Raw genomic sequence first — 144,179 nt, forward strand, 5'->3', positions numbered from 1 at the left:
TTGCCGTATTAATAATATCGATAATCAGTAACGTAAGACTCAACTTAAATGGATGAGCCAACCAATAACCTTTTCTATCGATTACTCACTCCATGAAGACTTAAATTCATGGATATATTTTTTTAGTTTTCGTCACATTCCTAACTAACCTAAGCCAATAATTTGATGACCAGCAGTGGTTCCCTATGGAGACACAAAGAGCCTACTTTGTTCCCTATGGAGACACAAAGAGTCTCCTCAAATTATTGGCTTAGGAATGCGATGAAAACAAAAAAAAAATCCATGAATTCAAGTCTCCATGGGTCGAGTAATCGATAGGAATAAAAGGTCATTTGGGGGGTGAACTATCCCTTTAATGACTTCATTCATCAGAGTACAGAACCTCCATGATTCATTCATGTCTATGTACTGAAATCAAGACCTCTGAAACGGCACAGGTCAAAGGCTAATCGACAGACGGACAGAGAGATGAGGTTTTGGTCAATATTGTCCTCTATATTTTCTCTAACCTTAAATTAATAACTTGATGTCGACATGTGTCCACATAATTCATCAGATTACAACGATACAATATCACACATAAAATAGCATTTAATAGATTTGATACCTAGAGATGCACCGATAAAAATAAAAATAAACTTTCCTGATACCGATTCAGATACCCATAACTTGCGTATCGGTTCGTTACAGAGTACCGATCCGATAATGGTGTGTAATTTAATACAAATCCAGGACAGTGGTTCTATAAGTGTGGTCCGGGGACCCTCAGGGTTCCTTGAGGAGGGGGTTCCAAATGGACCCTTACAGGTCTGTAACTCTGAGGGCGGCTTGCACCAACACGGTTTAAGCCTTAAACTTGTTTAAATCAAGGTTTATCTTTTAATCACCTTGCACCAAACCTTAAACCTAGTTTTCATTAATCAGTTTTAGTTTTAAACCATCCTTTTAATCTTCGTTTGAATCTTCACTGCAAACCTGGATTACTGTTAATCCTGTTGCACCACTACTTTAAACTTTGATTTAAACATCAGTAAGGGATTAATTTTAAACCTGCTGTAGAGGTGTTTTAAATGCAAACATGCCATTGACATGAATGGGGGTCCCCCTCCTGTGAGGGAAACCTCACAGCAAGCCTGCAAGCTTGAAACTGTAAGCTGTGGACAGCATTTCACAGCTGAAAACAAACATCTCATCAATCATATTGTTTTCTTCACTACATCCTTGTAGTACTGTACATCGGCTATTTTGAATTAGCGAACAATTAGCGGGACATAATACAGACATTTCCCACTTCCCAAGCAACATGGAGACGTTTTAATTTTCGAAATCGCTTCATAATTGACTCAAATGTGAATATGATCAAAACTGTGGTCTTTTCTTGCTTCCTAGATAGCCGCGCATCGCATCGCATCGCCGCACCGCACCGGAGTGTTATTATTTATTTATTTTTGGTTTTGGCTGCAGGCGCTCTTCTTAACATAGGCCTGCCCACATTCTCCTAAAAGTGAATAAAAGAGTAACGCTAATGATATTAGGCTCAAGAGAATAGCATATTTCAGTTTGTTTACATGAAATCCAAGATGGAGGACATTTAATTCATGAATTAATCACAGTTTATGGTTTTAATCACAGGTTAAGGGTTTAATCACAATTTTGTTAAGCAATGCTTAAATTTAAGTGGTGCAACGCACCTCGATTTAAATTAAAACCTAGATCAACAAACCCTTGATTAACCCTAAACTAAGATTTATTTAATCCCTCTTGGTGCAAGCCGCCCTGAGAGTGTACACATACTGTATGTACACTCTCAGAGTTATGGAATTTGAAATGAAAAGGTTTGAGAACCACTGTAGTTGTGCAACATCAACTGAAGAATTCAAAGTACAAAATAATTGATTACTGTAAATCATCATGTGATAAGTTACGGGAATTGCATACTCACCAATACCAGCATTTTAGGCAGCTTTTCCGATATCAGGGTTCCCACAGTCATGACATTCCTGGAAATATTTGCATGTTTTCCAGGCCTTGGAAAGGTTTGGAATTAATCAAGTGTTTTGGAAGCATCAGCATTGTGTGAACTCCATGTGGCCTAATGTACATCATGTGACAAAAACAATAGATCTACAACATACATCTGTATGTTGCATGCACAGTGATATGTTGCTGTTCGCTTGTAGATCTGTTCTTTTTGTCACCTGACACCTTCACTCGAGTCTGTCTCAGTGCATTGATAAGGACACCGGAGTAAGAGTCTCATCATTGCACCGTATGATTATATAGACCTGTAAATGGGGTGAAATACTTTGGAAAAGTTATGGACAAGTTTTGAAAATTCATCTGTATACTGGTATAGGCATCAGAGCAACTATATTGATGTGGTGCATTTATATATCGCCTTTATCCAAGGCGCTTTACATAGATTGTGCATTACATTCACCCGTTCACACACACATATGCGGTCATAGCTGAGTGGTTAGACAGCCTGCTATGCCAGCTATGTGTCGATGTGTCCCTGAGCAAGACTCTTAACCCCTAATTGCTCCCTGTGCGCAACATATGGCTGCTCACTGCTCCTAGTTGTTATAGGATGGGTAAACATCAGGGTCTTGGTCAAAGACACTTTCGACACCAACTCTGGGGTTTGCCCGGGATCAAACTGGGAACCCTCAGTGTTATAAGACCGTGGTTCTCAACGTTTTCAGGCCGCGACCCCCAAAATAATCATATTTTAACTGGGGACCCCCCCACCCTGACGAGCACTAAGAGTTGAAGCAATACATTTTGTATAACACGGTTCTATCGTGGAAATAGCCGATCTACATGCTCACAATGCGAGGCGTTGTGAGCATGTAGATCGGCTATTTTCACAATTTCTGCCTCTTAATATTTGACAATTTGGCCAATGTTTAATTTGTCATTTTAGAGGTATTAAAAAGTCCTTATATTTTCACTTTAGAAATGTGCAGATACCCTCTATACACTTAAACTTTATGTTGGTTTGTTTACTGTCGAGTGAGGAAAACAATGTTGCACATTAAGTTAATTATCTGGGGACCCCACAAAATATTTTGGGGACCCCCCTGTGGGTCCAGACCTCCAGGTTGAGAACCACTGTTCTAAGACAGCAACTCTACCCCTGAGCCACCGCCGCCCCAGTACACTCCCGGTGTAAAACTGTGCATGTAGTTTGGAGTTAAAGGCCTAGAAGACCTAGTCTGTCTTGTGATGTTTGCTGTGCGGTGATTCCATTAGGCTGTGTGTCATGAAGAGTCTGGCTCTCATCATCATCCTGTCTGTGAACAAACGACACGCTTGCATATACAGCAACAACAATAGGGCTGCTACGACCAACCATAATCAATTCAATATATGACTATTGTTTCTCAATTATTCAATTAAGATACATCATTCATTTGGAACCCAAATCGACATTTTTAAAATGTGCTTTACCCGACGTCCAAGAACATCAGCTTCTCATTTCATCACATGGATGGAATCATTTCACATTCTCAGGGGTAAAATTGGCACATGTTAATGATCAATTATCTATTGTTTTTGATCAACATGCTCCATCCATATCCATTTCAATATATCCACAACTTTCCAACATCCCATCGTGCATTGCGCAGAATGTGCCAGGCAGCTTCCGGCACCGCAGCCGAGAGTGATCTACAAGCTCACAACGGTTGCACCTGCGATGAGACGTGAGCTTGTATGTCTGCTGTTAACCGGAAGTGTCCCGCAGATAATGCTACAGTAGATTCTCGTGGAAACAGGTGGATAGACTAGTCCTGTGCCCGGGGGTGTGCGATGAGGGATTGAATGTTGGAGTTACAGAAGCAATGATGGAGAACAGAATAGTCACCATCGATGTCTTTTATGCCCATATATGGTGTTCCGTGTCCAGGCCAGTCTGTGATGTCATCTCCAAATTTGGGCATTGCACTGATGTTAGTCAGTGATGTCAGTTGGGCATTGTTACCATGGTGGCAACATTCTTTAGTATCAGTGATGTAAGCATGACAGACGGTGGACGGACGGACAGACATTCGGTAAATTAATAGTTGGATAAACTCGCAAGCAATAGAGTGTTGGCGGTCCAGTATGAATGAATTGAACCAAAACTTGTTTTGTTGAATTCTTAACAATATGTGTTGATATAGTTCCTTGTCAATAGCTGCTTGACCCATATGCTTCTCTACTCTAGTTGAGGCATTGATATGGTTAAATAATTCCTTTGTTTTAAACCTGTCAAAAGACAAGTGTTGTTTCAAACAGACCCACTGTGTTCTCATGCTGTGTATTAAAGCTCCTTGCCGCGTGTTTTAAGCAGCGTCCTGGAGCTTAAGAAGTGATCACAGGGATCGACACTAACGGTTGCCTGACAGCCCGTCCCCGGCAAGTAAAACAATAAAACGTTCGGGCAAGTTGGGTTTGCTTTCAGGTTGCCCAGCGACGGGCTAGTGTGATATGGGAAGCCGCCGTATTATATATTATATACTGTATATATTATTGGTTATTAATGAAAAAACAAGTAATGCTACTGTTTTACAGTTGCGCTCATTCAGGTTTTCAAAGTGACTGTCGCCACTTTGGCAGTTATCGATCAGATTTAACCATAACCCATTTAGGCCTAGAATTATTGAATGCTTTAACCAGTGAAAAATAGCAGATATGCAAGCTCACAGCCCGGCATCGAGTGCCGCGCTGCGAGCTTGTAGATCTGCTATTTTTGAAAAAGTCGTAAAAATGTGTGCAAATCTTTGAATATACTGTATGTATTTTCAAAGCGAACGTTTGTAACTAAAACTTTGCTACTGGGGGTCCCTGGAACGAAATAGTTTGAGATGGGGGTCCGTGGCAAAATAAATATCATTTTGGGGGTCCTTGACTTGAAACGGTTTGAGAAACACTGACATACAGTAGTCTCTCAAGAACAGACTAACCTAGCTCCAGTTAAGTGAAAAGGACCTTTTCTTTGACGATGGCTGGCCAGATTGCTGACATAGAAACATAGGGTTTTCAAAAAACGAAGGAAAAGAAGGATTCAAAAGACACTTATAGGATCAATCAATCGGATCAAAATTATAATTTTCACGATTTTTCAAAAAATAACAGATCTACAAGCTCGTAGCACGGCACTCGGTGCCGCGCTGTGAGCTTGTATGTCTGCTATTTTTCAATAGTTAAAGCATAACATAATGATACACAATAATGTGAACCCGTTCAATTTGATTTACTTTTCGGGTAAGTGGGCATAACCTCAGGGCAAGCACGGCTTGACCTGATGAAGACCTCACGGTCGAAACATGTTGTTTTTTATAGAATACACTTTGTTTTAAACTTTAAACTCTTCCACACTTTTTTGAGTGCTCGGATTTCTTCTTTTTTTAACAGCTTGACCTGTATTTGTATTAGGGCAAATGCCTTCGTATCGGTAAATCGGTATCACAATGAAATCTTAGTGTTTTTGCCAATTATTTGGGGATAAATAATATGTTGCGGGCGGAGAGATGCTTCAATGAAATATCACATGTAGGCCTGTCACAATTATTACAGAATTGTCTAATAACAATTATTTGACATGATCGTAATTATTTCGTCATAATCGTTTACATTGAAAAATGTTCATATATTTACAAACATTTTCAAAAATAGTGGAAATAGCAGATCTACAATCGCACGTGTCGTATAAGTTGTTGTATATGTCAGTTATTTCTTTGTATATTTAGGTTGTGTCAAATCTGCCATGTGCCACTTCAAAGCCTAGAAGCCAAACAGAAATGTAATTGTCAACGACAAAAAACACAATTAAATCGTTAATCACAATAATGCGAGTGACAATTAATCGTCCTGTAAAATGTCATAATCGGGACATCAGCCCTGTTCACATGATCATGGGTTTGTAGTCATGTTGACAAGAGGCTAAACCCAGTGACCGACAAACAGGCAGGCAGCTACACAGACACATAGACAGAGCTCTGACTAATATGATACATGATTTAAAAAAAAAATGATAGATTTCCTATGATGACCTCGACCTCGGAGGCCATGGAGGCTGAATAGCGATCATTGATACTCTACTATAGTCTCTGTGTGTGGAGTGTGGACACTGGACAGACAGACAGATGGACAGACAGACGTGGCTCATAGACCACTGCAACGTGACAAGCTGATGATGACAATGAGACGTCTATAATAGGGCATAACGTCACATCAGTGTCACACTGCCGCTAAGCCTAATAACCACCACACACACACACACACACACACACACACACACACACACACACACACACACACACACACACACACACACACACACACACACACACACTAAGTTCTGTGGAATTTCAAAGTTCTTTAAGCCCCCCCTTCCCTCGTTACCAAGACCATCTGTCCTTATTTAGTAAGAGAGAGAGAGAGAGAGAGAGAGAGAGAGAGAGAGAGAGAGAGAGAGAGAGAGAGAGAGAGAGAGACACAGACACACACACACACACACATACAGAGGGATGGATATAGATGGCTAAAGAGAGAGAGATAGATAGATACATACATACATACATACATACAGTACATATAGGGCTGTCACGATTATGTCATTTTACATGACGATTAATTGTCACTAAAATAATTGTGATTAACAATTTAATTGTGTTTTTGTCATTGACAATTACATTTCTGTTTGGCTTCTAGGCTTTGAAGTTGCACATGGCAGATATGACACATAACCTAAATATACAAAGAAATGACTGACACATTTGACAACTTTATACTTAAAAAAGAACATCGCGTTGAGAGCTTGTAGATCGGCTATTTACACTACTTTTAGTGTTATAGAAACTACAGTAGATTGACATTTCTCAACAGAGAGAGAGAGAGAGAGAGCGAGAGAGAGAGAGAGACAGAGAGAGACAGACAGACAGAGGGAGAGAGACAGAGGGAGAGAGACAGACATACAGAGAGAGACCTAGAGAAATAGACACAAAGAGAGACAGAGGGAGAGAGACCTAGGGAAACAGAGAGAGACAGACAGACAGACAGACAGACAGACAGACAGACAGACAGACAGACAGACAGACAGACAGACAGACAGACAGACAGAGGGAGAGAGACCTAGGGAAATAGACACAGAGAGAGAGAAATGAAGTGAAGTGGAAGTAAAGCACAGAGCCAAGCGCACTGGTTGACCCACAAACTGAAGTAACCCCTCCCTTCTCCCCCCTCCCTTCTCCCCCTCAATACATAGACTGCAACTCACACAGTCTGAGACACGCGCGCACACACACACACACACACACACACACACACACACACTCACACACACACACACACACACACACACACACACACACACACACACACACACACACAGCATTAAGCACTTAAACACCCTGCGTAGATACACTGTTAGTGGACTGAGTGGAGTGGAGCCCCCAGGGGACTCTATATACTAGACCTCCCCCTCCCTCCCTCCCTCCCTCTACAACTCAATAGTGTCTCTGGAAATAGGTCTGTGTCATGAACACAAGCTCACAACTCCTCGCCTTCCTTCAGCCTGTGCAGAATCAGGATGCTAGGGTTCATGATGTGATGTTAAAGATGTTATTTATCGTAGGGGAGCGTTATCGGGCGGGGTTGGTGTCTTGTTTCAAGATTTGTTTTGGGGCTTTTATGCCTTTATTGATAGGACAGTAGACTGACATGAAATGGGGAGAGAGATGGGGAGTGACGCGACCGCGGGTTTCCCAATGACCCTGAGCGCAATGGTGGGGGCGCGGGGGGCTGCAAGGGTGATGACGACGGAGGCGTGCCGTCTCACGCGACCATGAGCCACGTGAGACACACATGGCGCGCGAGAGGTAGCGAGCGTTGAGGTCGCATGAGCCGACTCAGCGCCGTTACCGAGTTATGTGCCGTTATGGACAGAATAGTAAATCTTTGCCCCCCCGACTTTCGCAGCCCAAGTGAACACAGCGGAGCAAATCGCTTTTTTTTTTACTGTATCTACTGCATAGTACTATGTTCTATCCGTCTGTCATTCAATGTTATATGAGATACTTCAATGGTTTCCTGTGTAAATAAGCCAAGTGCTTTTCTAGGATCTCCTTTTAGTTGACCGTGTACCAGTGAACTGTACTGTCATGAAACTGTACCTTTTCCTATGCAAACTTCTAATAAAGTCTTCAATCAATCAATCTATCAATCAATCCCTACCTCCTTGCCCACCACTGGCCCCCACCGTTGTGCTTAGGTTCATTGGGAAAACCGCGGTCGCAAGAGTGACACCCAGCAAAGGTCGCCAGAATCGGGTCTCGAACACGCGACACACTGTCAGGCATCAGAGAGCCTATGTGGTATGCACCTGGACCGGTAGGCCCCCCCCCCCCCCCACACACACTCTTGATAGTATTTTTTTTCCACTCTATCAAATGTCTTTGCCTAAAAATAGCCGATCTACAAGCTCACAACGCATCGCGTTGTGAGCTTGTAGATGGGCATTTCTTTTCTGCAAATGTTCTGCCCCAGGGTAATGGATTTTGATTATCGTGATAATATCGTAAATCGCGATTTCTGTTGTCACAATAATCGTGATATGACATTTTCATATCGTCCAATCCCTAGACCCAGTGCCTCCCGGCTTGGCACTCAAGGGTTGGATCCCTCCCTGCGAAATACTAGCGTCATGTCCATGGGATGCATGTGCTTGTACATCAAGCTGCCTCACGCTACAGAAACAGGAGATAGGCTCCTGACCTATGGGCCTCATGGCTCGGCAAGGCTTACATTCTGTCTGTCAGACAGACATACAGATGGGGGACACAGCCGTAGTGTTGAAATGGACCAAAAGAAAAGCTGCCCTACTCAGAGTCCTCGCCAACCAACTGTAGCTAAAAGAGAGCCTTTGTACATGCAGGGCTAGACAGATGGCCTTAGAATGGACCAGGACTGTAATGATACCCTCTCTATACACACACACACACACGCGCACGCACGCACGCACGCGCGCGCGCACGCACACACACACACACACACACACACACACGCAGGCTACACCCATTATAGGATGTAATTGTGTGCAGTGTGTGCACTCTTGGACTGGTGTTGTGGTGAGCAAACCTAAACGTCTCTCTCAGCAGCAGCGTTAGAATTACAGAGGGTGAAACAATGGCAAGGAGCAGACGGATGTTGTTCTGCTCGTCGTCACAGAGGTTTCAACAAGGGTCCCTTCTGTTCTGTTATTTAGAGCAGTGGTTCTCAACATGTGGGTCGGGATACCCAAATTATTTTGGGGGTTCCCTAGCTCTGGTCCATCGCGTCACCTCCAGTGACGCTCTGACAGACCCGTCGGCAAATGAATAGACCGCGTTTTCTCAGCCCCTACGAGTGCTCAACTTCAAATAAACAAAACTACTTCACTATTCACCAAACCAAAGGTAGTTTTGCGTTGTTGAAAGTCTATTCTCCGCGGTGGTGAACACCCACTCTGTAAAATACATTATTTTTGGCATGAAATAAAGTGCATCCAACTCGACCGCCGCTTATTTCCGGGTTGTGAACCATTGTGTCTGCGGTGGCCGCTGGTTGGCTCGAGGTGGATGTGTTTTATTTCATGACAAAAATAATGTATTTTACGGAGTGGGTGGGGTGCTGAGGGGCTCACCAACGCGGAGAATAGACTACCGCAAAACTACCTTTGGTTTGGTGAGTAGTGAAGGAGTTTTGTTTATTTTGACTGGAGTTGAGCGCTCGTAGGGGCTGAGAAAACGCAGTCTATTCATTTTCCGACGGGTCTGTCAGAGCGTCACTGGAGGTGACGCGATGGACCAGAGCCAGGGGTTCCCCAGATGATTAACTTAACGTGCAACATTGTTTTTCTCACTCAACAGTTAACAAACCAACATACGGTTTAAGTGCATAGAGGGCATCTGCACATTTAAAGTGACAATGTAAGGACTTTTTAATACCTCTAAAATGACAAATTAAACATTGGCAGAAATTGTGCTCACAATGCCTCGCGTTGTGAGGCATCGCTCACTAGTCCTCTTGGTAGCGCGACAATGTCACGCCCCCGGAACTAGCTGATCTATGGGTGGCAGTGGCTCAGGGGTAGAGAAACCGCCGTTAGAACACAGAGGGTTCCCGAAGGGTTCCCAGTTAAATCCCGGGCTCCCCCAGAGTTAGTGTGGAAGAGTCCTTGAGCAAGACTCTGAACCCCTAGTTGCTCCTGGTGCTGGGTGGTGCCTATCATAAAAAAAAAAAAACGTGAGCTTGTACTGTAGATCGGCTATTTTTTGGCAATTGTTCCGCCCCAGGATGATGGATTTTGATTATCGCGATAATATCGTAAATCACGATTTATTTTGTAACAATAATCGTGATATGAATTATGAAATGTTCATATCGTCGTGACTGTGCACTTACAGACTAGTAACACAGACTAACAGACAGAGTTAGATGCTGGCAGGCTGCTGCTGCTGCTGCTGCCATAGCTGTGATTCCTGTAATTCCTTCCCTTCGAGCGACACAATAAAACTAGGTTGGTCTGGGCAGATTAGAGTCCCGTGGTTTGACTCACACACACACACACACACACACACACACACACACACACACACACACACACACACACACACACACACACACACACACACACACACACACACAGACGTCTGGGAAATCTACAAGTAGGGCCGTGTTTATGGCAACTATGGTTGGAGTAACTGCGTTTGCAGGCTTTATGAAATGCATTGATTGGACACTTTGGGGGAATTCACCCTGTTAACCACTTAAGCCCTCAATACTACTACAGATTCACCCATTCCCAACCTATTTTCATATAATTGGTCCTCACGTCTGCTCGTTATGATGTGGTGCGATGCTTTTCTACCAACCATGTCTCATATAATAGCAGGTCTGTTAGTGGACACTCATTCTCATTATCATCGATAGGCAGTTATTCTTTCCAGCTATTTTCACAATTTTGATGCAGTAATGGTCTTATTTCTTAATTAGAATGTTTAAAAAAAGTCTTAAAGATCCTTAAATTGTCACTTGACTCACTTCATCTGGGGCAGTGGTTCTCAAACTTTTTCACGTCAAGGACCTTAAAATTGACACTTATTAGCCTGCGGACTCCCTATTTGACAATACATGCCAGGGACCCCCATAAGAGAAGATATTTAGGGCTCTAGCTGTGATTCTCAACCATTGTAATGTCAAGGACCCCCCAGTTTGACATGCATTAGGGCTACAGACCCCCATTTAATGGCATTTCTATCCTTAGGACCCCAATTTATATTGTAAAATAAATGTTAATTTAACTCAGAACCAAATGGACCTGTCAGTGTTCATATGTTTCCATTTGTACACTCTCTGACCCACATAGGGTCCATTTGTTTCCCAACTATCATTTAGCTGGGGCCCCCCTGGAACTCCCTCAAGGACCCCTGGGGATTCCCGGTACGCCCTTTGAGAACCAATGATCTGGGGACCGCCCCCCCCCCCCCCCCCCCCCCCTCAAAATAAAATAAGAGTAAAAAATCCAAACAAATAAATAAATAAAATCATGTGGGGACCCCACAGGGGGTCCCAACCTACAGGTTGAGAACCACTGCTACAGACTACTGTGACCAGTGAACATGACCTTTGACCTGTGAACTCCATGGATCACGCATCACGGCGTGACACGTTGTGTGAGCTTGTAGATCAGCTGTTTTCTGCGCACGACTCAAAGTAACAAAAATGTAATATAAAAAAGGAAATGGAGCGTCTTCTTCCTCCCAGCCTGCAGACGTATGAAGTCCATTTCCTGCTGCGCTCGTTTTATCGATCTGTCGTTTTATGAACTGACTGACTGACAGATCAATGGCCCCGTCCCCTGCTCTCCTTCACTCTGTTTTTTTAATTATCTCTCTCTCTCTCTTTCTTTTTTTTTTGCCTCTTCTGTCTTTCCTGTGTAAGATATGGGCGACAGGACGCACTCTCAATGCATCAGGATGATCCATTTATATGGACACATTGATTGATTGATTGATTGATTGATAGTCTCTTAATGCCTCTCTCTCTCTCTCTCTCTCTCTCTCTCTCTCTCTCTCTCTCTCTCTCAGCTTCTCTTCTTCACTCCTTTGATCCTTCCATGGTCACTCTCTCGTTCTTTCATTATATATTTACTTGCGCAAGTACTGCGTTCGGCTGCGTATGTAGGTATGTAGGTAGGTAGGTAGGTAGGTAGGTAGGTAGGTATGTGCGCCGTGCGGTTGTGCGTATGTAGGTAGGTAGCTGTGTGTGTCGCCAGTAGTGATGCCAGTGGAGAGCGCACATCATGGCGTGCTCTGCTGGCGCTCAAGTAGGCCATACATGACACCTGGACAGAGTGCAGTTCTAGTTTCTTCAAGTATTTATTTACCAGGATCAATGGCAACACACATTAATCAACATTTCAGTTTTCACATCTATGTAAAATGATCCAGACCAAATCAATCTGTAGTCTCTGATCACGTAGTTAAAATCGGTGATGATTTTAACTCACTCATTACAAAACATAGACTTATTAAATATGAATGCATATACAATACAAGTAAACATACAAAAATACAAAACAATTACAATATACATTGCAGACAGCTCAGATTGTTGTTCCACGTGCTGTTTAACCCAACGCTGTTCAGTCAGCTGTGTCTCTCCTGTTCTATTACACACTGTTTAGGGAGTTCATGTCGTCTTCTTTGGGGGGAATTGCTATTTGACACACTGTTTTAACAGAACGCACCAGCCGTATTTAGAAACTCTGTTGTTTCAGTGCGACCTGGTGGTCGCTTCTCGCTCTTAAGGTGTCTCATTTGTATTTATTTATATTTTTCTATCGTTCATTCCCATTTTCCCCACTGCAGGGCAGGATCATGTCTCTACTGTCTGTCTAACTCTCTGGTTGTCTGGTCTCCCCATGCAGGGCAGGATCATGTCTCTACACTGTCTGTTTGATTCTCTGGTTGTCTGGTCTCCCCATGCAGGGCAGGATCATGTCTCTATACTGTCTGTTTGACTCTCTGGTTGTCTGGTCTCCCCACTGCAGGGCAGGATCATGTCTCTATACTGTCTGTTTGACTCTCTGGTTGTCTGGTCTCCCCACTGCAGGGCAGGAGCATGTCTCTATACTGTCTGTTTGACTCTCTGGTTGTCTGGTCTCCCCATGCAGGGCAGGAGGATGTCTCTATACTGTCTGTTTGACTCTCTGGTTGTCTGGTCTCCCCACTGCAGGGCAGGAGCATGCAGGGAACCATGAAGCTGTAAACGAGGACCTGCCGTGACCCGGGGAGGAGGAGGAGGAGGAGGAGGAGGAGGAGGAGGTCATCGGCAGGCAGGCGTCTCTCGCCGCTCCCCGTAGGTACAGTAGGTGGGCCCGCACAGAGTACAAAACGCTGATGCTGGCCTTCAAAGCAGCCAAATGTATGGCACCACCTTACCTCCAAAACCTGATCAACCCCTACAACCACACCCGTTCTCTCAGATCAGCCAACATGCTGACAGAACGCTCGCTAAAAACCCCAGGACAACGATCCACTTGTCCTAGACTCTTTGCCCTCCTGGCCCCCAAACTGTGGAATAAACTCCCTGTTGTACTTAGAACTACAGGCTCACTCCCTTTAGCTTCCGCCGTGGTCTGAAGACTCACCTCTTCAGACTACACCTCGGCCCATAGCACTTACCGTAGCACTTGCCTATCCTCAATGACCATACATGTCATTTAGATATTGATATTGAGAATGCTTTCATCGTTTTAGCCATTTTAGCGATTTTGATTTCATGCATGCTAAACATGTATTTTTAGACACAATAAGCCGTAGATTTCTCCCAAGATTGCGGTGCATCTTGGGAATGGGCTTATTGTGTCTAAAAAATACATATTTAGCCACTTGTACACATGCCCCCAGCCACTGAAATCAAAATCATTAAAATCACTAAAATGATAGCATGAAATGAAAACATTTTAACACTCATCTTTTCTTTTCTCTAATTACAATCTAAAACCCTTGTTGTAAGTTGTCCTTTAAGGGAACCGAGAACCGGAAAACAAGAAAAACCCTTAACGATCTCAATCCCTCCCTGCAGGTAGCGGGGTGGGCGTCGACACCGGACCACCCCGCCTAGAACCGCCACCCCGAGGCCCACCCCCCCACGCGGAGCTGAAGCGTTGCCATGGGCAACACGGCCACCAAGTTCCGCAAGGCCCTGGTGGGTGGGGATGAGGTGCTGGCCTGGCAGCTGTACGAGGGGAACCCCCAGTTCAGGGACAGCCTGGACCCCAACGCCTCTTATGGGGAGACCTACCAGCACAACACGGCCCTGCACTATGTGTGTCGACACGCTATGACGAGGCTGCTCAGGTAAACACTACACAACATCTCTCTATATACAGTATAACAGTAAGACTCCCTAAACAGGAGATAAGCGACCATCACGTCGCATACACAAACTTTAGAAGGCAATGGCAATTATGGGAATATGGGAAACGGGACAGATCCATGTTGATGACATGACTTTAGAGATACTGTGTACCGCTTTGCGTGATTTTAGGGCAAAATATGTAGGAGCAGTGTCCAAAAATGTGTTTTGCAATAATCGGCCGCATGTGTGTGCCAAGTTTGGCATGGATAGGGGCAACGGTAAGTGACGTTACTTTACGGACAGGCGGACAGCCGGTGGAGCTTTTCATAGTAACTTGCAACCCAACGGTCGCAATAAACACGCCATGACAAGGCTGCTCAGGTAAACACTACAAAACTAAACTAAAACCATGTGAAAATAGCTGATCTACGGGCTTGTGGTTGTAGATTCAGACTGAAATATTTCACATTTTCTTTTTTTCTTCCCTCCTATAATGACTTGCCCAGAATAGCAGGTGGTGAAAGTGGTTGTAAACGGAGCCGTAGTAATGCAGGGTAAAGATGCACAGGATACTGAATGTAACCTAAAAACAAGATACTGTATGAAAATAACCTAAAAACAGCTGTGCAGATGTGACCTCATTATACAGCAGCACACCAGTGTACAATGTTACCTTGTATGTTCCACTGGGGAAGCATACGTACTGTACATACTGTACTTACAGGCATGTACACATAGAACCTACTGAATCATATATGGACAACAGTGAAGTGGAACAGTAAAGATTAGATCCAACCAGGAGAGGATGTAACTAACTAGTAAGACACCTCAGGGCGCGACGAGGTCGCACCATGTCTTGGCCATCTGGCCAGTGATGTATATCGGACCAGATCTGCAAAGATCATTTGCAGATCTTGAGATATCGGACCAATTACCCATACAGTATTTGGAGACCCCTGGTACCCATATATGGAGATCCATGTACTGTATATGGAGATATGCTGTGAGAGGAGCCCAAACATGCTTACTCAGTTATTTGTTGTGTGGAAGTCCTATGATGTCTATGACATCTAACATCATACCCTTTTCTACCCATACACAGAGATCCCTGTCTGTAGAACCAGCCACACAGATATGGGCTGTCTTGGCCATCTGTCTTGACCATATATGGATTATGTTAGTGTGGTATTTAACCAATGTGGCATTCCCATATGAAGTCCTGTTAGATATGAGCTTAATATTGATTATGTCAGTGTGACATCACAGTGAAGCCAGAGTGTGATGTCAGAGCGGCAAACCCATAGGCCGTAAAAAAGTGTACAGAGGGAGTCAGCATGTGCCGTTTCACATACTTCTAAACTGTGACCTTTGGTCGCAATAAACTGCTCACTGCAGTAGAGTGTGTGTGTGTGTGTGTGTGTGTGTGTGTGTGTGTGTGTGTGTGTGTGTGTGTGTGTGTGTGTGTGTGTGTGTGTGTGTGTGTGTGTGTGTGTGTGTGTGTGTGTGTGTGTGTGTGTGTGTGTGTGTGTGTGTGTGTGTGTGTGTGTGTGTGTGTGTGTGTGTGTGGCGTGCGTGCGTGCGTGCGCGCGCGCGCGTGTGTTCTTCAAGTTTAAAATGATACTAAATATTTTCTTAAGTGTCCAAATAAATTCAAAATATTATCAAATTATCTCGCAGCACCCCTGGACTGCCGTCACGTCACCCCAGGGTGCCCCGTCACTTTGAAAACCCCTGCCTTATAGTGTGGGCACATGCATATAATTTTGCGGGTCCTTGACATGAAAACGTTTGAGCACCTCTGATAGGCCTATAGAAGTTTATACGTTTTCTAAATAAACTTTTAGGATTTAGAAGACATTTGCAGAATCAGCCTCAGGTCTTAACGGGGTAAGGTGTGAGAAAGAAACAATGCCAACATGGCATTAAGCCGTCGGCTCCTCTGACTCAATAAGACCCCCCCCCCCTCACCCCTCTCCCATCTTCCTCCTCCCCTCTCTTCCTCTTCCTCCCCTGCCCTTTCTCCCTGTGTGATTACAGGGTCTCAGAGGGAGGAAGCCATATGAAAAGGCCACCTAATTATCTGTGTGTGTGTGTGTGCGTGTGTGTGCGCGGCTGCGCGCGTGTGTGTGTGTGTGTGTGTGTGTGTGTGTGTGTGTGTGTGTGTGTGTGTGTGTGTGTGTGTGTGTGTGTGTGTGTGTGTGTGTGTGTGTGTGTGTGTGTGTGTGTGTGTGTGTGTGTGTGTGTGTGTGTGTGTGTGTGTGTGTGTGTGAGAGAGAGAGAGAGAGAGAGTCCTCACACACTGACTGTCCGCGCTGCAGTGAATCGCTGCTCCATTTAGCGGTCACTTCCTGTTCGTACCCCCATTAGGGGGACGGGATGATAATGGTGATTATCATTCGTCACGATACAAAGCGCTCACAGTGATCATATTGTCGTGGAGATTTTAGATTCTTATCGTGAAAGGTCGTCCTTTGTCGTACACTGGACCCCTTTTGTCCCCGTCTATGCCAAGGGCTCCCTGAATGAATGTAAAATAAATTATGTCTGATATTATTTGCCGATATCCGATTTTCCGATATTGTCCAACTCTTAATTTCCGATTTCCGATATCAACAGATATGCAGACTTTTTTCACCATATCCCTTATGCCTAATCTTGTTTTTTATTTTTATTTTATCTTGAAAGACATTTTAAAATACGTTATTAAAATGTTTTTCAAAAAATGTCTAATAAGATCAGGCACAAGGGATAATATACTGTTGGTAAAATAGGGCCCCAAAGTTCTGCCAAAAATAGCTGATCTTGAGGTCAAAGAGAGTTTTAAGCATATTTTGATTATCGCAAATCTTAAATTGCTTTCATTTTGGCCAAAATAATAATAGTGACATGAACTGTTACGCACGCACGCACGCACGCACGCACGCACACACACACACACACACACACACACACACACACACACACACACACACACACACACACACACACACACACACACACTAAAATGCACTCTTTTGGGAGCGTTTTCTCTGCTCTAGATCTAATTATATCCAGAAACGGCCACTGTGGAGGGTTGCAGACACGACCTTAGTTTGTTTTCCAGGACTAAAGCACCATTCCTTAGTATAAGAGACCTGGTTTGCACTGTACTTGATGAGTTCTTTTTCTATCCACAATAACTCTCTTCACCAAAAATACAGATGTACAAGCTTACAACGTGTCGGCTATTTTCAAATAGCCACGGTATAAAATAGGGCTAAAGTCCTTCATGTATGTTTTGTAATATTATAATTTATATCTGCAAAGTAACTAGTACTGTAGCTTAAGTTTTCAAATAATGTTAGTGGAGTAAAAGTACAATATTTAGTTCTGAGATGTTGTGGAGTAGAAGTAAAAGTATTGGAAATTGGAAATACTCAAGTAAAGTACAAATACTTCAAAATTGTACAAATCTCACGATACCTCAGAGACAGAACTTGCCTCAATAAGATGAAGTACTGAGTGCGTTGGGAAATGGGCACCGGGTGTGTGGTCAGTGTAGTGAGTGCAGTGGTCAGTGACGTTGAGAGTGCATTCAGTGTGGCTTATTTACCAACGACCAGAAAAGAGGCAGCTGTGTGCTTTTTCAGTCGGAAAACGTTCTTAAAAGCAGCAGTTGCAAACGCAACGTTGCTATTGATAGGTAATTTAATTCATAACATTGGCCTACCTGCATGCTGTTAGTTTACACGTTGATGTGTGTGTAACAATAAAGCCCAAAGGACCAATAAATCAGCAAATGGTGCATTTTGTCATCATTTCCTACGCCATTGTTCACAGCTGAGCTAGTGCAAGACACCGCCATGAAAACCAACCAATGAAAACACCGCACCGACGCACCACACCGCCAAACCCCATCTTCTGAGTAGGGTCATTCAGTGTGTGCACTCAGCACACCGGTGCGCCACGCACTGAATTTCCGAACGACAACGCACCAAGTGCACCGAATAAACGAACGACAACATGGCACACCAGTACGTTGAGTGCGCATTTTCCGAACGCACCCACTGTGTGTGCACATTGAAAAGCAAGTGATTGTAAAACAACCTGTTTGTTTCTTTTATATTCCTGAACCGATTTTATGAAAAAGGTCGCAGTCGTTCATAAGTAGTGTTGGTTTGTGAGCTGGTCCAGCCGGCTCCATTCACTGCCATGTGTTTCATTGAACTTCCGTTCCGGTGCGAGATTTGGCAGCCATGATGAGTGTCATGGTGCATCCCCGGCATCCAGGGCGTCCTTTCCTTCAGAAAGAGATTCCCTGCGAGCAGGATGGAAATGGGAAGGGAAAAGATGGATAGCATGAGGAGAGAGGAACAGGAATGAGGAGGAGAAGAGATAGATCATAGCACTAGAAGCAGTGGTCTTCCGAGCACAGGTCTCCACCAGGTCAGGTAGGTTATTGTGGCCTGGTGGTGGCGCTATAATAGGGTAATGTGAAAAGGGTGCCATGTCCTCTTCGCCCTTTCACGGTGATCGAACGCTGCATGCATGATTTGAGGCATTTTGTCCCAAAAATGTGTAGTTCAAACGGACCAATCCTGCAAACTTTGGAAGCCAATCTTAGCCAATCAGGATGGAATATGGAAAATCGGACAAATTCATGTCGATCACATGACTGTAGAGATACTGCACACACGCACGGACGGACGGACGGACGGACGGACGGACGGACAGGGGCGAAAACATAGTCTCCCCATGCCTTCGGCCTGGTGGAGACAATAAGGAGAGAGGTGGAGGAATGGAGGAAGAGAGGAGAAAAGATGGATAGCATAATGAGGAGAAGAAGGGATGTAAAGCTAATCAGTAAAATGGAGGTGGAGAAACATTTACTGTTGCTGTAGAACTGCAGCCACAGCTGAGCTGCCACATTCATCAGCCTGTGTGTGTGTGTGTGTGTGTGTGTGTGTGTGTGTGTGTGTGTGTGTGTGTGTGTGTGTGTGTGTGTGTGTGTGTGTGTGTGTGTGTGTGTGTGTGTGTGTGTGTGTGTGTGTGTGTGTGTGTGTGTGTGTGTACACGCTATTTTCACATACAGTAAACAGTGCACCACTTAAACCCTATCTAATGTACCGTGTTGTACGTTGCTTAGTGAAAACAGACATTCTAGTGCTTGTAGATTTTATTTGAATGTTCTTCTAATATAAACCCAGAACACTGCATGAATTCAATACAAAAGCACTGGTATCAAAGTGTAATTAAAGTACCAAAAGTAGAAAGTAGTCATTGTGCAGAATGTCCCATAATTTCACACATTTTCAAGTGTATCACTGGTTGCTATGAATCAATAGTGTCTTCTTGAATGAACTGTGGCAATTTTCTTTATGAATTAATGAGAGGTTAAAAATCAATCTCTCTCTATCTCTCCTCCTCTCCTACCTCTTTCTCTCCTCTCATCTTCTCATCTCATCCTCTCATCCCACCCTCTGTCTTTCTGTCAATAATTCCTGCTCTTTTCTCAATCCATCTCCCACCCTCCCTCCCTCCCTCCCTCCCTTCTTTCCATCCATCATCCACCCATCATCCCACCCCTTACTTGCATCCTTTCATCCATTCCATCAATCCCTCTGTCTATCCATCATTCTCTTGACCACAAGGTTAAAATGTAATTTACATAGCATGTTGTTTAGACGGATGCTAGGTTCATTGTTTACGTGTATGATCCTAGTATACTGAGACACTACACTTTCTCTCTGCATTCTATGATCCTATAGTTTACTGAGACACTACACTGTCTCTCTGCATTCTATGATCCTATAGTTTACTGAGACACTACACTGTCTCTCTGCATTCTATGATCCTATAGTTTACTGAGACGCTACGCTGTCTGCATTCTATTATCCTATATTTTACTGAGACGCTACGCTTATTTTTACAGAATCAAAGGTTTTATGGTCATGATTCACCAGGATCCATTCCTGGATGGCTTGATTCTAGGCTTAAAATAATTGATATCAATATTTTTGTAAAGTAAATAAAACTTTTGGGCAAGTGGAGTTTGCCTTCAGGTTGCCCGACGGTCAATTGTGTTTGAATTGGGAATCAACTGTCTTCGTTAAATGTTATTGGTTATTCATTAAAAGAACAGTTTGTGCTCATTCAGACTTTCAAATTGACTGTCGCCACTCCGGAAGTTATCGATTGGATTTAACATTGATTTAACTTTTCGGGCAAGTGGGCATGACCTTTGGGCAAGTAGAACTTGACCTGTACTTGCCCGGTGGGAAAGTGCCTCTTGTCAACCCCTGATTGTAATGGCTGGCCTCTCTGTCGCCCCCTCCAGGTCGTTCCTGTTCAGTAAAGAGGGGAACCCCAACAAGCGCAACGTGCACAACGAGACCTGTCTCCACGTGCTGTGCCAGGGCCCGCAGATCCTGCTGCTGCCAGAGGGGGCGCTGTCCCCACGCCTGGCCCGGCCGCACAGGGACGAGCAGCGACGCGCAGACTGCCTGCAGGTGCATGCACGCACACATACACGCACACGCACGCACACACACACACACACATGCACGCATGCACACACACACACACACACACACGCACACGCACACACACGCGCACACACAATTTTAACAATTTTAAATTAATGCTTTCTTTGCTGTACATAAGTGTCGTACGAGTGTCATACATATGTAGCGGGAAAACAGATCTACAAACTGAGCTTGTAGATCTGCTATTTTTTTTTTTTTTAGTTTTGGAAGTGAAAGTAAAAGTTTTTAAGTCTGTGTCTGTAGTTTGATGTAAAGAATTAACAACAGCTTAACTAAAATGTAACAACTACAGTACTGTATGTTGGATTCATTGGAACGCAGGTTCTATTTTACACTTGTTTAAAAGTATTATCTTTATCTTTATCTTTATTGTCCCCGAAGGGATGTCTGAAAGAACAACACATATGTAACACAAAACAACACATCACAAAGACAGATCACAAGTCCCCCTAGGCCCCCCTAGGTTCCCAGGGAAATTCAAAGGGACATTTCAACCCAGGGAGGTTAAATTGTGAAGTCACAATTTAAGGACTTTTAAGACATCTTTAATACCTCAAGAAAGAAAAAAGACCATTGCTGCATCAAAAGTAATCAACAAACTATTTATAAACTGGTCAAATATTGGCCAAAAAGTACATCACACACACCGTATGTCTTGGTGTGCCTCTGGGATCTTCTGGCTATGAAAAGTGTGCCCTGGCAGAAAAAAAAGGTTCCCAACCTTTTTTCTGCCCTATCGTTTATTGTGATAAAAAACACTTACAATAATCGTATCGTGGAGGTTTTTTTGGTACCCTAGACATAATTCGTCCTTTGGGGAAGACTAATTGGGGAACCCTGCTCTACCAAATCTCTTTGCCAAAAAAATAGCCGATCTACAAGCTCAGAACGAGTTGCAACGCGCTGTGAGCTTGTAGATCGGCTATTTTTGGGCAAATGTTCCGCCCCAGGATAATGGATGTTGGAGGTATTTTGATTTATCGCGATAATATCGTAAATCGCAATTTATTTGGCCACAATAATCGAGACATGAAATGTTCATCAAACATATAATTTTCCAAACTCACTCACGCTCTAACGATCTAACGCTCACGCTTATCTACGTTTATCTATTCACTCGCTTCAGCAACTGATCCCAAAGTTCACATGGTATTGGCCATTAGCATTATACCAACGCTGACGGAGCCCGAATTTCATTTCTCCCAAATTAAAGCTGTTTTTTAGCGTTTTCTTTGCCTGTTGTCATGGTTACGGTCCGTTCCTCCAGGCCATGGGATCTGTAGCCCCACACACACACACACACACACAGCTCCCTCTCTCACAGATAGGAATGTGCATTCTCTCTCTCTCTCTCTCTCTCTCTCTCTCTCTCTCTCTCTCTCTCTCTCTCTCTCACACACACGCTTTCACCAGGTGCGTTTGATGTGTGTCTCATCTTCCAACGGGTATGAAAAAATCAAACCTTGGTTCGAAGTGGAGCCGTGAAATTGAGCACTTCCAGATCTATGTTTTTGATTCTATGTGTTCCCCCCTGTGTGTGTGTGTGCGTGTGTGTGCCTGGCCTGAAAACAGCGCCCCTCCCTTAACATGTGTGGTCATAAAAGGTACTGTTCGAACTCAACGGGACAGTTCTCACTGGTGAGACAGGACACACATTGCCACTCAGAGGGAGACCATGGGCTCCGCCCACGGCTCCAAAAAAAGGAAAATTATTTGTATCCATCATAAATATACACTCCTCCATGAGCTGCTCCTTACATTATGATGCTCCCACATATTCTCACGCACACACCAGTTACAGTAACTTTCCCCACAACCCACACTCTGCACATATTTTGGAGCACATATCGTCGAACGGGTAAGGTCTAGTATCACTGTACACAGAGAACCATCCCATCCACGGGGGTGGGGCAGTTAGTTTAGTGCAGCGATGGCAGAGGAGACAAAACTCCTGCTAAAACAAAAGAAAGTACTAAGCGTGCAATGTTTTCTCTTATGTTCCTAAATACATGCTAGTATTTGTTTCAGAATATTACTCACTGTACTGTTAGCTCTGTTTTAAGTCAATAACTTGAAAAATCATATCACTGTCAGGCAGAAACCTTGTATCTCCAAGTTTCACATTTGTATGTGTTTTTCGTAAAGTAAAGCCCTGCTTCATCACACAAGACTGTCGCACAAGACTAGTGAAAATAGCAGATCTACAAGTACACAACGGCTCACATTGTGAGGCGTTGTTTGCTTGTAGATCGGCTATTTTCACTAGTTGAAATCATTTTTTAAATGATAACTACAAGGTTTCCGCCCAACAGTGGCGATGTGTATTTACAGTATATTGCCGTGGCTAATTTGTGTGCGTGTGTGTGTGTGTGTGTGCGTGTGCGTGTCTGTACCAGATGATGCTGAGCTGGACGGGGGCCAGGCTGGACAGGGGTCAGTACGAGAGGGCCAACGTCAACGCTACGGACAACCGTCACTCCACCTGTCTGCACCACGCTGCTGCTGCTGGCATGAAGAGCTGTGTAGAGGTCTGTCTGTCTGTCTGTCTGTCTGTCTGTCTGTCTGGATGTCTGTCTGTCTGTCTGTCTGTCTGTCTGTACCACGCTGCTGCTGCTGGCATGAAGAGCTGTGTAGAGGTGAGACACACTGGGAGACACAGAGAAAGAGAGACAGACGAGACAGAGGGAGAGATGGAGAGATGGAATCCTGTCCACATGTTGAAGTGTCCTTGAGCAAGACACAGAACCCCACATTGCCACACTGGTGTGTGAATGTGGGAAGTGAGGAAGCTAGTGTCGACTGCTTGCCGCTTCACTTCCCAGTGTATGAATGAATGGACCATTGTAAAGTGGATTGAGTTTGCAACTTGCCTAGAAAAGCGCTATAAAAATGCCATTCATTATCTCGAGGTGAAATCGTGGTGGAGAGACTAAACGGTTCCGGTGAGCTAAGGGTTGCTTCACTTGCTTTTTGCGTGATGATGTGGTCCTGATGGCGCCTTCGGTCCGAGACCACCTTCAGCTCTCACTGGATCGGTTCGGTTCGCAGTAGAGTGTGCGGCGGCTGGGATGAGGATCAGCATTTCTAAATCTTTGTGCAGTCCCAAGTAGGGAACAAGACTTTACCCCAGATGATGTCTTCACGAGTGAGGGGAGGACAGAGGGGGAGATCAGCTCGGTATTGTCGTTGCTGTATCGCATTGTGACGAAAAGAGAGCTGAGCCAGAAGGCAAAGCTCTCTGTCTACCGTGCAATCTGAGTTCCTACTCTCACCTATGGTCATGAAGTGTGGGTAATGACCGAAAGAAAAAGGTCACGGGTACAAGTGGCCGAAATTTGTTTTCTCAGAGAGACAGGGCGAGAAGTTAAGTCACCCGAGAGAGACTCGGAGTAGATCTACTGCTCCTACACTTGGAAAGGAGACAGCTTAAGTGTGGTGTCAATTACTTAACAGTGTCTTCCTCCTTCTCTGTTTTTCAACCTCTGTCCCCCTCTCCCCTGTCTCCCTCTCCCTCTCTCTCTCCAGCTGTTGATCCAGAGTGAAGCGGACCTGTTCATGGAGGATGAGGACCGGCTGACTCCATGTGACCATGCAGAGAGGCAGCAGCACACAGAGCTGGCTCTCAGCCTGGAGTCTCAGATGGTGTTCTCCTCCTCTGGCTCTGACACCCAGGGGGAGAGCACCCTGCTGCAGCGCAAGGAGGTGGGGAGTCTTTAATGGTCATGTTTCTGTCACATCACCTTAGAACAGAACACACTCCTTGAGGTGTTTTTTGACACAATTATATTTGCACATACATGATTTTTTTTGCATTTACCCATCCTATAACAACTAGCAGCAGTGATGTAATTTACCCATCCAGCAGTGAGCAGCCATTCTACATGGCTCTGGGGTGCTCAGGGTTAAGAGTCTTGCTCAGGGACACATTGACACATTGCTGGCCTGGAATCGTACCAGGGACATCCAGGAGCTCTGGCTGCCCAGGCGGCCTCACTGACCACTCTATTGCTGCTATGGCCGCCCCTTACCGTCAATATACAGTATATACTTATCCAATAACAGTACAGTACGTAAGCCAGTGCTTTTCAAACTTTTTGTGCCCATAGTTTTGTACACATTGCAATGATAAATAATGTGTGTAACCACAAAAAATGTCCGTCGACCACCCTTTTTCACTGAGGAATACTAAATAAGAACTAAGCTATGATTCTGGTGGGACAACACAGTCACATGGGTCATCTCTCTACTTAATGGTTGTGTCTCAAGTTGCTAAACTCACTGCTAAACAATGACCTGCGTGTGGCGCGGCTCAGGAAGTCCTGGCCTGGATATCCTCTGGCTGCAACGGAAGCCCACAATCCCTTGTTGCCTTCCAGTCCAGACTGACTAAATGGTAAACATTGTCCCTTGTTGCCTGGCTTCCAGACTGACTAAATGGTAAACACTGTCCCTTGTTGCCTGGCTTCCAGACTGACTACCGGTAAATGGTAAACATTGTCCCTGGCTGTCGATGGTTTCTGAGATTGCACTGGCATTGTTCCATTCCTTCTGTTGTGCTGCGCCTTCCCCTAACTACTGCCTTCTCTCAATCAGTGGTGTAAAGTAACTAAATACATTTACACAAGTACTGTATCTAAGTTCAATTTTAAGATACTTTTCCTTTACTGGTTTATTGCCAATTGTCAGTACTTTTACTTCTACTCCACTACATCTCAGAGGCAAATGTTGTACTTTTAACTTCACTCCAATTATTTGAAAACTTTAGTTACTAGCAGCTACTTGTAAATACATTATTAGAAAACATATGTTAGCCACTTCATATTGATGTTATCCTATGCAAAGTACTTGTTGTATCCCTCTGTCTTTCAATGTTATATGAGATTCATAAAGTGGTTCCTGTGTAAATACGCTGAAAAGCTTACCAGGATCTCCTTTTAGTTGACCTTGTACCAGTGATTTGTACTGTCATGAAACTGTACTTTTTCCTATTGTAAACTTCAAATACATTCTTAAATTAATTGAAAAATCCCTATACACATTTTCCTCCATTTGAAAATAGCAGATCTACAAGATCATTTGAAGACTTTTTTCCACCACTGCTCGCAATAATATGTTTTACTTCTCTCTATCTCTCTCTCTCTCTCTCTCTCTCTCTCTCTCTCTGTCTCTCTCTGTCTCTCTCTCTCTCTCTGTCTCTCTATGTCTCTCTCTCAGCCATATGAGGGTCTAAAGCTCCAGGACCTTCGCAGGCTGAAGGACATGTTAATCGTGGAGACAGCAGACATGCTGCAAGCCCCCCTGTTCACTGCAGAGGCCCTGCTCCGAGCGCACGGTGTGTCTGTCACACGTCACACTTTTGCCCTGCTGATATCTCCGCAACCGTTGCCCCGATCCATGCCAAATTTTGCACACACACTCCTTGCCTGCCAAACTACAACATCCACCCATCAATTCTCACATGGCCCTCTTCTAGCGCCACCATGAGGCCGATTCTTGCAAAACACATTTCTGGACACTGCTCCTACAAATGTTGCCCTAAAATCATGCAAATCGGTACACACTTGCTCTACACTCATGTCATCAACATGGATATGTCCCATCTAGTGCCACCTTCAGGCTGATTTTTTAAAACACATTTTTGGACACTACTCCTACAGATTTAGCCCTAAAATCATGCAAATCGCTACACAGTATGTCTACACTCATATCATCAACATGGATCTGTCCCATATAGCGCCACCATCAGGCCGATTTTTTTTACAGATTTGCCCTAAAACCACGCTGCGACCTGACCGTCGCTTTTCTCCCGATTACTGAGTCTTACTGGTGGCTAAACATGGCAAAATAATAAATGAATGGCATTCATAAAATCACCATTCTAAAATCGCCATTCTAAAATCACCGTTCTAAAATGATGATTTAGGGCCACGGTGGCACAGTCAGTGGCGCTGTCGCTTCACAGCTAGAAGGTCCTGGGTTCGATTCCCACCAGGGGACGCTGTGGACACTGGGGGCGTGTTCTCTCCTCCACGTCATCAGTGCCCATACCCTAAGTGGGGTTGGCAAAAGGGCCTTTTTGTGTGGAGTTTGCATGTTCTCCCCGTGTCCCCTATAGGGTATGTACCCTCACAAAAACATGCAGTAATCCTGGTCTCTATACTGCCTCCCCCTGGCCAGCCTGATGGAGGCGAAAGGAACTGGTTGGAATAACGTGTTGCATCCCTTCCATGCATTACGTCCAAACCGGGGAACCTCCCAGGTTGGCAGAGGGAGAGCAGAGCCCAGGATTACAGCTTAGGAAATTGGCACTGGGTGAAAAATGGGTTACCAAATGTTAGTCTAACCTAAACGCTGACATTCTATGGGGCCGGCAGATCTCACCGCCTCCTCCGGCGTTTCAGAAAGGACGTGGAGGGGGACATTACTCCTGCTGCTGTCCGCTTTGAGTAAATGAGGAAGTGATCCGCAGCGGAAAACGAGCGATTTTATAATGATAATGGATAAGCACAAACAAACCATTTCACATGAACAATACTGATGTAAAATAAGATATCTGAACGGCTACATTATATTTTACATTATATTTTACATACAATTAAAATGTTGTGTCCCAGGCTTTTCTTTCTTGAAAAGTCTGGATCCCGAGGCTACAAAATCATAGGATAACATTTTTAAAAAATAAACAAAAATTTTGATTTAGTAATATAATATATATGTGTGTGTGTGCGTGTATGTGCGTGTGTGTGTGTTTGTGTGTGTGCACCTGTGTGTGTGCGTGCACCTGTGTGTGTGCGTGTATGTGTGTGTGTGTGTGTGTGCGCACGTGTGTGTGTGCGCGCGTGTGTGTGTGTGTGTGTGTGTGTGTGTGTGTGTGTGTGTGTGTGTGCGTGCGTGTGTGCGTGCGTGCGTGCGTGCGTGCGTGCGTGCGTGTGTGTTTGTGCGTGCGTGTCAGACTGGGACAGGGAGAAGCTCCTGGAAGCGTGGATGTCGGACGCGGAGGGCTGCTGCCAGCGCAGCGGCGTGACCATGCCCACCCCCCCGCCCAGCGGATACAACGCCTGGGACACCCTGCCCTCGCCCCGCACCCCCCGCACCCCCCGCTCACCCCTCACCCTCACCCTCACCTCGCCCACCGACAGCTGTCTCACCCCGCCTGACGAGGAGGGCCTCGCCACGGTGAGAGCGAACCACCCCACCCCACCACCCTACACTAACCCAGCATCTTCATTCAATTTCAAATCAACCCTCGTGTCTCTAGTTTGGACTAGGGATGGGCAATATAATCCATATGGCCATATATTGCGATACTGTATCGATACTCCAGGCTGTAGTATCGCAATACTTTTGAAGAAAAATAACTGCAGAGAAACCAGTGGTCGAAGTCCGGTCCACTGCCTCTAGATTTGTCAATTTGTCCATTGAGTTATCAATATAATGTGATGTGCATGCATATTATTAGACTACCCCGGTGGTACATGGCAAGTTGTATTTTAAGCTCTCCAAAAAAAACTGTAAATTATTTCGAATATCGCATCGCAACATTCTGTATCTTGATGCAATCGTATTGTGGCCCAATTATCATGATACATTTTGTATTGTGAGATCCTTGCCAATACCCATCCATAGTTTGGACTTTTCGTTATAGGTGAACATGTTCAAAAGATTACCGCACATTTTAGTACCACAACTAAAAGCTCATAATGTGTCGCATAGCAACTCGTCGTGAGGTTGTACAGTATATCCGACCGATTGACATCGTGGGAACTAGGAAAACAGGGCCAAGATTGTACAAAAGTTGGACATTCTTTCAAACTAATTTCAAGCTTCAGAATCTTGAATGGTCTGAATAAATGTTCTTTAACGCAGTAGAAGCAGTTCTGAGCACAGGACTGAACTATTGCATTGATTAAAGTTCTTTCTCAGGTCATTTAGCCAGAGGCCAGCATGTCTTTCTGTTCTCTTATATTTCTAACAGTGCTGCAAGCCCTACAGTCATTATAGATATTTTATATGTTAAAGTTAAAGCGTATTTGAATTGGTCAAACTTAGCAAGAGCTTACTAATATTGACACAAACTTGTATACTTCATAAAAGCTTAAAAATCTCAAAAGGCTAAAATGTCAGTCTGTGATTACTTCAACTGGTTGTCTGTACAGTATGTAGTGAACGGCGGCATACATACACATTTAGAAGGATAATACCAAGACATCATAACAGCATTTTACATATTGTTCGTATTGCTCCCCGTGCACTCAGATAGGCTAGCTGACAGAACCTTCGCTAAAAATCCCAGGACAACTAAACTCTGCTCCCTCTTGGCCCCCAAACTGTGGAATAAACTCCCAGTTGCAATTAGAACAGCAGACTGACTGACTGTGTGTGTGTGTGTGTGTGTGTGTGTGTGTGTGTGTGTGTGTGTGTGTGTGTGTGTGTGTGTGTGTGTGTGTGTGTGTGTGTGTGTGTGTGTGTGTGTGTGTGTGTGTGTGTGTGTGTGTGTGTGCGCGCGCGCGCTGTGTTCTCCTGCAGTGTGGGATCTGTCTGTGTTCCATCTCAGTGTTTGAGGACCCAGTAGACATGTCCTGTGGACACGAGTTCTGCAGAGCCTGCTGGGAGGGGTAAGAGAGAGAGTGTGTACTGAACATGCATACTTAAGGGCTGTCCATACTGTCTCCGACCACCAAACTTTTCGTCGGAAAGTTCAGACTTTCCGACGCGCAGCTTTCCGAACTCTAATTCGAGGTAATGTGTTTCAGAGGTTGCGAGTGACGTCATCTTGTAGTTGAACCAGATCTTTTTCCGATGAAAGGTTCGGTGGTCGTAGAGAATATGGACAGGCTTTTAAGGGTCATCCCCACTGGGCAAGATAAAGATGAAGATATGGTGGATGGTAGTGTCTACACTGGACAATACCATCCACCACCATCCATTTCAATTGAGAAAGATATGTTTTTATCTTTATCTTGCCTGGTGGGAATGACCCTTTATCCTGGTCATTTGTTCTGTTACCAAGGCTTTTTTTTTCTTTCTTTCTGTATTGTTTCTTCATTTCTTTGATTGATTGATTGATTGATTGATTGATTGAAGACTTTATTAGAAGTTTGCATAGGAAAAGGTACAGTTTCATGACGGTACAGTTCACTGGTACAAGGTCAACTAAAAGGAGATCCTAGAAAAGACTAAGCTTATTTCCATAGGAAACCATTGAAGTATCTCATATAACATTGAATGACAGACGGATAGAACACAGTACTATGCAGTAGATATAGTAAAAAAAAAGTAAATAAAAATAAAATAAACAGTGCAAAAAATATATACAGTAACTTGACCACAAGTTAAAATTCTAATTTACATAGCATGTTATTAGACAGATGGTCATTGTTGCAACTGTAGGTCGCTATTTAGTATGAAAACTTACATCTCATAATATCTGTCTGTCTGTCACACCTCATGCTCCATATATGGCCAAGACACTTGCAAATTGGCCTCTGACATCATAGATGTCTGACGTCATAGACCACATGAGACTGACACAATAATATTATGTCCAGACGTCAGTCATCTCCATATTTGGGAAAATATGGCCACGTTTTGGCCACATTATGTCCAACTTAAACAACCAACCAGGTCTGTGCATCTTTTTGGTCAAAGTTGATCCCATGCCAAAGCGCCAGTGCTCACCCAGCAGTCTGCTGTCACTCAGAAAGATGCCCATGTGCATGCCCCCATGTGCGCCCAGTCTTACTAGTTTAGCTGGTATCCTATAGCTTAAATGTACTGTACAGATCATTACTTTGATGTTATATAGTTCAGACTGATGCTAGGTTATGGGTTTACCTGTGATTCTAGTTCACTGAGACACTATCACTGTGTCTATGCATTTGATGCATGTGTTTACCTTGATTATTGTAAAGTCACTCCTACATTATAAAATGTGTGTGTGTGTGTGTGTGTGTGTGTGTGTGTGTGTGTGTGTGTGTGTGTGTGTGTGTGTGTGTGTGTGTGTGTGTGTGTGTGTGTGTGTGTGTGTGTGCGTGCGTGCGTGCGTGTCAGGTTCCTGAACGTGAAGATCCAGGAGGGAGATGCTCACAACATCTTCTGTCCAGCCTATGACTGCTACCAGCTGGTCCCTGTGCAGGTCATAGAGAGTGTGGTGTCCAGAGAGATGGACCAGAGATACCTGCAGTTTGACATCAAGGTACACACACACACACACACACACACACACACACACACACACACACACACACACACACACACACACACACACACTGGAATTACCAGTAAGACTCCCTAATCGGGAGATAAGCGACCGTTGGTCGCTTATCTCCACAAATATCACAACCTCCACCTCTCACGTCATACAGGCAGCCATAGTTACACCTGGAATGTTGAATCTCCATATATGGAGATAACCTACGCATCACACAAAGTCTGACCTCACCAGCCCATACTTGGGCATGGACGACTTATATCTCCATATACGGAGATGGCCATATATGGAGATACGATGACATCACAGAGTCCACAGCTGATGATGTGGCGTGATGTCATACAATACACAAACAAGCCCTATATAAAGGGGCAATTCTCACCAGGGAAGAGAGCATTCCTCGACTCAGACCTTATCGCCAGGATCAACTAAGCTTATAGCTTATCATCACATCCAACCATCTTAAGATACTCAGCTAGTGGGGAATGCTCTCTTCCCTGGTGAGAATTGCCCCTTTATATAGGGCTTGTTTGTGTATTGTATGACATCACGCCACATCATCAGCTGTGGACTCTGTGATGTCATCGTATCTCCATATATGGCCATCTCCGTATATGGAGATATAAGTCATCCATGCCCAAGTATGGGCTGGTGAGGTCAGACTTTGTGTGATGCGTAGGTTATCTCCATATATGGAGATTCAACATTCCAGGTGTAACTATGGCTGCCGATGTCATACTGATGTCAGCAGTGTGATGTCATACTGATGCGGAGATATGAGCATGGCAAAGGTGTGACGTGTGACGTGTGACCGACGGACGGACGGACGGACGGACGGCCGGTGGAGGTTTTGATACTAAACTGCGACCTTACGGTCGCAATTATTTCATGTCTACATTCAAGTAAAACTATCAGAAGGTGTAACCCAGGTAAAGTAACGCGTAACCCTAACCCTAGTCTCGCGTAGCCAGACAACTATTCCACAATCTCCGAATGCTATATAGAGTCTAGTACGGCAGCTCCCGAACGGCGAGTATCGGAAGTAGCCACTGCTGCACTGAACTGTAGTCCCACTGGAAACATAACAGAAGCACAATAGCTCAGAAAATGTCATTTGAGCGGCCTATTCTTGTTATGGGTGTATAGTTTAAGAAAACGTTTGAAAACATCATGGAGGTAACACTAACAACACCAGAGAAAGACGAAATAACGCCCCCAGAAATATTGAAAGGAGACATAATGCTTCCAGTAGGACATGTTATTGCTACTGCACCAAGGGAGCGGTTGCATCACATCCGCTTTATCTCGCACTCATCGTTTCTATTTCCGTTTACCAGACTGTATACCGGGAGCATTTGCCCAAATCGCGGAGGCAACAGTCTGGCCTCGCAAGACTACCCTAACCCTAACCCTAACCCTTACCCAAGTTTAACTATTGTTTTCCACCTGTCCAAAGTCATTTCTGATACAGACATCACCTTTTTTAATCCTTGTGGATATAACTCCATGTCGGTTTCATATTCATATTCAGATTCACTTTATTTGTCACTTAGCTGCACCAAGGTACATACATGTGAAAAACTTACGCTCGGAAGCTCCAATACAATAAAAACATGATAATAAAAACATAAAAGACCTACAACAAAAGTACATAATAAGCAAACACATGGCAATATACGGTAATCAGTCCAAGAAAGTGCAGAGTGCAAAGACTTATTACACATTCACTTAGCATGTAAAAGTCTGATTGCTTGAGGAAAGAAGTGGTTCCTCAGCTTGCTTTCAGCTTGCTTTCAGGATCTATGATATAACATGATGTAGTGATACAGTTTTATAATAATATAAATGGCAGTCAACTCTCAGAAAGGTTGGGAACCCCTGAAATACAGGATAGATGTTCTCCTACGTACTGATTCATTTCGGTATCCTCCATGGCACCACCTCCAAAGTCAATAAACATTGAATATGCCCACAACTCAGCTGCTCATCGGTACCCGTTCCAGAGACCATGTTACACCAGTCCTCCATGACCCAGACTGCCTCTTATTCAAACAAATAATCCACTTCAAAACACTACTAAACACCTAAAGTACAACAGTGCTGTAGATTCAAAGTAGCTCATCATTGCTACTTGTCCAGCTCCTCGATTCTTCTGATCAACACCACTTTTGTATCTTCAGTGGTACTGTAAAGTTTGTAGGCTAAAATGCTAGTATTGGTGTGTAGTACTCGGCACCAGAATATCGGTCAGAATATTAGAACTAGATAAAGGGTATTGGACCAGATGGATAAAATATACAGTTTGTATTTATTAAAAGGCAATGGCAGACAGCAGGGTATGGACATGATGGTTGGAGATGATTGACAGTGATGATGATTTAAATGCTAGGAAAGAGTACAAAGGAAACAAACAATCAGTAACTAACAAATCCACATAACCAATAAGGGAAACAAACTAAATCAGGAAATAAACTGTAACCAAGGGATACTTACTCAAATAATGCATCATATACAAACACAGGAATCAACTCAATAAACCAAACTATAAGAAAACAAACTCAGGAAAACTATAACAAAGGAAAACGCTCCAACAGTGGTTATGTCTCTCAAACTAGTTGTGCCAAGTGACTGCCTTTTAAAGGCCCCACTGCAATCAAATGCAGCTGGTGCCAATTAGGTTCAGGTGTGTGGATGGGAAGTCAAGTTTAGGGCTCCTCCCAGCCGGCCCCCCAGCAGCAGGAGGGAGGGGATTTTCTACAGCCGCCCCAATCAAATACTATATTTGATTACAATAAAAATCCCCTTCAGCCGCCCCATGAGGTGTAATGGGCGAGTCTGTTGGTTAGCCACTCCGGTGGCCGCAGACGCTTGGGCAGGGGGTCCGGAGGGCGACCTGGAGGGTGGAGCCATGCTGAGGCCCACCGACGCCTACGGGGCCACCTCGGGTCAATGTCTGGGGACCGGTGGGACACTAGGCCGGGAGCTGGGGGATGTGCAGGGTGCACATCGGCGTGCTTCTGCGGCGGCGCTGGGTGCGCTTGGAGAGAAGCTGGTCCCGGGGAGGGGTTGGGAGCCAGAGACACTGCTCTGAGGGCAGGGGGTGCCACCGGAATATCTGGTGCTGAAGAGGAGCCTGGAACTGGAGCCACCACTGGAGGGGATGCAGGGGGCACCTGGATTTGCAGTGCTGGTGGTGGCGCCGACTGGGTGGGGGGCTCAGGTGCTGGCAACATTGGCGGCGACTGGGGGGTCCTTGGTGCTATTGGCGGCGACTGGGGGGGCCCTGGTGCCATTGGCGGCGACTGGGGGGGCCCTGGTGCCATTGGCGGCGACTGGGGGGGCCTGGGCACTGGCTGGTAAAGCTGCTGGGGGGCCGGCAGGTAGGAGGGCTGCTGGGGGGCCGGCTGGTAGGAGGGCTGCTGGGGGGCCGGCTGGTAGGAGGGCTGCTGGGGGGCCGGCTGGTAGGAGAGCTGCTGGGGGGCCGGCTGGTAGGAGGGCTGCTGGGGGGCTGGCTCGTAGGAGAGCTGCTGGGGGGCCGGCTGGTAGGGCTGGTGGTAGGTGGGCTGCAGGGAGCTGTAGGGTTGGTAGTAGGTGGGCTGCTGATGGGAGCTGTAGTGCTGGAGGTAGGTTGGCTGTTGCTGGGAGCTGTACGGCTGCTGGTGGAAGGTTGGCTGCTGCTGGTATGCTGGCTGTTGGGGGCCGTACAGCTGCTGGTATGCTGGCTGCTGGGGGCCGTACGGCTGATGGTAGCTACCATTAGCCACAGTAGCCTGGGCTGTACAATAGCCAGGTGTTGGCTGTTGGTACAAGGTCTGTTGGTTGTACTGTTGCCATGCCATTTGCCTTAAATATTCCATCTGATCAATATATGTCTGGTCCATGCCTGATGGCCAAGTACTTCCGGCTCGAAGGACCATGTAAAGTTTGTAGGCTAAAATGCTAGTATTGGTGTGTAGTACTCGGCACCAGAATATCGGTCAGAATATTAGAACCAGATAAAGGGTATTGGACCAGATGGATAAAATATACAGTTTGTTTAACTTGATGATAATCTTGCAGTTTGCTGTAAGATTAGTGTTCTGTATTTCTTTCTGCTTCTTGAGTTGGCAAGCTTTTCTGGCCATATCTGCATTCTATTTGGATAGGTGCTCATTAATAAACACATCAGTTCCCTTTAACTTTTCTCCCTGCTTCAGCAGAGCCGCCTTGAATTTTCTGTTGGCAAACCTCATTATTACGGCCAGCGGGCCGGGTTTATCACTGTCCTTTCTCCTGGGCAGCGGGTGGCAAGTGTCGATGTCACTACAGTCCAGTTCGATGCCCTGCTTGGCCTGTAGGAACTCTGCCACCTGTAGCTCCGTGGAGCTAACATCCATCTCACTGGGCTCTCTTTTTTGTGATTTCCAGGCGTTTGTGGAGAACAACCCGGCCATCCGCTGGTGTCCGGCGGTGCGCTGTGAGCGGGCCGTCAGGCTGAGCCGGCCGGGACCAGGAGACAACGACCCTCACACCTTCCCTCTGCTGCCCTCCCCTGCTGTGGACTGTGGCAAAGGACACCTGTTCTGCTGGTAATGACACTACAGTATTACTACACTACACTACACTACCCTGCTGTGGATTGTTATATCTAGATAAATAAATAAAAAATCTAATCAGCATCTAGGCTAAGCCTAGCTGGTGAAAAACTTTTTAGATCAGTTAGAACCCAGTTTTAGACTGAGGTCTAATGTCCTACTATGGCTCACTGGGTCTCTCTCCCTCTTTTTCTCTTTCTCTCTCTGTCTCTGTCTCTCTCTCTCTCTCTCTCTCCAGGGAGTGCCTAGGCGAGGCTCATGAGCCGTGCGACTGCCAAACATGGAGGAACTGGCTGCAGAAAGTCACCGAGATGAAGCCTGAGGAACGTAAGTGCTGTTGTTCACTGCTCACTGTCACATATAGAGTCCTAGTTGTTTTTCACTGTTAACTAGGGGTGTAACGATACATGGTTGACGATACGATACATGGACGGTATTTGGACGATATTGGTTCATTCATGGGGATACGATGCGATTCGATTCATTGATTTAAAATCGATTCAGTAACTATTTAGCAAAGACATTAAATCTGTGTAAAAAACATGTAAAAAATCTATTATTATGGAAGTAAACGCTGTGATTCTCTAGCAAATACATGGATATTATATTTCAACACATATGGACAAACATGAACACAGAGATTACACACATTTATCGATAGAGAGTAGCTATATGGAATGGAAAGGTAATTAAACCCCTCTTGTTAATTTTCCCTCTTAAAATCGGCAAATACAAGGCACAAATACTTAGTTTCCATACAATCAATTATTTGCATTGCAAAACGATCCGATACCGATTACCGCATTTCAAAACGATACGATACAAAGCCAAAACGGTACGATATTTTGCAAATGATATAGTAGATCATTGCAAATTAAAATCGATTTTTCGATTCAGTTACTATATCGTTAACCCCTACTCAGTGATGTTACTAGGCTTTCAATGTAATGGGTCCCGGGACCCACAGGTGGTCATTCAAATGGGTCCCAGAAAAATGTTATGAGTCCTCAATATAAAGTTTACACGCGCAAAATGGCGTCGGACGTCGGTGGAATCAAAACATTGACGTTTCTATCGCCTGTTTAAGACTTTCTACGTGGATTTTATTTGTGTTAACGTAGGGTAAAGTAGGATGCTTTCACCCATGAACAATGATGGTGTCTGTGGACATTTGTTTTTCTTTTACCGCAACACGGTAAATTATTTTAACATGGACTCCAAGAGTCCAATGGAGGCGCATCCCCGGGACCCCAGGACCATGACATGAATGAGTCCCTGGGTGACTTGAATGAGTTCTTGATGCGGGATGCGCACGTAATGACATCACTGCCCCTACTGTTCACTGTCAGACGCCACATGGTCCTAGTAACCTTCTTGTTGTGCTGCTAACATGTGTCAGCACAGAGGCTTCCTTCCTCAGAGCATCATGAAAACATGACTCTGTCAGACTCTTGTTGTTATGTCTTGTATGAAGTTACCTCCAGGTAGGGGAGAAGGTAGTGGTACATGCACTACATGAGACTAGAACACATGCACAAGCAGACCTGCCAACCCGTACGCATTTTGCGTACTAAGCACGCATTTTAAGGCTCTGTACGCAGGTACGCAAACTCCTCTAACGGCTACGCATTTTTGGTTCGGGGGAACCATGGTAACACAACACATTCTGCGTTGTGTTGTGAGGCCAACATTTTTGCTCCATGCCGTGTAGTTCTCCCAGGCACCACTCCCAGGTGTGTGAATGGGGTGCATGGCGCTGCGGAGCACTAGAACGGAAGCGATGCTCGTTTTGTCGGTAGAAGAAGAATTTAACGCGGACGGAGTTTGTTTTGTTTTGGTCATAGAGTTATAAGAAGAAGGTTTTGGTTTAGTTTCAGCATGCACACATCTCACAGCGACGCGTTATCGCTCGGATTTCACATAGCGGCGATATTAATCAGATTAATTTATAAAGAAGATACTACGGAGAATGGCCGTGGTGTGCTGCCAACGAGTCTTAACAGGTAGGCTAATAATAAACTTTTAAAACCCTCCTCTGAGGTGAATTCACATGTCATAGCAGCCACGAGGGTGAGAATTGGTGAAATCTCGTACTATGCCTAACCTAAACCTATCTTGCGACGCTGGTGAAACAAAACAACGAGCGGCTGCGGTCCGCCTGGAGCTGTGGTGTTGTGTATGAAGTGTTGTAATTCGTCATACGACGGTGTTGCAGCGAGCAACCAGTCAAAACGTGTGACCCAGGGCTTAGTACAATGAACTGATATACATTGGCCATGATTGGATAACATACTGGGCTGCCTGTTCCACTTTATCTCTAAATGAGTATGAATGAATGAATTAGGCCCATGTGTATTGTCAAACACATTAACAGTGAACAAATTATTTATCACCTTTGAATATATGACATTAATGGTCTATCAACAATGAGTAGCCTGCAGCCTATATGAATGAATATACAGACTAGGCTGTATGTGATCTATACACAATGTAGGCCTATATATCATGGATGGAATAGAAACCTACATGAGTTGAATACCTTCAACTTCATGCAAATCATGCACAGACATATGGTTTTATTTAGGCTGCTCAATTAACAAAGACACAGGTTTATGTAAATAGCCTACAATGAAAAGCTATTTTGCAATTTGAATAACAGGATTATATTGATGTATGTTCATTCCTGAAGTCACTGGTGACTGTTTTGCGAGTCTATTGTTAACTAACTCTGAGCAAGTGCAGTTAGTATATTTTATTAAAGATTTGTCAACAATATTGCCAAAGCAACATTACTGTATTGCCTGGTAATACTAGCCTCCAGACCAAATGGCATTTTTATTTAAGAGGTTGTTCTAACATCTTGCCTCCTCCTATTAGTGTAAGTCAAGACATGCAATGTGCTACATTTCTGGTGTGAAATTTTGTTAACATAACTGTAAAGGTCCCACCCAAAAAGGTGCATGGAACCCCCCAAAATATACGCTGTTTTGTGCGGGAAAACAACAAAAATTGCACCGCGGGCGCTGCGCGGGTGCCCGCGCATGAGTACTCAAAAACATTTGCCAGGGTTGGCAGGTCTGCACAAGTAATAGTACAAATTATTCATTAAACAAAGGTGATCATTGCACACAGTGTTGATTGATTCATCAACTAAAACCATGACGGAAAATGTCTATCGACTACCTTTTTTACACTGCCGTAACCAAAATGAAAACAAAATAATAACTAAGCTATTGATTGTTTGATTGAAGAATTTATTAGAAGTTTACATAGGAAAAGCTACAACTAAAAGTATACACTCAGGAAAGCACATGGCTTATTTCCTTTGATCCTCTAATGACTATGATGCTATCCATCCTATGATGACTAAAAAGGGAGGGACAATAGGGAGAAGAGATCCAGTAGAACTAAAAGACAAGTCATTTATTTTACGCTTGGTTCTACAAGCTCACAGTGATTTTCAGCATACAACCAAGTGTAAAAACAGCCATTACGACGCCATCAAGGCCCGCCGAAAATACATTTTTGACAACAAAATCAACTGTAGATTTAGTCAACACTAGACTAAACCCCCCCCCCCCCCCAAAAAAAAAAGGGAAAATATGACTAAAACAAATGAAATTTCATTCAAAAGACTATGACTAAAACTAAATCTAAATCTGCAGTCTAAATGAACACTTGTTGCTTCATCACGGTGTATCACAGCCAGGTCTATAATGCAACAAGTCTCCAGCATGGTATTTCATGGTTTGTTACTCCCTCTAGTGGCATTATCTTGTATAGATTTTGCTTCAATATAATGTTTTGTCAGCATATTGAACATTTCCTGCAGTTTTGTGTCGTTTCGTATGCCTTTCCACAGGGACAAGTGGGCTTATAATATACCATTGGTGCAATTGCAGTTGATAAGGTTTATGTTAAATTACATTTAGATTTTTATTTAATTACCTGTAAGTAGATGTGAGCCTGGAAACCAGATGAATCTGCCATTGCAGATTTGGTCTGGCAGCGCTCAGTTGTGATTGGATTTCATTCCCTATGATGTTGTGAGGGACCAATCAGGGCCCAGTATGCAAATATAGGGTGGCTTTATCTCCACTTCTTTGCACACTGCTGCGTTTCTTCGGCGAATATTTCGTATTTATTTCCGTTTTTTATTTCCGTTTCGTGATCTTCGTAACTGTCAGCACTGGGTCCCTTGCTCTCTCTCTCTCCCCTCTCTCTCCATGGCCTGAAAAATGTTTTTTGCAGATTTTGGATTTCCAAAATGCAAAACAAAAAGACGCAGCAGTGTGCAACCAGCTTAACCCATTTAGACCTGCTGCTACCTATACGTTGTATTACCCTTAAAGTTATACCATGTAACTTTTTTTATAAAACAAATCTTAAAATTGTCCTAACTGTTAAATCGCTAAAGTTTTAGAACCCCCACTCTGTTATTTTCAGCTTCTGAAGCCTTCTCTTTATATGTTTTCTATGAGTTGTGAGGGGGGGAGAATTTCCCGGCAAAATGATGTCATCTCCCACATGATACACTACCGGCCAATCACAGCGCCGATCATACACCACCGGCCAATCACAGCGAGTCTTGCTGTCTCTAAAGGAAGTAGCTTCCCTCAGCAACTGTGTTTACATTGGTGAAGGAATCTTGCTTGCTACTCCCTCAATCCTGGTCTAACCCTAACCCTCGTATCGGCGAGGCGGAGGTGCTCGCGACGGCCGCGGGGGTCCGCGGACCCCCGTTCCGGTGGTCCGTGGCGACTCCGGCCGAAAAAAGCGATACCGCTACTGACCACTAGTTGAGCAGCTTCCACAGTACAGCTTTAAGGCCGGCTGCTACGTCTGTGTCACATCAGTATTTGCTATACATATAGCAACATAATTTATTTTACATTTTTGGAATAAGAATTTGAAGGTTTTAGAAGGCGTTTTCAGAATCGGCCTCAGGTCTAAATGGGTTAATATCCATGCAGTGATGATGATGTTTGTGCATGCGTGTGTGTGCGCGTGCGTGTGTCTGTGTGTGTGTCTGTGCGCGTGTGCGTGTGTGTGTGTGTGTGTGTGTGTGTGTGCGTGCGTGCCACAGTGGCGGGTGTGGGTGAGGCGTACGAGGATGCTGCCAACTGTCTGTGGCTGCTGACCAACTCCAAACCCTGTGCCAACTGCAAGTCACCCATCCAGAAGAATGAGGGCTGCAACCACATGCAGTGTGCCAAGGTACACGCACACGCACGCGCACACACACACACACACACACACACACACACACACACACACACACACACATGCACACACTTGCACGTGTTTGCATTTTGTGAGGTCAACGATTTTATGAATGCCATTCTTGACTATGATTTTTTTTCTTATTTAGAGTATGTGTATTACTTTCGTCCTCTCTGAACTGATTGACGAGGTCAAAAACACACTTCGGTTTAACTATTCTGAAGTCCAAGCCCTTCAACTACAGTAGTGAAGTGAAGGTGTTTCAACTAAGGTGCAAGATTATGCCACGAGATACCAACGATTTCAGAACGTTTTACGGGGGGGGGATGTAATTAACACAATCTCCGCCAGGAATTAATTAAAACCTCCGTCAGGGTTTTTCAGTGTTTTTACCTGATTTCCGAGGCTCCTTGAACGCACCATCGTCCAAATGTAATCAGATGACTTCTGGGAACGAACAGCGATTTGTCTTTTATTTCACCTGGTAAAGAAAAATGAAAAATTATAACCGCAGCCATCCGTACTTTTGTTAAGGTCCATAGAGAAGGGCTAGTTTTAAACAAGAACGCCATCTGGAGATAGATTCCAATGGTGCTCATCATTTCCTGATTCCGTTTTCTCCTGATGCATCATGGGAAACTGAAGGCCTGTCCATACTTTGACCGAAACCGCCGTTTTCGGTCAAAAGGTCCTTTTCAACTATAAAATGTAATTCCTCGAAAGTTCTGGAATGCTTTTTCTCCGAACAATAGTTCTGAAATTTGCACAACGAGATGTTGTCACTCGCCGAAATCAGGTTCGGTGAAACGGCAAACGTGATTGGTCGGTTGGACCCCCCCCCCCCCCCCCATTGGAAAGCCTGGTGACGCGAGGCTACTGTACATTTTAGCTTTTGTTTTTGCTTTGCGACCCACGAAAACTACTATACTGTGTGTCGTGCATGCTCAATGAGCGGCGCGACACAACGCAGAAGGACGAGAAGGTCGTCAAAACGACTGGCAGACATTCTGAATGTCTGCCAGTCGTTTTGACGACATTCATTATTTCAAAATGTTTCTCCTCGTCCATGCCCCTCTCATCCCCTGAACGAGAGTCTGACACCAACGGCTAGATGTGCTCGCCTCCTCCTCAGCCGCACAAAGCAGGGCAAAATCCTCCTCCTCCTCTCTGCCTCTGCTAACATTTCCTCCTCGTCTTCCTCCTCCTCCATAACCTCCACAATACATGACACCGCTTCCAACGTGCCAACCCTCCGAACAGGAGCGAAGTATGAACATCCGACGCTTTTTTTTCGGAAAAGATAAAAAATAAAAACGTTTATTTTTCAACCGAAAAGTTCGATTCGGTCGAAGTATGGAGAGGCCTTGAGTCCCTGGCCTGCTCAACTCCGGGGCAGGGGAGACGGCGGTTTAATATAAAACAATGAAAATACCGATTTAGACATTTTGGCATATATAGCGGCTATTTACTGTAGAGCAATTATAGTACAGTGCCTCAAGTTTTCTATCTACCTTCCTTTCTTAATGTCTCTCTCTCTCTCTCTCTCTCTCTCTCTCTCTCTCTGTGTCTCTATGTCTCTCTATCAGTGTAAATATGACTTCTGTTGGATCTGCCTGGAGGAGTGGAAGAAGCACAGTTCATCTACAGGAGGATATTACCGCTGTACTCGTTATGAGGTCATCCAACACCTGGAGGAGCAGAGCAAGGACATGACTGTAGAGGTACACGCACACACACACACACACACACACACACACACACACACACACACACACACACACACACACACACACACACACACACACTGTACTTGTTATGAGGTCATCCAACATCTGGAGGAGCAGAGCTGTAGAGGTACACGCACGCACACACACACACACACACACACACACACACACACACACACACACACACACACACACACACACACACACACACACGCAAATAGTCTATGTGTCAGTAATTTCTTTGTATATTTAGGTTATGTGTCAAATCTGCCATGTGCAACTTCTGTTGGTAGATTCCTCCGTTCAGTTTGTTTGTGTGTTTGTTTGTTTCAGGCTGAAAAGAAGCACAAGAGTTTCCAGGAGCTTGACCGCTTCATGCACTATTACAGCCGCTTCAAGAACCACGAGCACAGTTACAAGGTAACACACATTTTAACCATTCATTCACGTCCACACTAGGGGTGACCCCGAATAGTCGACTAATCGTTCGAAACGGCACCTAGTCGAATGGCAATATCTTAGTCGAATGGGGGGGGAAAAAAACTTCTTTTTTTTTTTTTTTTTTTTTCTTTTTTTTTGGGGGGGGGGGGGGCTGTTGGGGTGCTTAATGTCCGATGATTTAACATATACTTTGGTTTCTCGCAATAAAACATGCATAGCCTACTGGCTGCTTTCAATCAATCAATGAGGCACAGCCCTGTCTGTGTGTGTGCATTGCGTAGACTCCACAGAACCTGCACAAGCTGTGCTGTGTTAACAACACTTATCAGGCTCCGTCACTTTGAACAAGTAGAGGACAAAATTAAAGTAAGATGCATGATCTGGCTATGACCTACCACTCTACAGCGAGCAACATGTCAGAGCACTTGATAAAAGTAAGTTGGCTTAAGTCCCTTATGTAATGTCCATACTCCCAAAAGCGACGCGAACGCTCACGTTTTGAGCTTGCAGATCGGCAATAAACCTATGGCATCAACACAACAGCACTAGAGTTGTGTTTTAAGCTCTCCTTTTCTCTTTCTCCCCGACAAGTTACGGGGTCTGTTTTGTAAAATCCAATCGCTGTCTCTCTGTCAGGCTCAGCGCAGGTTGCGCAGCGTCTCGTGGATAGATGCACGTATATACACAGATATTGGTGTCGGGCAGAGCCTATAGAAATGTGTGACCGGTGACCGCATCGCCTATACAGTAGTTGCATGGCTGTTACACACAGACATCGGAGTCTGGGGCTTTAGCTTCTAAGTGAATAAACTTTACACCTGCTATAGGCCTACATATTTTAGTATTTTGTTATTTAATTCGCCTTATATTATTTAGTTACTTTATTTATTTTAGAGATATTATTTTGTTGTTGTTATTGCTGTATTACTATTCTTATAAGGCCATGATAATAAACCTTGGCTTAAATAATGAATGAGTTATCTATTAAAACAAAAGTCAAGAAGACATGCTATTTAAATGAGTGTTTCACCTCTGTTGTTTATACGCCATTGTAAAAGAAAGGGGTAAAAAAAAAACGAGAAAAAAAGAAAAACGAAAAAATAAATAAATAAAAAACGGGCCATTCGACTAATATTCTACTATCAACACAATGACTAAAATCATAGTCGACTATACAAATCCTTAGTCAGGGACAGCCCTAGTTCACACCAAAGGAAATCGCATAGAAGGACATCAATAGTTCAGGTGCAGCAAAATTGCATCCACAAAATCAAGGCATATGTCCTCAGTTGTGATACAACGCACACGGGACATATCACCCTTCAAGGCAGTCTGCCAGACATAGCAGACCAGCTGTCACTTTGAGTGGCAGCTGGGGCAAAAGCAGTCCCCACAACCACATTTACTATTCTGTCCCTATCGGTACACAACTTGAACGGCACAGAGTCGGCTCAAGTGAGGTTGGCCCGTGGCTCAAGTTCGCTTGAGACGGCGCGCCTCCGTCGTGGTCTAATAAATATAATGTATCAGTGCGGGTGGCGGAAAATAGTGGCACCAGCTAATGATTAGTGAGGCAAGCCACTGAGGCCGGTGCAGAGATGGGGCATTCAGTCTGTATTAGAATATGGCAACGCCCAACTCCTGTAAAATGAAAGAAACCCCGCATTGGAGTTCCCAGTCCACTCCCGCGTTGGCAGCCGCTGTCAAAGCACTCTCCGTAGCGTAGCAGATCCCAAGAGCCCCATAACCACCCAATCTAGTCCGTGGTGTTCAACACCTCACGGCGCTGACCACAGATGCGTCCGGCAACTATTGACTTCCCCCTGGTCCCAGCTCCAAAAACATTGGTTCCACTCAGGATAGTCCCGTTTCCAATGGGGCTGGACCAGAATCTGCGCACTTTGCACCCACTGCTTTTAATACTCCTATAAACCCAGCACTTTACACACGTCCTGTTTTTAATGCTTTTAATGTAATTAATGCATTTTACCCATCCTCTGTTTTTAATGTAATGATTGTTTCCAAATCTCTTAATATTTTGAACACTTTGAATCACACACCTGAAACAAATGTCTACAATATCTCCACTGTCTCTTCAAACAGACTGCCCAAGACAAGCAATATTTTTAATCATGGACGTTTTGCCAATATGGCAAATTTAACTTCCATTCCCTTCCACAGCCCAGCATTAACAGAATGCCACACACTAAAACTAGGCCTATTTAACATCAGGTCGCTTCTGAACAAGCCCTCCTCTGTTAACGACATAATTTGTGAAGAAAACCTAGACATAATTTTCCTAACCGAGACATGGCTTGGCACGGATGGAGCGGTCCCTCTAGCCGCTGCGTGCCCCCCAAACCATAGTTACACACAATCAGTACGCAAGGGTAATAAGAAGGGTGGCGGATTAGCTAATATTTTCTCTGACAAGTTAAAATTTAGGTGTCTACTGATGGAATTATGAATCATATTCCATATGGATAAACAGTTTCCCCAATCATAATAAAATACTCCACACACAAGAAATGATGAATGTCCACACCAGGGAATATGCGTTTTTTGTTGAAGTTTAGTCAGAGTTCAAATTACTGTACAGCAGTACAGTAGAGCAAAATCACCCATCTTTGCTTCTCTCTGAGTACAAAGCATAATAAATCACAGATATATGGAGTTTACAGAATACATTAGTCACATTCTGATTGGACAATTAAACATAACATGGATGGGATGTTGTTGTGACTGAGTCTCGTGGACTCAGAAGCCAAGGATGTAGAATGTTTTGGCTTTTCATTATCCCGTGTCCTGGACACTTTGACATTTCGCTGGTCAATCTTTCTGTCCCTGGAGTGGGGCAGATTCTCGTCTCGTGCATTAGTTATCAGATCAAAACATCATGGCATTGACTTTTAACACTGAGAATGATATCTATACCATATTAAACATTTTAATCTTATCAATCCCCCGTGAGATAGCATTTGAAGTGTTAAAGGGTCAAAGGATAATAAAACAACAAGGGAAGAAAACATGGGTTCAACTTTTTAAAGGTATTTGAAACAGAACATAATAATTGAACAATTTAAGTCAAAACATTTCGATAGCTTTAAGTTTTTTAAAGAGGAGAGTCAAAAGAACTGTATATTTCCAAAGGTATTTAAGTCTTTTAAAGGTATTTAAATCAGAATACAACCAAAGGTAAAAATATTTTGATAATGAAAGATAAAGGACTGTATAATTTGGAATCATTGGGGGGAGTGCGTCAAAGGGCAGTCTGAGATTAAACCAAGGATATTTTCTCAAATAAGGCCTGTTTAATTTGGGGCCTCTTTAAAGGAGCTATAGTCAACTTTTTCTTGAAAAACGGATGCTAAAATAAAAATAATGTTTCGAAAATATTTTATAAAAAAAATAAGCTTCATATATGTGTTTCAATTAAAAAATGACCACAAAAAGCGGAAAAATAATGATAAAATAATAATTTTGGCCCTTTGTTTACATTTACGGCCCTGTAAATGTAAACAAAGGACCAAAATGATTATTTTATCATTATTTTTCCGCTTTTTGTGGTCATTTTTTAATTGAAACACATATATGAAGCTTATTTTTTTTATAAAATATTTTCGAAACATTATTTTTATTTTAGCATCCGTTTTTCAAGAAAAAGTTGACTATAGCTCCTTTAAGTTTAGATAACATGAGTTAGAATATTTTTATGAGAGTGAGGAGACAATCACACGTTCCTTAAAATATATTGATAGAAAAAGGAAACCTTTGATCCATCAATAACAAACATTGTCCTGTCGCACCATGACAAACTTTATCACTAAATTTAGAATCTTTCCAAAGTTTCTTCACAGCCTCACCTGGGTTGATGGTGGGGTGCACTACAGAGAGTGCATTTAATGAAAGAGAATATATATATATATATATATATTTTTTGACGTTTTTAATTTGTTTGGTGAAGTCGCTTCACCTGAGATTGACGAATGTAGAATTTTGAAAATTTGATTAGTGTGGTGGAGCGTCATGGTCCATTCCTTGCTTGACCTATGACCTTCGCGATATGTCCCAGCCAGGGTGGACCTTTTTTGACTCCACAACAGTAAGGTATAGGACCTCTGTCCTCATCATTTCAGTAAGGTTTTATACACTTAATATGACAGTATTTAACATTTCCAGGACGAGGCTATGAGATCTTATCAAAAGAAGAGAGTTGCATTTTGGGACAAGACAACTGTAAATATTAACAAAAATGATATAGGAACTCAGGTGACTTGAATCCTCGTACTCACGAAAAATGATCCTTCCTCACAGATCATGGGAAGAGATATGGACCGTCTATCAAATAGATAAGTCTGAAAAATAGAATAAACATCAGAATTACATGGAAGTTAAGACCATTGTGTGTATTTAGGTATAGACATGTTTGATTTGTTTTAGATATACATCACCAAGGGACACCATTTGTGTCAAATTGTATTAAGTTTGTTCTGTTAGGGGTAAACAGATTTAAACATGGTTAAGCAAAGTGAAATATATATATATTCTGAAATAAAATGAGATGAAAACAAAATGAAATGTGTAAATATGAAATCAGAAAATGAAATATGAATTCAGAAAATAAAATATGAATTCAGAAAATGAAATATGAATTCAGAAAATGAAATTCTCCAAACACATTCCCTCCCGTTTGCCACAGCCAAAAATATTGGGTGTGACAAAAATTGTTTTGTTTGGAGGATAATTTGTTAAAATATGGTTAAATGAGAAACAGATGGTACCGAGGTACAGTAGGGTACCGAGGTACAGTAAAGGACAATGACTCTGCTCACTGTCAGAGTTAGAGTGAGCTTCCAGGCCTGTGAGGGGGGAAGTGTACCATACAATAGTTAGCGAGGCCTGTTTAAAGCCTCTCTAACCAGAAAATGAATGAAACTTTAAAGAAATAAAAATAAGAAAAATTAAATAGAAACACATAACATAATCATAATGTCATTATTATTATTATTATTATTTTTTTTAATGTTTAATCCCGTATAAGCCCAGTAGGGTTGTAATAATTGTGGAATTTGACTGGGAAGGTTTGAATGGAGCCCAGCCATCTAAATTGTTTTTGGAACCGTCTCAGCCTGCTTTTACTCAAGTAAAGAGGATAAAGTATTACCAAAAATAAACCAACATGAGAAATTAAAGGTTGAGTAAAGCAGGGCTAGGCCTCTTCCATCCTTAACCCATACTGCAGTTTATGTGTTAAGAATGGTAAAAGTAAATGTTTTTGGTTCATGTCCATAAGATGTGGTTTAAAAGAACAGGATTACTAAATAATAAATCTCACACACACAGACCCTCTGACCTTGAAGGCCTGTCTTCTAGCAGACTATCAGTTGTTTTAGAAAGGAATGAAAGCAAGTCAGTTGTTTACACGTTCTCTGCAAGAGGAACGGTTTTCACGACAAAACAGTAGGACAGGAGAAAATGGGTTATAATAAAATAAACAGTCATGAAATTAAACTGGCTAAAATAAAATTGAAATAAAACCGTCAGTCCGTCAAGTTGAGTGTCAGTCAAGTTGGTTAGCGAGTTAGTGGAGTTCCTTCCACGATACCTGTCTATCCAGGTCGAGTCCGTCCTGTCCCCTAAAATGAAATAAATAAAGTAAAAATAATCCCTACCACATTGGTGAAAAAGAATTAATACATTAGGGAGAAAAAAAATTATTAAGACGTTAGGGGCATCATATATAAACATTCAAATAAACCCAAGCGTTGGTTGTTATCAGTACGAGTGTAGTCATACCAAGAGTGAATGAGATCCCTTTTTATAGAGAGAGAGAGAGACAGTCATATGTGTGAATAATTCCTAGTTTTGCAAACCAGGCAAGTGAGTTAGAACACAAACAAAACAAAAGGAAGTGAGACCCCTTTTTCGAGAGAGAGCGAGGTCACACACAGAATAAAAATGCAGAGAACCTACTTGTTGTGGCCTCTCAAAATAAAATCAGGAAAATGAGATAAAAACAGATTATCGAGCCATTCCAGCAATCCCCTCATAGTGAAAATAACACATAGGCCGTGCCAGCCTGTAAGCAGCTCAGAGTCAAAATGCTGAGAAGCGACTTGTGGCTTCTCAAAATAAGATCCCCTCATAGTTTTTTTTCAAAATAAAACAATAATAAACCAAAATGTAAGCATCGGGCAAGCGAGCGCGGGCAAGCGTGAGCGCGAGCGAGCCAGCAGACAAGCAAGATAAGCACAGAACACATGAATTCCGTAGCCCTGCTCACTTCACCTTGGTGAGGTTTTTTTCTTTTCCTTCTTTCATAATAGACAGGCCAAAATGTAACCACGGGAGGAAAATGGGATTAGAGAGGATTAGACAGACAATATATATCATATATTTAACACTAATAAAAGGGTTTGTCAGTCAGAACTTGATTTCTTTTTTTTTTTCAGAAGTCGTACTTAGTCAAAAGTAAACAAAATATAGTACCATTATCTCGGGGTGTCCCCAGGGTCAAAAGAGTGTTTGTTCTTTTCGGGACATTGTAATCCATGAAAGTCACGTAGCAGATCGACAAGCTCACAACGCGTCCCATCGCGTTGTGAGTGGAAGGCAGTGCCAGCCAGGTTCGGCTGGGGGGGGCCTTGTCAAGCCCGTCAGCATCTGAAAACACTGTTTGCGTTCTCGGTTCCTTCCTAATGAGGTTTGAGTGGTATCCAGCAACACATCCAGTGGCAATAATGTCTCCGCAGCTTCGCATATCCATTGAAATGTTCCAGGAAAGGTTTTAGGTATTGCTGGTAAATGGGAGTTCCCGATGATCTTCCAGAGTGATGTGAGGTCCGGGTTAAAAAAAAAAGGTTCTGGGTTTAGATTGTAACATCTCATCCGTGTGTGTCCAGGATTTACACGATAAAAACACTGCTTCTCGGAGCAGGGGGCTTTTTTTAGCTTGAATGGTCATGTTTCTTAAAAATGTTCTTGGGAGCGCTGAGATAAAAAGCTCCTGTATTCAACATCTCAGAGTCGTCTGAGACGGAAATAAAAAAAATAAAATAAAATAAGATAAGACTGAGACGAAAACGAAGACGTGTAAGCGTAAAGCATGAAGATTTCCGTCAGAACGTTCTGTTCTGGAACATAAAGGAAATCTACCAATTAAAATAACCACGCTATTTCTTATGTGATTAACACACGGGTGACTAACCGGTCCTTTAGGCCGATTTTGAGATTTCAAAGTGCAATAACTCTCCCCTTGAATGTCTCAGAAATTTCCCCTTCCATGACTTTTCCTAAATACTCAAGATATATGTTCTCGTTTTTTTTCCACTTCTGAAACGTTTCCTAATTATGAAATAAAATACAATTATACCACTCTGACGGCACTTATCGGCAGAAATGACCGTTCTCCCCCATTTCTCCCAGCAGCAAGAGACTTCACACCTACAGCCCCCCTGGAGTGCGCCTTTGTTCCTTCTAATAGAACATTTACATGTCCCTGTCAGCAAAGATAACATGACTAAATACACTATCTCTAATGTTGTATTTTATAATTGAAAATAATAATGATAATATCAATGTATCAATTGTATTGTTATCGCACATTATCGCACCACGTAACAGTTCTTCATTTCGTTGCGATAGAGAATGCAGATATGCGGTGGTGTAAAGTAACGTTACGTAGGCCTACAGTTTTGGGGTATTTGTAGTACTTGAGAGTATAATATATACAGTATACCATATATAATGAGCCAAATGAAACCAAATGGAACCGTCCGGGTCCATTTGGTTTCATTCTACAGACACACGTTTGGCGAGGCTGTTTTTTCCCCCCAGCTGTAGCCTATCATTATCGCCTAATTCTTCTCTGTCCTGCGATGGTGTTTGCGTTCGTCAATCATATCTGATCATTTGAGTTATAATTTGAGGGTTATAAATGTTTGAGTTATAAATGTCCATAACGTTGTACACTCTATCTCTTCTCTTTTTCTCTTCTCTCTCTCTCTCTCTCTCTCTCTTTCAAAGGTGAACTGTAAAAACTATTGTGTAGCGACATTATTATTATGTACATTTCCATTTGTTAACTTCAAATAAATGTTTCAATCCATTGATCAGTGGCTGCATTCTTTACTGATAGCCCTACCACATGTAAAAAAAAAACATTCGTGAAAGAAACCTCTCTCGCTCACGCACACAGACAGATTTTGCATCGAAACAGGAAACAATTTAAGTATCTCATATAACATGGAATGACAGGGATAGAACACAGTACTATGCAGTAGTAATAGTAGGCCTAATAATAATAACTAATAACTATGGGTAATAATAATAGTAATAAGAATAATAAAGTCGGGACATATGAAAGCTTTGGCCTAATTATTTTATTTTGTCATGTGTCTAATCTAATCTCCACATTAGATTACTAATCAATAGCGCGGTGCGTGCTGTGTTGGCCTTGAATCTCCCAAACCGTAAATAAAACAAAGCCATAAAAGATATGTTTCTGGATAAACAAACGTGTCTATAACCACTCAAACTGCATGGCGCACTGTGCGCAAAGACGCTGATCATTGATTTATTCCTGCATGCAAAACTGAACTGTTTTAAAATGACTTTCAAAACTCAACAATCTGTTATAATACAAAGGCCTCGGCGGATGCTGGGCTGCGCTGCGAAGCGATACGAAATTAAACCAGTGACATTAAAAGTAAGATCATGATACAGTAGGCCTAGGTCATTTTCTCAAGCCTGTTCCCAAACCATGAAGTTAACATTGAAAGCGAGAGTGTTTGAGAGGTCAATTGAAATGCTAATTCAAATTCGGAAGACAATAGAACCCCCGCTGGCAGCAGGGGGAGGAAGTGTTGCGCTCCTGGGCAAAAAGGGAGAGAAAATAACGGTCAAAATGAACGATAAATGCAGGCGTAGTGGTAGTTTTTTATTTTCAGTCACCCAAGTGTTAAGTAGCTGGAAACAGCTATTATTGATAAAATAACCACGCGATTTGTTATGTGGTTAAGTGGCTGGGTTATGCACTGGCCAAGAGATTCTCCCTTCAGAACAATTGCTTTTGTTCTGGGTACACTAAACAAAATCGTGTAAAGATTTCCTTCAGGACAGAAATAACTTTCGTCCTGGCAACACTAAACTGGAGTCTCGTGCTAAATAACACCAACTAATAATATGGACAAGCATGAATCTGTGACCAACAGTCTGCTATGTCCTCAGAACAGGAAACCGCAGTCCCTATTCTGTTACTCAAACGTGCAACGAAAAGCGATAAAACAATAGACTACAAAACATTAAACAATAAAAACGCAGCTTGGGCTAAAGATAGCTAGTCTCTAACTTAGCAGGTACAAACGTCTGAACCCCGGATTGTGGTGAATTAGGACTTAGCGTGTGAGAATGGAGCCCGCCTCTCAAGTCTCTTGTGCGGAGAGATGAGGGGAGAGAGACCGTCCGTGAACGGCTCCTGGTGTGGAACGTTGTGCCAGAGCCAAACCTGGCCGCCTCCATTTCGGCTTTCTTCAGACCGTTGTGAGGTTTTATCGATATGTTGATGTGGGAGAGAGTCATCATATCCGAATTCCTTTCTCCATATGGGCAAAAATGGTGCAATTGTGGGGCACCTAGAAACAACCTGTTTCATTTCCTCATTGTCTATCTTAGCCATTAAAGCTGTTATCAGTTCATTCCCCAAGCTTTGAAGAGACGCTTCAATTCAAAGGTGTTGTTCCGTTTGTAAAAAGGTTGTTTAGATTTCGGCAGGTGTTTTCTGCCTTCCTGTGCCGCGCTCAGGAGGAAAAAACGTGGAGGGAGTCCTTTCAGTGTTACTCCGTGGGAGTCAGGGGAAACGTCTGATAATATCCTCGGCTGGTTGTTACTAGCAGAGATGAACGAAGTGGGATTCCAAAACAAACTGTCCAGCTGTATCGAATCCATAAACGTCAAATCAGTAGAAATCCGTAACTGGTTCTAGCAGCGGAGAAGACAAAATGAGTCCAACAATGTTGAGTCCCCAATATCTCCTCGGAGCTAATCCGGCTCTCGAATGGGCCATTTGATGGAATTATGAATCATATTCCATATGGATAAACAGTTTCCCCAATCATAATAAAATACTCCACACACAAGAAATGATGAATGTCCACACCAGGGAATATGCGTTTTTTGTTGAAGTTTAGTCAGAGTTCAAATTACTGTACAGCAGTACAGTAGAGCAAAATCACCCATCTTTGCTTCTCTCTGAGTACAAAGCATAATAAATCACAGATATATGGAGTTTACAGAATACATTAGTCACATTCTGATTGGACAATTAAACATAACATGGTTGGGATGTTGTTGTGACTGAGTCTCGTGGACTCAGAAGCCAAGGATGTAGAATGTTTTGGCTTTTCATTATCCCGTGTCCTGGACACTTTGACATTTCGCTGGTCAATCTTTCTGTCCCTGGAGTGGGGCAGATTCTCGTCTCGTGCATTAGTTATCAGATCAAAACATCATGGCATTGACTTTTAACACTGAGAATGATATCTATACCATATTAAACATTTTAATCTTATCATCTACCCCTTGGCTCCTTTCTCTCCTTTGAATACCAGGCCACTATACTTGAGAATCAATCCCCTATTTTAATGATTAGTATCTATCGCCCTCCAAAGAGCGGCAAAGCCCTATTTCTAACAGAAATATCAGACCTTCTATCCATCTGTTCCACTGACTACGACATGACACTGATCTCCGGTGACGTGAATCTCCATATGGACAATGTTGCAGATACTACTGCTATGAACTTTCTACAACTACTACACTCCCTTAATTTTGTCCAGCATGTTACAGGGCCAACCCACAACCTAGGCCACACCCTTGACTTGGTGATTTCTAAAGGGCTAGATATCTCCACTGTCAGTATCATAGCTAAGCCCGACCTATCTGACCACTATTTAGTATGCTTTAACATAGCGATCTCAGATCAAGGAAAAGGAAAAAGAGAATCTATTACTATAAAAAAACGCTTTTTCAGCCCATCTGCAGCTGCCGAGTTCCCTCACCATCTGGCACGTCTGCCCCCCTTACCCAATTCTCCCTCAGTGAACGATATGGTTCAACAACTTAATGTAAATTTAGAGTCTGTACTTGACATTGTGGCCCCAATAAAAACTAAAAAGAAACACGACTCCAAAGCCACTCCATGGATAAATGATCAAATGCGCTCTCTTAAGAAAGATTGCCGCAGAGCCGAGCGAGCTTGGAGAAAGAATAAAATCACTGTCCATCTAGAGATCTTTAAGAAGGCAACAGCCACCTATAACAAAGGCATGCGGCTGGCTAGACAGTCCTACTTCTCGGGAATTATTAACGAGAACAAAAATAACGCCAGAGTCCTGTTCTCAACAATTGATCGCCTTTTAAACCCCCCCCAATCATACAAGCAGTCGCTCCCTGCTTCTAAAGTTAAGTGCAATGAGTTTGCAACCTTTTTTAACAACAAAATCTTAAACATTCGAGCTGGTATCACAAATAATGTTTGCACAGACACCCTGGAAAATAATTTATTCAAAACCAGAGGTAGCCTAACCTCATTCAGGTCAATTGACGAGGATGAACTTCGCAAAACAATTTTAGACATGACATCCACCTCCTGCCCGTTAGACGCAATCCCCACCCCCTTTCTCAAAGAGGTCCTAGACAGCATGCTCGGTCATATTCTCAAAATAGTCAACTGCTCCATAAACACAGGCATCTTCCCAGACACACTGAAAATGGCCATAGTTAGGCCCTTACTGAAAAAACATAATCTCGATCCCTCTGTGTTGGAAAACTATAGACCCATCTCTAATCTGCCATTTCTGGGCAAGGTCTTAGAAAAAACTATTCTCCATCAATTGGATGCATTTCTTACTACCAACACGATCCATAACAAATTTCAATCCGGGTTTAGGAAAGGACATAGTACCGAAACAGCACTTATAAAAGTAATAAATGACCTTAGGGTGTCCGCTGACAATAAAAAGGTATCCGTTCTCTTACTTCTAGATCTTACAGCGGCTTTTGACACGCTAGACTACACAATTCTAATACAGCGACTGGAGCACTGGATAGGGCTCTCAGGCTCTGCCCTGTCCTGGTTCTACTCATACTTAACAGGTAGAAGCTACTGCGTCAGCTCAGATGGCTTTGAGTCAGATAACTACAGCATCTCCTCAGGCGTCCCACAGGGCTCAATCCTCGGCCCCCTTTTGTTCTCCCTATACATGTTGCCCCTCGGAGAACTTATTACATCACACAGTATCAATTTCCATTCATATGCTGATGACACCCAATTATACCTGTCCGTAGCCCCAGACGACCCCTGTGCTCTCGACCCTCTCCTATCTTGTCTCTCCAGCATAAAACGCTGGATGAATGAGAATTTTCTCAAGTTAAACGAGGACAAAACTGAAGTTCTCATAATTGGTTCAACTGAGCAAAGAGAATCAATAATTAGTAGACTCGGTAGCCTGGCTCAACAAAGCAGCTCCTCAGTAAAGAACCTAGGAGTGATCATTGACGCTCAACTGAATTTTAATGCACACATTAACCAAGTCACTAAAATTGCATTTTTTCATCTTAGAAATATCGCACGAATCAGACCCTATCTCTCACTGAATGATGCTAAAACGCTTATCCACGCTTTTGTTTTTTCGCGTCTGGATTACTGTAACGCACTTTTATCTGGCCTGCCAAAGAAATCCATTGACAAGCTACAACTCGTCCAAAATGCGGCTGCCAGGGTTTTAATGAAAACTAGGATGAGAGATCATATTACTCCTGTTTTAGCCTCCTTACACTGGCTACCAGTTGCTTTTAGGATCGATTTTAAAATTCTCTTACTCGTTTACAAAGCACTAAATGGCCTGGCTCCGCCATATCTCTCTGACTGCCTGTCCAGATATGTCCCTAATCGCCCCCTCAGGTCCGCCAACGCTAACCTGCTTGACGTGCCTGACATGACATATAAAAACTATGGTGAGACAGCCTTCTGTTTTTACGGGCCGACCGCCTGGAATAAGCTCCCAGCGCACCTTAGACAGGCTCCCTCTGTCGACCGTTTTAAATCACTGCTCAAGACCCATTTCTTTACCCTTGCTTTTAGCTGATTTTCAATCTCATCTGTTTTATCCTCCTTTTCATGTTCTCTTTCTGTTCCTAGGGTTATATTGAAGTTTTGAATGTTTTGTACTGTGTGGTTTGCTTTTTTATTTTTTACTGTTACTATGTATACACTTTTGTTCTGCACTGTAAAGCACTTTGAGCTGCATTCTGTCATGAAAGGTGCTATATAAATAAAGTTTCATTCATTCATTCACTGTTGTTCCACCAGCGGACGGACACACTGCCAGAAGGCCGGCTCCAACGCCTCTCTTCCCGTTCGCTGCTCACGGGAGGTGCTGCAAGGCAGCGTCGGCTGCGTCGCTATTAGACCTGTCACAATTCAGGCAGACAACTCTTGGATTAATTAGAATATATTTTGATTGAGCATTTACTGAGCATGATATACAGTTTGAAGATATAGTTTGGCGTCAGAACTCTGTCTCTATTCATTCCCTCTAAGCATAAACGTTTTAGATAAGTTATATACCAAATAGAATTACAGGGAATGAATTAAGACCCCCAAAGGGGATCTAGAAACAGCGGGGGATGTGGTGGGTAAAAAGTCATAATCGTGACAGCCCTAGTCGGTATAGCCTACTCCATTGGTGAGCAGCGCCCTCTTGTATGCCAGCTTGCCATGCAAATGAAGCACACAGTCCACAGAGGCTGCAAACGCATCTTAAATCTGCACCTACTACATTACCGTTGGTACAGTAGTTACAACAGAGCAGTGAATGAATCATGATGACTGTGTGGTTCTCTCTCTCTCTCTGCAGCTGGAGCAGAAGCTGCTGAAAACGGCCAAGGAGAAGATGGAGCAGCTGAGCAGAGCGTTTATCTGCCGTACGTCCTGTCTTACTGCTCTCTATGTCCTGTCTCTCTCTGTGTCTTACTGCTCTCTGGAGACACTTGGACAAAGAGCGTCCGCTAAACGCCTGCATTGTGATTCATGTGTTTCATCAGGAGAGGGCACCCCTCCAGACACGCGCTTCATCGAGGACGGTGTGTGTGAGCTGCTGAAGACGCGGCGCGTGCTGAAGTGCTCCTACCCGTACGGCTTCTTCCTGCAGCAGGGAAGCACGCAGAAGGAGATCTTTGAGCTCATGCAGGTACGCTACATGAAGGAGATCTTTGAGCTCATGCAGGTACGCTACATGAAGGAGATCTTTGAGCTCATGCAGGTACGGTACGCTACAGCAGGGTTCCCCAATAGGCGGCCCGCGGGCCATTTGCGGCCCGCGGGGGTTACTGTCTGGCCCCCAGCAAACCCAGTAATAATGGTTGTATAAGAGCAGCAACAACACTAGTATATTGTCGTTGTCGGGTGGAATCCTCGTATCTCCAAATGTGTACGTTCTTTCGCAAAGGCGTTCATACAAGGCTGTCGCACAAACGTAGTGAAAACAGCAGATCTACAAGCACACAATGCCTCGCGGTGCGAGGCGTTGTGTGGTTGTAGATCGTCTGTTTTCACTAGTTTAAATCATTCTTAAAATGATGAATGCAAAAGGAACGGTTTTGGACATAGGCCTACAAGATTTTCTTCCGACAACGACGATATCTTAACTGTCGCTGGAGTAGCGGGAAGCCGGTAACGCCACAGTCGCTCCCTGCAATGTTGTGGCCCTCGGCTTGGTACCCTAGACATAATTCGGCCCTTGGGGAAAACTAATTGGGGAACCCTGCGCTACAGTAACAGTACATGCACACCCATCTGTCTTGAGTTATACTTGTACATATTAGTATAGAAGTGCAGTGATTCTCAAACTGCTAGAGGCCAGCTTTCTTCTATAAAACATGTGACTTCCAAAGGGAATGAATTGGACGCCGTTTACCCCCCCGCCTCCCCCAAGGGCACGCTAGAGGCTTGTGCTTCCAATGTCTGTCGGAGGCCTAGGAGTTCTTGACATTAAAAGGTTTGAGCACCACTGATCATAGAGACACAGGTTTTTCAGAAAACTGTCAGGATTTCTAGGGATAGAACACACCCGTCATACAGGTCTTAATGGCTTTAACCCCTTGTTGTGTCCTGGTCCAGACGGACCTGGAGATGGTGGTGGAGGACCTGGCCCAGAAGGTCAACCGTCCGTACCTGCGGACGCCGCGCCACAAGATCATCAGCGCCGCCCGCCTGGTGCAGCAGAAGAGACAGGAGTTCCTGGCCTCGGTGGCCCGCGGTGTGGCCCCCAACGACTCCCCTGAGGCCCCCCGCAGGAAGTATGTTCTCTACACTCACACTACATATATACCCGCGGTGTGGCCCCCAACGACTCCCCCGAGGCCCCCCGCAGGAAGTATGTACTCATTTCACTCACACTACATATATACCCGCGGTGTGGCCCCCAACGACTCCCCCGAGGCCCCCCGCAGGAAGTATGTACTCATTACACTCACATTACATACACTACATACTGTACATACCCACGGTGTGGCCCCCAACGACTCCCCTGAGGCCCCCTGCAGGAAGTACGCTAACACCACACCATAGACTGTATAAAAGATATGGACAAAGTGAAGCCATTGGTTTCTATGCAGCGCAAATGACACATTTTGGGTCCTTGGCATGGGTGTTGCCATCATAGATTGTAAAGGCACCAGAGGATGCTATTGGCTGCCAACGGTCACGTGCAACCGCAAGGACACATGGGAGAATGTGGTCGGAGCCTCCCGAAATACAGCACACAAAGAAGAACACAGCCGGCTGGTATTAGTTTAGTTGGCCACGCCCCCCGCAACTTTATCATCAATTTTAACATAAATGGGACCTTATTTTCACAAAACGCACATCATCGTGATTGAAAGGCAATTTTTAACTAGCGATAGGAACCATAAAGTATGTATGAAAGTGTTAATTAAGGTTAGAAAACAAAAGTGGAAAATGAATGGGATCCAATGGAGAACAATTCTTTTTGCGATCGGCCAGGGGGGAAAACAGCGCAACTAGCGGCCAATCATAGGAAGTTTTAGTTCCTTATTGGGCTCATTTTAAATCGGCGGAACTATGCCCCTGCACCACACACACACACTACATATATACCCGCGGTGTGGCCCCCAACGACTCCCCTGAGGCCCCCCGCAGGAAGTACGCACACAAAACAAACTACACACACACACACACACACACACACACACACACACACACACACACACACTCACACACACACACACACACACAGGGAAGGAGCTTGTTAATTTGTATGGACACCTTAAAAGCACCTTATCGACCCTGCTTATTGAGCCAGGCTTTTATCGAGCCCACTATTTAGCGTTTTCTAATATTTTATGGAAACATGTGAGACAACAAATTCTGAACAGAACTGGTATCACTTATTATTGTCCAGTTGTTGTGAGTTTGTGGCTGACCACCATCTATGAAGATGAAAATTAACAAAAGTAAAAGATATTTTTCCTATCATTAAAAAAACCATTCATTAATGTGCAATAGGTGTTAAATGGCTTTATTTTAGGAATAGTACTGTAATAATTTCTTGATCGCTGCTTGTCTTGATTGTTTAAACCAAAAAAAAGGTATATGTTCCCAACTCAATTACAGGAAATGGTGGGACATCTGGGCACTAAGAGCATGTGGGCAATCCTAATTTACGTAGGTGCCCACTTGTACAGTTGTTCAAGTGACCACATGTCCCTATAGTGCCCAGATGTCAGTCGATCTATAAGATCACAACGCCTTGTGTCGTCACAACATTTTTGTGACCTTGTACATCTGCTATTTTGGCTGAATGCTTGACTGGATGATTTTCAGCTGCACAGCAGCTGTATTTATCACAGTAAAGGCAACCTTGTGTCATAATAGCTTTATTGTTTAGAATGAACTACTCAATCAATTGCAGAAAATCAGTTTGAGACGTGGTATTCCTTCCCACTGAAACTCACATCATATATGTTTAGTACCGGAGATGGTCGGGTTCAGGCGACAGCCGAAGGAGGCCCGTGATAACGGTTAAATATATCCGCTGAACCACGTCCGTCTGTGTGTAGCTCTGTTATATCATATTGTGGTTTCTGTTTGTCTGTAGTTTCCCTGGAGGATCATGGGATTGGGAGTACCTGGGCTTCGCCTCTCCTGAGGTAAGACGCGTGCACGCACGCACGCGTACACAATACACATGCACGCGCGCACGTACACACACACAGACACACTAACAGCTACAGACTCCCCTCCCATGCTAAGCTGGCCTACGCTGTTCCCTAAACGTCCAGCAGGTGTCGTGCATGAGTGACGTGCGTCACCCCCTGTCCCTGCAAACTGCATGTGGTTCAACCAGATATATTCAGACTAAACTCAATGTTATTTATTATTCTTATTATGTATTATACTTATATCAACAACAACTTATGTTTTCCATGCAACCACAGTTCACGGTTGAAATGACACTCCTATTCATAGGAGTTCATGGTCCATTTATGCTGCTCGATTAATCCATTATTTTCTTATAATCGATTGAATGGAATAGTAAGACTAAGACTAAATATATTGACAATTTCTTCAACAAATAAAAACTAGACTAAAGTGTCAGGGAGGGACAAGTGGAGAAGAGATCCAGTAGAACTTAAAGACAAGTCATTTTATGTTTGGTTGCACTCGGGTGTTTCACTCTGAAAATAGCAGATCCACAAGTGAGCTTGTAGATCTGCTATTTTCAGCATGCATCCAAGTGTAAAATCAGGCATTTCACCGCCATCAAGGCCTGGCAAAATACATTGTTCAACCGACAAAATCAACTGTAGATTTAGGTCGACTAAAATCATATGATATTTAGTCTACTAAAACTAGACTAACTAATTTTCAGATTACCAAAATGTGACTAAAACTGAATGACATTTTAATCAAAAGACTATGACTAAAACTAAATCTAAATTTCCTGTCAAAATCAACACCGGTGCGATGAAGGGTCTTTGAATAAAACATTATTAAGGTTTAATTAATTAGGCTCTGCTTATGTGTGTTAAGATGCTGGCACGACACTCAGTGCTGGGGGACGGAGAGCAGAGAGACAGACACACACAGGTAACACACACACACGCACACGCACACACACACACACACACACACACACACACACACACACACACACACACACACACACACACACACAAAATGCATCAAAAGTGTTTGGCCAGCAGAATAACATTACTGTAGAAACACTTACAATCGCAGGTCTGGGGATGCAGTTATTACAGTATGAGAAATACAACAGTGCAAAATGTCACTTGATAAACCAATGCGTACAGTATAACATGGTAAATGGTGCCTTTATATAGCGCCTTTATCCAAGGTGCTGTCATTGGTTGTGCATTACATTCACCCATCGACATTAACCCTCGTGCTCTAATGACGGTTTCTCTACCCCTGAGCCATGCCGCCCCAGTATATGATATATTGTATATATCAGTGCAGTCCTGGCTGTGTGCGTGCTACGGATGTCTCTTGCAAGCTTTGCTAAGCTGACCCTGCACTGCAGCATGCGCCGCTTAAGAGGCAAAAACACCCTCATTATGGACAAGAAACTGAGGTCTTGTTTTCATGTTATGTTCACTGGTGGATAACGCTTTGTTGTTGTTATGCTAGTATTGACTTCCAGTATGTTTTATGCTAGGAGTACACTGACTTCCAGTATGTTTTATGCTAGGAGTACACTGACTTCCTGTATGTTTTAGGAATACGCTGACTTCCAGTACCGCCGCAGACACCGGCAGCGTCGTCTTCACAGCGTCCGCAGCAACAGCAACACTCCAGAGACCAGCAGGAGAGCCGACAGCACAGGTACAGTACCTGAGCAGCCGTGAAATACATGGAATTATAGCATGTTATACAATGGGTAGTTCTGATGAAGCAATCCGATTGGTTGAAATATCCATCTACCCGTGATGATAATGAGCACTATGGAACAGGTCTCATCAAACAAAGAAATCAGCTGTGCCCGGTCGGTTCGCAAACGCTCGCTTTTATTGTTTCCGTAGGCGATGCCTTGTAAGTGGCTAGCAGTTTTCATGTGAAGTTCAGGGACATGCACTAGTAGCGAAATCTGGCATTAAAAATGGACAGATTTCCATTGAATATCTGAATTACAATGAAATGAAGTTGACGTGTGTTTTTTAAAGGGTAACAGTTGTATAATCGCAATATTAAACTCTCGAGGGTTGTGCCTTATCATGATTATATCGGTACTTCACCCCTGCCTACAGAACTTGTCTATCGGCTGGTTACTGCAGCAATGCTGGCATGCCGATAATCGTAATGATGCACACCCTCTGGCTTAATATTGCTTAAATTTGTCCATGTATTTTATAGGCAGCAGGGGTTGACACTAAGGTCTCAGCACGTGCCTGTTGGACAAGTACAGGTCATGTTCTACATCACAATTACACATGTATTATAAATGGCAAGACAAAATTCATCAAGAACAGAATTAGTATTGGTTACTATAGGTTATGAATGAATTACAATCACAATGTAATATCAATTGTAAGAATGAATTCATGAGGAATGGTACACGAATACCAGCGGATTCCTTGCTGGGGCTGTGTGATAAAAAAAAAGAGAAAGTATGCCAAATAAGTACATAGCATACTCTCAAACATGTCAACAATCCAAGATGGCAGCCAACAGACTTCAGTTATTGCTTAATGAATTCCTATGGGCTGTGAGTAATAATTGTCATAGAGCTTTAGCCAGAGGTAGAGTAGAGCGGCCGCTCGGTTCCCAGTTCGATCCCGGCGAGTTGATTAATTGGCCGCCTACCCGTGAGTGGACAAGGAACTGGTTGAGCAACATCTAGTCTAAAACGACACAGTTAAGGCTGAGCCTCATTGTGTTGTGTTATTGCTGTGTGATTGCAGACGGCCCTGAGAGGAGCGAGGGCCGGCGACGAGCGGCGCTGTCCTCCCTGGACGAGGACGACCCCAACATCCTGCTGGCCATCCAGCTGTCTCTGCAGGAGTCCCGCCGCGACCGCCAGGCGGACGCAGACAGGTACGCAACCAGGGGAAGCTTATGCTGTATGACCTAGGGCCCATTGATTCACTCTGAAATAAGGAGCCGAGTTTATTCCGGTTTAGGAGGGCTCCCCAAACAGGCATTTTATCACGCAGCCACTGTTCTGTGGAATGCCCTCTTCCCTCCAGCCCTGAAATGTCTAAATTCCCTTGCAAGATTTGAGAACAAGGTTAATACCTTAATACTAACTGGTCTTAGTTATATCCTTACCCCGGATGGCATAATTTGCACTGATCTTTCTCCTTGAGTACCTCTTGTCCGATATGTATATTATATTATACTAGAAGCTGGGTCTAGTCGGCGACCTGGCCAACTCGGGAACGATGTAAATAGGGAATGAATGCCCCGCCCTTTAACACTCAGGACGCCACCATTCACTTGCACTTTATTTTGAAGAGCCCCGGAAGCTCCGTGCGTGTGCACGTGGGTGTACACTGACGATCCAGGAAGGAGATCTGTTTGTTTACAAACGGTCGCGAAAACTAAAATCCTAACCGGGGCCGACCATCACCGCATAGTGTCGACGTGAAGACAAGCTGATCTCGGCCTCCTCGGCGTTATTTGCACCTTATTTCGAGATAAAGCCGTTTTTATGTTTCAGTATAGAATAGGAGTCAATGGATAATGGCCGCTCTCGGTTGCTTCTGGCTGCGTTGCGTCATGACGTATGCAGTTTTTTCTTTCACCAGCACCCGTAGCAAGCGTCTGAGATGCGGGTTACCATGGAAACCTTATCTCGTCTGTGAACATGTTTGGCTACCAAGAGCAGCCAAACTGTTAATGCAAACCCCATTATACCTGTTGTCATAGGACCAGTTTTGACCATCTGTTTGCCTGTGTCCATTTATGCCCATATATGGAGATATCTGTAGCTGTCTGTCTGTCGGCGTCCATTTTATGTCCATATATGGAGATCACTGCAGATATAGTTCTGGGTCCATTTTATGCCCATATATGTGTCCCAATCTCACTGAGAGCCAGTCATCTCGGAAAGTACAGCTTTAGACAGGGACTGAAAATACCTTTTTTTTTTTTTTTCTCTCACTAAAATGTGATAAAGCCACTAAAGCATTTCATAAATTTCAGGCTACATTTCACTTAAACGCCAGAGCTTAACTCTGCATGTAAATAAGACTTTTTTTTAATTAATGTGAGAGATCGTCAGGTCATTTGCAGGTTAGAAATTTATTTAGAACTTGAATATCTCAAAAGTAGTATTTCAGCATGGCATCATTCTATAAGCCATATCTTCAAAACTGTTGGGTCAATCTCCACAACCAATATATCATTTTGTAGCTATGATCCCCAGCTTTCAAGTGAAATGAAAAAATGAAAATGAATAAAAATCCAATGACTGGCTCCCAGCCAAATTGGGACACATATGGAGATATCTGTCTATCTGCGTCCATTTTATGCCGCAGATAGTGTCCCTTCAGATAGGACCCGTTTTGACCATCTGTTTGCCTGTGTCCATTTATGCCCATATATGGAGAAGATATCTGTCTGTCTGCGTCCACTTTATGCCCATATATGGAGATCTTTGACCATCTGTTTGCCTGTGTCCATTTATGCCCATATATGTAGATATCTGTATCTGTCTGTCTGCATTCATTTTATGCCCATATATGGAGATCTATGCAGACACAGTGCCAGTTCCGGAAAATCCTGATGTCAGACATCAGAATCCGAACCTTTCATGCTGGTTCCAGAAAATCGTGTATCGGGTCGGGTCGAGGCCGAGCACTGCACTACCTGCTGCGGTGGGGAACGCGCGTACCGAATTTGAAATAGGGAATGAATGCCCACACCCTTTAATGCAAACCCCAATATACCTGTTGTCATAGGACCCGTTTTGACCATCTGTTTGCCTTTGTCCCATTATGCCCATATATGGAGATCTCTGCACACACAGTACCGGTTGGGGAAAACTCTGATGTCAGACATCAGTTCCGCATACGGGCATTCATTTTATGCCCATATGGAGAACGCGTGTGCCGGTGGGAAGAACGGTTTCGAGATACGCGGATTACGTACATACATACACATTCACAGAGATTTTTTGTTGACTCATGTGGCGTATGTGATGTCAGAGCCTTTTATGAAGTGATGTCACAATGAGTCAGCGCTTGCGCCGATTTCCTCCGGAACAGCCTGATGTCAACAGTCAGCTCCGCATAAGGAGATTCCGCGCGTCAGGTCGGGTCGAGGCCCGACACTGCACTACGCGCCGCGGCGGGGAACGCGCGTGCCGAATCTGAAGCCGATGGGACGAACGGTTCTTGAGATACGCGGGGCACATACTCACAGAGATTTGTCGCATTTATAGATAGATGTTTATGTATAATCTCAAATCAATCAATCAAATCAATCGATCAAATCTCTCTCAATGTTCTTTGGTTGTTTGCATTGCATATAGAGTAGTGAAGTGTGACGTAATTTACACATCCTACCTGGTTTGCGGTTTTCTTCCCCCATTCTGAATTCCCATAGAACTTTTACATATCGCGTCATATAAGAACTGTGTCCCAATTATAAACACATTATCTCAGCGGTTTGACTCATGGATATGAAGAATCAACTGATGGTGAGAAAACTCTAATGTTACAGTCGCCGAATTAGTTACATTTTTGCTAGAAACTGGCTTTATAAAATATGACTGACTGACTATCATAAACCACACAGAGCCACCTCGCCGACAATATCGCAAAGACTGTTTGTTTATTTTTGGACCGCAATGCTTATATGAGAGGATTTTAAGATGACTCGATGTTATTCTCCATAGAGAATGACTTCATTGGAACCGGGGGATGAGCGAGTCACGCCATGACTTTGTTACTCTATAGTGTATTTGTTTCATGTCCAAAGTGGGCCACAATGGAAACAAGCTTCGTCCACATTGGCCATTTCCGGAATTGACGTCATTGTTGCAATGTATTTTATATCTGTCAATAAAGTATTCTATCTATCTATAGAGACAGAGCCACGGACGGAAGGCCGGAGACAGAGAGAGCGGCGGACCTGGGCGACCCCTCCTCGCGCTCCCCCGCCGCGTCGGGGGCCAGGCGCCCCTCCCCCTCCTCCTTCCTGGAGCCCCCCCGCCCCCCGGCCAGGACAGACTCCTCCCCGCAGCCCCCCGTGCCTCCCCCTCCTCCCCCCGTCCCCTGCCACCGCCTCCCCCTGCCTCCCCCGCCTCCCCCCTGCCTCACCGCCGAGCTGCTGAAGCTGGGCGACAGCCTGATGAGGCTGGGCGACATCACCACCCCGTACCAGCTCGACGCCAACATGCCCGCGCCGTACCACCTCGATGCCAACATCACCCCCCCTTACCACTTGGACGTCAACATCGGCGCGCCGTACCACCTGGACTCGCGTGACTTCGGCGGGCAGCGAGACGCGGAGGACTGTGGCCCGCACCGCGCCTACGACCACGGCGTTCCCTGCGACACGGAGCCGGGCTACGGCCCGGATCCCATCCACCGGGCCGCCGCCGGCCGGAGCTCGGACCCCGGCTACGACGGCCCCGAGCGGAGTCACGGCCACTGCCGCGCCGGCGCTCACTCCGCCAAAGCGGAACGTGCCGACGTCGGCGGCGACGCTTACACGCTCGCAAGCGCCCCCGAAATCCACCCAAATCCCGGCCTGGAGAATCCGCGAGAATCCGCAGGCCGCCCGCCGGCGACCGCCCGCGAACCCGACGGCTGCTCTGGCGCCGCTGCCAAGCTGGAAGAAGAGGGAGCCGGCGGCTCCGGCTCGTACGCCCCGCGACACACGCCTCCTCCAGCTCCTCCTCGCGCCACCGGAGCCTCCCCGCTCCACCTCACCCCTCGCCCCCCTCCCACCCAGCTGTGCCTCCCGTCCCGGGAGCGGGAGCTGGAGGGGGACGAGGAGGAGGAGGACGACGAGGTGCCGCTGTCTCCGGTCATCCCGCCGGGCGGCGCCTTCACGCCCAGCGACCCCCAGAGCCTGGAGCCTCTGGACCCCGAGGCCTCGGCACAGCTGCTGGACAACATCATGGCCTGGTTCAGCCAGAACATCACGGCCCAGAACAGCCCCCAGAGCCTGGCCCTCATCCCCCCCTCGTCCCACCAGAACAGCCCCCAGAGCCTGGCCCTCATCCCCCCCTCGTCCCACCAGAACAGCCCCCAGAGCCTGGCCCTCATCCCGCCCTCGTCCCACCAGAACAGCCCCCAGAGCCTGGCCCTCATCCCCCCCTCGTCCCACCAGAACAGCCCCCAGAGCCTGGCCCTCATCCCCCAGAGCAACCACCACCGGGAGTCCCCCGTCGAGTGCTGGGACCAGGGGGGCCAGGGCTGCGACTCCTCCGCCGCCCCGGAGGGCGACGCTGAACCCGCCCAGCCCGCCCCGGAGGCTCCGCTGGCGCCCGGGCACAAGATTCACGAGGAGGGGGACGAGGAGTGCTGCGCGGAGGCGGGGGCCGCGGTGGAGCTGGCGCTGGATGCAGCCGACTGGACTCACGCCGCCTCCACGCTCTCCTCCTCGCTCGCACACGGCCAGGGAGACGACGCCGACGCACGGGACGACGCAAAGGACAACGCACGGGACGACGCACGGGACGAGCGGGGTGACGAGACACACCTCACACACCACCACCAGCAGCACCACCCTCAGCCGGACGAGGACCAATCGCCAGAGGAGGAGGAGTGGCTGGAGCAGGAGGAGTGGGTGGAGCAAGTACATTTGGTGTGATCGCCAGTGGTTCTCAACCTGGGGGTTGGGACCCCTAGATGATTAACTTAATGTGCAACATTGTTTTCTCTCTCAACAGTAAACAAACAACATCCATTTCTAAAGTGACAATTTAAGGACTTTTTAATACCTCTAAAATGACAAATTAAACATTGGCCAAATTGTCAAATATTAGAGGAAGAAATTGTGAAAATAGCAGATCTACATGCTCACAAAACCTCTCAACGCGAGGCATTGTGAGCATGTAGATCCGCTATTTTCACAGTAGAACCGTGTTATACAAAATGTTGCGCCTCAACTCTTAGTGCTCATAGGGTGGGGGTGAGGGGGGGGGGGGTCCCCAGTTAAAATGTGATTATTTTGGGGGTTGCAGCCTGAAAAGGTTGAGAACCACTGGCCAAGTCGACGGGATGGATGGAGAGAGAGAGAGAGAGACAGAGAGGATGGAGCGGAGCGGAGCGGAGCAGAACGAAGGAGAAGGAAATATTGGTGGAAAGACTAGGAGGTGGGAGAGAGAGAGAGAGAGAGAAGGAGTAAACTGTGGTTATTTGTATCATAGTGTACGTAAAGGGTCGCCTCGCGACCGCGAGGCACTTCGTCCATTAAAGATGATGTCATGAGCGGCGTATTGAAAAGAAGAAAAAAAATAAGTGCTTTGACAAGAATTAAAAAACAACAACAAACTAAAAACAAAAACATAAGAGTTGTCAAAACTGAGAGTGCATCGTTAGAACACTACTGCTATCACACCTTATATTTATCACCTTTCATTTGATATTGATTGATTTGTACTTAAGTGTTTTTTTTATATTTATTCACTGGCCTCCTGTGGTTTTGAGTATTCGACCACTGAGGTGGCAACACGTTGGTGCCGATCGCGTCCCAGATTTCCGGAACGCGCCTCTTTGCCACCTTTTGACCACGAGGGGGTCGTGGTCCACAAACTGACCCGGACGCTTCTCCACCACGCCGACGTGGTCGTGGTGACACGGTAATAAAAGGCTTCTGAAGTGGCCAAAATATGCCCACGCCCTGGAGGTTGAGGGTGTTTGTGTTACAATCACGGCGGCTCCCTGTGCGTCATGGGTGTTTGACGCACGGTGAGCCGGCCTACATAGTAAGGGGATATCTTCAGAAATAGTGTCATATCCTGGAAAAAATTCCTTACCAAAAACTTTCTTCACCAATGTGTTTGTAAAGGTGTCTAGTAACACATCTAAAAAAAAACATTCCCTGGGTTAAAGGCGGCTCCCTCAAATCCCTAGTTTCACTAGTTTCATCACTAAACCATAGTTTTGTCTGGCCGTTTTTTTTGGCAGAGGAATGTTTTTCTTGCAAAACAAATGCTTGCAATGGATTCAGAATCATGAAAAAACCCTAGTTTTGACCCCTCACATGCTACTAAAGCATAAATGTGTTTTATCCTGTATAGTTAAGTTAATGGGACCCCAACTTTCAGCAGCAGTCAAGGATTCTCCTAGGGGAACTGAATTTCAGTCTTTGTGAGATGTGTGAGATGTGTTACTAGAGACCTTTACAAACACATTGGCGAAGAAGGTTTTTGGTAAGGAATTTATTCCAGGACTTTATAAGATATCCCCTTACAATACAGTTGGGGGAAGCTGTGAAGTGTAAAAGGAGTGTTACGTCCGTATAGGAGTGTCTAAAGGTAGCTCTGCACCGCACCGGCGGTGGTACGCGGCAGAAATCGTCGGTTGCCAAAATTCTGCCGTTGAACGGGCAGTGGGTGCACTGCCGCGTCGGCTTCGCAAGTCGTAGGGAAGCGTCGAAAGCCGACCGAGCACGTTCGGCCGGCTTAAGAGCCGTCGGATAGCAGCGGGCTAGTTGTTGAAAAAGACATCAAGCTATAACAGTAGCCGTCTTGTCGGTGTCGGTCTTAGGTGCGTTCAGCAAATTATTTTTTCCGCACTTTCCAACCATCTGATCTCCCGACTTCATTGGACTGCCAGTCAGTCTGTAGTGATCTGCAGCAGTCTGTTTGGTGGAGAGCTGCCTTTAGACACAACATCCCATCTCACCCACATCCCAAGCTGCCACAAAGAGACAAGTAGAGCACAACCCCTGCTGCGAGCTTGTAGATCTGCTATTATTGGAAAAAACATTTGTGCAAGTCTTTGAATATTTTTGACCCGATTCTATAAATTTCTTCTAAATCCTTCTTCCAAATCAGTGGTGCTCAAACTTTTTCATGTCAAGAACCCCCAAAATTACATGTATTTGGCCACGGACCCCTCATCTCAAAATATGTTGATCCAGGGACCCCCCAGAAGCAAATATTTGAGATATATTCAAAGATTTGCAAAATAAAAATCATGATCTTTCAAAAATAGCAGATCTACAAGCTCGCAGCGCAGCACTCGGTGAGTAGAAGGTCAAAGGTCACATGGTTACACACATTAAAATCCTTAGTATTCATTTCATTCTTAAACAGTGATTTGGACCATAATGACGGGTCAATGTTTACCATTGAATGAACACTAGACCAGGGGTTGGCAACCTTAGCACAGGGGAGGGTGATCACTGGCACACTGGCAGAAGTGTGTGAGAGGATCTATATTTTAAAATCAAATGTTGATTTAAACGTGGTCAATTAAATTAAGTCACCTAAAATTACATCCTGCACATAATTCTACATTCATTAAAATGCTGGGGGAGGAGTCTGGGATATAGGTGGGTTCTTCCTCTTGAGTCTAATGATCATTATGATGTCCTGAGTCCTGACAATCAAAATATGTCAGAATGCATTCTGTGTCATTACATTTTATGTTGACATGGCACACTGACTATCTAGAACAGGGGTGGGCACCTTTGATGATGGAGAGGGCCACTATATTTTCCAGAGGGCCACATTACATATACAGTCAAAAATAGCCGATCTACAAGCTCAAGACGCGTTTTGAGCTTGTAGATCGGCTATTTTTGCTATGTTTTAATTAGAATCTGGAAAAGTATTTGTTTTATTTCACTTCAAATGCGTGTACAGGTTATGTTACTTCTTACTTTATGAACTTAAATACAAATGCATTGGACATAAAAAAAGACTAGTAGTAGGCTAGTCATAGATGACTAGTAGGCTAGTCATCAAGATACTAATATACAGTAGACTGAAATAATTAAAGCTGGTCATGTAATGTTAGCACGTTTGGAATTATAACAGCCGAAACCAATAATATATCAGTATTCCTGCAGAACATTAAGTGAAGTTGGGGGGGCCGCCAGTTGTATGATTCTAGAAAATAAAAACATGGCATTTCATTTCAAAAAGGTTGCTGACCCCTGCTCTAGATAATAATGACTTGATTCAGGCTGGCTTTTGTTGTGCCAATTATGTTTCCACACTAACACTTATTTAAATGGACTTTCTTTATTATATTTCATATTTTATTTTAATCATATCTATTCCACTACTGATAGAGTGTGTTGTTCATTGAACGATGGATGACGATGAGTTGGGTTTTCAGTGATGGTTGATGATGATGATATCACACATTTTTAGGTCTGTGTGCCTTTTTTTATTATTATTGTTTCAATCATTGCTGAGTATATTTATTATTGATTGTGTTACATGTTTTTGTACCAAGTTTTATGGAGGTCCAATTAACGATGAATGATCAGTAGCTGGACACAACTCGCCCACTTGGGTGTGACTGACTGTTGCCATCTCCTTGTGTTGGAGCCTCCTCTGTAGGTCAAATCGGCAGCAGAATATTATAGTTTGATATGTGATCGAAACGGTTCACTTTTTTTTCCTCACTTCATTTGGGTTGAATTTGCACGAGTCAGAGAAATTGAAATGGATTCAGTAACTTTTCCACTGACACATCACATGTCATGTCTCATGTCCCTGTTAATCATTCAGCAACTGTTCTACACACTGTCCTATGCTGTCCCTGTTAAACACGCAGTAACTATTCCACCACCCTGGCCACAATATGCGATGTGAATGGCATGAACCTGTAGACACCGGAAGTGGCGGAAGTGCTGCGTCATGCGTCAACATCCGGTGAAATTCTCCCGGCGGAAGTAGCACCGTTCTATGCCGTATCAGCCTATGGTCGTAACCAGGCTTTTCTCTTCGCAGATGAGTAAGCCAGGCTACGCGAGGCTACTGTTCCACAGTCTTATCCCTGTTAAACACAACCATGTTCAAAGCATGGAAGAGGAACAGCGTGAGAGAGCGGCAGGGTTTGCCGAGACTAAAAGTTCTTATTGAAATGATGAAGGACACACTTTGTTCAGGTGTTGATTTGGTAAAACTACGACAAAAGATGTTTGTCGACTACCTTTTTCCACCAACTAAAACGTAATAAAAACTATGGTGACTTAAGACTAAACATATTGACGATTTTGTCGAAGAATAAAAACCAGACTAAAATGTTAGGGAGGGACTAGTGGAGATCCAGTAGAACTAAAAGACAAGTCATTTTATCTTTGGTTGCGCTCCTGTGTTGCTCTCTGAAAATAGCAGATGCAACCAAGTGTAAAATCAGCCATTACGACGCCATCAAGACCCGCCAAAATACATATTCTTTTAAATATGACAAGTTCAAACAGTTCATATACATATACTAATAATACAGGTGGTCAACCACAAACAGCTGTACATGTACCATACACCGTGAGATTGTAATCTTGTTCTGGGTGTGGCTTATTTATTAATAATATTTCAGGTAGTTGGAACAAACGCCAACCCTTAGAGAGCAGATGTAGTGATTTCCACCAAACCAAACTGCAAGGTGCTGTTCCTGATGTCTGAGAAGAACTTTTATTTTATTTCTTATTATTTTTTACACCCGGTCAGCAAGACGATGCCAAGAGAAATGAGAACGTATCTTTAGTGCTGAGAGTATTGGATTTTATTTATCACGTGGAATCATTTGGTTGGTGTAATCTGTGGTGGCACAACTGAATCACTGATGTCTGAGTGGTGTCTTTGTTTTTTGCACACCCATGTTCATTTGTTTGAGCGCTGTTGGATACTGTCTGAGAAGTTGTAGAGGACTCTGAGTGTGTCTGTTATTGCTTTAACCCATTTAGGCCTAGAATTATTGACTGCTTTAAAGGGATATTACACTTTCAAAAAAACTTTTAGGTCTAATCAGGCTTGTATGTTCACCCTGAACAGTTTTTAATTTGCTTCATTCAGTATTTAGATATTTGATGTAAATGTTACCAGCTCCAACACGCCCAGGCCCTCTCCACATACACACCCATTGTAACTTCAAACTCCATTTTAACCATGATAGATTCATTAAAAACACACATTATTTTTTCTGGTGACTCATAATACCCTCCTAATACGTGAGCAGACCGTGTTTTTTCAATAACTTTTTTCATTTATTTTCAATAAAACATTATTGTATTTAATGTTTTCCATTTTCCCAAAGAATTATTAAAAATAAAAGAAAAAGGTTATTGAAAAAACACGGTCTGCTCACGTATTAGGAGGGTATTATGAGTCACCAGAAAAAATAATGGGTGTTTTTAATGAATCTATCATGGTTAAAATGGAGTTTGAAGTTACAATGGGTGTGTATGTGGAGAGGGCCTGGGCGTGTAACATTTACATCAAATATCTAAATACTGAATGAAGTAAATTAAAAACTGTTCAGGGTGTTCATACAAGCCTGATTAGACCTAAAAGTTTTTTTGAAAGTGTAATATCCCTTTAACTGTTGAAAAATAGCAGATATACAAGCTCACAGCGCGGCACCGAGTGCCTCGCTTGCGAGCTTGTAGATCTGCTATTTTTGAAAAAGTCGTGAAAATGTGTGCAAATCTTTTGAATATATTTATTTTTAGAGGGAACATTTGTAACTCAAATTTTGCTTCTGGGTGGTCCTTGGAACTAAATATTTTGAGATGAACATTTTTTTACAGGGGTCCTTCACATGAAAAGGTTTGAGAGCCACTGACATAATAGTCTCTCAAGAACAGACTAACTGAGCCCCAGTTAAGTGAAAAGGACCTTTTCTTTGACGATGGCTGGCCAGATTGCTGACATAGAAACATAGGTTTTTCAAAAAACCTTAGAAGGACCTAAGGACGAAGTGTCTTTTGAAGACACTTATAGAATCGGGTAAAAATTCAAATTTTCACGATTTTACAAAAATAGCAGATCTACAAGCTCGCAGTGCGGCACTCGGTGCCGCGCTGTGAGCTTGTATATCTGCTATTTTTCAATAGTTAAAGCATAAAATAATGATACACAATGTGTACCCGTTCGGGGCTCTGCTGTCATTTTGTACTCAAACCTTTCTTTTTTATATACAGTGTATATACAGTATATATACTGCAACAATCCATACACCAACGACCATTAAAAGTTCAGAAATGTTATTTGCACTTTCTCAGATTATACTTGATACATTCCCAATCAGTCCATAAGAACAAGGAGGCAGTGTTTGATGTGTGCTCAATGCTGTAAATGAAAGTGTCAGTGCAAAGTTTACTCTCAATAAAATAAATAAAACAATAAAAATAAAAAAAATAATTGAAAAGTGTAGCGTAAGCTTGGAGTGGTTATTTAACCGTCTCCTCAGAGACGCTGTTGTTTACTATAAGACCGTCTTAATGCTCCCAAAATAATTTATTAACAGTGGTAAAAATAATTATGTTTCAGCCTCTAAGGCCTCTGTCAGGTATACTCCAGTATACTCTATCGAGTATATGAGCAGTGTAAAATAACTAAGTACATGTACGTAAGTACTGTACTAAAGTACAATTTTGAGGTATGTGTACTTTACTTGAGTATTTCCAATTTCAAATACTTTTACCTCTACTCCATTACACCTCAGATCCAAATACTGTACTTTTACTCCACAACAATTTATTTTGAAACTTTAGTGAGATGTTAATTATAATATTGCAATACACACTTTAAGATCTTTAGCCCTATTTCATACCTAGGCTATTTGAAAATAGCCGATCTACAATGCGACACGTTGTGAGCTTGTAGCTCTGCTATTTCAAACATGTTTTACTTTTACTTTTGGTACTTTAAGTACATTTTGATGCCAATGCTTTCATACTTTTACTCAAGTACATTTTGAATTCCAGACTTTTACTGTTGTAACAGAGTATTTCTATATTGCAGTATTGATATTTTTACTTAGGTAAAACGTGAGTTATTTTTCAACCACTGTATGTGATTAGGCTATACCAAACTCACATGGAGTTGGATACGATAATTATACATGAGAACAAAAAGCATCACTATATGAAGATAACTACTGGGGTTTGATGATGACACATGGTGCTTGTTAGAGAGCATCTATCTGACCATGGAACAAGGGGCCAAGTCCAAGATCTCCGTACAAGGAGCAGGCCTGGCTCCGTACATCAGGTCACCCGAGACTGACGTCATAGAAAGCACGCAGACTGAGAGTGACGTCACCACAGCTGACGACACCACACCCCTTCACTCCATATAGGGCCTGGTGAGGTCAGAGGTACGACACCACACCGCTTCACTCCATATAGGGCCTGGTGAGGTCAGAGGTACGACACCACACCCCTTGGGTGGGATTTATAGAGGGATGGGAATGAGTTTTATGGTTCCATGTGTTCCCTCTCACAGTTACAGACTTCAGGAGTATCTCTGTCCACTCATTTTGTATGTTATGCAAACAGGGGGATGACCCCTAGCCTGGCCATTAGACGTATTTTAGACATCCTTAAATAGCGCCAAAAATGCTCTGTGGATAAACCATTGAAAAATTACTTCATTTACTTTACTAACCTTGGATCAAGACTATCATGTATTTTATTGAGTCTGACTTTGGCTTGGCTTTATACATTGGATTTATGAATTATTAATCATAATCCTTGCACAGTATGAGGGATTGAATGTAGGAGTCTCAGAAGTAATGTTGGAGAACCCAGGCGTATCAGTGATGTCAGTCAGTCTTCTCCAAATATGGTCACTGTTTAAGCATGCAGCTGTTACCATGGCGGCGGTATCGGGAGTGTGTTGTTATTGTGACGTAGCATTTGTTTGACGTCCCATTAGTTTGACGCTGGTGAATGCTAACCTGGTGAAATTGCTAACCTGCCGGCGCTGGTGAATGCTAACCCGGTGAATGTTAACCACTATGCCAAACCCTAACCCCAGTAAAAATATGCCTAAAACTAATGACACGTAGAAAATCGAGCCTTTCCCGGGCCGGCAGTATCAGTGATGTCAGTTATCTCCGAATTTGGGCACCGTTTCACCTGTTTATGCCCATATATGGTGTTCTGTGTCCAGGTTTCACCGCAATAGTCAGATAATTCATAAAGCACAAGTCAGACTCAATACTTATTGACGCCATGTTCAGAGTCTTAAGTCACCAGAGCAGGAGAACCACAAGGGCCTGCCTCAGCAGCCAGCGGCGCTATGAGCACCATAAGAGCGTCGTCGCCATCCGCCGTGAGGACATCAACCCGTGGGAGAGGAGGGCGCCGCTGGCGCCGCGCCACGTCCAGGAGCTGACCCAGGCCGGGCACAAGGTCCTGGTGCAGCCGTCCAACCGGAGAGCCATTCACCAGAAGTATTACGAGAAGGCAGGCGCCGCCATTCAAGAGGACATCTCCGAGGCGTCGCTGATCATCGGCGTGAAAAGACCGCCAGAGGAAAAGGTCTACCCCCGGAAAACGTACGTTTTCTTCTCCCACACCATCAAGGCGCAGGAAGCAAACATGGGACTCCTGGACGACATTCTGAGAAAGGAAGTGCGTCTGATCGACTACGAGAAGATGGTCGACGCTAACGGGTTCCGCCTTGTGGCGTTTGGACAGTGGGCCGGTGTTTCAGGAATGATCAACGTCCTGCACGGTTTAGGATTGCGCTTCCTTGCACTCGGCCACCACACCCCCTTTATGCACATCGGCATGGCTCATAACTACAGGAACGTCTACCAGGCCATCCAAGCGGTGAGGGATTGCGGCTACGAGATCTCCACAGGACTCATGCCCAAATCCATCGGCCCCGTCACGTTCTGCTTCACCGGCACAGGCAACGTCTCCAAAGGCGCTCAGGACATCTTCAGCGAGCTCCCGGTGGAATACGTCGAACCTCACGAGTTGAAAGATGTCCCTGAAACCGGAGACATGACCAAAGTGTACGCCACGGTCCTGAGTCGCCATCACCACCTCGTGAGGAAGAGCGACGGCATCTACGACCCGCTGGAGTACGAACACCACCCGGAGCGGTACACCTCCAACTTCAGGACCACGGTGGCGCCGTACACCACGTGCCTCGTCAACGGGATCTACTGGGACCCTCAGACGCCGCGACTCCTCCGCCGTCTGGACGCACAGAAGCTGATCCGGAGGTCCCCCGCGTGGGACGACGGCGGCTGCCCCGGGTTGCCGCACCGACTGCTGGCCATCTGTGACATCTCGGCGGACATAGGGGGCTCCATCGAGTTCATGACCGAGTGCACCACCATAGACAGACCTTTCTGCATGTACGACGCCGACCAGCACATCGATCACGACAGCGTTGAAGGCAACGGAATCCTCATGTGTTCCATTGACAACTTGCCTGCACAGCTTCCCGTCGAGGCCACAGAGTACTTCGGAGATCGCCTGTTGCCGTACGTATGGGAGATGCTGCCCTCCGACGCCACCAGGCCCCTGGAAGAAGAGGGTTTCTCTCCCCACGTCAGGGACGCCGTCATCGCTTCCAACGGAATGCTCACGCCCAAGTTTGAATACATCGAGAAGCTCCGGGAAAGACGGGAACAAGCTCAGATCATGAAGCGAAGCGGAATGAAGCGCGTCCTCCTCCTGGGTTCGGGATACGTGTCCGGTCCCGTCATCGAGTACCTGACCCGGGACGAAGGAACCCAGGTCACCATTGCGTCGGTGCAGCTGAACCAGGCGGAGGAGCTGGCGGCTGCCTACCCAAACACCATCCCTGTGATGCTGGACGTCACCAGCCAGGAGGGACACCTCACTTCCCTGATCAAGAACCACGACCTGGTCGTCAGCCTGCTGCCGTACGCCTTCCATCCGCAGATAGCCAGGCACTGCATCGAGGCCAAGGTGGACATGGTGACCGCCAGCTACCTGAGCCCCGAAATGAAGGCGCTGGAGCGCAGCGCCGAGGAGGCGGGCGTCACCGTGGTGAACGAGATGGGCCTGGACCCCGGCATCGACCACATGCTGGCCATGGAGTGCATCGACCGGGCCAAGGCCGACGGCTGCACCGTGGAGTCCTACAGCTCCTTCTGCGGCGGTCTTCCCGCCCCCGAGTGTTCCGACAACCCGCTGCGCTACAAGTTCAGCTGGAGTCCGTACGGCGCGCTCCTGAACACCGTCGGCCCCGCCGTCTTCCTCAGGGACGGCGAGGTGGTGAGCATCCCTGCAGGGGGCGCTCTCATGGACTCCTCGGTGGCCATGGACTTCCTCCCCGGCTTCAACCTGGAGGGTTACCCCAACCGGGACAGCACCAAGTACGCAGAGCCCTACGGCATCCAGTCGGCGCACACTCTGGTCAGAGGGACCCTCCGCTTTAAGGGCTACACCAGTGCCATCGGTGGGTTCATCCAACTGGGCCTGATCAACACAGACCCCAGCCCCGCGCTGGGACACACCTCAGCTCCCGTCACCTGGAAAGACCTGCTGTGTGGGCAGATGGGCCTGTCTGCGGCCACCCCCGCCCGGGCCTTTGAGGAAGCCGTGTACGAACGCGTCGGAAGGGACGAATTCAAGATGGACGCCCTGAGATGGTTTGGGATGTTGGGAGATGACGCGGTGCCACGCGCAGGGAGCGTCCTCGCGGCTCTGGCCAAACACCTGGAAGCCAGGCTCTCCTTCGACACCGGCGAGAGAGACATGGTCGTAATGCGGAACGACGTGGGCCTCCGTCACCCCACCGGCGAGCTGGAGACCAAACACATCAGCCTGGTGGTCTACGGAGACCCCGACGGGTTCTCTGCCATGGCCAAGACCGTGGGGTACCCAGCGGCCATAGCTGCGCGCATGGTGCTCGACGGGGAGATCGCCACCAAGGGTCTGGTGGTTCCCATGACGAAGGACATTTATGGACCAGCTCTGAAGAGGCTGAAGGAGGAGGGCCTCCACATCGTCTCCAAGAGCACCCTGCAGGAGTAGACACCCCAAAACAACAAGGGATGCACCCATATATATAATAGGCTATTTAAGCTTTGGGCGGCTACGGCATATGACAACGGTAACCGGAAATGATCAGCGCTCGATAGATCAACCTGCCGCCGTCGCAGCCGTCTCTACAATGCCAGAAGCTCCCCTTCCACGTAGTCTACAGCGTCTGCTGTATAGACGTGTCTCCATGGGAACCAAAGCGTTCAGTAAAAGGGGTGGGAACCCTTCGCCGACGGCTGTTTGCTTAACGATGTGGACCACAATGGCGATTGCGTCATAGCAGCCGTAGTCCCGCCTCACGTCGCGGTAGTAGAAACAGGCTCCTTAAATTACCTAATAATAATAATAATATCAGCCACGTATCGGTATCGGCCAAACTTTTCGGGTCGAGACCCGAAAGAGAGATTAGCCGTTTGCCCGGGACCCAAACTAGTGAAAATAGCAGATCTACAAGCTCACAACACAGATCTGTTTTCACTACTTATTGATTAGTGTGGTTTCCCCGCAGGGCAACACACTTCTTTGCGTTTTTTACTCATCATCATCTGGTGTAATCTTTTCTCTAAGGGTTTTCCCATTGAAGTACTTGTCCGAGATACTCATCAACTGATGTAAGCACGTCAGACAATCAGACATCAAAATTCCTTGATATTGTGATGTCATCCATTTCCCCTATCCGTTTGTTTGTCAATTAGAGAGTGAGATCATATATCAATATTATACTGTTGTTCCACAAACTGTTGGAGATATACTGTTTTTCCACTTTCCATAAGTATTATGTCTTATAATTCCTAGTATCTATGAGTTAAGTAAAAAAAAAAAAAAAAAAATCTAATTCAACAAAATGAGATGGGAGTGCATTAAGAATGTAACAGATTAAAAACTTCTAGTTTGTGGTTTACAGTCTGGTAAATCAAAACAATATCTATATTCAACATTTTAAAATATGGACTTTTTGGTCTCAGGTACTCATTAATGAACACAAGGTTTCTCTATGACACCATGCACACCGGGTCCCAATTTGTGACAAATTCTGACAATATTGTCATTTTTTCCCCCGTGTGGGAAATCAGACCCTCTCTGCAAAGGCCTTTAATCACAACATTATTATTTTTGGGGTCTAATTTGCCTAGTGAATAAGTTAACAGTTTGACCACTTTACAGTTGGTAGTAAGCTTTGTATCGAGTGACCTGTGACCTGCTATGACCCAGGCTACTGTGTTCTTCTCAGTACAGATGGTAGATACAGTAGCCTACTATCGGTACGTTACGTACCATGTACATATAGAGCATCACAGCAGAAGTGGTTTACTGGTGCCACTTAAAAATCGTCATTCATTTTCCCCATAGACTTTTACAAAAATATTTATAACAATTATGTTAAGCCTCGAACCAAGCCATCCTGGATTGCAGCGAATCATGAACACAAGACCTTTGTTTCCAACCTAGTTATTATACATGACCAATGAGCTGTGGCCATGTTGTCATGACAACACTATGCATATTAATACGCAGGAACAACGGCAGACTGTCAACGATCAATTTATTAAACAATTATTACTTCTACACATGATCATACAATAACATGTGAACAATGAGAACAGCATCACATTAATATTCAATGAAAGCAAAATAATGGAATGAGTGAGGAAATAATGATCTGATAATGAATCAATGAATAAACAATGATTGATTCGAGTTCATTAACAACACATTTAGTAGATGTTTGAATCCAGAGTGATTGACAAAATTCTGACAAAATATATTGAACATTTCATCAACAAATAAAAACTAGACTAAAATGTCAGGGAGGGACAAGTGGAGAAGAGATCCAGTAGAACTAAAAGACAAGTCATTTTATGTTTGGTTGCATTCGGGTGTTGCTCTCTGAAAATAGCCGATCTACAAGTTCACAACGCGTCACAGACATGCTGTGAGCTTGTAGATCAACATTTTTTTGGCACAGAGCTACAGTAAGTATAAATCAGGCATTAAGATGACATCACAGCCCTCCAAGAATTTACATTTTCATTTTAGTCGACTAAATAAACGGTTGATCTGGTCAACTAAAATGCTATGACATTTAGTCAACTAAAATGCTATGACATTTAGTCAACTAAAATGCTATGACATTTAGTCAACTAAAATGCTATGACATTTAGTCAACTAAAATGCTATGACATTTAGTCAACTAAAACTAGACAAAAACAAATAATAATAAGACAAACAGTATGATTAAAATATGACACAATAATTTGCTATCAAAATGAACACGGCTCACAATGTGTCACTTTGTGATGTAGAGCTTAGCTATTAGATGGCTTGTAGATCTGTTATTTTCACCCAAGAGATCTGGTGTAGAGGTGGGGGAAAAGCAGGGGACCAATTACAGAACCCTGGGGAACCCCAGTCAATAAAGTATATGGGGTTCAAGTGGTTCAGTATAAAGGTTTATATACAAGAAACAATATTGATACTGTGACAATTACATGATCACATATACACTTTATCTCTGTCTATTGTATACAAATATAAAAAATAAAATACAAATAAGATATGAGTTTATATCAACATAAGAGACACAAGTATGACACTGATATTTACATCATCATCATTGATGGACAGTATTTATGATACATATTTATAAATGTGTGGAGTGGAGGTTTGTGCACTTCTATCTGATCTAATCTAAGATCTAAAGCTCCCTGTGGTGATGACTCATTTTATACCATAGAGTTTGACATTAATATGGATTTGACCAGGGACCCCCATTTGATCATATTTGTATCAGGGACCCCCAAAAAACATTTGTATATTTAAAAGAAAGTTTAACCTTTTTTGAGCTTGTAGATCACCATATATGGTAATTAAACAGACTTTCTGTTTTTGGAAAAGCCTGTTCATTCTGGACTGAAATGACCATACGTGATACACACAAAGCCATTCATTGGAAGCGGTTTTCACCGCTTCAAAAATGTTACAAATTATATAAAAGAAACACAAACATTTTCCCTAAAATAGCAGATCTACAAGTTCACAGCGCGGCACTGAGTGCCGAGTCCCCGAGCTTGTAGATCTGCTATTTTTGAAAAATCGTGAACACCACTTTTTTTTTTACCAGATTCTGCTAAATCAGTGGTCCTCAAACCTTTTTCATGTCAAGGACCCCCAAAATGACATGTAATTGGTCGCTGACCCCCCCCCATCTCAAAATGTGTTGTTCCAGGGACCCCCAGAAGCAAAGTTTGCTTTTAAAAATATACAATATACATTCAAAGGTTTGCACAAATGTTCATGGTTTAAAAAAAATAGCAGATCTACAAGCTCACAGCGCGTCATTTGGTCTTTTCGTGCTAGAGTGGTGATCGGTGACCTCCATGTGTCTGGGGACCCCACAATGGTCGTGGACTGTTTACCAGGGGGTCCCCAGTAAAAACAACATTTTAACCACTTTAAGATTATCGTTTTGAGGTGGGTGGGGTCTGGCTATTAAACTAGACCAGGTCAACCTGGTTGTGCCAGACCCCGGTTCTGCCAACCCCCTGTCTGTCATCATCATTTATGACATCATGCCTTTTGTAGGCATGTCATCATCATGTCATCATCATATATACCCTTTATATAGAAAACCCGGACAGACAGACCGACATTTGCTTATGTAGGCCTACCCATTTCATGGGTCTGGCAAAAATACAGTGTTTTTGAATAGCCAACATACAAATGGATAAAGTGGTTCAAATGATTGTGATGCTATGTTAACTACTTTTCCTGGGGACCCCCTGGTACGCAGTCCACGACCCTTGTGGGGTCCCTAGACGCATGGAGGTCACCGAACACCACTCTAGCACGAAACGACCAAACGACGCGCTGTGAGCTTGTAGATCTGTATTTTTTAATAGCCAGACCCCACCCACCTCAAAACGATAATCTTAAAGTGGTTAAAATGTTGTTTTTACTGGGGACCCCCTGGTAAACAGTCCACGACCATTGTGGGGTCCCCAGACACATGGAGGTCACCGATCACCACTCTAGCACGAAAAGACCAAATGACGTGCTGTGAGCTTGTAGATCTGCTATTTTCTTTAAACCATGAACATTTGTGCAAACCTTTGAATGTATATTTTTAAAAGCAAACTTTGCTTCTGGGGGTCCCTGGAACAACACATTTTGAGATGGGGGGGGGGGGTCAGCGACCAATTACATGTCATTTTGGGGGTCCTTGACATGAAAAAGGTTTGAGAACCACTGATTTAGCAGAATCTGGTAAAAAAAAGTAGTGTTCACGATTTTTCAAAAATAGCAGATCTACAAGCTCGGGGACTCGGCACTCAGTGCCGCGCTGTGAACTTGTAGATCTGCTATTTTAGGGAAAATGTTTGTGTTTCTTTTATATAATTTGTAACATTTTTGAAGCGGTGAAAACCGCTTCCAATGAATGGCTTTGTGTGTATCACGTATGGTCATTTCAGTCCAGAATGAACAGGCTTTTCCCAAAACAGAAAGTCTGTTTAATTACCATATATGGTGATCTCAGTCCAGAATGAACAGGGTTTTTCAAAAACACAAAGTATGTTACCTTATGTCCATATATGGTCACTCCAGAACAGAATGAACAGGTTTTTCCTGTCCCACAGAATGTCCGTTTAATTACCATATATGGTGATCTCAGTCCAGAATGAACAGGGTTTTTCAAAAACACAAAGTATGTTAACTTATGTCCATATATGGTCACTCCAGGCCAGGATGAACAGGTTTTTCCTGTCCCGTACGTGTAAAATATCAGTCCAGAATGAATAGGCTTTTTCAAAAAGCAAAATGTCGATGTCCCTCCCGGTTAGATGAATGGATACTTTGAGGATTGGTCAAGCTTCACATGATAATTTGGCCTTCAGGGTTTAAAATATGTAGTAAGCCACAAATACATTCAGAATAGAGGTTTTATCTGTCCACCGCTTCACTTCGAACCGAGGTTTGATTTTTAACGACACAAATCTTTTCTCATGGGGGTCCGGGGTCAAAGGTCAAACACATGGGGGTGTTGTCATGACAACGTCAGAGAAACACTGAAACTACAGGAGCTGTAATGTGTGATGTCACTGTGCTGCTGATTACATCATCATGATGATGTCACCGTGATGTCACCACAAGTCACTCATGCCCAAATATGGAGTCCATGACGTGGTAGCCATGACAACCTGCACTCACTCAAACATGTTATTGTTGAGTAACCATGGCGACCTGATGTCACCCTCACATAGAGACTCTATCTCTGCTCACACAGACACACTGAGGAGTCAGAGCACACATAGAACCCAGCATAGAGAGGTTCAGTTAATTTGGTGTGGAAGGAGTACAGGTGTGTGAGTGAGTCAGAGGACACTGTGTAGAAGGACAGAGTCCCAGCAGGACAGTCCACAAACACTGCTACTCTGTTGGAGCCCCCCCTAGAGGCCATGACAGGGAGGACAGTCTGCTTACTATTGTGTCTGACACTGTAACTGTTACCACTGAGACCATCACACTCCAGACTCCAGGACATGTTATTGTATCCAAGCCCACAGTCAACACCACTTCCTTTCCTGCTGATTCCTCTATAAGTCACTGCTATCCTAACCTCTCCACTGCACTCTACCTCCCAGTAACAGCGTCCAGTCAGACCCTCTGTACACAGAACCTGCTGCCATACATCAAACCTGTCTGGATGTTCAGGATATGATTGATCCTGTCCCTCACCACGTGTCACCTTCCTGTTGTTCTGAGACAGAGAGAGGAGTCTGTGTGCTGTGTTTGTGTCCAGAGTGAGACGCTGGAAATCTGATGAGAAACACACAGTAAACATTAAATACACCATTCACTGACTGACACGCAACAACACACACACACACACACACACACACACACACACACACACACACACACACGCACGCACGCACGCACGCACGCACGCACGCACGCACACTTGAAATAAGACATGGAACCGCTTTATTAATTATTTTATGCTTTAACTATTGAAAAATAGCAGATCTACAAGCTCACAGCGCGGCACCGAGTGCCGCGCTGCGAGCTTGTAGGTCTGCTATTTCTTATTTTTATGTATTTTTTCCTTTGAATCATTTTTTTTAAAAGCGAACATTTGTTACTGGAACAAGATATTTTGAGATGGGGGTCCGCGGCCAAACGTGTGTCATTTTGGGGGTCCTTGACATGAAAAAGTTTGAGAAGCACTGATTTGGAAGATATTTATAGAATGGGGTGAAAATATTCACACCTTTTCAGGATTTTCCAAAAAGAGCAGATCTACAAACTCGCAGCATGCCCTGAGGTTGTACGTCTGCTATTTTGACCCCTGTGGGTGAAGCGGACGGATGGGGGTCCTCGCACCCTAGTGTGACACCCTGTGTCCAAATGATGTGCTTGTAGATCTGCTATTTTTAAATAGCCAATACAGAGCAATATGGATAAAGTGCATAAAATGTGGCGTGAACTAGTTTACTGGGGACCCCCTGGTAAGCCCTCAAGGACCCCTGTGGGGTCCCCGGACAGGTGGAAGTTTCCGCCCACTAGTCTGGCACCAAACGACCAAATGACAACCTATGAGGTTGTAGATCTGCTATTTTTAGAATAGCCAATAGAGAACAAAATGCTCAAAGTATAAAATGTGGCACAAAGTAGTTTACTGGGGACCCTCTGGTGCACAATCCGTGACCCCTGGGGGGGTCACGGACCAGGGGGGGATCCCCGCCAACTACTCTGGCACCAAATGACCAAATGATGATGACCAATCATTAATGACCAATTAATGATGCCCTATGGGGTTGTAGATCTGTATTTTTGAATAGCCAACAGAGAAAATGCTTAAAGTATAAAATGTGGCACAAACTAGTTTACTGGGGACCCCCTGGTGCACGCGGACCAGGGGGGTATCCCCGCCAACTACTCTGGCACCAAATGACCAAATATTACCCTATGAGCTTGTAGATCTGTATTTTTGAATAGCCAACAGAGCAATATGGATAAAGTACATAAAATGTGGCGTGAACTAGTTTACTGGGGACCCCCTGGTAAGCCCCCAAGGACCCCTGTGGGGTCCCCGGACGGGTGGAAGTTTCCGCCCACTAGTCTGGCACCCAGTGACCAAATGATGCGCTATGAACTTGTAGATCTGTATTTTTGAATAGCGAACAGAGAGCAATATGCATTAATACATAAAATGTTGCGTGAACTAGTTTACTGGGGACCACCTGGTAAGCCCCCAAGGACCCCTGTGGGTTCCCCGGACAGGTGGAGGTCGCCGCCCACTACTCTGGCACCCAGTGACCAAATAACGTGCTGTGAGCTTGTAGATCTGCTATTTTTTTAAAAGCATGAACATTTGTGCAAACCTTTGAATGGTGTATTTTTAAAAGCCAACTTTGCTTCCGGGGGTCCCTGCAACAACACATTTTGAGACGGGGTCCGCGACCAAATCAATGTAATTTTGGGGGTCCGTGACATGAAAAGGTTCGAGGACCACTAATTTAGAAGAACGGTTTGGAATGGAATCGGGTCAAAAATATTCAAAGACCTGCACAAATATTCATGATTTTTCAAAAATAGCAGATCTACAAGCTTGCAGCACGGCACCGCAAGCTTGTTAATGTGCTATTTTCCGCACGCACGCACGCACACACACACACACACACACACACACACACACACACACACACACACACACACACACACACACACACACACACACACACACACACACACACACACACACACACGTATTAGTAACCTTTCTTTTAGTGTTGATTTTGTTGACTAAAACTTGTCTAAAAGACTGGGCTTTTAGATCAGCGTTTCAACCCTGTTTTCCCTTAATTTTAGATCAAAATGAAATGTACTTTGAATGCTTTTGCCTTTTTCTATTTCTGTAAAAGCTTTTATTTCTTTAATACATTTACCTGCAAAATATATCATTCAAAATCTGATTTTTATATGCATCATTATGAAATGTATAACCATAGAGATCTGCTTAAATAGGATGTGTTGAACCTATAATCTAAGTGTGGCCTAACTTGTTGGGATATTGATTCGAAGGTTTAGTTAATATTCAAAAACACCTCCTTGGATCTAATTATCCTAGATTCAAAATAACTACTCTGATAATACAACCAACAGTCAGATCCAGCAGCGAGCTACAGTTAATCTCAGGTTACAGAGGAGGACCAATGCATTGGGTCATAGGCAGAGGTTTCTGATGTTGAAATTAGGAGGGACTGAGAGATGGATGTAGTTAGATTTCAGAGCGAGTCGTTGCAAATATACGCTTAAAGTTGTCTATTGTTATTTAGACTTCTAAAACCTATTGAAATTGATAGCGTAACGCCATCCTGTATGGGATTGCGTGGATTAATAACAAACTATGACTAAATGTTCGTCGACTCGCTTTTTTTTCACTGACGAAAACTAAATAAAATCTAAACTCTAAAACTAAAACTAAATATATTGACAATTTAGTCAACAAACAAAAACTAGACTAAAATGTTAGGGAGGGACTAGTGGAGAAGAGATGCAGTAGAAATAAAATACATGTTGCTGAAAATGGCAGATCTACAAGCTCACAACGTGTCACGCTGTGGTACGTTGTGAGTTTGTAGATCTGCTATATTCAGCATGCAGCCAAGCGTAAAATCAGCCATTATGATACCAAGGTCCATCAAAATACATTTTAGTCGACTAAATCAACTGAAGATTTGGTCAAATAAATCATATGATATTTAGTCGACTAAAACTAGACCAAAACTAAAACATTTCATATGACTAAAACTGAATGGAGTTTTATTCAAACCGCTATGACTAAACCTAAATAAAATCTGCTGTCAAAATCAACACTACTTTCTTCCCTGCAGTTACGATGGTTTTGTTTTAACGTGGAGTTGTGTGTTTTGGCTGGAGAACGCACACACAAGCGTGCGCGTGTGCTTGTCGATCAGTTATTTTTGAAATAGTATCATCAACAAGCAACTGTTTGTTTGTTTGTTTGTTTGTTTGTTTGTTTGTTTGTTTGTTTTCACTAAAAATAATTAAAATGCACCGTCACTGTCGGGTTGAAACTCTAAACATTTAAAATAGTGAAAATAACTGATCTACAAGCTCACAACCAGGTCTGTGTCTGATGACAACACAGTAAGATCTACAAGCTCACAACCAGGTCTGTGTCTGACGACAACACAGTAAGATCTACAAGCTCACAACCAGGTCTGTGTCTGATGACAACACAGTAAGATCTACAAGCTCACAACCAGGTCTGTGTCTGATGACAACACAGTAAGATCTACAAGCTCACAACCAGGTCTGTGTCTGATGACAACACAGTAAGATCTACAAGCTCACAATCAGGTCTGTGTCTGATGACATTGACAACAAAGTAAGATGTCTTAAAGCCTCCAGGTTGAGAAGTGACATCAATGTGGAAAATACACACTGGGGACCCCCTAAAATAATCATATTTGAACTGGGGACCCCCACCCTGCAAGTACTTTTGTAGGCATTACATTTACAGTGGTTTGACAGAAAATAGAATATTGTGAAGCGTTGAGAGCTTGTAGATCAGATATTTTCACATTTGCCGCTTTCTTACATAATATTTGCTAATTTGGCCAATTCAGTTTTTAAAGTCTTAAAAGTCATTAAATTGCCACGGTGCCAACAACACATCACAATGAGTTGCAAGCTTGTAGATCTGCTATTTTTGCCTGTACTATAGCAGATGTAAAAGAACACAACTTGAGCTTGCAGATTGGCTCACAACCTGTAACAATGTGACAAGTTGTGAACTTGTAGATCAGCCATTTTGTTTAAATAATAGTCCATATAAAAGCTCACCACGTCATGATGTGTATTATGGGTTTGTAGATTGTCTCTTTTTATGTTTGCAATACAAAACTAACTGATCTACAAGCTCACAGCATGACACATTAGGACACGTGAGCTTGTAGATTGTTTATCTTTCAAATATGGCTGATCTACAAGCTCATAATAATGTGTCGAGGCGTTTTGAGCTTAAAGATCAGTGATTTGTTTTAAATATACACCATTAAAAGATCACAGTTCGTCATGGCACATTTTGATCTTGTCGATCTGCTATTTTGTGTGTATGAAATATAGCCGATCGACAAGCTCACAACATGTCACATTGTAAAATGTTGTGAGGTTGTAGATCAGCTGATTTTTAAATATATATCTACAAGTTAGAGCGCGTCATAATGGGAGGCGTTGTGAGCTTGTAGATTGGTTATTTAAAAACCATTTAAATAACAGTCTATCTAAAAGCTCACTACACGTCATGATGCAACATATTGTGAGCTTGTAGAAGGACTCTTATGATGTTTTAATAGAGCTGATCTACAAGCGCAACATGTCGAAATGTGACACGTGAGCTTGTAGATCAGCTTTATCTTAACCGTTTTAGTGCCAGCCCCTAGAGGGCGCCAAAGAATGCCAGGGTTTGTCCCATAGGCGAGCGCATTAGCATCCGGGGACTCACGTTGCAGTGACGCGCATGCTCACGTTCGTGCACGTCATGGAAAGGTCCCGGATGAAAATGACTACAGAATAGCTATTAGCATTTTGTCATTTAAAAGATCATTTTTAGGCGATTTCGCCGTAAATAAACCTCGCGCCACATCCCTAAAAACACAATCCAGAGATATGGGCCTCCAAAGATGTGGTTTTTCATTGGATTCGGCGAATCCAATGAAAAAGCCTTCAGAAGGCCTCGGATCATTTTATTCATTTCATTAAAAAAGCCGAACATGTTCGGGATAGGCACCCTGGACTACGTTCCGGAAGCGGCGCTGAACATTCAGTGAACATTGGGGGGCTCAAAAATGTATTTTAAACCATTTTTAATGGAATATATCGTCGGACCATGTAAAATGGCTAGCTGGCTAGCGTAGGACGAGCCAGGACCACCCACGACTCTACAAGCAGCTCAGGGTAAGTCAATTAATAAAAACAAATTGTATTGGATTGAAATAAAGCCGAACATGTTCGGGATAGGCAGAGAATGAGTGCCACATTTTGAAATATAACCATCTACAACCTCATAACCCATAACGACGCAAGGCGTTACGTTTAGATCAGAGTTTTTTGTCTAGTTTTTATAGCAGATCTACAAGTTCACTCTTCACGATGCAAACCTTTGTTATGTGTAAGTGCAGCTAGAGCTTAAATCGGGCTTAAAAAAGTGAGCCCGGCCCAACCCAGCCCTAGAGAATTTCAGCCCGGACCGAGCCCAAGCCCGATACATAATTGACAATTGGAGACCGGCCCAGCCTCGACATTCTAAACAAGCTTATATGATGCAGACGGCAGCAGCCTTTTTTTCCTCATACAATATTGGTGATTCGTTAAGAACAGTGTCATTCTACCATTTTCCAACTGTCTTTATATATATAAAAGACATTGTGGCAAGCACCGTCCTAATTATGGAATAAAAAAAATAAAAAAAAATAAAACACACATCGGAGCCTCGCTGGAAAATACAGCTGACGGCCGTCGCTAAATCAGGATTCAGGAAGCAGGCGTACAGGCTGTTATAGCTACAACGTTCACACTACGTCTATAATATTATTAGGATATCCAAAAGTGTCTGTGAATGGTTTCAATGATCTCCGCTCTGCTCTGCCACAGCGAGAAGCACCCACTGGCCACAGCAGCCACCGCCACACACACACACACACACACACACACACACACACACGGGAGCACACTCACACACTCAATAACTGTCTGAAAGTTGCACAGCAGTGCACATACAGTCACACACGCTCAACTGTGTCAAGTTGCGCCGCAGCGGTGCAGCGCAGCTTACACAGTGACAGTCACAGAGACATCACGTTACCGTGCTGCGCTTGCCTACCGGATTATAAAAGACCGACCCGACCCAAAGCCCGACATATACGTGACAAATTGAGCCCGGCCCAGCCCGCGCCATGCCGACCCGTCGGGTCCCGTCGGGCTCGGGCTGAACTTTTAAGCTCTAAGTGCAGCTGATGCATGGCTATCAGATTCACTCACAGTCATTTACCAGCACGCTATTGAATATGTAATTTCTGTAATGCATCTCCGTGCTCTCCACGGCTGCATTGTTACCATCTAGTGGCAACACGTTATGTATAATTATCATACTTCTGAATTCCCAGGAAAATGTTTTCAGTTTAGAATTCAGGGAGTAAAACATGGGAGGAGCCAACAGATTATAAAACAGTGTACAATATGTCAATGTGTGACATACAGTAGATACAGACAGACAGACAGACAGACAGACAGACAGACAGACAGACATACTCACATCTTTTAAGGAGTTCAGGTTTAATCCAATCTTCTCCTCCATGTTTCACTCTGTAGGAAGTAGAACAACAATGAATCAATGTCTAACTGTCAACACAATGTCTCCACTAGCTCACACTACAGGGTTTCGCCTATAAATACCTAATCTAAGGAGATTACAGGACATTTTTAATCACAAATATTGACCGAGACTTAGTTGTGATGAAGACTAACATATTCATGGTATCCATGGTCTATCATCCCAGTGGGGTGATGGGTATGGATGATAGGCCCATAAACACAGTGGGTACGGGCCTATCACCCACTGGTACCAGTGGGTGATAGGCACATAAACACAGTGGGTATGGGCCTATCTGCCCACTGATCCCACTGCAAACACATTGCACTATGATAGAAACAGTGTTCTATCCAACATGGACACATCCAGGTCTACTCACTCAACAGTCTGCTGTCCAGCAGAGATTAGAGTCTTCAGTTCTGATTCTTTCAGGACGTTGAAACGAACGTCCAGTTCTTTGAGATGGAGATTAGATCTAAGAGCTGAGGCCAGAAGTTCACAGCATCTCTCTGACAACCAGCAGTTATGCAGTCTGAATGAATAAGAATACATACCATGTATTTACACACACACACACACACACACACACACACACACACACACACACACACACACACACACACACACACACACACACACACACACACACACACACACACACACACACACACACACACACACAGGGGGAAAACATTAGAGAAAACAAACTATAAAAGAGTTAAAAACTATAGCAGTAACGGCAATGCATGGCTTTGAGGTGGGATATTTAATACAATATATGTAATTATTCCTGGATTCATGCTAGGACAAGCAGGATGGATGGATGGATGGATGGATGGCACCACAGCCGGAACTGACTTATTCTCTAGGTTAATTTCAGTGTCAGGTAGGCTACTATGTTCCAAATGCAATGGAAATAGATTATAACTGATTCCCACCCTATGGGTTTGCAACTCAAATGTTTGTCATCACACCAAAATCACACCAAATAAGAGATTATCAAAACAAATTATACGTAGTTCACTCTGTTAGGGAAGCTAACTAATACAGTAATAAAACAGAAGTGATCAAAATAAATCAAGTAAATGTATCTTACTGTAGAATCTCCAGCCTACAGTACAGACTCTTCAGTCCTTCACAGAGCAGCTGTCCTGAGTCTCGCAGGTCGTTTTCACTGAGGTCCAGTTCTCTCAAATGGGAAGGATTAGAGCTGAGAGCTGAAGCCACAACTTCAACCTCTGTCTGTCCGAGGTTACAGCCAACAAGTCTGTAAATGCAGATTAAATAAGAGATAATCAAAACAAATTATACGTAGTTCACTGTCATGAACGTTAACCACTTAAACCCTATGTGGTTGAGCGGAGTCCCTCAGGGCTCTATGCCTGTGTTATTGTGCGGAAAGCTTTTGCTGATCATAAAGCTGCTGCTTGTGTCGCGTAGCGACGCATTGTGAGCTTTTAGTAGCCTACAAGTCTTCGGATGAAGACGCAGACTGGTTTAAAATCTGAGTACCAAACCCCATGTGGGATAATCTTTTATTTCAAAATATTCCTTTCTTCTCAGTGATGAATATAAGCAATCCATAATCTATCAGGTAACAGTGTTCCAGTGTCCTATACATCCTAGTATCATAATCTATCAGGTAACAGTGTTCTAGTGTCCTATACATCCTAGTATCATAATCTATCAGGTAACAGTGTTTCAGTGTCCTATACATCCCAGTATCATAATCTATCAGGTAACAGTGTTCCATTGTCCTATACATCATAGTATCATAATCTATCAGGTAACAGTGTTCCAGTGTCCTATACATCCCAGTATCATAATCTATCAGGTAACAGTGTTCCAGTGTCCTATACATCATAGTATCATAATCTATCAGGTAACAGTGTTCCAGTGTCCTATACATCCTAGTATCATAATCTATCAGGTAACAGTGTTCCAGTGTCCTATACATCCTAGTATCATAATCTATCAGGTAACAGTGTTACAGTGTCCTATACATCCTAGTATCACAATCTATCAGGTAACAGTGTTCCAGTGTCCTGCATCACAATATCATCTATTTGTGTAGCAACGGTGAGCAAAAGCTAAGCTTATTATTTGGTATTCTGTTACATTAAACCTTGAGAGAATAATTTATTCACACTGAACTGATCCGTCGCATGAGGGAAATTCTTTCCCAATAAACCAGACCTATAAAATATCCAAGGCATGCGACGATGCAAAGCATTGTAACTTGTAAGCCTGTAGACATTGTTTAACAAGTGACATCTATGAACTTGTACTACAGAGTGCTTTCACCACGGTGAAGGGGGTTTAATTACAGTATTATCAAAACCTTTGCATCTACCTTCAATTCTGATCAATTCTTATAGATTGAACTGTAATGGCAGATTGACTCTAGCCTAGGATGTTTCTATTCACTTGACTACCAACCTCGCCTTCCTGCAGTTCCTCACAGCTGGGATCAGTCTGTTTCGAAACTGCTTTGCTGTGTTGTATTTATTCACGTCCAACTCTTCCAGAACATCCTCAGACATCTGCAGCATGAAGGCCAGAGCTGAACATTGGCTTCCAGACAGTTTCTTCTTTGATCCGTTCTTTGACTTCAGGTACTTTTGCATCTCCTGATGTACTGAGTTGTCATTCATCTCCATCAAACAGTGGAAGATGTTGATACATCTGTCAGGGGAGGCATCGTCAGTGTTCATCCTCTTCAGATTCTTGATGGCTTTCTGGATCTCCTCTGGACTGAATTCTGTCTGATCCAATAGTCCTCCTAACAGACTCTGGTTGGACTCCAGTGAAAGGCCATGAAGGAATCGAACAAGTAAGTCCAGGTGGCCATTTTTACTCTTCAGGGATTTTTTCTTAGCAGCTTTCAGGAAGTCTGAGAGGGAGCTGTCACTGTTGTACTTTTTATCTTCCAGGAATGTCTCCAGTACCTTCATGTTCTTCTGTGTGAAACAGTGGAACAGGTAGACTGCAGCCAGAAACTCCTGGATGATCAGATGAACAAAGCTGTAGACGGTTTTCTGGAAGAGCACACACTCTCTTTTGAAGATCTTTGTACACACCCCTGAGTACAGTGAGGCTTCTTTCACATCAAGACCACACTCTTCCAGGTCTTCTTGGTAGAACATGATGCTACTTTTCTCCAGATGTTCAAATGCCAGCCTTCCCAGCTTCAGAAGAACGTCCTTGTCAGTCTCTGTGAGGTGCTGTTGATTAACTTCATCTGTCTCACCATACTTCTGCTTCTTTCTCTTTGTCTGAACCAACAGGAAGCGGCAGCACATCTCAGTCAGGGTCTTGGGCAGCTGTCCTATCGTGTGTGTCATCAACATGTCCAGCAGAATGGTAGCAATGATCCAACAGAAGAGTGGGATGTGACACATGATGTAGAGGGTCCTTGATGTCTTCAAGTGTGAGAGGATTCTGTCGGCCAGCTTCTCTTCACTGACTCTGTTCTTTAAAGTCTCCTCCTTCTGGGGGTCTGGGCTGGTCTGTTCCTCATCACTGAATCTGTTCCTAAAGTACATCTCCTTCTGGGGGTCCGTGAACCCGCGTACTTCGGTCACCATGTCAACATATTCAGGAGGGATCTGATTGGCTGCTGCAGGTCTGGTGGTTATCCAGAGGAGGGCTGAGGGGAGCAGATTCCCCTCGATGAGGTTTGTCAACAAAGCATCCACTGATGATGTCACTGTGACATCAGAAACACTGTTATTTTGGAAGTGGAATGAAGACCTGCTTTCATCCAGACCATCAAAGATGAAGCCAACCTTCCAGGCAGCGAGCTGCTCTGCTGTGACTTTCTTTAATGTTGGGTGGAATTCATGGATCAGTGAGAGAAGACTGTACTGCTCATCTCTGACCAAGTTCAGCTCCCGGAATGAGAAGGGAATCAGGAGATCTATATCTTGATTTTCCAAACCTCTTGCCCAGTCCAGAATGAACTTACGCACAGAGAAGGTTTTTCCAATGCCAGCGATGCCCTTGGTCAGAACTCTTCTGATGGGTGTCTCTCTGCCAGGGCGGGGTTTAAAGATGTCACAGCAGTTGATTGGTTCGTCATGGAAGGTCTTCATGTTGGAAGCTGTCTCAAGCTGTATCACCTCATGTTGCCTATTAACCCCTTCACTCTCTCCCTGTGAGATGTAGAGCTCTGTGTAGGTGCTGGTGAGGGAGGTTCCAGACTCTTCTGTCATGTGGTCTTTCACTTCATCAAGACTCTCCAAACTGACCTTATAATCCTTCAAATCACTCTGCGGACTGACATCTGAAATGAGAGAAAAGAAGACATTAACATTCAAGTTAATATATAATTTTGCATCTTTACATTACTAATTAAATGCCCTTCAGAAAATATGCAATTTGCTAAGAAAAACAGCTAAAAGTAACAAGACAATATCAGTTGTTTTTGTTTTTGAGTTAATAGTTGGTTGTTTAGCTTCATTATTTGCACTTAGGCACTAACACTAATTTAAACATGTTGTCTGCTTTGATTTCTGAAATGTAAGCATTCCAATTTATTAATATGAATTTGTAATTAGTGCAAATTATATCCAGTCTTACATTGTCCAGGTGTGGTGTGACTGGGTGTCTTCAGTCCAGGTGTGGTTCTGGATCTCTTGGACGCCTGCTCTGTCACAACACAACCACTCCTCTTCCTCTCTCTGTGGAGATGAATAGACAACTTATTATGAATATAGTCAATGACATATCAATACAAATAAATACATATCAATATCACTCCACTCCATATCAATTTCACTCCACCTGAAATATACTTAATATAAGTATGCAAACACAAATGACAGCAACCGATCTGCATACTACAAACACATGGTCCAGTTGTACATTGTAAACATGCAACATGTTTTCATCAAACTGTCCATTGTTCAAATTTGCTTCCATAATGACAACAATCAGACAGATCACTTTGTCATGTTATAGTGTTATTGTATAGGAGGATTGACATACTGTGTGTGTGGAGGTCCAGGTTCACTGAAGTTAGGAGGATATCCTTTAGACCGATCACTCTTCATAGACACACAGCTGGGTGTTGGAGACTCTGCTCTGTGACTTCTAGAATCATACAAATGTTTATACATTTATCATGTGAATTAAAAAAAGTGGTGAATTTGAGCATGTGTGTGTCTAGGCTGCACAAGCCTATGTGTGTCTTCTCGATCTGTTCCTGTTTTTATAGTTTAAAAATCCAGCCACGCACTGGCACCGTTGTACTAATGAAATATAACTCCGGCCAAGCACCGTTGTACTAAAGAAACATTGTGTGTGTGTGTGTGTGTGTGTGTGTGTGTGTGTGTGTGTGTGTGTGTGTGTGTGTGTGTGTGTGTGTGTGTGTGTGTGTGTGTGTATCGGTTGCTCAACAGCGCCACTTGGTGACCCAGGCCTGCATTGCAGCTATTTGTACTCTATGACAGGGTTGAGGACAGGGAGACACACAAACTAGTTTGTAGGGAGCTGCTTCACCACTCCAAAAACTGTGTATGTGTGAGTGTGAGTGTGAGTGTGAGTGTGAGTGTGTGTGTGTGTGTGTGTGTGTGTGTGTGTGTGTGTGTGTGTGTGTGTGTGTGCGTGTGCGTGTGCGCGTGTGTGCATGCATGCGTGTGCGTATGTATGAAGTGGGATGAAATGTTTACAAAAAAGGATGCTGATAGTTAATGTCTTGCGCCCATAATGTTTGTACAGAACCAGAGTGGGAACAGAACCCATGGAAATGACATGTGACCCCATAAGCCAGTTTGCGTCATCTTGGATATCTCACGTTGCATTGTGGGTAAGCGCAAAGCAATCTGGGAGTAAATGGGTCCATGACATCCATGAGCGTCTCAGCTGCTTGGGATATGCTTTGAGTGTACGCGTCTTTGCTGTCTACGTGCTGAACGTTTTATGTTATAGCGCTGCACTTCTTCCACTTTATCACAGATAGGATCTGTTTCTGTTTTTATAGTTAACTAAATAATATCTCTCTACTCATGCAGACTCAGAGGGCTTGCCAAAACAAAACTGAATAAATGGGCACGAGTGAACTGCTTGTGCGATGCAGTCACACTGTAGCCTACCAATTCATATATGATTTGGGCTTTTACATCTCATTCAACCTTACTATGCAAACATCATGTTTTGTTTTGTTAATTTTATGTCATGATTGCGCAAGCCACTTGCCTGCATTGTGTCACTAACTTTCACCACTTGGCACTTAATCCATTGCTGTGATCAGACAGTCACTGTGCTTACTCATATCCACGTGATTCCACGACCCATAGAAGAACCCATGGGTCCCTGTTTTCTTATCGTCAACTCGGTCTGGCTTGGTTCAGATCACACCCGGTTCTGTTTGTCATAACAGTAAACCTAAACCCCCGACCCGTACACAGCACTGATTAACTGAAGAAAATGTGCATCGAGCCTTCACCGTACAACGGTGTTTTTGCATATCTAAATGGCAGACATACAAGCTCACAACCTGGCACTTTGCGATGTGTTGTGAGCCTGTAGCTCTGATATTTACAGCGTGCCACACCATCGGACAAGCAAATAGGCTGATCTATAAGTGCGAGCAGCAGCAAGCTATCAGGAACTAAACCAGTTACATTGTCCGATCACGATAAAAACTTTAATCATTATGATTTAATGGTTTTAATGGTTCTACTTTATCCAAATAATAATAGGCTTAAATGATAAAATAGCCTAATAACAGCATTTTCCCAGCCGGCCACAGTGGCCGGTGGTTATATTATCGTCCAATTAAACATTTTAACAGTCAATAGCCGGTAAATACCAGCTAACAGAAACTCTGGTTGGTAGATCATTCCACATTCTGGAGGCATCATAGCGGTAGAACCAATTTGACCCCAGTTTTGAAACTGAGTTCAGTGGGTTCAGTGTGTCTCCTTCTGGTGTTGTGCCAGTGTGTGTCTTTTACGCTACTGAAGTAGTTATTAATCTTATAAGAGAATCCTACACACCAGAATTCCAAATTGTCTTACTTTGTGTTTGAAGGTCCAGGTTCATTACTGAAGTTCATAGGGAAATCCATAGACTGATCACTCTTCATAGACACACAGCTGGGTGTTGGAGACTCTGCTCTGTGGTGAAGACTTCTGGAATCACACAAATGTTTATGAAATACAGTTTGCTGCACAGATATGATGGAGTCCTGTCGGGAGCTACAGACCACTAGGTGGCGATCCCAACTTGTCTGTGATGGTTTTTGGAGATCTTACCTTACATCATAGCAAAAATCAAAAACTAGTTACCAAGTGCACAATTGTTATGATTTTTTACATTTTTATATGCATTTTAAGCTCCCGGCAGCCATCCTTGACACCATCTTGAAAATGATGCCTTTCCAGACGTTATTCTTTCCTAAGGTTTTAGTATGTTATTTTGCCTACCCAATAGTATCAGAATCCATTGAGAATTTTCTTTTAGCTATTATTTGGGGTTTCAACCATAAACTGATCTCTATATAATATTTGATTCATTGCAAACAGACCACTAGGGGACAAGGATGCTGATAGTTAATGTCTTGTGTCCATAATGTTTGTACAGAATCAGACTGATAGTTAATGTCTTGTGTCCATAATGTTTGTACAGAACTAGACTGGGAACAGAACCCATGTAAATGACATGTGACACCATGACTGTCCAAAATGACATGAGAATAAGTAGAACAGAGAGCATATCTCCACCAGGCCGGGTTGACTACAGTTTCAGTCTTTGTCCGATGGTTCAAGACGTATAGGCCAGAATGTAAAGTGTGATGTTACAGCGCCACCATGAAAATATTACCATATTGCAAGGATTGGCTTTCTTGACCTATTGGCAGTGTGTACAATACATTTAGTTAGGTAAAATTAGCCGAAAGTTAAACCAATCTGGGAACTAAATCAAAATCAATATCTTTCTTCACAAATGTGTTCATAAAGGTGTCAACTATCACCTCTGAACTTGCTCAATCACAACTCCCTTGGGGAACTTTGTGGGAACCAATCAAAGTTGGGGGTATCGGGATACCCGGGCCTGGGATTAAAGGGGATAAAACGAAAAAAAGAAGAAAAAAAGCATATGGCGTGTGTAATTAGGGTATTTATGTGCTGCTGAATCCATTCCAACCATTAGTTTTCAGTTTAAATGACTCCTTGGCCATAAAATAGGCCTAATTGGCTAAGGCTTAGCCAATCATGTCATTCGAGTTCACCTGTGTCCTGTTAGTCCCTATGCTTAAACCCTTTTGAGTGTTCCTTGTCAGATTGTATCATGTTATCATGTGTGTCATGATGTGTGCTTACCCACCTGATCTTGAATAGTTTTCATGAATTCAAACCCTACTCCGACCATTTTTTTTATTGCCAATATTATGTCTCGTGGACACAAAAGGGTAGTTTGTTGTGGCCTATTTTAAGGCCTAATTACACACCTCATACGCTCATATTGGCCATTTTTTATTTTTTCCCCCTTTAATCCCAGGCCCACGGGGACTTTGATTGGCTCCCACAAAGTCCCCCAAGGGAGTTGTGATTGAGAAAGTTCAGAGGTGATAGTTGACACCTTTATGAACACATTTGTGAAGAAAGATATTGATTTTGATTTAGTTCCCAGATTGGTTTAACTTTCGGCAAATTTTACCTAACTAATTTGGCTCTTGCTAGATTAGCCTGAGCCAGACAGACAGAGACAGACAGACAGACAGACAGACAGACAGACAGACAGACAGACAGACAGACACTGGCATAGATAGCAATCAATCACTTCACCACTGAACACATTGTTGTGATTTGTACCACTTAATTCACAAAGTGAATGCTAACATAATAGCTAACGAATGAATACGAACATGTCTTGTTTTATAGTCATTTGAACATCTCTGCCGTCTGGCCAAAAACAGAAATGTCAAAAGTCATTTAAAAAAAAAGAAAAAAAAGGAAGGAGAAAAAAAGGAAACATCCTGCTCAAGTGCAGTTAGGTTTTGGCACTTTATCAAGTTATAGTCTTATATATTGTATAGGAGGACATACTGTGTTTATACATTCAGCATGTGAATGAAACAGACATTTTATTTATATGAAGTATGAGAGAGTCACATTTTGGGGGTTTTGGCTCTTCAATGCTGAAACAGCAAAAAACCCTCCCTTGTCCGCTCCTTTTCATTACCATCCCGTCCCAATCCCAGGATTAATAATAAATACAAAATAAACCGACTCCCACCCCGCGGGAATCCCACAGGACCCACAGGAATCCAGATAAAATGTCATCCTCTAGTGCAGGGGTGGGCAACATCTCTCTCCAGGGGGCCATACTGACTTTGATAAAGTGAGTGAAGGGCCATGCATCGGACAATTGAAACTTGAAACACATAGTGCTGAATTAAGATAAAACTACATGAATTTGATAGACAAGACGGACAAACATATTGCCTATTTTCCGTGGTGTCTTTAAGGCTTAGGGAGGGGTTGTTTTTTATTGAGGGGTGTTACTGGAGGAAAATAGGGGAGGGTCATGCTATTTCAATTTCAGTCCTAGGGAGGGTCTGCTGATTTCACTTTGAATTCAAGGGAGGGCCATGCAATTTTTCAAAAGCAAACAATGGCTCCAGAGGTACAGGCACTTATGCAACCATTGTCAACAGCCTTCTGCTTCATTTAATGACAAACCCTGGGTGCCATCCCTGGAAACCCCACAGTCACTGCAGTTAGTGTGAATGAACTGAAGTGGCTGTGTTTATACTACAATGTATTTTCCTAAAACAATGGAGAGCTGTGTAAGGCAGCAACAATGGTTGTCAGAACTGTATCCCCCCTCCCTAAAGTAAAAAGTGAAAAGGTGCTAAAAAGAATTAACGACCGCTCGTTGAAAATGCGCATTTGACCCAGATTTGACGACAGGCAATCAACAGCACAAAATGAATGGCAGCAGTTACAAGCCTTCTCTGTGTTGTGCACATGTGTCAACTGTTTAATCTGTAACCTAGATGTCAAATAACCTGTTCTCAACCTGTGAGAACTTCTCACCTTTTATGTGATGTCCACGTTGACTTTTACACTAGCAGCACTATAGGCTACTCACTGTGTGTTACTTTAGTTTGGAGGGTGTGTTAGTTTATATTTGGAAATGTGTTTTTGGGATGAAGTGCAGCTGGGATCTCAATGCATTATATTAGCCTATTCATTATTGTTCATTGCTGCTGCCGCCCGCACCCGTTTTTAACCATAAAAAATCCTAATTATTTACAGTAAAAAAAGAAAGAAAGAAAAAAATCTCTGTTCTGTTCTCGCCACTGGTTAGGAATATAATAATATAGGTTTTATAGGCATAATTTTACTGTGGTAAATGCCATGTTGTAGGGGAGGGTCAATCTTTTTTATTTTAATGCTTGGGGAGGGTCACTGATTTTTTCCCCAATTGAGAGGGAGGGTCATGGCATTTTATAAAAGGGCTTATACATTTTCTCCAGTAACACCCCTCAATAAAAAACGACCCCTCCCTTATGAATTACTTTATAAATATGGATCCATGGCAGACTGTTTCACTGTTACATTATAAACATTTAACATTTGAGAATATACTGATGGAATATACTCAAATGATTCACACGCCTACGTATTAATTACTAATAATGAATTGGAGTTGAGTTAAATTGATTTCCCTAAAACATAATGCTGCCATTTAAGATGTAGATTTTACGGGGGTCATTTGGTTTTTCTTGAGGACTTCGAGGGCCGTATTGAGATGGTAAAAGGGCTGGGCCGTATGTTGCCCATGTGTGCTCAAGTGTGTGTGTGTGTGTGTGTGTGTGTGTGTGTGTGTGTGTGCGTGTGCGTGCGCGTGCGTGCGTGCGTGCGCGTGTGCGTGTGTGTGCGTGTGTGTGTGATTGTGAAATGTGATTCCATAATGACGACAGCAAGACAGATCACTTTGTCATGTTATAGTGTTATATATTGTATAGTAGGATTGACATACTGTGTGTGCGGAGGACCAGGTTCACTGAAATCAGGAGGAAGACCTCTAGACTTGTCACTCTTCATAGACACACAGCTGGGTGTTGGAGACTCTGCTCTGTGACTTCTGGAATCATACAAATGTTTATACATTCATCATGTGCAAATGGGATGAAATGTTTACAATAAAGGATGCTGATAGTTAATGTCTTGTGTCCATAATGTTTATACAGAACCAGACTGGGAACAGAAGAATGTAAATGACATGTGACACCATGACTGTCCAAAATTACATGAGAATAAGTAGAACAGAGAGGGAAAAAAGAAGAAGAAGAAAAAAAAAACATCCAGCTCAAGTGGAGTTATAAAATTTTGGCCGAAACACTTTTTTGGGAGATAAAGCAGTGTCTTTGCAGCACAATGAATAGGAGTCTATGGAAATTACACGCTTCATGATGACGTAATCGCTAAATGGAACACAGCACAGTGAGTCGCTTTCACCAGCGAGTCCCTTGGACTGCGCACTAATGTTATATAATATAAAAAATAACTAGTTCAGGGATGGCACTTACAGGGATTTATGAAAATAATAAAAATATATATACATATTTTCTTTTTATTCGCTGGTTTGGGCTGGACAGCGACGACACGTAACTTAGCATGAGATCACTTTGTCATGTTATAGTGTTATACAGTATATTGTATAGGAGGATTGACATACTGTGTGTGTGGAGGTCCAGGTTCACTGAAGTTAGGAGGACGTCCTTTAGACTTGTCACTCTTCACAGACACACAGCTGGGTGTTGGAGACTCTGCTCTGTGACTTCTGGAATCATACAAATGTTTATACTTCATCATGTGGATGAATCAGACATTTTATTTGTATGTAGTATGAGAGTAACATTATTGGGGGTTCTGGCTCTTCAATGTCAAAGATAGATAGATATTCCAGATATAAATGAAACTATAATTACATTATTCAATAGAATAGTGAACATTAAACTGCCATTACATTATTCAGTAAAATAGTGAAACTATCATTCATTACTCACCAACAAACACTGTGAAGGAAAATACTAGATTATCTACAAGCTCACAACAGCTTGGACATGTGACACTATGACTTTCCAAAATGTTATGAGAATAAGTAGAACAGAACGCATATCTCCACCAGGCCAGGTTGGCTATAGTTCATCAGGCTGGGATAGCGCCACCATGAAAATATAAACATAATGCAGGGATTTGACTTCCTTGGCCTATTGGCAGTGTGCACAAGACATTTGGCTCTTGCTAGATTAGCCATAGACAGAGAGACAGGCAGAGAGAAAGACAGACAGACAGACAGACAGACAGACAAACAGACAGACAGACAGACAGACGGCCTACATCCTGGCCTAGATAACAATCAATCACTTCACCACTGAACATATTGTTGTGATTTGTACCACTTCATTCACAAAGTGAACACTAACTTAATAGCTAACGACTGAATACAAACATGTCTTGTTTTATAGTCATTTGCAGCTAACTCCCAAAATGTCAAACATAATTTTTCAACAAAAGAAAACATCCAGCTCAAGTGGAGTGGAGTTAGCTGGTTTGGGCCGGACAGTGATGACGTAACTTAGCATGAGATCACTTTGTCATGTTATAGTGTTATACAGTATATTGTAGAGCAGGGGTTTTCAATCTTTTTTGACTCAGGTCACCCCTGTAAATAACTTTTTCATCCACGGCACCCCTGAATTACACTGTTAATGTTTAGAATCTTACACCCTATTGGAGAAATATCCGTTTCCATCAGAACTGACTGAAAATAACATTATACTTACTTGACGTTTAACCACTTGAACCCCAGCATGCCTATTCTGGGAGGAAGGTAGCCGATCTACAAGTAGCCGATCCAAAAATAGCCGATCTTCAAGCTCACAACGCGCCACAGCGTGACACGTTGCGCGCTTGTAGATCGTCTATTTTTGGTGAAGAGTGTTGTCGTAGAAAAATAACTCATCAAGTACAGTGCAAATCAGGTGTGTTTTACTAACATAGTGAAATGATATGATGATATTGATGAATTCCAAATATTATCAAATTATCTCGCGGCACCTCTGGACTGGCATCACGGCAGCCCAGGGTGCCCCGTCACCCACTTTAAAAACCCCTGTTGTAGAGGAGGATTGACATACTGTGTGTGTGGAGGTCCAGGTTCACTGAAGTTAAGAGGTTCTCCCATAGACCAGTCACTCTTCACAGAAACACAGCTGGGTGTTGGAGACTCTGCTCTGTGGATGTGATGTTTGTCAGCTTCCTCCTTCTTGCTCTCCATGTTGCTCTTTATTAAACCTGTCAATAAAATAGATCAGAAAACACAACATGCTAGATATGCATGACATTAACCATCAGCATCCTTTATTGTAGCATTTCAGCCATTTGCCCAGTGCCCTTTAACACGCACGCACGCACGCACGCACGCACACACACACACACACACACACACACACACACACACACACACACACACACACACACACACACACACACACACACACACACACACACACACACACACACACACACACACGAGGCAACAATATCACCAACATAATGCTGAGACTACAGTAGATGCAGATGCATGCAGTAGCTCTTGTCAACCAGCAGGGGTCCTACTAGACCACAGAGTAAAAGAGCAGGGAGACACATGTTGCAAGTTGCAACAACAGAACGCGTGGTCGGGTGCACCACTGAGGGAATAAGGGAATAGTTCTATCGTGTTAATAATAGGCCTACTATTAATTAACATACTCTACCATGGCTAAAATAATGTTTTATTCTATTAAACAAAGTTATGGACTGCAGCTTTGAGATGTCGAATGGTTCAGCAGTTTAATTAGGCCTACTTTAATATAGGCTTATTAATTATTTTCATGGTCGGATTATTTTGATTGTAGCCTAAAACTTTTCTTTGTAATATACTACAGTCACAAACAGTAAATACTCAAATGAACCATACCCTAGGCTACTGACAACGACACATCTTCTCCTAAATCACGTGGTTTACAGTAAACTGGTGAAGTAGTTCCACCATAGAGGAGGGGATAAAGTCTGTGCATGTTGTAGATCCGGTTTGTAACGGAAACACTGCGTGTATGCATGTGTGTCTATGCGCAGAAGGCCGGATACAGTAGGCGGGCTCTAGACCGGATGTTACTGTTAACTCACAATGGAAACCAACCAGGTTTCAGCCGTTTAGAAAGATCAGTGTTTAGTTAATTTACCATAACCGTCATAAAATGTCAATATCATCGTTATAGCAAATCCACGTGTCATTTAGCATTAAAAAATAGAGATCATTATTTTCAGAATGCTCTACGCTTATGTTCTGCTCTGTCTATATGTTGGTGACATGATGAATCATAACCCTAAAGAGCAAATAATAGGCGCATTTCCACTGCAGGGCCAAGCCAGAACCAGAACCAGAACTTTCCAGAACCAAGAACTTTCAAGAACCTGTGAAGTTCCAGAACCAAGTTCTGCTTTTGTTTCCATATAACCAGACCCAACCGGGAAGCTCCACTGGTCAGCCTGATTTGGCTGAGACAAAACAGCTGGTCATTTTAACAGCAGCACATTCGGGATTCTAAAATCTAAAATAACAGCGGTATGTAACCGTATATTATTAATTACTACTTTCTGAATATAAAAAAATAAAAAAACAATAGAACGTTCAAACAAGCTGCTGACTGAGCGTTTGGTCGGTACGCTGCCTTTGCTCTAGGGAGGGGAAAAAAAGCGTCTCCCTCTCTCTCACATACACATGCGGCAACGCGCACACACACACACACACACACACACACACGTCCACAGCACGGCTCGGCTGCTGCCTCGCGACTCGGGAGTCTGTAGAAATGCGTATCACCACCGTAGTTTGTTGTCTGTCTATCGACGTACATTTTCTTTATTTTTGCTTGGCACTGTGTCTGTCTGCTTGTGCACTCGACGCTCATTTCAGAAAGACGACGGCGACGGAATTCGTTTGAAAATCCTTTCATTTAGAACGGATGCTTCTAGCTCTTCTGGATATGGCGTCACGTCCATAGTGTTTCTGACTGTTTCTGTCTGTCGGAATAGGATTTTAAAAATGACGCTGTTGTGTTGTGTGAGAGATTTCTCCCCGTTCTCCTCGGTGTCGTTACCTCCGCTCGACCAATCGAGAGCAGGAGCGCTGCTAGCCCCGCCCATAGGTTCCCAGAACTCAAGTTTAGTTCTACATCAGGAGGCAGGACCTAAAAAAGGTTCCAGGAGGTTCCAGGAACCTTGTCTGGAACCGGGCCGTTCGCAATGGATAACAAAACCAGAACCAAAAAATAGGTTCTGGTTCCTGAAAGTTCTGGTTCCACCTTGCAGTGGAAAAGCGCCTAAAGACAAGCAAACTACACAGAGAGAGGTATTATTATTTTGTAGTAGAAACCATGGTAGACTAGAAACAGTTTTTAGAAACTGCTTCTCGTTCTGTGTAAAACTAAATGGTTGTATATTAGGCTAGATAGTGATATTAAAACAACACTTACTTTACAAAAGTTTTAGCCCTTCTGTTTTGTTGTGTAATCCCACTATGTTGTCCAGATGTTAAGTTCAGTTATTGTGTCTGGATCAAAATGGTTGCCTGCCTCACGCACTGTGTTTCTTTTATAGACTGTACACCTTGTCGCCCCGCCTCCTCCACAGGTAAGGCAGTGAAACAAGGTGTACTGTATCTAGCCTAGTAAACTGACTCCTCCCATCTTCAGTTCGAATCTGCTCGCATTCGAATGAAGGCAGGAAGGGAGACTGGTTTACGAGGCTATACTGTATCTAGGCTACCTGATCACTGATATGCAGACACAGCCATTAGGCTAACGTTAATTTGCATTGCAGTATCTCTCTCTCTCTCTCTCTCTCTCTCTCTCTCTCTCTCTCTCTCTCTCTCCCTCTCTCTCTCTCTCTCTCTCCCCCCTCTCTCCCCCTCTCTCTCTCTCTCTCTCTCTCTCTCTCTCTCTCTCTCTCTCTCTCTCTCTCTCTCTTCTCTGTCTCTCTCTCTCTCATCTCTCTCTCTATCTCTCTCTCTCTCTCTCTCTCTCTCTCTCTCTCTCTCTCTTCTCTCTCTCTATCTTCGAACCTGGTCTCCCGCATTAAAGTCCAACATCTTAACTATTGATCCAAAAGGATATCCCTTTGTACTAAGGGAGATACTACACTTTTGAGGCCATCAGGCCAAGGAAGTGAGTCACTCTGCTACACTTCATCTCTCTCTCTCTCAGCTAAGGGGTCCCTGCTTCATCTCTCTCTCAGCTAAGGGGTCCCTGCTTCATCTCTCTCTCAGCTAAGAGGTCCCTGCTTCATCATCTCTCTCAGCTAAGGGGTCCTGCTTCATCATCTCTCTCAACTAAGGGGTCCCTGCACTGTTAATTATTACCAGGATCTCACAATACTTTACATTATTATTTCACAATATAATACTGTATTCTGAATATTACTGTGTAATCACACCATCCTCTGTGATAACACAACGAATGACTGTACTCTAAATTGTTATCAGGATTACACAACACTTACAATATATCTCACAATAAAATATTGTGTGTCAGAATGTTATTGTGATATCACAACAAATGACTTGAACCGCGCTGCATTGTGGGATTTCATTTCAAATTTTCATCCATTGTGAGAGGGAGAAGCAGTGAACTGATGGTGAAGATGGAATTATGAAATTATTTTCAATTCAAAGGAGCTTTCAGAAGTCGTGTGAAGTTCATAACAGTGCTCTGCTAAGGTAAGTCAGTTTTCTCTCCTTCCACCTTATAGTTGTGCTATCAGTCTTGCTCCAGCAAATTGTGTGCAGCACTGCCGCCAAAGTTTTTCATGTCTGTAATAACATTTTAAATGTGTGTTTCCCTCACACACCGTTATAAGTAACTAAATAACAGATATACAAGCTCACAGCGGCGGCACTCGGTGCCGCGCTGTGAGCTTGTAAGCCAAGCCGGTGTGTGTGTGGTTTGTGCCGCTCACAGGCTCACGTCCATGGGGCTTTAGTGTTATGTAAGTCGGCTACGCAATGTTCGCCGACCGACGCGCGGGGAGCTCTCCCGCGACGCAACGAGTTACGCGGTCCATTGTGTGGTTTCTGTGTGGACACAGGGCTCACGTCAGCGGGGCTTAGTGTCATATGTTGGCTGCTTACTAGCGGTAGGGAACGTTCGCCCCGCCGGTTCAATACAGCCGACGCGCGGGGAAGAATGCGGGTCCATTTGGTTCCTATCATTTAGCTGTGGACCACCTGGAACTTCATCACCCAGACGCGATAATGACCGGACACCACTTTGAGAACCACAGACAATCCTTGTGTCAGTTGTTGTATCCTTACGCGTTACGCCGGGTCCATTTGGTTCTCAACTATATCAATGATAATATTTGCACCGCGGGGGAGGTTTTATGCTCCAGTGTGGCTAAAAGTTGCTGTTGTAAAAGCAACCGATCCACAACACAAGCCAAGCGTCACGACACAGGAGTCTGTAGATCATTGGTTTTCAAAGTGGGGTCCGGGACCCCTAGGAGTCCTTCAGGGAGTTCCAGAGGGTCCCTGGCTAAATGATAACAGGTCCATTTGTTCTATTTGTACATTCTGAGAGTTAAATTAACATATATCATCTCAGAGATAGAAATGCCATTAAATGGGTGTCCTGGGGGTCCTTGAAATTAAAATGGAATCACTACAGAGCCTTAAAAATCTTCTCTTATGGGGGTCCCTGGCGTGTATATCTTTTCAAATGGACGTCCACTGGCAGATAAGTGTTAAATTGGGGTTTGTTGACGTGAAAAAGTTTGAGAACCACTGCTGTAGTTGGTCTATATTCGACGGGTGACACCATCAGATTAATGATTGATTATTAGCATACCTGACGTTGTGCTGTCCACTGCAGTAGGAGCATAAATTCAATTTCTGTCAGAAATCCCATCATAAGTATAATGTCCTTAAATCCTTATGCATGGATTACATCTATATATTTAATTGCCTACATTAAAACTTTGTTTTGACTTTGTTGGAATCTCCTCGCCCCTCCCCTTTTCTCCACATGTGAGACATTATGGTCATTAGGGTGACATAGGGTGATTTTTTCCCCCTTAATATCATAATGTAAGCATACCTAGAAAATAATGTAAGTCAGAAAATACTGGAATGTGTCTGAATAGAGATTTTATTTTTTATCTTCATCAAATAATATTAAAGTAAAATAAACTGAACATTTTGGAAAGATTTTTTTTTTTTTTAATGTACCAAAACAGTACATGCCACAGAGTGATACACCACTCTGTGGGCATAAATAAATTGTGTGTGTGTGTGTGTGTGTGTGTGTGTGTGTGTGTGTGTGTGTGTGTGTGTGTGTGTGTGTGTGTGTGTGTGTGTGTGTGTGTGTGTGTGTGTGGATTGTGGAATGCATTTAGCATTTCACCTCTTAACAATATCACACGATGGGTATCTCTGTTCAGGTGATACAATGAAACCTTGGGCCTGGAAGGATGCTGTCCATTGAAGAACAAGTATGTCTGCAGTATCCTGAGGATGGCACGTGCACTCTGGAGTTTATCCAAAGGTATTATACTTATAGGCTAATGAAAATTAATTATACTGAATTTAACATTGTTAATAGAATTTGGCATAGAATAATACAAAGTAGATCTAATGTGATTGACAAATTGATTGAGGTTCTAGATACGGTTTTAGAGGTCCTGGAGAGAGTTTGGTGTCAGCTTGAGATCTCTTGGGCATGGTCATTGAGGTGGTTGTTGTCTTGTCTTATTTATTTTACAGGCGTGTGCCGCAGCCGCCGATGTGCAGAGGACAGAGGAATTACCAAGCACCCCCTGCTTGATTGTTCAAGGTACTGTTGATATCTGGATTTTATATTATAATCTACATGATCATAAGCTACTTTTCACATAAGCTGATCAGTGTCTTGATCTACAGCAGTGGTTCTCAAACCTTTTCGTGTCAAGGACCCCCGAATTGACAAGCCAGTAGACCCCATTTGAAAAGCAATGCCAGGGACCCCCATAAGAGAAGATTAGGCTACAGACCCCCCATTTAATAGCATATCAATCTCTGAGACCCCAATCTACAGTATATTGTAAAATCTATGTTAATTTAATTCTGAGTGTACAAATGGGAACAAAATTGACATGTTAGGGTCCATTTGGTTCTGAGTTACATACCCAATAACGGTCCATTTAGTTCCTAATTATCATTTAGCTGGGGACCCCCTAGAACTCCCTCAAGGACCCCTGGGGGTCCCCAGACGATTCATCAACCTGGTTGTAAAAATAGTGTAAGTAAAGTGACTAAATCTGGCTTATATTTCTGTCTTACCTTCAAAAACCCTTCAAAATCCCAGACAAAAAAAACATTGCTGAATCTGACCCTAATTTGAGAATTGTCCTAAATGCCCGTTAAATCAAAATAAAGTGAGTTGTGTCACAGTTTGTGATGTTGCTGATCATTGAAATTCTACTCTTGTTCAATTAGCATTTCACCTCTACAATATCACATAATGGGTATCTCTGTTCAGGTGATTTAATGAAGTCTATGTCCTGGATGCTGTCCATTGAAGAACAAGTGGTGATGGGACAACACGATGGGATCATTATTGGATAGCTGTGGTTTTCGCGATCTACTACAACTTCAATCTGCTCCTGAGGATGGTGTGTACTGAAACATTATACTGGATTGCTTGCAACATTGATACTTGAATGTTACTTACTCTCAGTACTACTTTCTTTCTGTGGTGTGTAGGGCAGGGGTTTTCAAAGTGGGTAACGGGGCACCCTGGGGTGCTGCGACGGCAGTCCAGGGGTGCCGCGAGATCATTTGATAATATTTGGAATGTATTTATTTGGACAAATATTTAGTATCATTTAAGTACAGCTCTAACCAAAATGGCTATTATCGCAACGTTATCCTCTCAACATAATCACTTTTCACTAGTTTAGTACATTTTATGGATGATAAATACAAAACTAACGGTTTTGGACAAGGTTTCCACCCGACAACGTAGATATGCTATAAATATAAGGTGCTGGGAGTGAAAATTATAATGTAGGGGTGCTTCGGATTAAAAAGATATTTATGGGGTACCCTGAGACAAAAAAGTTTGGGAACCCCTGGTGTAGCGTTTACTTAAGGGAAAGGGGAACCGCTGCATGTGCCTTGTATAAACGATGCAATATATATCTATGTGAAACTAAAAGTTGTTGTCTTGTCTTATTGTTTACAGGTGCTTCGTGGGAGAGAGGCTCCAAATCGAAGAAGCGTGGCGGTATCAACCCACACGTGAGCACACTTTTGAGACAACTTGTGGACTTTGAATGGTCGATGGTATTCAGGACTCCAATATGAGACACACTCATACGCATTTGAGAAAACTTGTGGACTTTGAATGGTCGATGGCATTCAGGACTCCAATATGAGACACACTCATACGTGTTTCAGATGCCCTACTCTTGTTTGTCCAACTCCACCAGCCATTATTCTTATCTGGATATGTAAAATTGCCAATATTCTTTGCCGATGCCCTTTCACTTTTGTCTCTTCTGTCTCGGCCTGCATGTTAGCAAGGTGCATACTGTAATCATTAGGTAGCTTTGTTTTTAACACTGCTGTGTTGCCTTATACCTTCAGGACTTATGTGACTGAGTGCAATGTTGAGGTGTACTTCACATACTTCGTGCCTGCTGAAGTGTGTTCATATAACACACAGGAGGGTTGCCAGAGAGAACCAGTCTCCATTTCTCCCCAAGTTGTGAAGGCAACCTCCATTTGTGTTATATGGACACATTTCACCTCTGTTCCAACTGGCATGAGGGTGAGTAGATTAGTTATTTTGCAGTTAAAGGAACAGTTCACCCAAAAGGGAAAATGTTGTATCTACTCACCACCATGCTGATACAAAGTCAGGTGAAGTTTTTTAGTCCACAAAATCACTCCTGGAGTTTCACAGGAAAACTGTGTTGCAGTCTCCTAAATAACTAAAGTCTATGACAACCAGTTTTCAAACTGGTTAAAAAAGAGTGCCTCCAGACACCAGACCAAACTCCAGGAGTGTTTGTAGACTTAACACTTCTACTGAGTAAAAGGCTTTAAGAGAGACTGGTGTGGTTCTTCTTTGTCCATTTGAAATGTTGCACTTTGTGTTGGAATTGTACAATAAAAAGTTTAAATGAATGAAGTTGTATTTTTTTTGTTTTTGTTTTAGCATGTTTGTGTATGTATGGTAAAATCACAGTTAAGGCCCATTCCCACTGAGCCAGATAACAGATAAAAAAAAAATCTCTTTCTTCAGATATTTTTTCCATTCAAAGTGGATGATAGATACAGATAAAAAATATCTGTCACAGATAAAAGAAATATCTGTGGCAGATATTTTTATCTGTATCTACCATCCACTTTGAATGGAAAAATATCTGGAGAAAGAGCTTTTTTTAATCTGTTATCTGGCCCAGTGGGAATGGGCCTATGAATTCAAATTTACTATATTTTACTGTATTAGATACAATTTACTGTAAATTTACAGTAAATTACTGGCTACTGAGCAGCCTTACATTCACAGTAATAGTGTAAAAATACAGGCAACTACTGTAATATTACAGTAAATAACTGCAATACATACTGCTAAATCACAGTAAATTACTAACATTTCACAGCTGTGAAATTACAGTAATTTACTGCTCAATATTTACTGTGAAAATTACTGTGAAAGTAATGCAATTAGTATCCAGTAATTTACTGTAAATTTACAGCGAATTATTTTACAGTGTGCTTCATCATCTCTCTCAGCTAAGGGGTCCCTGCTTCATCTCTCTCAGTCTCAGCTATAGAATGCAGATCTCCAAACTGCAGACAACTTCAATAACCATGGAAAGTTTGAGTGGGAAAATGTAAGGATCAAAGCCACATTGTTCATGGTAGGGTGAAATTCAACCAGACAGACCTGCTGGTGCTCAAAGTGTGGTGAATCCGGGTCACTTGAGGACATACTGTACACTACAGGATCATGTTCTACCAGCTAAACCAGTTCTTTGTTTGGCAAACACTTCTGTTTTCTATTACTGACTCCAGGGGTGGAAAGCACCTACAGTAACTACATTTACTTAAGTAATTACTGTACTTAAGTACAATTATGAGGAACTTTAACTTTACTAAAGTATGTCCATTTGACCCGTGATGCCGACAACATTTGCTGTGTGTCACTCCCCATCTCTCTCCCCATTTCCTGTCAGTCTACTGTCCTATCAGCAAAGGCTTAAAAGCCCAGAAACAAATCTTTAAAAATACAATAATAATCATAATAATAATAATAAATTGAAATGGGACATTGTGCATAATATTTTGGTACGTTTAGGTACATCAACAGTAACACACTGTCCATACATCAAATCATCATCAACAGGCTGTCCATACATCACATCTTCAACAACACACTGTCCATACATCGCATCATCATCAACAGACTGACCATACAACACATCATCATCAACAGACTGTCCATACATCACATCATCATCAACAGTAATCAGCTCCAGTCACAGAAGACAGAACCATAAGGAAAATGCATGCATCCATGAGCAGCTCAATGCCACACCATTATTCTTTATTCTTTTAACTTTCATACACAATTGCAGCCCTTGCAGCGCTCTGCAGTCTCTGGCCCAATTCCAAACCGCTCCCTTTAGTGACTCACTGACTTAGGAACGCGTTCATGTGAAGTCTGAGAGGGTGTCTGTCTGTCTGTCTGTCTGTCTGTCTGTCTGTCTGTCTGTCTGTCTCTCCCGCTATGAGAGAATTACCCACAGTTCATAATGAGGGGAGTCCTCCACACGTTATGAAATACAGGAACACAGATGACATTAACAGTTACAATCATTACAACAAAGTTCAGGAACACACATGACATTAACAGTCAGTCCATTTGAGTTGGTCTGGCAACATTGGAATGGGATTCTGGGGTCCCATCACAGGTCATCTCTACTCTGTGTGTGTGATTGCCCTACTTTATATAATGTGTCCAACTTGTGTTTAATTATAGGTTAATTACTCATGTTTTATATGCATTTTAGTCTGGTGTCTGAGTTGTCTTATATAAAACCAATCCAAATACATGAAAAAAGAAACAGTCAGTCCATTTAAATCCTTTTAACATCAACAGTATACAGAGTGAGCTACATCTACCACTGCTATTCTTTCACATTCATGCTGTGACTTGTGTAGACATGATCACTTGTTTTCCATGTACCGTAAAAAACAGTTTGACAACTTTCTCTCTCCCTCCCTCCCTCTTTCTGTCTCGCTCCCCCTCTCTCTCCCTCTCCCTCTCTCCGTCTCTGTCTTTCTCCCTCCCTCTCTCTGTCTCCGTCTCTGCCTCTGTCTCTCTCTTTCTCCATCCCTCCCTCCCTCCCTCCCTCCCTCCCCCTCTCTCTCTCCCTATCCCTCTCTCTCGCTCTGTCTGTCTGTCTGTCTGTCTGTCTGTCTCTCTCTCTCTCTCTCTCTCTCTCTCTCTCTCTCTCTCTCTCTCTCTCTCTCTCTCTAACTCCTCCCTAGGATCAGAGGCGGTGAGACACAAACACACTCGCTCAGTGAGTAAACGCTGTGCGGTTTTTCACAAAGATGAACACAATCCAATAATGTGTTTTATAATGCACCATTTGATGAACACAATCCTATAAGGTGTTTTATAAAGCACCATTTCCCCCTTAAAGGCAAGACACAAGATGCAGGGGAGAGGGTGTCAGAGCTTCTGGAGCCTCAAACTCTACCACTTCCTCTTTGCAACGGCTCTCACTTCGAGACAGAGAGGAAGTACACACACACACACACACACGCACGCACGCACGCACACACACACACACACACACACACACACACACACACACACACACACACACACACACACACACACACACACACACACACACACACACACACACACAAACAACCTTTTTTGGTCTGTCTGTCTACACCGTCTCTCTCTCAGTGAAGAGGTGTATTCTGATTGGGCCTTTTGACTCAGAGGCTTTCAGCTTTCAGGAAGAAACCAAAAACGCACAGAGAAGACATATTTGGGTGGGTGACGTGACGTAACGTTTTCGCTGTCCTCGGTGTCAAACATGTATAAATAAAAAATATATTTGTCAAAAACCTTCTGAATATTGTGCAGGACATTAAGCTTTATGTGAACTTACTCAAGATTAAAACATTTCATTCCTCATTTCTTCAGAATTTTCAACCAAACATGGCAAAACTCATATGGTGTGACTGTCCTGACCTTGTTTCTCAAAGTGGGAACTTGAATAAAACTAAGAAAAAGAATCGCTAAAAATCATTTGAAAATGAATTTAGGCTAAAAAAATGTCTATTTGTGAGCCTATATCTTTTCAAAGTCAAAGCATAATGTTTTCAGTCATTTCTGATCAAAAACATTTTGTCCCCCAAACCAAAATCATTTGGTGTGACACTAGTTTGGACAAATTAAACAGGCAATTATTTGGACACCTATTGGCTAGAGAGGTCCTTCTTCTGTAAGGCTATTCAGCACTCCCAGCACAACTGCAAGACAGGTGTCTGAGGTGAGTTATGATTTTAACATTTTCATGAAATGCCATCTTGTTGAAACTTTGACAAACTCACCACTTTGGATGTCTGTTGGTGTGACACCTTTTCATAAAAAAAAGCTTAAGTTATTTGAAGTTTTGGTCATATTTCCATGTAGATCTAGGTTGCTTTGTTATAGCTAGCATGCTGTTAGCATGCTAATGTGTACATAGTAGCCTCAAGGTAAACCTAAATGCAGAAAACGTAATATGGTGTGACACTTAATCATAATGGTGTGACATGTCTGCTTGTCACGCCATATGACTTGATTGTCACACCATATGATTTATACTGTATTTAACTACAGATATAACAATAAATAACAAAGTTCCATGTTTCTTTTGTACATTTAAACATTTGTTTTAAACATTTTTACATAAAATGTAATTTAGCTTCATTCAGTGATACTTCAAATTCATCAGACAGAGCAGAAACCCCTTCACAGAAACCTTAACATATTGTTTCAATCTAAACAATATTTTCTCTTTGTCTTAAACTATACATTCCATTTTCTTTTGTCAGCTGGAAAATGACAAGTGCTGAGAGAACGAGAAAGTACAGGGAGAAACTAAACAATGACCCAGCAAGGAGAGAGGAGCCAAAGGGGCGAGACTGCATTTTCTACGAAGAGCAGGAGGTTGTCTGTGGCATAGCAGAACCGCAACAAGGCAGCCGGTTTGCTACCCTCACCAAATACGACTGGCTGATGTACAATACAGTCTAAATGTATAATCTAATCTGATCTAATACTTTTGTACTTTCACTCACTGGACTGGACAGTGGACAGTGTTAAGGTAGGACCCGAGACAAAACTAGCGAAAATAGCTGATCTACAAGCTCTCAACACGTTGTGCTGCGAGAGCTTGTAGATCAGCTATTTTCGGAGTTGCGCAACCCAGCACTCTTTAGCTAGTGGAGATGTGGTGTAATGTCATGATTCCTAATTACATTTGTTCAACACAAAATGCTGTGTTCAAGTTCAGGAGACTTCGGAAAAAAGCAATTTACCTGAATGCTGAGTTCTGTTTCCACTAATTGGTGTTAATAAAATGTTGCCTTGGCTCCAAGTGTGGCTATGCGCCTTATTGTCTCTTTAGGATCCTTCTGCCGTGGGCCGGCAGAAGACTTAGGTGTGCGTAGCATTCCTGTGCACATCCTCATCATCCATCTACTACTACAATTCTTTCTTATCCCATGTTAAAGCCCTACAATACTATCCTGTTCAGAAATATTAAGGCCATGTTATCCTGGGTAATTGTTTAATCAATCAGTAAAGTTCAGTACTCACTAATAGGTAGGTTAAAACACAGTTTGCTTTGACACATGAAGATATGATCATACGGTGTGACACTAAATCATTTGGTGTGACATTCCAAATAGTGAAAAATCATACCTTTATTAATGATTAAACCAAAAAAATGTTTATGGATTACATAGAGAATATTATCAGGAAGAGTCACAAATATTTGTGTAATTTTAGAGAAAGTTTTGACAGAATACATTTAAAATATGTTGTAAGATCATGAACATGGTTCTCACACAGAGTGTCGATTATGAAAAAAATATACAGATATAATTAATTTTCAAAAAACTATAGTGGATCACTGGTTAGTTATGATAAAGGACTTTGATAAAGTGAGTAACTTAAGAAAGATGTACTCCATTTTCATTTTATGAACAATTATTTTCATGTCACACCATATGACGATTTTAGGCACAAGTACAACAAACTGCTGAATAAAGTCTGATTCCAATAAAATATCTAAAAACAAAATGTATTTCCATAAGGTTGAGAGTGAGTAGAACAAAAGTAAATAACTTTTATGTCTGCAATTTAAAGTTTTTTTAAAAACACATTTTTTGGGGCGTCACGTCACTGACCCATTTGCATATTATAACCACACCTGGGGGTCTGTTAGAGTAATGTTAACTCCATAGACACAAACAAAACATATTATAACCACACCTGGGGGTCTATTAGAGTAATGTTAACTCCATAGACACATAAAAAACATATTATAACCACACCTGGGGGTCTATTAGAGTAATGTTAACTCCATAGACACATACAAAACATATTATAACCACACCTGACACCTGGGGGTCTGTTAATGTTAACTCCACAGACCAGGGGTCTTCAACAGGGGGTCCTTTTTATCCTTTTTTATATTAAGTATTTAAGTGGTTAAATATCTGAAAACACAAATTGACATGAATCCAACATACACTGATGATCGTGCTGTCAAACCATATAACTAGGCCTATATGGAATCGATGATAAGGTTGTGGGGGTCCCTGCTTCATCTCTATCTCAACTAAGGGGTCCTTGGCCTGAAAACATCAAAGACCCCTACCATAGACAGATACAAAACTGAAAAAAACAACAACAACACACAAACCTATGACACCACAGTATTACTACGAATGACAAATGTTGCCTCTTCTAAAATACCTATTTGTTTTTGTTGCCACATGATGCTGCACCGAGATGCCACCTGTTGGTCAGGTTGGGTAACTGCACTTCAGTGACCACAATGATAATTATGTCATGCAAACACCAACACACTGACTGAACTGCGGTTGGATCTGAAGAATGAATAAATGGAAACACATGGACCTGTAAGGGTCCATTTAGAACCCACTGGAGGAACCCTGGGGGTCCCTGGACCCCAGTTTGAGAAGCACCGCACTGAGCTCATTTCATAGGTTTACTAAAAGTGGAAGCCATCCTTTCTTTACGTTTCCAGGAATATTATGATTAATTATAGAAGAACAAGAACTTTTACACAGTAGGCTATTATTGACAGTCACTGACCTTACAGGTCCTGTACAGTAGGCCTACGTACGTTCAGGTGGGGGTCCTGTGTGAGAACCATTGACTTAAAGACAGTAAAATAATAATTTAAATGAAATTATTGATAAAATATTAAAACCATTTAATCTTGTTGGGACGACCCTCAAGGACCTGTAAGGGTCCATTAGACAGGGGTTGACACTAAGGTCTCAGAGGCACTTGCCCTTTGGGCAAGTACAGGTCATATTCTACTTGCCCAAAGGTCATGCCCACTTGCCCGAAAAGTAAATCGTCCATTATAAAATGACAGGTAAGATTTTAATTACCGCTCAATTTAACACTTATGTATTTACTTTCTGGAGCTGTGTGATAAAAATTGTCGTACCTCAATACCTCCAAATCCAGATACCTACATAGCTATGATTGAATATGCCAAAGGTTTCACACTTGTTATTTTATATTTTTAAGTGTAGCAAGCAACAGTACAAACAGCACATTATAGGTAAATAGTGCTCTTATTTGACATTCCAGAGACCAGAAGACAGAGCGCGCTGGCCTCGTTCAGGTGTTTAGACATATATCTCGTGCTGTGTTTATAGACTGTTGCGTCCCACTCTCAAATGAGCACTTGCCCAGTCGGGCAACCTGAAAGCAAACTTCACCTGCCCGGAAGTTTTATTTACCTGCCGGGGGCAGGTGGGCGATTCTTAGTGTCAATGCCTGCATTAGACACTCGATGTTATATGAGATACATAAAGTGGTTCCTGTGTAAATAAGCCGTAAAGCTTACCAGGATCTCCTTTTAGTTGACCTTGTACCAGTGGTTTGTGCTGTCATTAAACTGTACTTTTTTCAATCAATGATAGCCTTTCTTGATGCAAGGCTATTAGTTTACATAAAGTGTGATATTTATGGCAGGTCTACTACATTATAATTCATTGTATATTAGTTTACATAAAGTGTGATATTTATGGCAGGTCTACTACATTATAATTCATTGTATATTAGTTTACATAAAGTGTGATATTCATGGCAGGTCTACTACATTATAATTCATTGTATATTAGTTTCATAAAGTGTGATATTCAGGTCTACTACATTCTAATTCATTGTAAATTAGTTTACATAAAGTGTGATATTCATAGCAGGTCTACTACATTATAATTCATTGTATATTAGTTTACATGAAGTGTGATATTCATAGCAGGTATACTACATTATAATTCATTGTATATTAGTTTACATGAAGTGTGATATTCAGGTCTACTACATTATAATTCATTGTATATTAGTTTACATAAAATGTGATATTTATGGCAGGTCTACTACATTATAATTCATTGTATATTAGTTTACATAAAGTGTGATATTCATAGCAGGTCTACTACATTATAATTCATTGTATATTAGTTTACATGAAGTGTGATATTCAGGTCTACTACATTATAATTCATTGTATATTCGTTTACATAAAGTGTGATATTCAGGTCTACTACATTCTAATTCATTGTAAATTAGTTTACATAAAGTGTGATATTCATAGCAGGTCTACTACATTATAATTCATTGTATATTAGTTTACATGAAGTGTGATATTCATAGCAGGTCTACTACATTATAATTCATTGTATATTAGTTTACATGAAGTGTGATATTCAGGTCTACTACATTATAATTCATTGTATATTAGTTTACATAAAATGTGATATTTATGGCAGGTCTACTACATTATAATTCATTGTATATTAGTTTACATAAAGTGTGATATTCATAGCAGGTCTACTACATTATAATTCATTGTATATTAGTTTACATGAAGTGTGATATTCAGGTCTACTACATTATAATTTATTGTATATTAGTTTACATAAAGTGTGATATTCAGGTCTACTACATTATAATTCATTGGGAGTTTGTTTGTGTTTGGTTAAAATAATGTTTCCAGTTTGTTTATGATCTAAAGCAGCATTTCTGCTAGGTCTACTTCTGCGGGGAACTCCGGGGCAGTGCACTGTGTTTCAACCCGGACAAGATAGAGGGGAGGACGGGAAGCGTTTCCGTCCCTCTCTCTCGTCCGGGTTGAAACACAGCGTAAACAGAGCAGAGAGCGAACGAACACTGAGTTATAAATACAATAATAGAGCTTTTCACTGCGTTATAAATACAATAATAGAGCTTTTCACTGAGTTATAAATATAATAATAGAGCTTTTCACTCACAAAGCTTTGTGGAGGAGAGAGAGTCGTTGCACAACAGTCTGTGGAAAGAGAGTGAAAGTGTGTTTTCTACCAGGAGACATTCTGGGAGAAGGTAATGTTGTTTTTGTTGTTTTATTTTCCTTGTTGTTGTTGTCGTATAATTATGCACTGACAATATAATATTATATCAGCAGTGAAAAGACACTTAGAGGAGGCTGCTGCTCGAAACTGCTGAATGAAGACAAAGCCTATCTTTACCTCCACAAACCTTTCTAGGCTAATATGAGTTTAAAAAGAAAAGGATCCTAATTGAAACAAGCCATAGGCTGTTTTAAAGGTGTATCCTTTTAGTTGAGCTTGTACCAGTGTACTGTACTGTCATGAAACTGTACCTTTTCTTATGCAAACTTCTAATGAAGTCTTTCATCAATCAATCAACGTTATGAATGTCACTAGGCCATGCTTCTTGCAACTTTGTGAGCTTGTAGATCGGCTATTTTCACTATTTTGGGATTATCTCGAGACCAGTTTAACTCGAGACGGCGTCAGTCGGCATCCTGGTAACAAGCTAAGAAGACCGTGCCACCTCTCAAAAATATGTACTTAGACATTTCGAAGAGCTTCCTGGTGGATATATTACACTTTTAGAGCAAGAATGGAGCACCTTATATTTTGCATTTGTGCATGTTTTGGAGCAGTAAGGGGATCAAACGGCCTCACCGGCCGTCCATGGGCTATGTTAATAAATAAATAAATAAAGTATGCTTTCTCAAGTTAAACTGGTCTCGAGCTAAACTATAACACCGGCTACGGGCAAGCGTCTAATTTCTCTACACACTAACAGAGTGTGGTCACTGTCCCAGGACAACAACCACACTAACAGAGTGTGGTCAAAGCGACCACACTAACAGAGTGTGGTCACTGTCCCAGGACAACAACCACACTAACAGAGTGTGGTCAAAGCGACCACACTAACAAAGTGTGGTCACTGTCCCAGGACAACAACCACACTAACAGAGAGTGGTCACTGTCCCAGGACAACAACCACACTAACAGAGTGTGGTCACTGTCCCAGGACAACAACCACACTAACAGAGCGTGGTCACTGTCCCAGGACAACAACCACACTAACAGAGCGTGGTCACTGTCCCAGGACAACAACCACACTAACAGAGTGTGGTCACTGTCCCAGGACAACAACCACACTAACAGAGCGTGGTCACTGTCCCAGGACAACAACCACACTAACAGAGCGTGGTCACTGTCCCAGGACAACAACCACACTAACAGAGTGTGGTCACTGTCCCAGGACAACAACCACACTAACAGAGTTTGGTCACTGTCCCAGGACAACAACCACACTAACAGAGTGGTCACTGTCCCAGGACAACAACCACACTAACAGAGTGTGGTCACTGTCCCAGGACAACAACCACACTAACAGAGTGTGGTCACTGTCCCAGGACAACAACCACACTAACAGAGCGTGGTCACTGTCCCAGGACAACAACCACACTAACAGAGTGTGGTCACTGTCCTAGTGTCCCAGGCGACACCAGCCCAAAACCCAGGCAGAGTCTGGGGACCATCCTGTCCTTAAAAACAACCCCACTCACACTGGGAACTAATTAAGTAACAGCAAACACAACCTTATATGGTCCTTTTCCTTCCTGTAGCAATGTGCTTCTGGAGGAAGATGTCAGACATCAAGGCAATTGATATCTGATTAGAGAGATATTAATACAAAATACTTTAAGAGTTTAATCCTAGATTAAATGGCCTTTATGCTGGCCCCATCTTTTGGCCAAACTCTCCACTTGGACACAAGATGTGTCAAAATGTAATGGAAAGATTGTCATGAAACTTGATCAGTGCATTCATGCTTCCTAGGAGATTAACCCTATTAACGCTAACCAAGTGTTGCAATGACCTTGATCCTCTAGCGCCACCATCAGGTGAAAATAATGAAGAGCTGCTTGATTATGGCAAAAAAAGACACAATTAAAATTGGTCAATATATTTACTCCTTGAAACCAAAGTGTTAACAAACACATGGAATGGTTTTATATCTTTCTTGTCGACCAAAAGGCTCTCTTTCCATCATCTTGGCTCAGATCAGAACTAAACATCTCACAATCTGACTGAGATTGAGTTTGGCTTTTTAGTTTTTTTTATGTAAAATAATGATCTTTTCAGCCCTACTTTGATCACTCCCCTCACCCAGGTCAACAAAGGCTGCTTACAGTATGTGATCAAATACCATCTCTCATCCTCACTTGTTAGTTTGGTGATTTTGTTAACACATGACACATCAAAGTCTGTACGGCCCTACAGTAAAGGGTGGGGGTTATAATATAATTGTTGGTGAGGTGAGGTAGGCTAATTAGGAAGCTTGTTTGCAAAAACATTAAAAGCATATTGGCTACTTTCACCTTATTCACATTATTTCCATATTCTTGACACCACTAGGTGTGAAGTAATTAAAGTCCTTGTTGAATTGCTTCATTTCAGAGCAGTGTGTGGAGTCCAGACTGCAGGTGAAGATGAACTCTCCAGACTCAGCCAGGGCCGTTTCTATTAAACAGGAGGAACCTGAAGATCAGCCACACTTCAGTAAGTTTAACCACTTGAACCCTAGCATCGCTATGCAGGGGAACATGTGCTGAAAGTAGTCCATCTACAAGCTCACAACTTGTTGAGTATTATGTTTTTAATATTGTTTCATAACTTCATGATGAAGTGAACCCATTGAGACTGTGTAACAACATTACTTGTATTTAGTTTAAAAATCATTCTTAAATATGGCGTGGTGTTGACTCAAGCGGTGCCAACTAAGCGATATGTTGCTTTTGTACTATTCACCATGGGCTGTTGAATATAGCATGTCTGTAGAAAATGGTAGAGGAGAACAGAGGAGATACAGGGCCTAAAATTCTTTGACTTTTTTTAGTTTAACAATTTTGAAAAAAAAAAATTTTTTTTTTAAATTGCTCAAATAACTGATCTACAAGCCCACAACACAGATCATCAAAGGCTGCTTACAGGGGACTGCCCATAAGTCCGAAGGTTCATTAGTCCGAATTTAGTTAGGGTCAATGAGGTTAGGGTTAGGGTTGGGGTTATGGTTAGGCATAGTATTCTTAACAGATTCGGACCAAATACCATCTCTCATACCCACTTGTTAATTTGGGGATATATTTTGGATCACAGCCCAGTTTTTGAACTACAATTGGTTGTATCCTATACTTCCTCTGTTTTACATGAAACCATTTGATGAACACAATCCAATAAGACACACACACCAAACCAAATTAGCAGATCTACACTTTGTGTGCTTGTAGATCGTCTATTTTCACTAGTATGAGTCCTAGGTGAACGTCTAATGTTTCTTTTGGGGTTTGAGTTGAAAGGTTTGGAAACCACTGCTGTTTAAGTTAAATATTTTAGTTAAAAGGACAACAACCACACTAACAGTGTGGTCACTGTCCCAGGACAACAACCACACTAACAGTGTGGTCACTGTCCCAGGACAACAACCACACTAACAGAGCGTGGTCACTGCCCCAGGACAACAACCACACTAACAGAGCGTGGTCACTGTCCCAGGACAACAACCACACTAACAGAGCGTGGTCACTGCCCCAGGACAACAACCACACTAACAGAGTGTGGTCACTGTCCCAGGACAGCAACCACACTAACAGAGTGTGGTCACTGTCCCAGGACAACAACCACACTAACAGAGCGTGGTCACTGCCCCAGGACAACAACCACACTAACAGAGTGTGGTCACTGTCCCAGGACAACAACCACACTAACAGAGTGTGGTCACTGTCCCAGGACAACAACCACACTAACAGAGCGTGGTCACTGTCCCAGGACAACAACCACACTAACAGAGTGTGGTCACTGTCCCAGGACAACAACCACACTAACAGAGCGTGGTCACTGTCCCAGTGTCCCAGGCGACACCAACCCAAAACCCAGGCAGAGTCTGGGGACCATCCTGTCCTTAAAAACAACCACACTCACACTGGGAACTAATTAAGTAACAGCAAACACAACCTTATATGGTCCTTTTCCTTCCTGTAGCAATGTGTTTCTGGAGGAAGATGTCAGACATCAAGGCAATTGATATCTGATTAGAGAGATATTAATACAAAATACTTTAAGAGATTAATCCTAGATTAAATGGCCTTTATGCTGGCGCCATCTTTTGGTCAAACTCTCCACTTGGACACAAGATATGTCAAAATGTAATGGACAGATTGTCATGAAACTTGATCAGTGCATTCATGCTTCCTGGGAGATTAACCCTATTAACGCTAACCAAGTGTTCCAATGACCTTGACCCTCTAGCGCCACCATCAGGTGAAAATAATGAAGAGCTGCTTGATTATGGCAAAAAAAAGACACAATTAAAATTGGTCAATATATTTACTCCTTGAAACCAAAGTGTTAACAAACACATGGAATGGTTTTATATCTTTCTTGTCGACCAAAAGGCTCTCTTTCCATCATCTTGGCTCAGATCAGAACTAAACATCTCACAGTCTGACTGAGATTGAGTTTGGCTTTTTAGTTTTTTTATGTAAAATAATGATCTTTTCAGCCCTACTTTGATCACTCCCCTCACCCAGGTCAACAAAGGCTGCTTACAGTATGTGATCAAATACCATCTCTCATCCTCACTTATTAGTTTGGTGATTTTGTTAACACATGACACATCAAAGTTTGTACGGCCCTACAGTAAAGGGTGGGGGTTATAATATAATTGTTGGTGAGGTGAGGTAGGCTAATTAGGAAGCTTGGTTGCAAAAACATTAAAAGCAGATTGGCTACTTTCACCTTATTCACATTATTTCCATATTCTTGACCCCACTAGGTGTGAAGTAATTAAAGTCCTTGTTGAATTGCTTCATTTCAGAGCAGTGTGTGGAGTCCAGACTGCAGGTGAAGATGAACTCTCCAGACTCAGCCAGGGCCGTTTCTATTAAACAGGAGGAACCTGAAGATCAGCCACACTTCAGTAAGTTCAACCACTTGAACCCTAGCATCGCTATGCAGGGGGAACATGTGCTGAAAGTAGTCCATCTACAAGCTCACAACTTGTTGAGTATTATGTTTTTAATATTGTTTCATAACTTCATGATGAAGTGAACCCATTGAGACTGTGTAACAACATTACTTGTATTTAGTTTAAAAATCATTCTGGCGTGGTGTTGACTCAAGCAGTGCCAACTAAGCGCTGTGTTACTTTTGTACTATTCACCATGGGCTGTTGAATATAGCATGTCTGTAGAAAATGGTAGAGGAGAACAGAGGAGATACAGGGCCTAAAATTCTTTGACTTTTTTTAGTTTTACAATTTTGAAAAAAAAAAAAAAAAAAAGAAAAAAAAAATTGCTCAAATAACTGATCTACAAGCTCACAACACAGATCATCAAAGGCTGCTTACAGGGGACTGCCCATAAGTCCGAAGGTTCATTAGTCTGAATTTAGTTAGGGTCAATGAGGTTAGGGTTAGGGTTGGGGTTATGGTTAGGCATAGTATTCTTAACAGATTCATTTAGTTAGGGTTAATGAGGTTAGGGTTAGGGTTGGCGTTATGGTTAGGCATAGTATTCTTAACAGATTCGGACTAATGAACCAAATACCATCTCTCATACCCACTTGTTAGTTTGGGGATATATTTTGGATCACAGCCCAGTTTTTGAACTACAATTGGTTGTATCCTATACTTCCTCTGTTTTACATGAAACCCTTTGTAAAACACATGACACATCAAAGTACTGTCTATAGTAAAGGGTGGGGAGGATAATATAATTGTTGGTGAGGTGAGGTTGGCATAGAAGGAAGCATGTTTGTAGAAACATTAAAAGCAGATTGGCTACTTTCACCTTATTCACTTTCAATTCAAACTTTATTCAAGACACTCATATGGGGTCATTCATGATTCATATAAGCAAAAAAAGAAGAAAAAACACACCAAATAAACAAAGCATGAACAAACAAGGAGGACATAAAAGGCAGGACATTCATCCTTGTCTCTGCACATACAGGCTAGAGCTCCAGTGGCTCCATAGCTTAGATCAGGGGTTCCCAAACCCTTTGGTCTCAGGGCACCCCATAAATATCTTTTTTAATCCGAGGCACCCCTACATTATAATTTTCACTCCCAGCACCTTAAATTTATAGCATATCGTCGTTGTCGGGTGGAAACCTTGTATGTTCAAAACCGTTCGTTTTGTATTTATCATCTATAAAATGTACTAAACTAGTTAAAACAGCAGATCTACAAGCACACAACGCCTCGCATCGCAGTTCCTTCCTACATACACCTTCCATTCTAGGCTGAAACATAAAAAGGGCTTTATCTATGAATGAGATGCAAAGAACGCCAGGGAAGCAGAGATCTGATTGTTTTCACGGCGACACTTTACCGCGATGGTCGGCCCCGGTTTGGATTTTAGTTTCGCGAGCGTTTGTAAACAAATGGATTATCTTCCTCAATCGTCAGTGGACACTCACATGCACACGCACAAAGCTTCCGAGGCTCTTCAAAATAAAGCGTGAGTGAACGGCGGCAGCAGCATCACCTTAGAATAGAACCCACTCCTTGCACATACTGTAGGTGCCATCCTATAACTACTAGGAGCAGTGAGCAGCAATTCTACATGGCTCGGGGGTGCTCAGGGTTAAGAGTCTTGCTCAGGGACACATTGACACATTGCTGGCCTGGAATCGTACCAGGGACATCCAGGAGCTCTGGCTGCCCAGGCGGCCTCACTGACCACTCTATTGCTGCTATGGCCGCCACTTATTGTTGATATACAGCATATACTTATCCAATAACAGTACGTAAGCCAGTGTTTTTCAAACTTTTTGTGTCCATAGTTTTGTACACATTGCAATGATAATGTGTGTATCCACAAAAAATGTCCGTCGACCACTCTTTTTCACTGAGGAAAACTAAATAAGAACTAAGCTATGATACTGGTGGGACAACACAGTCACATGGGTCATCTCTCTACTTAATGGTTGCGTCTCAAGTTGCTAATCTCACTGCTAAACAATGACCTGCGTGTGGCGCGGCTCAGGAAGTCCTGGCCTGGATATCCTCTGGCTGCAACGGAAGCCCACAACCCCTTGTTGCCTTCCAGACAGACTGACTAAATGGTAAACACTGTCCCTTGTTGCCTGGCTTCCAGACTGACTAAATGGTAAACACTGTCCCTTGTTGCCTGGCTTCCAGACTGACTACCGGTAAATGGTAAACATTGTCCCTGACTGTCGATGGTTTCTGAGATTGCACTGGCATTGTTCCATGGCTTCTGTTTAGGGATGTGACGATATGAAAATGTCATATCACGATTATTGTGACAAAAGAAATCGTGATTTACAATATTATCGCGATAATCAAAATCCATTATCCTGGGGCCAAACATTTGCCAAAAAATAGCCAATCTACAAGCTCACAACACGTCGCAACGCGAGGAGTTGTGAGCTTGTAGATCGGCAATTTTTTGGCAAAGACATTTGATAGAGAGTGAAAAAAAGACTGTATCAAGTACGTATATTATAAGTACCTTTTACCAATTATAGAGGGTTTAAGTGGTACGGGATATGCAGCTCGGCAAATAAAAGGTGATTTGATCCCAGTGGATCAATGGACGATATCACGATAAATGAAATCTCCACGATACGATTATAGTGAGTGTTTTTTTATCACGATAAACGATAATATTGCGTATCGTCCCATCCCTACTTATGTTGCACTGCGCCTTGGCCCACCTATACCGCCTTCTCTCAATCAGTGGTGTAAAGTAGCTCAATACATTTACACAAGTACTGTATCTTTAATCTTTAATTTAGCAAATGTATGTCTGTCCGTCCGTCCGTCTGACCATCTGCATGCTGACGTCACTGATACTACACAGTTTCGCTGCCACCGTAACCGTCTGTCTGCATGCTACTCTGACGTCATACTCTGACGTCATAGTACACGGAACACGGAACATCATAAAGATCTGCCCAACGCATACTCCAACATGGAACACCATATATGGGCATAAGGATCTGCCCAACGGGCACTCCAACATTACTTCTGAGACTCCTACATCCAATCCCTTAGATACTGTGCACACGTTCACACCACCCGGGGCACTGGTTTAAGTAACATTTTAACATTCTTTTCCTTCACTGGTGTATTGCCAATTTTCAGTATTTTTACTTCTACTCCACTACACCTCGGAGGCAAATATTGCACTTTTACTTCCGCTACAGTTTTTTTTTTACAACCTTTGTTACTGGTTACTTGTAAATAAAAACGATGATTATTATTAGAAAACATATGTTGACCACTTCAGCCCTATATACAGTACATTTCCTCCATTTGAAAATAGCAGATCTTCAAGCTTCATTTGAAGACTTTTTCCACCACTGCTCGCAATAATATGTTTTTCTTCTCTGTCTCTCTCTTTCTCTCTCTCTCTGTCTCTCTGTCTCTCTCTCTCTCTCTCTCTCTCTCTCTCTCTCTCTCTCTCTCTCTATGTCTCTCTCTCAGCCATATGAGGGTCTAAAGCTGCAGGACCTTCGCAGGCTGAAGGACATGCTGATCGTGGAGACAGCAGACATGCTGCAAGCCCCCCTGTTCACTGCAGAGGCCCTGCTGCGAGCACACGGTGTGTGTGTGTGTGTGTGTGTGTGTGTGTGTGTGTGTGTGTGTGTGTGTGTGTGTGTGTGTGTGTGTGTGTGTGTGTGTGTGTGTGTGTGTGTGTGTGTGTGTGTGTGTGTGTGTGTGTGTGTGTGTGTGTGTGTGTGTGTGTGTGTGTGTGTGTGTGTGCGCGTGCTGGTGCTCACTACGCGTTGCTCTGCGATGCGTTGTCAGCTTGTAGATCAGCTATTTTTCAGCTTTAGGCTTATGGCTAAACATGGCCAGGGACACTGTGGACGATGGGGGGCGTGTTCTCTCTTCCGCGTCATCAGTGGCCACACCCTAAGTGTGGTTGGTAAAAGGGCCTTTCTGTGTGGAGTTTGCATGTTCTCCCCGTGTCCGACTCCACACCCTCACTAAAAACATGCAGTAATCCTGGTCTCTATACTGCCTCCTCCTGGCCAGCCGGGGCGCCTGATGGAGGGGAAAGGAACTGGTTGGTCCCTTCCACGCACTACGTCCAAACCGGGGCTCTCCCCTGGTTGGCAGAGGGAGAGCAGAGCCCAGGATTACAGCTTATTAAATTGGCACTGAGTGAAAAATGGGTTACAAAATCGTTAGACTAACCTAACGCGGACATTCTATGGCCCGACAGATCTCACCGCCTCCTCCAGTGTCTCGGAAAGGACGTGGTGGGGGGAGCGTGTCACTGTTACTACATGTCATCTTTTCGACCCCCGACTCTAACCCTCACCCTAACCTTAACCTCAGTGGAGTGAGTCTCTAACCCTATGGTCGAAATGATGACTGCTGCTGTCCTCTTTGAGTACATAAGGAAGTGATCCGCAATAGAAAACAAGTGATAAATCATAGCGATTTTATCATTATAATGGATAAGCCTAAACAAACCAGTTCGCATGAACAATACTGATGTAAAATAAGATATCTGAACGGCTACATATATTTTATATACAATTAAAATGTTGTGAGCCACAGTTACAGGGGTGCTATGCCAGGCTTTTCTTTCTTGAAAAGTCTGGATCCTGAGGCTACAAAATCGTAGGATAACATTTTTAAAAAATAAACACAAATGTTGATTTAGTAATATAACTCTGTGTGTGTGTGTGTGTGTGTGTGTGTGTGTGTGTGTGTGTGTGTGTGTGTGTGTGTGTGTGTGTGTGTGTGTGTGTGTGTGTGTGTGTGTGTGTGTGTGTGTGTGTGTGTGCGTGCGTGCGTGCGTGCGTGCGTGTGTGTGTCAGACTGGGACAGGGAGAAGCTGCTAGAAGCGTGGATGTCGGACGCGGAGGGCTGCTGCCAGCGCAGCAGCGTGACCATGCCCACCCCCCCGCCCAGCGGGTACAACACCTGGGACACCCTGCCCTCGCCCCGCACCCCCCGCACGCCCCGCTCACCCCTCACCCTCACCTCACCCACTGACAGCTGTCTCACCCCGCCTGACGAGGAGGGCCTGGCCACGGTGAGAACACACCTTCCAGCTTGGTCATTTAACTCAGTGCTTTTCAACCGTTTTCATTCTGTATGAAGGTCCATTATTTATTCAGCATTTGAGCCATGGATCACCATTTGATGAGATTTAGGGCTCTATTTTGATTGTCTTAAAGGGGAAGACCACCCATTTTCAATATTGAACTATGTCATTAACATACCTTAGAGGAGTTGTGTGGAAATAAAAAAAAAGTTCCCCCCCTTCTGTGTTGCCTAGAACTGGAGGATTGATTTTGGGGTTTGTATTGCAAATTACAACTTGATGACATCACACATTGTACTTTACAATACAAACCCCAAAATCAATCCTCCAGTTCTAGGCAACACAGAAGAGGGGGAACTTTTTTTTTTCCACACAACTCCTCTAAGGTATATTAATGACATAGTTCAATATTGAAAATGGGTGATCTTCCACTTTAAGTACCAGCTCTTATAGGCCTAACCTATTAGTTAGGCCTAAATCAGAAATTAGCCTACAAAAACAAATATGTTGCTACATACTGTACATGTACTGTAAGCCCCTCCCATACAGCAACATGTGTTCCCGGCCCGAATGGGTTAACTTAAAGGCCTATCCATACTGTCTCTGACCACGTCTGAATGGTCCGGTTCAACTACTAAATGACGTCACTTGCATCTTCTGAAAAGCATTACCCCGAATTAGAGTTCAGAAAGCTGCACGTCGGAAAGTCAGAACTCTCTGACGAAATATTTGGTGGTTGGAGACAGTATGGACAGGCCTTTAAATTAAGGCATAAGAGTTGGTACTAAAGACAATCAAAATACAGCTCTTAGGCTCTCAGACCCAAAACCCAGAATATTTTCCTGTCGTTGGATAAGATTTTGTCCACAATTCCATGCTGCATTGATGTGGTACCATAGGGTACCGTACGTACCACATTCTCTAATAGCGTAGACGTCTTGTAATTTAAGTAATGTAGATGTTGGACAATAATTTACCTCTTCAGATTTCATTTTACTCTCTCAAGATATATAAGGGTCCATTTGGTTACCATAATCTACCAAATGACCCCACAACCCTACACAAATCCAGCATGTTCATTCACTGCCGACATTTATTTTTCTCTCCCCTTTTTCTCCTTTGTCGAGCTCTTGTATTCGTCCATGCCTTATCCCTTATCCATAAACTTCTTCTTTTTTACTATTTTGAAAAACATTTTAGAATACTTCAAATAGCCGATCTACAAGCTCAATATGTAGATCGGCTTGTTAAACTTTTTTTTTAAAGAAGTTATGGACACAAATATAGCTGATAGCGTTTTATATTTGTTGATGCCATGGTATTTCTGTGTTTATTTACGTCCATGTTGATGAATTGAATACGTAGGACCACTAGAGAAACAAGTCCCAAGGACTTTTTGTGTCATGCTTTTAGTACTAAATGTCTGACCTTGTGCTGTTTTACATTTGTGTGTGTGTGTGTGTGTGTGTGTGTGTGTGTGTGTGTGTGTGTGTGTGTGTGTGTGTGTGTGTGTGTGTGTGTGTGTGTGTGTGTGTGTGTGTGTGTGTGTGTGTGTGTGTGTGTGTGTGTGTGTGTGTGTGTGTGTGTGCGTGCGTGCGTATGCGCGTGTGCGCATGCGTTTGCGCGTGTGTGTGTCCTCCTGCAGTGTGGGATCTGTCTGTGTTCCATCTCAGTGTTTGAGGACCCAGTAGACATGTCCTGTGGACACGAGTTCTGCAGAGCCTGCTGGGAGGGGTAAGAGATACTGTACTGATCATGCAGACTTATCCTGGTCATTTGTTCCGTTACAAAGGCATTTTATTTAGACAGATGTTCATTATTGCAGCCGTATGTCGCTATTTTCTAAGAAAACGTACAGCTACTGTCCGTCTGTCTGTCACACCTCATGCTCCATACAGTATATGGCCTACAGCAGGGGTCTTCAACATTTTCAGGCCAAGGACCCCTTAGTTGAGAGAGAGATGAAGCAGGGACCCCCACAACCTGTTCATAGATTCCACAGTTTTATCGTTTGACGATACAATCATCAGTGTATTTTGGATTCATGTCAATTCGTGTTTTCAGATATTTAACCACTTGAACCGTCATTACCTAATAAACTTGACCTTTCACTCTGTACTTAGTCTGCTCTTTTTCCCCTCTACACAAAACCTCTTTACCGAAAATAGCCGATCTACAAGCTCACAACGCCTCACAGCGTGAGGCGTTGTGAGCTTGTAGATCTGCTATTTTTGGCTACAGTTCTCAGAATATGGACGCTTGAAGTTGTTAATATAAAAAGGATTGGAAGATTTGGAGGACCCCCTGTAGTAACTCTGAGGACCCCCTAGGGGTCCCAGACCCCCTGTTGAAGACCCCTGGCCTAGAGTAGACACTTCCAAATAGACGTCTGACATCATAGATGTCTGATGTCATAGACCACATGAGACTGACACAATATGTCCAGACGTCAGTCATCTCCATATTTAGAAAAATATGGACACATTTTGGCCACATTATGTCCAACTTAAACAACCAACCAGGTCTGTGCATTTGTTTTGGGTCAAATTTGATCCCATGCCAAAGCGCCAGTGCTCACCCAGCAGTTTGCTGTCACCCAGGCAGATGCGGGCACGTGCACATATTGTGCACGCCCCCATGTGCACCCATTCTCACCCTTAAGGTGTCTTACTAGTTCAGCTGGTATCCTATAGCTTAAATGTAATTCACAGATCATTACTTTGATGCTATATAGTTGATTGATGAGACTGAGGTTATGGGATTACCTGTGATTCGTGATCGAGGCTACATTGTAAAGCGCGTGTGTGTGTGTGTGTGTGTGTGTGTGTGTGTGTGTGTGTGTGTGTGTGTGTGTGTGTGTGTGTGTGTGTGTGTGTGTGTGTGTGTGTGTGTGTGTGTGTGTGTGTGTGTGTGTGTGTGTGTGTGTGCGCGTGCGTGCATGCGTGCGTGTGTGTCAGGTTCCTGAACGTGAAGATCCAGGAGGGAGATGCTCACAACATCTTCTGTCCAGCCTATGACTGCTACCAGCTGGTCCCTGTGCAGGTCATAGAGAGTGTGGTGTCCAGAGAGATGGACCAGAGATACCTGCAGTTTGATATCAAGGTACACACACACACACACACACACACACACACACACACACACACACACACACACACACACACACACACACACACACACACACACACAAACCGGAATTATTATTTCATGTCTACATTCAAATAGAACTATCATAAGGTGTAACCCAGGTAAAATAATGCGTCACCCTAACCCACGTTTAACTATTGTTTTCCACCTGTCCAAAGTAATTTCTGATACAGATATCACCTTTTTTAATCCTTGTGGATATAACTCCATGTCGGTTTCATATTCATATTCAGACTTTATTTGTCTCTTAGATGCACCAAGGTACATACATGTGAAAACTTACGCTCGGAAGCTCCAATACAATAAAAACATGAGAATAAAAACATAAAAGACCTACAACAAAAGTACATAATAAGCAAACACATGGCAATAGGTGCATTTATATAGCGCTTTTTATCCAAAGCGCTTTACAGAGATTGTGCATTACATTCACCCATTCACGCACACATTCATACACCGGTGGCGGAGGAAACCATGCAAGGAACCAACCAGCTCACCGGGAGCAATGTGGGGTTCAGAGTCTTGCCCAAGGACCCTTCGACATTAACTCAGGGGGAGCCCGGATTCGAACTGGGAACCCTTCGGGAACCCTTCGTGCTCTAATAACGGTTTCTCTACCCCTGAGCTATGCCGACCCACAAGACACTTGCAAAATGGCCTCTGACATCATAGATGTCTGACCACATGAGACTGACACAATATGTACAGACATCAGTCATCAATCACCCTATTTGGGAAAATATGGCCACAGCCAAAGCACCAGCGCTCACCCAGCAGTCTGCTGTCACCCAGGGGAATGTGTGCACGTGCCCATGTGCACGCCCCCATGTGCACCCATTCTCACCCTTAAGGTGTCTTACTAGTTTAGCTGGTATCCTATAGCTTAAATGTACTGTACAGATCATTACGTTGATGCTATATAGTTCAGACTGATGCTAGGTTATGGGTTTACCTGGGATTCTAGTTCACTGAGACACTATCACTGTGTCTCTGCCATTTGATGCATGTGTTCACTTACTGTAAAGTCACTCTGGATTAGGGCGTCTGCTAAATGCCTACATTGTAAAGTGTGTGTGTGTGTGTGTGTGTGTGTGTGTGTGTGTGTGTGTGTGTGTGTGTGTGTGTGTGTGTGTGTGTGTGTGCGTGTGTGCGTGTGTGTGTGTGTGTGCGCGTGTGCAATATACGGTAATCAGTCCAAGAAAGTGCATAAGTGCAGAGTGCAAAGACTTATTAAACATTCACTTAGCATTTAAAAGTCTGAATACTTGAGGAAAGAAGCTGTTCCTCAGCCTGCTCGTGCTTGCTTTCAGGATCTAGGATATAACATGATGTAGTGATACAGTTTTATAATAATATAAATGGCAGTCAACTCTCAGAAAGGTTGGGAACCCCTGAAATACAGGATAGATTTTCTCCTACGTACGGATTCATTTCAGTATCCTCCATGGCACCACCTCCAAAGTCAACTCAATAAACATGGAATATGGCCACAACTCATGCTCATCGCTACCCGTTCCAGAGACCATGTTACACCAGTCCTCCATGACCCAGACTGGCTCTTATTCAAACAAAGAATCCACTTCAAAACACTACTAAACACCTAAAGTACAACAAAGCACTGGACAACAGTGCAGTACATTCATAGTAGCTCATCATTGGTATTTGTCCAGCTCCTCCATGCTTCTGATCAACACCACTTTTGTATCTTCAGGGGTACCGTTTAACTTGATGATAATCTTGCAGTTTGCTGTAAGATTAGTGTTCTGTATTTCTGCTTCTTGAGTTGGCAAGCTTTTCTGGCTATATCCGCATTCTTTTTGGATAGGTGCTCATTAATAAACACATCAGTTCTCTTTAACTTTTCTCCCTGCTTCAGCAGAGCCGCCTTGAATTTTCTGTTGGCAAACCTCATTATTACGGCCAGCGGGCCGGCGTTATCACCGTCCTTTCTCCTGGGCAGAGGTTGGCAAGCCTTGATGTCATTACAGTCCAGTTCGATGCCCTGCTTGGCCTGTAGGAACTCTGCCACCTGTAGCTCCGTGGAGTTAACATCCATCTCACTGGGCTCTCTTTTTTGTACATTTCCAGGCGTTTGTGGAGAACAACCCGGCCATCCGCTGGTGTCCGGCGGTGCGCTGTGAGCGGGCCGTCAGGCTGAGCCGGCCGGGACCAGGAGACAACGACCCTCACACCTTCCCTCTGCTGCCCTCCCCTGCTGTGGACTGTGGCAAAGGACACCTGTTCTGCTGGCAATACCCTACCCTACACTATACTATACTATACTACACTAACACCATACTACCCTGCTGTGGACTGTGGCAAAGGACACCTGTTCTGCTGGTAATGACACTACTACACTACACTAAACTACACTACCCTAACACTACACTCCACTGATGTGGACTGTGGCAAGGGGCACCTGCTGCTGGTAATGAAATACACTACACTACATTACACTACAATGCTGTGGACTGTGGCAAGACAATCTACAGGCTCACAACGTGTCACAATGTAATGTCAATGGCTATATATCAAATTGTTATATCTAGATAAATAAATAAAAACATCTAATCAACATCTAGGCTAAGCCTAGCTGGTGAAAACCTTTTTAGATCAGTTAGAACCCAGTTTTAGACAGAGGTCTAATATCCTACTCACTGGGTCTCTCTCCCTCTTTTTATCTCTCTCTCTCTCTCTCTCTCTCTCTCTCTCTCTCTCTCTCTCTCTCTCTCTCTCTCCAGGGAGTGCCTAGGCGAGGCTCATGAGCCGTGCGACTGCCAAACATGGAGGAACTGGCTGCAGAAAGTCACTGAGATGAAGCCTGAGGAACGTACGTGTTGTTGTTCACTGCTCACTATCAGACACCACGCTGATAATCATGCTCACATATAGAGACCTTGTAGCCTTCTTGTCGTGCTGCTAATGTGTTTTAGTAGGGCAGGAGAGAGGGGTCTACCAGCACCCCAATGACATGTTTTCGAAACCTGTTTTTTTTGGACCGTTTCACCGTTATGATGTCTAGTTATGATTTCTGCTTGTTGCCGTCGCCAACTAATACCCCATGGGGTTAATTTTTAACCTTTTCTCACAACTATTCCCAATCTGAACCATACTATAGAGGGTATGCGCATGCATAAAGTGAATGGCAAATCGAGTGGCAAAGTGAGTTAAACGTCATTTAACATCGTTTATTGCAATCAGATAGGACCTTTCTGTTTGGTTATATGAGCTGTCAAGGCCAGAAAGTAGTTTTTGCCACTCAGTGGGCGTTCCCGCATAACTTCCTGGTATGATGATGATGTCACGCGCATACCCTCTATGGTCATAACAGAAAATGCCATAACTCTTGATGTAAACAACCTACAGGGACAAATGAACACACTTTTCTATATGATTTTGACCCAGGGAATTCATTTTAACATTTAAGCACATCTTGACCCTATTTCAGGACAGAAACGGCGAAAAATAACCCAAAAATGATCAAAACACGTCTATACTTCTCTTTGTACAGATAAATTAAGGTGTATTATTTTTATACCACAGGTTTTTTAGGACCCTTATGATGTCTAGTTATGATTTCTGCTTGTTGCAGTGGTCAACTAATTTCCCATGGGGTTAATTTTTAACCTTTTCTCACAACTATCACCAATCTCAACCATACAATGGACATAACAGAAAATGCCATCACTCTTGATGTAAACAACCTACAGGGACAAATGAACACAATTTTCTATATGATTTTGACACAAGGAATTCATTTCCGGCATCATTTTTAACATTAAAGCACATCTTGACCCTATTTCAGGACAGAAACAGCAAAAAACGACCAGAAATGTTCAAAACACATCTATATTTCTCTTTGTACATATAAATATTAAGGTGTATTCTTTTTATACCACTTGTTTTTTGAACCCTAATGGTGTCTAGACAATATTGCTTCTTGTTGCTGTGGTCAATCAACGTGGCTTGGGGTTCATTTTAAAACCTTTCTTACACCTATCCCCAAAACAAAACATAAGATGGAGATAATAGGAAATACCATAACTCTTGAAGTAAACAACATACAGAGACAAATCAACACATTTTCCCACATAATTTGCACCCAAGGAACTCATTAACGTGGTTATTATTAAGATTCAAGCACATTTTGACACTACTTCATGGCAGAAACTGCAAAAGATTTGCAGAAAATATTCAAATCACATCTATATCTCTATATCTATATTCTCTTTGTACAACATTTCTAAGGTCACACGTCATGTTTCTTAGTACCCTAATGGTGTCTAGTGTCAAGATTTAGTAGTGTTGCCCAACTCATGTCCCATGGGGTTCATGTTTTTTCCCCAGATATGTTTTTGGGCTTTTATGCCTTTATTGACAGGACAGTAGACTGACAGGAAACAGGGAGAGAGAGTGACACGCAGCAAATCTGGACGGGCTCGGGGATCGAAACAGCAACCCACCGCAGGCTACACAAAGCCTACTGTATGTGGGATGCGCCCAGACCATTTTGAATCGATGTCCGTAAGTTATCAAAGAACAATTTCACTGGTCAGTGTCTTCCATCTCATCAAACTCCACCTCATCCTTTTCCGATATCATCATCATTATCATCACTGAGGACAGCCAACAGGTCAATGAGAGATTGGGGAAGAATTGGCCCACAAGACCAGACAGGCTCCAAAGTCCATCCTTCCGTCTTCTGCTACCCCTGACCTTCGTCATAGGTTTAGGCCCCCACAAGATTGGCTCAGCTGCTGGCTTGTAACAGGCCACTCACTCTATAGTTCACCCGCTGGATGTGGGGGATGAGCATATTGGCAGAGGGGCAGGCAGGCAAAATGCACTCTAGACCTGCTGCAGAGGGTCTCGTCTTCACCCATCAGTTCATTCAGCATCTTGCTCCTAGCCTGGTCGACTGATGTCTCGCGTGCTTGATTTAAAATCACACACGTGAAGGCTTCCAGCTGTTCCTGCACTTCCGGCTTCAACTTACACTCATTGCCCAGCCGGCTGTAGAATGATTGTTTCGATTATTGCTAAATATGGTCTCTCAAAATGTTGCATTATACATAACGCAACATTTTGAGACAAATGCTTGGCGATGAGTGTAAGTTGAAGCCGGAAGTGCAGGAGCAGCTGGAAGCCTTCGCGTGTGTGATGTAAAATCAAGCACGTGATACATCAGTGAACTATGGTAGGAGCAAGATGCTGAATAAACTGGTGGGAGAAGACGAGACCCTCTTCAGCAGGTCTAGAGTGCATTTTGCCCACCTGCCCCTCTGCCAATATGCTCATCCCCCACATCCAGCGGGTGAACTATAGAGTGAGTGGCCTGTTACAAGCCAGCAGCTGAGCCAATCTTGTGGGGGCCTAAACCTATGACGAAGGTCAGGGGTGGCAGAAGACGGAAGGATGGACTTTGGAGCCTGTCAGGTCTTGTGGGCCAATTCTTCCCCAATCTCTCATTGACCTGTTGGCTGTCCTCAGTGATGATAATGATGATGATATCGGAAGAGGATGAGGTGGAGTTTGATGAGATGGAAGACACTGACCAGTGAAATTGTTCTTTGATAACTTACGGACATCGATTCAAAATGGTCTTGGCGCATCCCACATACAGTAGGCTTTGTGTAGCCTGCGGTGGGTTGCTGTTTCGATCCCCGAGCCCGTCCAGATTTGCTGCGTGTCACTCTCTCTCCCTGTTTCCTGTCAGTCTACTGTCCTGTCAATAAAGGCATAAAAGCCCAAAAACATATCTGGGGAAAAAACATGAACCCCATGGGACATGAGTTGGGCAACACCATTAGGGTACTAAGAAACATGACGTGTGACCTAGAAATGTTGTACAAAGAGAATATAGATATAGAGATAAAGATGTGATTTGAATATTTTCTGCAAATCTTTTGCAGTTTCTGCCATGAAGTAGTGTCAAAATGTGCTTGAATCTTAATAATAACCACGTTAATGAGTTCCTTGGGTGCAAATTATGTGGGAAAATGTGTTGATTTGTCTCTGTATGTTGTTTACTTCAAGAGTTATGGTATTTTCTATTATCTCCATCTTATGTTTTGTTTTGGGGATAGGTGTAAGAAAGGGTTAAAATGAACCCCAAGCCACGTTGATTGACCACGGCAACAAGAAGCAATATTGTCTAGACACCATTAGGGTTCAAAAAACAAGTGGTATAAAAAGAATACACCTTAATATTTATATGTACAAAGAGAAATATAGATGTTTTTGAACATTTTCTGGTCGTTTTACGCTGTTTCTGCCCTGAAATAGGGTCAAGATGTGCTTGAATGTTAAAAATTATGACGTAAATAAATTCCTTGTGTCAAAATCATATAGAAAAATGTGTTCATTTGTCCCTGTAGGTTGTTTACTTCAAGAGTTAAGGCATTTTGTTATGTCCATTGTATGGTCCAGATTGGGGATAGATGTAAAAAGGTTAAAAATGAACCCCATGGGACATTAGTTGACCACGGCAACAAGAAGAAATCATAACTACACACCATAAGGGTCCTAAAAAACATGTGGTATAAAAAGAATACACGTTAATGTATTTGTACAAAGAGAAATATAGATGTGTTTTGAACATTTCTGGTCGTTTTTTGCTGTTTCTGTCCTGAAATAGGGTCAAGATGTGCTTTAATGTTAAAAATGATGCCGGAAATGAATTCCTTGTGTCAAAATCATATAGAAAAGTGTGTTCATTTGTCCCTGTAGGTTGTTTACATCAAGAGTGATGGCATTTTCTGTTATGTTCATTGTATGGTTGAGATTGGGGATAGTTGTGAGAAAAGGTTAAAAATTAACCCCATGGGACATTAGTTGACCACTGCAACAAGCAGAAATCATAACTAGACATCATAAGGGTCCTAAAAAACCTGTGGTATAAAAAGAATACACCTTAATTTATCTGTACAAAGAGAAGTATAGACGTGTTTTGAACAATTTTGGGTTATTTTTCGCAGTTTCTGTCCTGAAATAGGGTCAAGATGTGCTTAAATGTTAAAAAATAACCACTTTAATGAATTCCCTGGGTCAAAATCATATAGAAAAGTGTGTTCATTTGTCCCTGTAGGTTGTTTACATCAAGCGTTATGGCATTTTCTGTTATGACCATTGTATGGTTCAGATTGGGAATAGTTGTGAGAAAAGGTTAAAAATGAACCCCATGGGGTATTAGTTGGCGACGGCAACAAGCAGAAATCATAACTAGACATCATAACGGTCCAAAAAAAACAGGTTTCGAAAACATGTCATTGGGGTGCTGGTAGACCCCTCTCTCCTGCCCTACTATTTCAGCACATAGCCTGACTTCCTGAGAAAACAGGACTCTGTCAGAATCTTGTTGTTATGTCTAGTATGAAGTCACCTCTAGGTAGGGGGAGAAGGTAGTGGTACTTGTGCTATTTATTTTACGCTTGGTTGCACTCTGAAAATAGCAGATCTACAAGCTCACAGCGATTTTCAGCATGCAACCAAGTGTAAAAACAGTCATTACGACGCCATCAAGGCCTGCCGAAAATACATTTTCAACTATAGATTTAATCAACTAACACTAGACGAAAACTAAAACATTTCAGATGACAAAAATATGACTAAAACCAAATGGAATTTCATCAAAACTAAATCTAAATCTGCTGTCTAAATGAACACTGGTTGCATTAGCACAGTACATATCACAGGTCTATAATGCAACAAGTCTCCAGCATGGTATTTCATGGTTTGTTACTCCCTCTAGTGGCATTATCTTGTATAGGTTTTGCTTCAACATAATGTTTTGCCAGCATATTGAACATTTCCTGCAGTTTTGTGTCGTTTGGTCTGCCTTTCCACAGCAAAAAGTGGGCTTATAATATACCATTGGTGGAATTGCAGTTGATAAGGTTTATGTTAAATTATATTTTTATTTTTATTTAATTACCTGTAAGTAGATGTGAGCCTGGAAACCAGATGAATCTGCCATTGCAGATTTGGTCTGGCACTGCTCAGTTGTGATTGGATTTCATTCCCTCCGAAGTTGTGAGGGACCAATCAGGGCCCAGTATGCAAATATAGGGTGGCTTTTATCACCAGAGGTATTTTTTTTTTAATCAGCCTTTCTTTGTACACTGCTGTGTTTTTTCAGCTGAATATTGAAGCGAATATTTCGTATTTATTTCCGTTTCGTATTTATTTTTTCGGATCTTCGTAACTGTCAGCACTGGGTCCCTTGCTCTCTCTCTCCTTGGCCTGAAAAATGTTTTTTGCGGATTTTGGATTTCCAAAACTCAACGAAAAGACGCAGCAGTTTGCAACCAGCTTAATTCTATGCAGTGATATTGATGTGTGCGTGTGTGTGTGTGTGTGTGTGTGTGTGTGTGTGTGTGTGTGTGCGTGCGTGTGCGTGTGTGTGTGTGTGTGTGTGTGCCACAGTGGCGGGTGTGGGCAAGGCATACGAGGACGCTGCCAACTGTCTGTGGCTGCTGACCAACTCCAAACCCTGTGCCAACTGCAAGTCACCCATCCAGAAGAATGAGGGCTGCAACCACATGCAGTGTGCCAAGGTACACACACACACACACACACACACGCACGCACGCACGCACGCACGCACGCACGCACACACACACACACACACACACACACACACAGACACTCGTTTGCATTACTTAAAAATGGCGATGATTTTATGAATGCCATTCTTGATTTTTTTTATATGTATTACTTTCGTCCTCTCTGAACTTTCTTTGGATTGACGAGGCCAAAAAAACACGTTGGTTGAACTATTTTGCAAAAGCCCTTCAACTACTAACCTCACATCACCAGTCTTTCCACCTGGGAGGAAAGCCTGCTATTGGTTTACAACGGGCCATGTGATCCGGTCTAGGCGTGGCCTAAACTGGAAACAAGCAGAAGAAGCGTCGTCGCTTTGTTTTGGTTCAAACTGATTGGTAGTTCCAGTCAAAGTGCAGTCTGTCTGATGACTACAACATGTCGTAGGTTTTTTCTGCTTCCAAACGGATCAGAATCCTGAAATTGGAAGTCTTCCCAGGCTATTGAACTACTGTAGTGAAGGTGTTTCAACTAAGGCACAAGATTATGCCACGAGATTCCAACGATTTTAGAACGTTTTACACAGGGGTGAAATGTTATTAAGTAAGTCACTGGAGGAGTGAGTTGTCATTTAGAGCAATTGATAGTACCTCATGTTTTCTCTCTACCTTTCTTTTTTTTCTTTCTTTTTTTACTTTGTTTTGTTGGATTTTCGATTGAAGCATAAGAGATAAACAGCGGTACAATACGATGAGAAGCAGCTTCTTTTACATTCATCTTCCATCAAATACAAAATTATAATCAACGGAATGCATCATCAGCCAGAATAGAACAAAGAACAAATGACAAAACACAATAAGGTTTGAAAAACCCGATGACATCTATAACTATTACAGCAAGCCCATTATATCAAAGCTCCACCAGACCTCACACGTCCTCCATCAGAGATGGATTCAAATTATGAACAAACTGAAGGAATGGACCCCTCTCTTTTTTTGGCTTGTATGCCTTTATTGATACAGTAGACTGACAGGAAATGGGGAGAGAGAGAGATGGGGAGTGACATGCACATGCGGCAAAGGTTGACCGGATCAGGTATCGAACCGGCGACACCGCAGCAACCATGCCTATGTGGCGGTGCCTATGTGGTATGCGCCTTGACCAGTAGGCCACTGGACGCCCCCTCTCTACCTTTCTTAATGGTTCTCCCACTCCCTC

The 144,179-nt window shown here is 43.1% G+C and overlaps 3 protein-coding genes and 1 pseudogene across 4 annotated transcripts in view; 3 read left to right on the forward strand and 1 right to left on the reverse strand.

Annotated features, from left to right (window-relative positions):
• Positions 1-13,357: 13,357 nt before the first annotated feature.
• On the forward strand, positions 13,358-69,789 carry LOC308292796 (ankyrin repeat and IBR domain-containing protein 1-like; the record flags this gene model as incomplete). Its single annotated transcript, XM_080735225.1, has 24 exons — positions 13,358-13,390; positions 14,116-14,390; positions 20,708-20,879; positions 23,312-23,443; positions 24,441-24,617; positions 26,130-26,247; positions 27,868-28,091; positions 29,442-29,530; positions 30,966-31,110; positions 35,533-35,693; positions 35,938-36,026; positions 40,786-40,916; positions 42,509-42,643; positions 42,983-43,069; positions 57,007-57,073; positions 57,194-57,339; positions 58,269-58,447; positions 60,268-60,319; positions 61,203-61,259; positions 61,910-62,015; positions 63,092-63,224; positions 66,221-67,445; positions 67,506-67,940; positions 69,613-69,789. Exons 2-24 carry the CDS (start codon positions 14,203-14,205, stop codon positions 69,787-69,789), a joined length of 4,425 nt encoding a protein of 1,474 aa, XP_080591351.1. The 5' UTR covers positions 13,358-13,390; positions 14,116-14,202.
• A 6,497-nt stretch (positions 69,790-76,286) lies between these two features.
• LOC308293282 (alpha-aminoadipic semialdehyde synthase, mitochondrial-like) lies at positions 76,287-79,076 on the forward strand (the record flags this gene model as incomplete). Its single annotated transcript, XM_080735736.1, has 1 exon — positions 76,287-79,076. The coding sequence occupies one exon, from the start codon at positions 76,287-76,289 to the stop codon at positions 79,074-79,076; it is 2,790 nt and encodes a 929-aa protein (XP_080591862.1).
• A 14,829-nt stretch (positions 79,077-93,905) lies between these two features.
• LOC308292797 (NLR family CARD domain-containing protein 3-like) lies at positions 93,906-95,199 on the reverse strand (the record flags this gene model as incomplete). The annotated part of the gene is made up of 1 exon (XM_080735226.1): positions 93,906-95,199. The coding sequence occupies exon 1, from the start codon at positions 95,067-95,069 to the stop codon at positions 93,906-93,908; it is 1,164 nt and encodes a 387-aa protein (XP_080591352.1). The 5' UTR covers positions 95,070-95,199.
• Positions 95,200-129,676: 34,477 nt separating this feature from the next.
• The window catches only part of LOC308292798 (ankyrin repeat and IBR domain-containing protein 1-like), a 101,587-nt pseudogene continuing 87,084 nt past the window's right edge, over positions 129,677-144,179 (forward strand). The window contains exons 1-7 of the transcript XR_013963357.1: positions 129,677-129,809; positions 131,041-131,258; positions 132,916-133,004; positions 134,228-134,372; positions 136,506-136,666; positions 137,159-137,247; positions 142,842-142,972. The product of XR_013963357.1 is annotated as an ankyrin repeat and IBR domain-containing protein 1-like (transcript). The remainder of the gene's footprint in view (positions 129,810-131,040; positions 131,259-132,915; positions 133,005-134,227; positions 134,373-136,505; positions 136,667-137,158; positions 137,248-142,841; positions 142,973-144,179) is intronic.

Source organism: Nannobrachium achirus, assembly GCF_963921795.1.
Source record: "Nannobrachium achirus genome assembly, chromosome: 10".
In the NCBI taxonomy this organism is placed as follows: Eukaryota; Metazoa; Chordata; class Actinopteri; order Myctophiformes; family Myctophidae; genus Nannobrachium; species Nannobrachium achirus.